The sequence below is a fragment of the Pteropus medius genome, unplaced genomic scaffold, assembly GCF_902729225.1.
Source record: "Pteropus medius unplaced genomic scaffold, Ma_sr-lr_union100, whole genome shotgun sequence".
Taxonomy (NCBI): Eukaryota; Metazoa; Chordata; class Mammalia; order Chiroptera; family Pteropodidae; genus Pteropus; species Pteropus medius.
In genome coordinates, this window is record NW_024355990.1 from 11,915,233 (window position 1) to 12,020,479 (window position 105,247).

Genomic DNA, 105,247 nt, shown 5'->3' on the forward strand with positions numbered 1-105,247 from the left:
AAACATACTTCGTCTCTTTGGAAACATTCATTATTAACAGTAGCTGTAATAAACAGTAAAGTTGTTTTTTTTTTTTTTAATTTTCTTTTAAAACTGGTCCTTAAAGCACCTTAGTTCTGGTTTTATAATTAAGACCTTTAACAAATACATCTGAATTTCCACCAAGCTACTTTGCAAAACAAAGGTTTTATTCTACCAGAGGTCCTGAGTTTAACTAGTAGCTAGGGAGAGCATAAATATTTGATGTTTACATGATTTTATTTATTTCAGTGTCCTTTCTAACAAAGTCTGTTAACAGACCTGTTAGCAAACCGTCTAAAAGGATTGGTTTGACTCAGTGCCATCCCTGTTCCTTTTGTGGCTGAACTATTCCGTAGTGACCTGGTCTGAAGGAAGTAGTCACGAGGACAAGAACATAGCGGGAATGGCAGTAAAGTTGAAATGTAATGCATTTTCATCTGTTCATACATAAATGAGGAATTCGGCCTTATAATTACCACTCCTCTGAAGAAAAGAATTTAGGAGTTATCTTTTGTGTTATAAATACTTCTCTAATCCGATTTGGATAACCACTTCCCTCTTCAGTGTGGCTGCCATTCAGTAATCTTTTCAGAATGCTATAGAAGCTTCATTGGAGATTTTATTCAATATAGTCGGGGTTTATTACATAGTTTCTAGTGCTGATGAAATTAAACTTTTTATTAAAAAGTATGTAATTTTAGTGTTATACTGGGCTGCTAGGATTATAAAACGTAGTATTTGCAAGTTATGTTTTACACTCAGATTAGTATTAGTATCGAGGTGATTTTGATACAGTTCGTGTGTACTGACCCTGCATCAGGATACAAGGCAGACCTCTGTATCGGTGTATGCATGTATTTCGTATTTTGATAAGATTTTAAGTTGATCAAACAGATTATATCACTTATCCAACGCGTTTCTCGAGTCCTGTACACCACCGGTTGCTTTCACAGGATGTAGTGAAATAGATGTTACTGCTGTGTTACAGCAGAGGAACGCGCTAGCCGAGGAAGGTGAATCCCAGAATCCCAAAGCTAGTAAGTGTTGAAACCAGAATAATACGGTGTAGGGCTTCAGGAAGGCATATAAATATATTTACTCTTTGAGTCTAGTTTCTATTTATTTTAAAAAAGTATGATTTTATGAAATTATAGAACTTTCATCTTGTGTCCCTCATAGTGGTGGTTCTCACACTCTGAGTAGGGAACCTGAAAATGAGCTTTTTAAAATACAGCTTCTTACTGTCACCGCAGACACACAGGATTAAAATCTCCGCGCATAGGACCCAGTGTGTACGTTTTTGAAAAGCTTTTAAGACGATTCTGATGTGTACTCTTGATTAGGAACCATCATACGAGAGCCAGCACTGCAAATCTAAGTTGTATTTCAAGGAACTTTTGGCTTAACTTGGGTTTCCACGGGCTCATAGTTTGTGCAATATTTTAACAGCTCATTATTTGTGGACTTGGAAAGATAGATGTTAACGACTGGAAGGTGAACACCCGGTTAAAACACTGTACACCAGACAGCAATGTTGTCAAGTGGTTCTGGAAAGCTGTGGAGTTTTTTGATGAGGAGCGCCGAGCACGGTTGCTTCAGTTTGTGACCGGCTCGTCTAGAGTGCCTCTGCAGGGCTTCAAAGCTTTACAAGGTAAGAAAGCCAGAGGGACAGACCATGTGGCATCAGGTGATTGGGGGAGGGGGTCAGTACCCGATTTATATGGTTTGCAAACCACGTGCTTATAAAGAGATTCTCTTTTCACCCTTTTCTTATCTGTAATGCTCACAATCTTGCACCCTTCTTCTTCCTTTCCTTTGTCCCCGCCAAGAGCCTTTTCTGCTGGGGTTCTCTGTGATTGTAGTGAGTGCTGCACGTTAGAGACCGTATGTGGTGATGCTCTGCCTTTCCTCTTCTGGTCGCCTTGCTTCTAAATTCTGCCGCACATTCCTGTGCGGGGCTCTGTCTGCCTCCACCTTCACGCCTCACCCTGGCAAAGCCTTTACCCCCTTGGGATGTCTCACCCCTCTACTTCTTTATCCTCTTAAAGAAAGAGGCAGCATGAGTCGTGGAAGCCATTTGTTTGGTCAGAGCATGGTAATTATTGCATGGCATCAGACTTTTTATTTACAACCCTGTTCCATTTTAAAGAATTATTATCTGCGGACTAGCTGTTTAATGTTTGGACGAGTTGGTAATATGCTAATGAACGTGTTGCTCCACTGGGTGGCAGTTGCTTCCTTTCCCTGTGAAGCTCTTTATTTTTAAAGCTGCCGCTGCTGGTGGTGACTGCGGGTATGCAAAGCAAGACTGGTACATAATCCAACAGTGTGGCTCACTGCACATATGTCGCAAGTCCATGGGGAAAGCACACTTTGAGTTGTGCTCATATTCCCAGCCTGGGAAATTCATCATTATCAGATTACCCAGGTGCAGAAAGCGTTTTGTATGTTCGTATGGGCTGTCTTATATTAACTGAGATTTACTCTGTGGACTGCTGATCTTTTGCTCTCAGCCAAGTTTGAGGCATGAAACCTTAATTTACATTTAGGAAGTCATCTTTTTGAATGTGCGTAGGTATATAATCTTGGATTTATCCACTTACTTTTCTCATAATTTTTGGACACTGATTTTCTGTAGAAGATGGAATTTAGGAAAGTGTTTGAATCCTGAACTTTTTCTCAAATGGAAATGCTAGCACGTTTAAAGAATTCATCCCTCTCCAAGGTCAGTTCCAGCTATCAAACCCAGATTCTTTTCTGGGGAAGAGAATTTTGGGGGCAGCTCATGTGAAGTCGTCATATTTCTCTATCGCTAGACCCTGTGGTTTATGTACCAGTTATATTCTGAGGTTCGGGAGACTGATGCAGATACCTGCCGTGATCCGACCCACATTTGCTTCTTTTGCAGGTGCTGCAGGCCCACGACTCTTCACCATCCACCAGATTGATGCCTGCACCAACAACCTGCCAAAAGCCCACACGTGGTAAGTTATTTTTGTAGCTTTTTTCTGTCTTATTCCATTTGCATAGGTCTTAGTTTCAAACAGGTGACACTTCATTTATTGTTATTGCTACTACATGGACCTTTAAAAGGAATGATAAGCAACTCTTTAAATGACTTAAGATTATTCCAAAATTGGTAGGAAAACCTGAAAGTGGTAATCTCTACTTTAGAGAAATATAACCTCTTTCTTTTAATTGTCTGCGTAACACGAAGTGATGTGGCTGTATCAATATAGACTTGCCAGGCTGGTTTATTTATTTCAGATGAACTGTGTAAAATCTGATTTGCTCATTTACAGCTTCAATCGAATAGACATTCCGCCCTATGAAAGCTATGAAAAGTTATATGAAAAGCTGCTAACAGCCATTGAAGAAACATGTGGATTTGCTGTGGAATGACAGACTTCAAGGATTTACCCAGGACTCTGTTTATACCCGGGACGGCCTCCTTTCAGCAGAGTTTCAAAGAATGCTGAAATACAGGAAAATGCCCCCCCTTTAAAAAAATTTTAGGACACTGTGAGGGGAAAGGACAATTTTGAAATTCCTTTTCAAGGAAAATAAGAGGTCTTTATGCTTTGCCATGAGGCCACATTCAGCTGCTATTTAAAATTAATATCTTGAACCTAAAGAATGCTGACTTTTCCTACATTTCCAGAGTTAGGCAGTATTCTACACTTAAAGACTACTATTTTTATAAAAGGTAATCTGTTCAAACCGCTTCACAGATTTCAAGTCTCTCAAACATCAAGACAACTTCAGCAGTCGGTACAAGTCACATTTCATTTTGATTGAATACATGATTTTGAACAGCTCCTGTACTTGCTCTTTGTAAAAAAATAAAATAAAATTATTTTGAATTATTCTACCTTTCTAAACAATTGGCTAAAAGAATCATTATCTTTAAAAAATTTACATATTACATTTTTCTATAGCAAAGCATTATATTTTAAAAGCATTATACGTTTCAACCTTGCCTAACTGAGTCTTTTTTATATTTTTCAAGCACAAATTTCCTGGAATACAGCTATATTATTTTGGTTGTCAAATTCCTAATGAACTATTTAGTCTAAACTTAGTAGCTTATTTGCTACAATAAGATTCAGGGGCTCCCTGTTTTTAAAAGACTTAAAAAAAAAAAAAATCCTAATTTTTTATCTTGAATTAGTATGACCAGGATTTTGGATTTAGTTTTCATCTTAAATGGGAATCTTGCATTTTTATAGCTTCTCAGTTCATGTGGATGGGATGGGATTTTTGTTCTTTTGCTGGGTCAGCTTATCTTTAATATATATACTCTTTCTGTAAACCAAAGTCTCCAATAACAAGTACATCTAACTTATATTCTCATTACAGTGTAAATTTCTAACAGGCAGATCATCCTGAATCTTTGTTTAGATGCTCAGGATATTTTAATCAGCCAAAACTATAAAAAAGGAAAAAATTTGCTCTGAAGATTATTTAGTAAACTTAGTAAACCCTGCTTTTGCGTAACAAAATGAAGTGAGGGTGGTGGGGCAGGGGAGGTGATTACTAAAGAAATAGTGAATTTAACTCTATGGTATAAATTACTTTAAAACCGAAGAGTGCATTTTGAAAGTAAGGAAATCTCAGTTCTCTTGATGTTGGAGATCAGCATCTGATTCTGAAATATCCAGATTTAGCTTTTAATGTGTGTGGCATGTTGCATGATCCATTAGACAACCAAAATTCTGGAGTGAGGGATTGGAAAAATCAAATCATGGGAAGATTTTTAAATTTAGCCTTCAGACATCTGTTCTATTCTTTCTTTTTACACTGATGTGAAATCAAGAATAGCAAATTTTGATGATATAGGCTTGTTAAAATTTTGCAGTTTAATTATGAAGCGAATAGAGCCTTTGTGTTCTTTCATATGACGGACTGGTTTTTCAGTCTGTTCTTGGAGCCTAGGGGTTCCTCAGAGGTGCCTCAGAAGTAGTGTTTTGAGAGGAAGGACGTGAGAGGGAGAGGAAGGGCCTGGTTGGTATTTCAGCAGGCTCCTGTAACTCCCCGCCCCCACCCTCCCACCCAGAGCAGCTCCAGTTTTTCTCCTTTATAGGTTAGAATTCCAAGAAAGCTATCAGGGGCGGGGCAGGGGATAAAAGAAGTGGAAATTTTGCTGCTTTCAAGTTGAGAACTACTTACGTAGTTTCTAAGTATTTAAATTCACTTCATTCAGCCAAATTTGACTGCTACATGCAAGCTAGTCATAACTGTGCAGTAGTAACACGCTTCTGCTGACCCTTTTCTTCCCAAACTCTTCGTGTTTTCTTACTGCATTCTTAGTACCGAAGGACATCTTGAAATGTACAGAAAAGGTTTGTATACTATTTGATTATCAGGAGTTTTCAGCTTTCACAATAGTCCCTTACCTGTTGCAGGTCCATCTCTCTTTTATATTAAAGCACTAGTACAGTGTAATTGTGCCTACTCTTACAATCTTTCAGTAAAAAGTAAGTACATGAATTCTTTAGAGAAATTGTAACTGATGGATGCGGTAATAATGAAATGCTACTACCATACTGTACAATATCAGGCAGGCAAATACCATTGCTTTTTGAGTGCCTTTTTAACTATAATAATGACTTACTAGAGCTTTAAAAGAAACAAATTACCCTAATAGTCTGTAGTATCACCAACATAATTTATAAAAACATGATTTAGATTTCATTTTCAAAAGTATGTTACCTGATTACTTCCAAATAGGTGCTAAGCAAATAAAATCCCCCAATGTGTCGTTGGACCTTGGACTTGCACCTCATGTTTAATGTGAATATTTATTTCCACCATGTCCCTCTTAACTGGGTTTCTTTAATCCTTCCTCAAGTTGTGTTATTTCAGATATGTGATGTCACGTTTCCATACATTGCCTTTCCATCATGGATGCTTAATTATGAACAGTGGTTACTTTGTAGAGCTCATATGCAGTACAGAGATGAGTTTTATTTCAAAGGTCTTATTTCTTGGTGTAAAGAGTTTTTAAATAGTGCTGTGTATAGTGTACATTTTGTTTTGCACATAGTTTGTTGCCCTGAATGGGTTTTATTTTCACCAAGTCATTTCCCCCCTTGTATTTACAGCCCAGAGCACGAGTTCCTTTCTTTTAAATACAATGTAACTTGCTTTATTTTACAACACTAAGTCTGCTTCGAGCTTCTGGTGCATTGAACTGATCGCATTGATGGGAGTTAGAGACTGTTCTGGCCACCTTTATAGTTTGATAGAGCAGCTCCTTCTGCTTCTGTTTTTAAGCTGCAGCACCCATTCAGTGGGCGCCGTTTGTGGTATTTAACGTTCTTATGTTAGGATGATGATTGTACCAAATGCTGAGTTGTTTTGTTTCTAGATGTATAGTTCACTTAATGTAATATTCTTCCTTCTCTCAAACTGACTTTAAAAACAAAGTTTTATCATTTTCATTGTATTTGTATTTATTACAGAGTGTTTTAGCTTTGATATTCTTTGTATTTTCACTCAGTTGTTACATGAGCTTTATCAATAACATCTGTATAAATGGTTTTTAAAAATTAACTATGTATGTGCCCATGCGAAGTCGAGCAATAAAATGAATGCTGTTTGCACTGTCACAGCATCAAAATTTTTAAAGAATATTGAGTTTATCATGAATCATTTTGAAAAACTTCGATTGGTTCTGTGAAGGGTGACAGCATGAGAACCAAAAGATGAGAAGTGTAAGAAGATTCCCATACCTGTCTTAGTTGATGCCTTCGTCACTTTGGGGAGCTAGAGCTTCAGAGGGCTCAGGATCCCCTTCTGTCTCCAGGTGGAGCAGGGAAGGTGCCATATGGCATTTCTCCTGCCGTAGCAAACTGATGAGTTAGCAGTGGCTGTTGGGGGGCCATGTGGCAGAGGATTTGAGGCTGCTACAGGCTTACTGGGGAGGAATATCCCAGTCCTGTAGCAGTGTCTGTCAGGGCTCTGGAGGGCGGAGCTGCAGTATGGCCTTCATTCGCTCTCATTTTGGGGTGAGCAGTAAAATCCTCAAAATGAAAAGGAGAAATCAGTTACATTTTTCTAAGAAGCCATGACTTTAAGGGTCACGATTCACACCTCTCTAACTGGTAATGGATGGAAGTCCAGCTAAATACATGGGTGGAAAAAGGAATGGCTACGTTGTTTTTTCATCCAGAATATCACCTGCGTTAAGTCTCCTTAGCGTAGGCCACACTGAATGACTGACTGGGAAATGCAGGGTAAGTAGTGGCCGTGTATTAAAGTTCAAAGGGCGGGCATGGTATCCACTTTTTATCTTTTCGAAATTTATTTATTTTGCTTTGCCTCAGATTGCCACATTTACTAGTTATTATCTAAAATTTGTAAAGTTTTAGTACATTAAAGATTCTAGTATTTTTATAATCTGTAAATCACCCAAAAGTTTGATTTAATATGTGATGTTTTTCTGCTATATTTAGGCCTAGAAGGTTTGTCCCTTCATCATAATGAAGGTTAACCTTGGCATCCACTGCATTTATTTGTACTATGTATCCTAAATTCTTATATAGTAGGATATACACAATAGAACAAGAGCCTCGTAACAGGAGAGAGGTAATTATACAGAAAAAGGGTTACATTCCTACATTAACATTCTTAGCTAACTAGACAAACTGAATTGTAAAGTTATGTTTTATTAAACGGTATTTGCCCTAAATGTGACTCGTTCTTTGTTCATTAATAAATATCTACTGTGCTCTTTCTATGTGTCAGGTTCTGTACTAGTTTTGGATGGTTATTAGAAGCTGAAGTTCAAACTTAATTACTCAAAACTGTGTGTACAGCAAAGAAGTCTGTCATAATGGGAGCACAGGATTAAATACCGTACTTCAGTAAGGCCGCGGATCCCAGACTTGGTTTTTAAAACAAATGATTTTGTTCCCCCATCCCCTTCCCTCATGACACTTCAGATCCTAGAGACACTGGTCTCTAGGACAGGTAGCTCCTTCCTTGTACTCATGTTCATTGTACAACAGGCTGCATTTCCAAGGTCACGTGTCAGTTTTGCTGATTAGCATACCTTTTGTGGATATTTGGGCTGGGATTTATCGAGCTTATCAATTAGTCTCTAATATGAGCTGTAAACCCCACTTCTGTCTCCCCTATAGTGTTTCATAAATGAAAGAAGTGAAGAGGCAACCGTAGCAGCTTGTGGGGTGGGCAGGGGACCCTTCTAAGATGTTTTTCCCACCCACTTAAGTGTTCATGAAATCATCTCACTTTCAGCCCAGGAATTGGGAGTGAAGATGGAGAGCACATGACTCTCAACCTTTCAGACCACTCGCTTCTCCCAGAGATGATACTGTCATGGCAAGAAGGTGGAGAACCATAGAGACCAGAAAGGTATTTCTTTTAATTGAGGTATAACTGACATATAGCATTATATTAGTTTCAGATGTACAACATAATGATTTGTATATATTTGTATATATAGCTAAATGATCACGAAAATAAGTCGTTAATATTTATCGCCATAGTTACAAAAAACTGTGATAGGAACCCATGCAATATAATATTGTTATATTATATAATATTGTTATATTATATAACATATATATTATATGTTATATTATATAGTTGTATAACTATAGTCACTAGGCTGTATGTGTAGTGTACATCACATCCCCGACTTATTTTATAACTGGAAGTTTTTACCTTTTGACCCCCTCCATCCATTCAGTCCCTCCCCTCCCCCCGGCAACTACCAATCAGTTCTCTGTATCTGTGAGCTCAAATTTTTTTGTTTTTTGTTTTTTAGATTCCACATATAAGTGAGATCATATGGTATTTGTCTTTGTCTAACTTGTTTCACTTAGCATAATGCCTTCAAGATCCATCTTGTTGCAAATGGCAAGAGTTCCTTTTCTATGGCTGAATAATATTCCATGGTGTACATATATACCATATTTTCTTTATCCATTCATCTGGTGATGGACACCAAAGTTGTTTTCATATCTTGACTGTTAAAAATAATGCTGCAGTGATCGTGGTGTGTGTGTGTGCGTGTGTGCATTAGTGTTTTTGTTTTCTTTGGATAAATACCCAGAGCAGAACTGCTAGGTCATGTGGTAGTTCTATTTTTAGTATCTTGAGGAAACTATACTGTTTCTCATAGTGGCTGCACTAATTTATGCTCCCACCAACAGTGCACAAGGGTTTCCTTTTGTCGACATCCTCATCAACACTTATTTCTTGTCTTTTTGATAATAGCCATTCTAATAGTTGTGAGGTGATATCTCATTGTGGTTTTAATTTGCATTTCCCAGATGATTAGTGATGTTGAACATCTACATGTACCTGTTGGCCGTCTGTATGTCTTTGAAAAAATGTCTATTCAATTCCTCTGCCCATGGTTTTGTATTTCGTTTTGTTTTTGCTATTGAGTTGTATGACTTCTTTATTATATATCTTGAATATTAACTCCTTATCAGATATCCGGTTTGCAAACATTTTTTCCCATTTTGTAGGCTGTCTTTTCATTTGGTTGATGATTTCCTTTGTTGTGCAGAAGCTTTTTAGTTTGATAGTCTCACTTAATTTTTGCTTTTGGTGTCAAATCCAAAGAATTATTGTAAAGACCAGTGCCAAGGAGCTTACCACCTATGTTTTCTTCTAGGAGTTTTATGGTTCCAGGTCTTATGTTCAAGCTTTAACCCATTTCAAATTAATTTTTGTGTATGGTGTTAGATCCATTGGGACAGTGTCATTTTTTGCATGTGGCTGCCTAGTTTTCCCAAGTTATCGAAGACATTGTCCTTTCCCTATTGTATATTTTTGACTCATGTGTCATAAATTGACTTTCTATGCGTGAGTTTATTTCTGGGGTCTTTATTCGGTTCCATTGATTTATGTGTCTGTTTTTATGCCAACACCACTACTGTTTTTATTACTATAGCTTTGTAACATAGGTAGAAATCAAGGAGCGAGTTACCTCCAGCTTTGTTGTTCTTCGGAGGGCAAAGTTTTAAAGGCAATTTGAATTTAACATTTTTTAAGACAAGAAGAACTGGTCACATCAATCAAATTAGCTGGGTAATGGCTTGAAATGCCATGTTTTTATCATGTCTATACATGGGATCGGATAGATCCCTCTGTAAGCTGCAGCTTAAGCCCCAATTTTGGATTCCTCCTCTATACCATTTCTCTTAATGACATCATCTTCGGTTGGCCCTGCCCTTCTCGTTCTCCCATTATAGACTTCCTCCTAACCGTTTTTAACTGTGAGCCTCTTCCCATTGCAAATAAATTTCCCCTACACACTTAGCCTCTTCACTAAAGGCTCTATTTGCCTGTCAACACTAGTTCTTTCTCTTCTTACATTTTTAAGAGGAGGCAGCTACTCTCCAGTGCTTTACATGATACAGTAATACATACACACAGTCAAACATACATGGTTTAAAAATCATATACACTTAGAGGCTTAAAAACAAAACTCTGTATCACCTTCCCCCCCCCCCACCCCCCCCTCCCCAGTCTTTTGCTTTCCAGGGGCTAATCTCCCAAATCTTCTGTCCATTCTTCTGAAACTTCCTTCCACATTTTCTAAATGATATGGTAACATTGTTCCTTAGTTTTAGACATAGTCTAGTTAGTTTCCTTTTTATGTTAAGGATTTAGCTCTCAGACCAACCACCTCATTCTGTAACACTCCCTCTCCCCTCCCGCTTATAGTTATACCACACTTCTACATAACTTTTCAAATGTGTCCATTATGATGACGAGCTTTTCCTGGGTTTTTGTGGGAGAACTGGCTTCACATCTGGTTCCTTCTCCATAGGTATGTGGACTGCAACATCCTCCACTTGCTGAGTTAGTTACCACTTCATTTGCTTTCTATTTTTCAAAAATACATTGGTATCTTTTATTTATCTTTTGTCTTCTCTCCTATTCTTTGACCTTTGCTTATCCTATCCCTTCTGTCACAAATTCCTTCACCCATTCTTCTTACTGGTTATTCCTAGTTCTTAGCTTGGTAGAAAACTGGTAGAACTAGTAACCTAAGTGTCTTCCTAAAATAGTTAACATTTAAAAAAATTACAAAAGCATCATTACACTTGTTTTAACAAACAAGTAGTATTCGAGTATGTTAAGCAAAGAGTGAAAGTTTGTATTCTATCACTCAAGAGTCACACCTACTTTGGGGGACTATTCTTTCTGACCTTTTTTATATACTATATATTGCATTACATATATGATACCGACTCATAGCATTTAAAATAAAATATTTAAGATTTGCTCATTTTACTCAAGAATATACTGTGGATATATTTCTATCTACTTTAAATCTACTTTATCATTTTTCTTTCTGCAACTTAGAACTTATGTTCTAGCTTTTGTATATCTGGCCTCGTCTTGTGCATATCCTGTCTTTTCCATCCGGGTTGTCTTGTTACAATGTATTGCAGTTGTCTGCATGTCTCTTCCTTATGCTCCCAACTTGGCCGATCCACTATCTTTTCCTAAGGAAGCCCCTGCCTGCTCTCTTCTCCAGTACAGTCAGATGCTATCCCATCATGCCTTCTGGCCTTGGCCATTGTTCATATACTCATACCCATGCTACTCTCTACATGCCCTAATGGGAACCTCTCTTCTCCCTTCCTCTCCTTTCCTGGTGTCCTCTGCCATTCTGTGGTTTTGATCAGCCAAGTCCCCGTATCCTCAACTGCTCTGAAGCCTCCCTCCAACTCTTGGACCTCACTGAAGCCCTCACCTCCATGGAAGATACCACCCCAAGTGCGTTTTTCTTTTTCCCTCATATTTCCCCATATTAGAAATAGGACTGGTATACTCTTGCCCACTTCAAGTCCATTATGCCTCCTTCCCACCTGCAGCCACTGGTGTTCTTTTGAGGAACACACCGTCTGGCCTTACACCTCATGCCTCTCCTCATGCTCTACCAATTGTCAGAAGCCATAATGCATAAATTCTCATCTAGCCAGCATGTGAAAAAGCTACACACACCTACACCTATCTTCAAAGTTCACCCTAAGGCCCACCTCTGATGACAAGCCCACACTTCTACCCCTTTTTTGAATTAGAGATTGTTTTTGTCCTCAAGTGCTATATTTTACTGTTTTTATTGATCTACAGCAATAGGCTTCAAGAACTGCCTGCTCAATCATGGCTTGTTAATTGCTTTAGTACAAATATAACTGATGAAGAATGTGTGCCCTTACTGCCTCCTTTTAAGATTTTGGGTTATAAATTCAAAAGCAGTAAGCTTTAAGAAAACAATTTTATTTAAAAAAATTATTTCATAAAAAGAACTGGAATGAATATATAGATAAGACATTTAGAAATGATTCTTCTGGTTTAGATAGTTTACTGGCTCAGTTCTAGCTCTGCCCTGGTAAAGTCCTTCAGAACTGTCACTTTTGAAATCTGGCCTCATGGGAAGGGATTTTTACTGTGCTGGAAGGAAGCCAGATGAAGCCGCGATCTGAGGCGCTCAGCTTCCAATTCCCGGAAGAAAGCATCGTCGTCGTTCCGCGTTATCATGTACTGCAGCTGCTGAATTTCCTTCTCCATCTTAGATCTCAGCTCCCTCTTCACCTTATGTAGTGTCTAAAAGAGAATTCATGTCATCCTTCTATTCACAACATATATTCAGATTCCCATTTATTTTTATTCCCTCTCAGCCTTCTAGCTCATCAAGTGCCTGCAATAATTTTAATAATTTAGCAGCAGCTCTTAAAGAGAACTTAACAGGTAAAGTTAAAAGTCACAGAATAAATGTTTTGGGTCACAGATGGATCTTTTTATTAGTATCCTCTCCACTCCCCTTAAGGATTGCTTTAAAAATGTAAATAAATGGTTTCCATTCTGTTGATTATTACCTGAGCCTGGGATTTTTCTCTGGCTTTGAGATCCTGACGTTCCTGTGATATGGCTTCTGCCAGCAATGAAAACTGTTTACAGGGAAGAAAAAAACCAAATCCTTTGTCTGTAGTCCAAATATAACAATTCTTATACTTAATGTTCACAGGCTTAAAATCTTTATTTTAATGGAAACAGGGCAATACAGATTCTATATTATGGTTAAGCACTAGCTTATTTTATCTTAAATTTCATTCTTGAAAATGGGGTCAGTCAGTCTAACCTGTATAGTGATAAGTTCTGAATTAATATGTGGAGATTTACTATTCAACAACCTTTTGAAAGGGTGGTCAGGGGTAAGCACATTTAGAATGTAAACAAGCAGCAGTGAGCCCACCTGGTCTTTATAGTAGTTCTCCATTGAGTCCAGTTCATTCTGGTGCTGTCTCTTCTGTTCATCTCGCTTTTCTTTGGCATAGTTTCTTAGGTCACGTAATCTTTGCTTTTGAATCTGTAAACCTTCTTCAAACAGTTTCTTAAATATCTATCATTGAGTCAGAAAAATTAAGTTATACTGAACTTATATAATCATTTTACCCAAATTGAAGTACATACTTACTGAATTTCTCAAAAGTTTTTTAAAATAACAGATTTACTGCTATATAATTCACATGCCATAAAATTCACCCCTTTAAGGTATATAATTAAGTAGGTTTTAGTATATTCAGAGTTGTACACCATCACCACTAGTTCCAGAATATTTTCATCACTCCAAAAAGCAGCCCCATCTACGGCCATGCCACCCTGAACACGCCCAAACTCATCTGATCTCGGAAGCTAAGCAGGTTCAGGCCTCGTTAGTACTTGGATGGGAGACCACCTAGGAATACTAGGCGCTGTAGGTGATAATAAATAAATAAACAAATACAAACAAATAAAAAAGAAGCCCCAGACCCAATAGCAGCCACTCCCCATTCTCCCCTCCCCTGGCAACTTTCTACTTTCTGTGTCTAGAGATTTGCCTACTGTGGACATTTCATAGAAATGGAATCACATGCTATTTGACCTCTTATACTTAGCATAATGTTTTCAAGGTTCATCTAAATCATGGCATGTATCAATATTTCATTCCTTTTTACTGCCAAAACTTATTCTACTGTATGGATATATCACATTTTGTCTATCCATTCATCAGCTGATGGGACACTAGGTTTGTTTCCTCTTTTTGGCTACTACAAATAATGCTTCTGTGAACATTTGTGTATAGGTTGTGTGGATCTATACCTAGGAGTGAAATTGCTGAGTCACATGGTAGCTCTATGTTTAACCTTGTGAGGAGCTGCCAGACTGGTCAAAAGTGGCTGCACCATTTTGCATCCCCACCAGCACTGCATGTGGGTTCCAGCTTCTCCACATCCTTGCCAACACTTGTTAGTCAACTTAGTGAGTGTGAGTGGTATCTCATGGTGGTTTTGATTTGTATTTCCCTAATGATAATGGTGTTTCAGCATCTTTTCCTGTACCCCAAAGATTCTTTACTGCTTTCAGAAAAGGTATCTCGAAGAGCTGCATTTAAGGCAAGAACCCGTGAGCAGAAGAAACAAATACTACACCTGCATTTGTATCTACAACTGAGGGTGATGGGGTCATCTATATAGGCCACAGGAAAGCAAACTGTTCCAAGGATCTGAATATGCCCACTTGTCCTCTATTGATTAAAGAATTCTAGATCAAAAAACTGGTTCTTACAGCTTTACATTCATTAACCAGCCATACTATCTTAGTCAAGTTAGTTAACCTCTCAAAGCCTCAGTAGTCCTCTAGAAATGGGATGACAGTATGACCCACTTCAGAGTATTTATTTAGCCTAGTTAACTATAATTACCTTAATGTATTACTCTAGGGAAGGAATTTATTGCCAGTTTAGAATCCTAAAATTTAAGCATTTCAGCTTGATTAGGATTAGACAGCAAATACTTCATAGAAGTAGCTCGTAGCATATCTATCTGTTCTGTTATTTTCTTGATTTTATATGGGAACCTAGGTCATCTAGTCACACCTTTAGTTCCTGTCTCCGATAACATGTTCCCTACCCCAAAAGAAGTTGTATGGGGAAGTACCTATGTGCCTATGTGCAGGAGGTCAGAGGGCACTCAGACCTCATGTTAAGATGAGGGCAGTGGAGACAGAATAGACTGGGATGTGCTATGGGGTAGTACATGACATGTGGCCAAGTCTGAACTCTCACAGCCAGCAGTTTAGTACTTGCATTTGGATTTTAGATTCAAACTGGGACACGATTCAAACAAAGAAGGTGGCCCTGAAAGGTAACAGACAAAATTCACCATTGTAACAGGGTTATTAGATGGAAAAGCTATATTTACCATTTCTTCCCGGGTCCTCATTCTCATCATTTTTGCACGCAGCTGAACTCTATAATCATCGTAATATTTTCGGGCACGAACAATCTGCTGCCGATTTTCTTTTATCTTTGATTGGGTCAACTTCTGCCTCTGAATGCGGTCCTTGAAATCTTGCTAAGAAAGGGAAAGGAGAACAGAGGTAAGGACAAGAGAAAGACAAACTCTAGCATTCCCATCTGCCCCACTCCGCATCACAGCGTCTTCAAGCAATAAGCCAGGTAAGCAGCTGACCAGTGGCCAGCTGCCTAGGCATAGAGTATGAAAGACCGTCAGCCCCCAGAAGCCCTCTAGCCTTTGGCAGGTTTGTCACCTCAGTCCTAAGAGCCACCCCAGTGAGCCCTCACTGCTGCAGACAGCAGCAGTTATCCGGGAGGAACTGAGGATATCATCTCCCTGTTCCACCAGGGGATCACCTAAGCCACACCCAAGCCAGCTTGGAAGGAGTAGAAAAATGGTACTGACTTTCAAGCAAAACTTGAGTTACTGAGTATTTACATCAAAACTAAGGAAATCAGACAGTATCTTACAAAGGATAATGAGGATAAAATGAGATCATGTACGTAAATCCTTCAACTAAATGTTCAGACACTTGTTTTCTTTCCCCCCATACCAAAGTACCACAGGCAGTTCTTCACATGGCTTCTCCTTTGGGAACTGTTTGGGATTATAGTTCTCATTGCTTATAGCTACTCTACATTGTCAACTAGGGGTTTTAAAATCTCTTCCTCTAGCATACTGTCTTTGACCTCTGTCCTCTCCTTTCATTATACTCAACAGAGGATAATGTGTTATGTAGAATTCTCTATCCAAATTATAATGGAGGCTGGTAAACTACCTCAGCTCTCTACTTGGGACCTGAGAAAGACAGGAGAGGACTAGAAGCACTATGTTACAACCACCTGGTACCTCGAAGGGGCTATAAAGGTAGAGACAGACTTGGATAAAAATCTCAACCTTGCCCTTTGCTGATTACGGTGGGACCCAGGGCAAGTTAACATCTCAAAGCCTCAGGTTTTTCATTTCATAGAAAACATCTCCATTATGACTAAATGAAATTGTGTATGTGAAGCACCTAGTACCTTCCTCACTCATCAGGGCTGGTTAAAGTCCCAGATGCTTCCACAGGCAAGCGTTAGAGGTAACAGTGGGACTACTGCCCAGCAGGGACAAATAAAAGTAATTACTGTGATTTCTGAATTCAGAATTTTAATACACACTTTACTCGCGACATACCAGTCTCTTGTTATGTTCATATTCTTTCTTGACAAGTGCAGTAAGCAGGTCATGCCTTCTTAAGGCTTCTTCTGTCTTTAAGAGGGACAAAAGGGAAGGAGGTTAATGATGCTATTGACTAAATTCTCAAGGATAAGCTCTCTCCCTTTCTGGATTATATTCCTGTGCTTAAGGTTGACAGTTTACTTACTTCGTCCTGGAGTTTCTTCTTTGACCGATTTTCTCCATGTGCATCTTTTTTGAGCTGTTCGATCTGTGCAATTTGCTGTTTCCACATTTTGCTTAGTGTTTGGCCAGAAACATAGAGAAATGGAAACTGCTCAAGCATGAGGGGCAGGAGACTGTGTTCGTTTACTTTCTCTGCAAGGTTAAAGAAAAAAAAAGGATGCTCTTAATCTGAGAGACTTGCTGACAGCTTTTAATAAGAACTCTCATTCCACCTTCCTGATAGATCAAAGCTTATCTAAGTGATGCAGTTATGACCTTGAAAAGAACAATTCTAAAAGTATGTTATTACTTTTGCATTCCTTCTTTGATCAAAGTAAGGCAGCTCCTAGCACAGATGAAAATAAGCTCAACAGTTCTGATTGACGACAAGCTGGTCTTGTGAAGTCCATCCTAAATGCTCAGCTGACTCAGCGCCTGGGGTGGATGCTCTGTGTGTGGTCAGACAGACTCCTCAGCCTTACTGGGAGGCAAAATTTGTCTGATGGGATATAGTCAGAAGGCCAGTAGTCTTTGAAACTGCAATCTGGCCTTTCACATGACCTCATTTTCCTTATAACAGGATTCTTAACACTCACTGGTACCAACTATCAACATTACAGGAGCTGGACGTGCCATCTGCTTGCTCTGGAGCATCCCTCTGGTTCTACCAACTTCCCAGGAACAAAGAAAAGCCATCCAGTGTGAGTGAGCAGAGTAAAGCTAAAGCTGAAGCAGCAGGAAGTAGCCCTCGTATTCTTCGGGTGCCAAGATATAGGTCTCCCTAAGATATTATTTAGGAGTTTCAAATAAATGCCTTATTTGAGCATTTTATCTTTCTTTACAGAAATCTAGCATATGGCAGTGATAAAAGAGAGAAATTTCTCCAGCTAACTAGTGGATGTTAGTTTTCAGTGCTGTGTCCTTGGAATGTAGCACACACTTTCAAAGGATGCCAGTTTTCCATAAAGTACAATTTTTGTGGTTCTTACTTGGAACTGCTTTATTTGGCTTTGGCAAGCCACCTCTTGGACTTGTGGTTGTGGTGTTTCTAGGGTAAATCTTCCAGGACTGACTACGTTTTGGAGTTCCTTTATGAGCAGATTCTCTGTATATTTTTTCCTTAGAAGCAGATATAAAACAGAATAGAAATAAGGGATAAGTCTAATAGCTCTTTACACATCATCTTAAATATTATATATTGACAAAAATAGCTAACTAATCCCCGGCCAAACCACCTTCAGATTTCTAAAATCTGGTTAGTATTTATCTATTCTAAGTAATAGATAGATACCTTTTGGCTTCTGGCATCTTTTGGAATTTGAAAAGCACTGACTGTTTTGAATTTCACAGTCACCATCGTCCTACACCCTAAATACAACTACTACTGCTTTGATGTACCTGTTTCTTTGACAACTTTTTCCATGCAAATTTAAAAAGTTTTGAAACAATGTTTAGTTGTAACCATACTATATTTTATATCTAGTTTTTTCATGGACACTTTAGCATAACCATTTTCCCTATGTTTCATTTAGTTTCTGTAACCATCCTTTTGAAAGGCAATGAAAACTTAGGCTTTGGGTTTCTACCAACAGGCACAGAACAACTGAGATTTCCTGTGTTCTCTTACTTCCCTTTGACTTGTCAGCCTCGACTATCTCTTAAACCCCTGATGAACTGCTAAGCAGTAGAGCCCCTTAAAAACCAAGAGAAGCTTTGGGCGGGAAGGAAAAAGGCTAGTGCTCTTTGGTATCATGTCTTGCCACATTTTAGCAACTTGGCTACCCTATGAATAAGAGGAAATCCCACATTATGAAATGAAATCCTGCCTTTTTCTACGGGACTAATATTAAGGCTTTGCTGATTCTTTTTTCCTTTTATAAAGTTCATCTCTGTACTTTCCACTGATCCGATAACAGCATTTATTACAGTTGAGACTTTTACCCACTGTTTCCTCCTCATTTATTCCTAGAGGTCCAATATTCTCTTGAACTTCATTTCTTCTTAGTTCCCTTTCAAATGCTTCAGTTATTGCCTACAGAGGAAAAGGCCACATGATATTACATGTTATTATATATAATTATTAAAAACATATACAAATGAAAATGAAGGAAAAAAATTCACCTAAGATCCTACCATTCTATTTACTTTTTTTTCTTAAGTTCCTTTGAGGCTCTATATCACAAATATACATTATTTAACAGATGTGTTAATTGGGACATAAAATGAAATTCTACATAATGAGTTTTTTTGTTCTCATAGTTTTTGTAATTATTTTGATAGTCCCCTGAGTGGAAGTTACATATTTAGTTGAAGTTACATGTTATTGTAAGACATCTAAATTAGTTTCGATTCTTCACCATTATATAACATACTATAGCAAACAAGTGTTCTGAATTTATGTTACATTTCAAAATCCTTACTCCATAGAAGAAAAGTCTTCCTTGGTAATTACATATTCTCCTCGTCGAAGTCTAACCACCTCTTCTTATTCCTGTCTTGGCACTTTTATCCTGTCTGTAACTCAAGTAGCTTGTCGCATTTACCTCAGATTCTATTAATCTTGAAGCTGTCTCTGAAAATAACCCTTACTGACCTACTCTTTCTTAATCCACTGGAGTACTGGGCTATATATCTGACAAGGTTAGTTTTCTTAAAATTTCATGAGTACAAGTTTTATGCTCCCTAATCGGGGAGATAAAAGCTATGTCATATAATTTTCTGTCATCCACTCAGCTCAAGAATATTAAATGCATTTTAGCCTTTAATCAACACCATGCTCACTGCAGCATTTGGCTTGAGGGTAAATGGTACTGCCTGCTACCCAAAGGTAGTCAAGAGATAGGGTGTACCTTTGCTTGGAATCGGTGGACATCTGCTTTTTTTGGCTTTCGCTGCCTTTTTCTTTCCATATGGAACTGTTTGTTTTTGTTAACAGGAGATGGAGAGAGTGAATGAGATCTGTAAGGTGGCCTTCTGTGCATGGCAAGACCTACAACACAGAAGAGACGTGTACCATTAGTTCCTTATAGCTAGAAATTTTAATTAATTTGGAAACCAAATAGTTGATTTTCACCAAATCCAAAGAGAGTGACTGTGAATGTGCTAAATGTACTTCTATGATTAATTTATATTTTGTGTGTATTTAGTCATACCAAGTAAACAAATGCACATAAATATGCGCTATCTCAAAGAAGTACTTAGGTTCTACATTCAACTTGGGGCTGAAGGTGGAGCAAACTGTGGAGTGCCTGTTGTGCAAAAAGGCCGAAGTTAGGTGCTCTTGGTGGTGGAGGAAGAAAGAAAATGTTAAACCATCTGAGCCGAATGGCTGCTACCCTTTTACCTCTCTAGGTCCTGAGGAGGTGGGATGTCAGTATCTTATCCTTATAAAGCAGCATGCTTATAAGCAAAAGTTAAATAGTTTAGTTTTCTAAGCAGTCCCGATTCTTTCCTACTTAGCGATCTAGACCTCCAAATTCCACAGTCCCTAAGAGATCTAAATAATCACCTCTCTCCACAAACCTTTTTATGTTCCGTTGTTTATAGATGAGCTTGGATATTTAATAGTTATAAAAAAGGAGACGCCATGCCTTTTTGGAAAAGCAGATAATTCAATATAGCTCTAAGGTCATGAAATTAGTTTGATACCTTTCTAAATAAATTTTCTCAGAGAATTCAAATCTCCCCGAGCTTTTATTTTTCTTTTCACTCTCTTTTAATTAAAATCTCTCAAATTCATTTTGAATCTCAATATTAAGAATAACTATGGCACAATTTATTTTAAATGTTTTTATGACATTTTACTATAATCACAATGTATTCTTTTTTAGAAACTGAAAATCTAATTGTAATAACATTATATAGTAACTTACAACGTGTTTTCAAAATGGGATACCATATGTATGTGTATAGTAAGAGAAACATGTAGGTTACTGGGTTAGAGTTCCTAGAGGTTACCTGAGTCAAGCTTAAAGGAAGAGAGAGGAAATAAGAGAAGGAAAAGTATTCTTGGAGTAAAAAAACAACTGAAAAAGTTAAGGAAGGTTTGAATGAGAAATACTGTTCCTAGAGAAACAAGGATGGTCAAAGTACATAAAAGTGAGTGGAAAACACGTAGAATTTTAGTTGGTGGAAGACAGGATAATTACTTGAATTTGAACAAGTAGTAGGAAGTATCTGCAAAGATGTGGCAAATTAGAAACTTCAGACGTTGCTGATGTGAGTATAAACTGATACAATCACTTTGAAGGGGAATTTGGTAACAGTGAAAAAGTGTAAACCTCATGATCCAGTAATTCTAATAGATGTAGATCCTAGAGAAACTTTTACACATGTTACAGGTAGTTCATTGCAGAATTGTTTGTAGCTATAAAAAGTGGAAACAAACTACATGTCCTACAACAGGAAAAATGGTGATAAATATATATACAAATATAAATGGGGCACACCGTATGACCTTAGTTACATAATAGTTAAAATGAAGAGGATGGACAAATACCAACATAGATCGCTAAAACAATGTTAACGGAAAAAAGCAAGTTGCAGAATAATATATATAGTATCTATAAATCGAAAATATAAAACAATAGCATATTTAGACAAGTAACACATAGGTTGTTAAAGTATAAAAACGGGTAAGAGGGTTTCTGTTCACGATGGCAGTATAAGAGTGACATCAGCATACTGGCACACTGAGAAGACCCCTTTGTATCTACCCTTAAATCTACAAGTAAGACATCTATACTCCAACAAAGGTTCCTCTGTTCAACACACTACCACGCCTGAGAAACCCAGATATTGGTACATCTGAAAGTTGGAATGTGTAGGGGAGGCAGGATTGGGGAAAGGAGACCCAGGTGACTCAGACACAGCAGAAACACCCACCACTCCAGTCACCCCGGCAGTGATTCACAGTAATACCCCAACAGCCATGACCCTGGAGTTCCAAGTAGTGCAGGTAAAAAAAACCCGAAAGCTTGTGCTATGGCACCACCTACTGGAAAACAAAAGAAAGACCGCTAACTATCAACCAGCTGAATTGTTAAAATCAAAATGGTATCTATGTTAGAAAGGTGTTCACTACTCAAATGCCCTGACAGTGGAATAACCCATCAAGCACCATGAATAACCAAGATAACACTGTAACACAGAAAGAAGATGACAATTCTCCAGAAACCAAACTCAAATTCCTGGAAGGTTGTGATCTAAATGATAAGAGAATTCAAAATAGCAGTCATGAAAAAACTCAAGACACAAGAAAACTGAGAAAGGCAATTCAATGAGCTCAGGAATAAAATTAAACGTAAGACTCCTTAACCAGAGACTGAAACTATAAAAAACAACCAAACAGAAATTCAAAAATTGAGATGAAGAATGCATAGAAAGAGAAATAAACAATCCGATTTACAATCACATCAAAAAAACAAACAAACAAACCTAAGAATAAACAAAGGAGGTGAAAGACCTGTACACTGAAAACTACATTGTTGAAAGGTATTGTTGAAAAAATTGAAGAAGACACAAAGTAATGGAAAGATATTTTGCTGTCATGGATTAGAAGAATTAACATTGTTAAAATGTCCATATTACGTAAAGCAATCTACAGATTCAATGCAATCCCTATCAAAATCCCAATGGCATTTTTCACAGAAAAATAGAACAAAAAAATCCTCAAATTTGTACAGAACCACAAAAGACCCAGAACAGCCAAAGCGGTCCTGAGAAAAAAGGACAAAGCCAGAGTTATCACACAGCTATACTAATCAAAACAGTGTGGTATTAGCAGAAAAACAACATGCAGACCAATGGAACAGAATAAACCCACACATATATGGGCAACTAATTTACGACAAAGGAGCCAAGAATATACACTGGAGAAAGGAATAGTCTCTTCAATAAGTCATGTTGGGAAAACTGGTCAACCACGTACAAGAAAATGAAACTGGATCACTATCTTACACCATACACAAAAATTAACTCAAAGACATGAATGTAAAGACCTGAAAAAATAAAATAGAAGAAAACATAACCACTAAGCACATTGGTCTCAGTGATGTTTCTGTGAATTTGACTCCAAAGGCAAGGAAAACAAACAAACAAACAAATGAGACTACATCAAACTAAAAAGCTTCTACGCAACAAAGGAAACCATCAATGGAACAAAAAGGCAACCAATGGAAAGGAGAAGATATTTGCAAATGACACTTCCGATAAGTTGCTAATAGCCAAAAGATAAAAGGAACTCATACAACTCGACAACAAAAAACAAACAATCCAATTTAAAAATGGGCAGAGGATCTGAATAGACATTTTTCTAAGGAAGACATACAGATGTCCAACATCACTATTAAGGAAATGTACATCAAAACCACAATGAAGTATCACCTCACACCTGTTAGAATGTGAGATAACAAGTAATAAGATGAGAGAAAAGGGAACCCTTGTGTACTGGGGGTGGGAATGTGAACTGGTGCAGCCATTATAGAAAATGGTATGGAGGTTCCTAAAAAAAAAAATTAAAAACAGAACTACCATATGACCCAGCAATTCTACTTCTAGGTATATATATTTCCAGAGGTAAATTGAAATCCCTACCTCAAAAAGATACCTGCTCCCCCATATTCAAAGTAGTATTATTTACAACATTCAAGACATAAAACAACCTAAGTGTCCATTTAGATGTGAATGGATAAAGAAAATGTGGTATATATACAACAGAATATTATCCAGCCATAAAAAAGAAGGAAATCCTGCCGTTTGTGACAACATGGATGGACATGAAGTCATTATGCTAAGTGAATACGTCAGATATAGAAAGATAAATCCTCTATGATCTCACTCATATGTGGAACCTGAAAAAACAAACTCATAGATGCAGAGAACAGACTGGTGTGTGCCAGAGGTGTGGGTTAAGAGGTGGGTGAAATGTGTAAAGGTACAAACTTCCAGTTATAAGATAAATAACTTCTGGGGATGTAATGTACATAATGGGGAATATAGTTAACAATACTGTGTAGCATATTTGAAAGTCGGTAAGAGATTAGATCTTAAAAGTTATCACCAAAAAAATTGTAAATAAGTGAAGGGATAGATGTTAACTAAACTTACTGTGGTAATCATCTGTAATATATACATACATCAAATCATTATGTGGTACACCTTAAACTAATACAATAGTATATATCAATTATAGCTCAATAAAACTGGAAATAATAAAAACAGGAATTAAAAAAATACCAACTTTGAGAGTAGTTTCTTTGAGGGAGGGAAAAAGAATGGGCTGTGAGAAGGATGGAGGGGATTTCAACTCTTGTTTCTTCAACACAAAAGGTGTAAAGCAAATATAATTGTTAACATCTGCTATTTCTAGACGGTGGAGATACAGATATTTGATACTTTTAATCCTTTTACATAGTTCTGAAATATTTAAAGTGAGAAAGCCAGTCATGAACACGTGGAAGTGCCTACGTGGTTCCCTGGGAAGTCCTCATCCTGGCCTCTCTGGGATAGGTACCTGGCCTTTGCTTCTTCAGCCTACACTCCATGATGCTGTCACTGTGCTGAGACAGGGTCTCATAATTTCCACTCTCCACCTCTTCATTTCCAGTTTCTTCTTCTGTGTAGTCAGTCTTTTCTTTAATTCGAACACCCAGGGCACTTTTTAACATCTATCAAGAAAATTCTTTTCAACATCTTTCATTGATTTCAGCAGAATGCAAGTTAGAAGGAGTAGACAGATACGATCTTTAGAAAGCTTCCTCTGATAATTAGGCAATAATAACAAGTTTTCAGATGCTTATGCATGTTTAGTTTCTAAAGAGTGTATGTCATTGCTGTGGACTTTTCAGTTTCAATAAATTTTAGAGTAAGTCACATAGGGATTTAATATATTTATTCAATGATACCCCCAAACTGTAACATCGTATTTTGTGAGAGTCAGAAATTCATCTAATTTTATAACAAATCTATCTTTAGTGACAAAGGGAAACTATATAGATGCAGCTAAAGATAAATAGTTTAATGTAATCGCTTATGTTAAATGATTAGTTTTCATTAGAATTCAATAAAAATTTGGATAAATCTGTACCAAATTTGGTTATATCATAAAAGGCTAGGAGATCATTTTTCATCCTATGTCCTACCTGTCCGACTTATGGAACATTTTCACAGCAACTAAGACAACTAATTTTCCAGTTTCTTAGTTTAGCTTTCATGTGCAATCGGAAGATCACTTAAATGCTCACCAACTATGGCAACTGCAATAATAGATTAAAAAACAAGACTTGCCGAATCTAGTTCAGAGAGCCGTTGAGAGAGTTTTTCTGATACTGCATGTAATTCTTGTTCTGTTAACCTATTTCTTGGCCTCTGGGAGAAAGGTGAATCCCAGGATGAGACTGCAGATCTATTTTCATATCTGTAATAAAAGTGACCATATGACATTTAAGTAGCCAAGTGTACATTACTTAGTTAAAAATAAAAACTATAATATGTGCTTTAACAAATATTTTACATTGACCTTCACAGCTAAGTTTGGAGAGTATACCCCTAACTCCTCAAATCCCCTTGCAAACAGATTGTAAACACTGAAGCCTGCAGTAATATTACCTTTTTCCTTTGGGAAGCCTCCTTGTCCTAGGGCCTTGGATCTGAGATGGACAGATTTCCTGTCTGCTCTCTTTAGGTATTTTAGAAGTTAAGAAAACTCTATTATCTGGCTCCTATTAAAAATAAGAGAGAGTTGACTTGACAAAACTATTTGAAAAGACACATAAAAGTAACATTTTGTATCTGGAGGAAGGGAGGATCTATTGCACAAAGCTAGATGCCTTTATTCTCCATGCTTTGCTTTTTTTAAAACGCATTTGTCAAAATACTCCATTGATCCCCAATGCCAAAGGAATGGAGCAATGTCTATAAACTTGTACTCAGAGAATAATGGTGACTCAGGATGCCATCAAATATGAAGGCAGGTGAATGTTTGCAAACATGAAAATTCAGGGGTTACAGCTACACCTGGACAATGAAAAAATGATCAAATCACAAGTGGAAAGTATTAGTCATAGCTTTCATGTCAAAAAAAAATCAATAAAAACTGTCCGAAATTAAAACAGTTAAAAACAAAACCTTCCCAAATATGAATATAAACTCTTAACAGTTTTAACGATTCATTTCTTAACCTTAGAGGGAATCTTATGGATAATATTTCTTGTGAAGAAACGTCTGATGTTTAACAATCTCTTCAGTTTCACTTCAGTATCTTTTTCTTCTATTAAGGTAAAGTAAAATTTAATACTCTAATAACTAAAATATAATCAACATTTAAAAAAACACTTTTTTATTGAAGGTTAAGTGTCCTCAAAATGAACAGTACCACTTAACTGCCACGCAGGTCAAGAACTAGAATATTACCAGCAACTCATAAGCCTTTCCACAATCCCCCCATACCTCTCCCAAATGTAACCATTTTCCTATGATTCTTTTTTTCTCTTTTTATATATCCACCCTCCTATCTGAATAGATGCACAGAACGTTTAGGATGGTCACGTAATGTGAATGATGCTTATTTCATCTCTTTTTCCAGTACTTTTTCTGTATTATTTAAATTAAAAAAAAAGAGAATATCATTATTTATGAATTCACCCTTTGCATATATCTGCCTGTTCTAGCTTCTAGGAAGAAAGGGACAGGTTGGTTGTATAAAAAGGGATTTTTGTTCCGAAGGAAAAAGAGTAGAAGCTGATAGGCCAGGGTATTAATGGAAGTTCATGTTGGATAACAGGAATGTGGAAAAAAGGTCATTTTTCACCCTTCTTATATTTTAAAAAATTTTTAATTATTTAATTAGGGATACATATGGGTGCTGAAGCTAGAATACCTGAGTTCAAATCCTGACTCTACCACTGCTGTGACCTCAAACAAGATACTTAACCTTTCTCTATCAGCTTCCCAATAGTACCTACTCCAGAGCTGTATTGTAGGGAGTAAATTACTCAATCCTTGTCAAGTACCCAGAAGGGTACCTGATACAAAATAAACAATATGTGTTGGCTCTTACTATTATTCTTTTTGTATTTTCATCCTGTCCTTATATTCCTAGAGTAAGAACATGTAGATGTATGCAAAGATAAATTTTAAGAAATAATAGTGCTCTGATTAGTGCAATATCTGACAACTATTCTAGCAGAAACTTCTTTAAATCTCTAGACTTATATTCAATTGAAAGCAAGCTTTTCCACTTACCACAGAAAATGCCATGCTCTCTCCAGTAGAATTCATGGCAGGGGAGCAGTGACTTGAACGTAAGTATTCGTTTCCTATGGGGCAAGGTGCTCGAGGCTCTGAAGGGTGGTACGGTGGATATAAAGGAATAGCTGATTGGATAGGCTCCCCTAGCTTCCTAGCATTTGGAATCATATCCACAGAAGGAATTTCTGCTAGGTGGACAAATTTAAGTGGACATTAAGATGAAACTCTAAGAAATAAATCATATATACATAACTGTATAAACATGTTCACATGTACTTAGAAATATATTTTAAACTTGATATTTTTTTAAAAAAGTAACCATTAACAATGGTTTTATATAATACTAACCATATGAAAATCCCAGAGATAACAAAAAGAAATGATAATATTTTTTGAGTTACTCTATTTTGTCATTCACTAGTAATGTGAAGACAACCAACTGATATACTAATATATCAGAGACTCTTACTGCCCTAAAGTGTTTGAGAGGAGAGGATTTAGATAACAAAACAGTGTATGTAAAACGTGACTGAAGACCATCTTACAAAGACATCAGAGCTCATAATTAATAGCAAACATTTACAAATAAGATCATCTAAAACATAAAGTGTAGAGCAACACAAGTAAACAGGTAACAGCAATAGCAATTGTCCCAGGAACTATTGTCTTCAAGTCATAGCAAAGGTCCAAAAATTAATATTACTACTCACTGTCTTCAACAAAAGATGTCCTACTCTTGGACAAAAAGCTGGATGAAGGAGGGTTCAGCGCTTCTTCATGTGATTTAGAACATGGTACAGTTGAGGCTTTTTTAGACTGTATTTCATTAGGACCTTGGGTACCTAGTAAAGAAAATATTGAAAATTTTTTATTGCTGAATTTTATACTCAAAGCGAAGAGTTTTGCACCCTGAGAATAATAACCTCAGGAATGACATAATCACGTTGGTCTGATTGCTCGAAATAACAATTATTTTTAATGATTATCAGATATCAAGATGTAGTTCTGCAGCTCAGAATCATTCATGCAACTTGAAAGCAAAGTTTCACACAATGTTTCATTAGTTTGCCTTAGAAAAATAGATGTCAGCGCTGTAGAAATGCTGACTGTTGTATGGGTATGTCTCTGAGTTAGGGGTCTTGGCTGGTACCGTAATCAAAGATTTATAGATCGAACTTTTATTTATCTACTTTACAAGTGCTTAACATTTTGAATCAGCTTTATATTATTACACAGAAAGTGATATTAAAATATTATCGAAATTGAGGGAATATCCACTTTGCTCTTAGAAATCTACAATACACAAACTCTCCATAAACAAAGTGGATTCGTGACCTCTCCTAATGACTTTTTTTATCCCTTTTTCAATTTATGAAAGAATTCACAATAAACTTACTCCTTAGAAGGTATGAGAATGTACTCTGAAAACTCATCGATACCAATATGATCAACTGACAATCACTAAATACAGAACAATTCACTTCGTACACATCCCCAAATCCATGCAACTGATTCCAAGACATCATGGTTTTAAATTTTTTAAAATTAAAAAAAGTGTTTTTTTAACGCCTGCAGCACCTGGTATTACTAGGTGGTCTCCCATCCAAGTCCTAACCAGGCCCAACCCTGCTTAGCTTCCGAGATCAAACGAGATCGGCACATACAGGGTAGTATGGCCATAGACTATTTTTAAATTTTTGACACTCATGTCTTTTAAAAATCAGCAAATATCTTTTTGTGCTCTCCTTTTTCATAATCCAATGCAATATGGCCATTTTCACATCAAAATGTTTTAAATATGCAAATCTCCCTCCATAAATTCATAGACATGGAAGCAACCTAAGTGTCCATCAACAGACAAATGGATAAAGAAGTTGTGGTACATATATACAATGGAATATTAACTTGGCCAATAAAAAGATTGAAACCTCACCATTTGCAACAACATGGACAGATCTAGAGGATATTATACTAAGTGAGATATGTCAGAGAAAGACAAATACCATATGATTTCACTTATATGTGGAATCTAAAAAAAACAGAAATGAATAAACAGAAACAAAACTTATACGGAGAACAAACTGATGGTTACTGTAAATAATGCTGCAAGTAACTTTTGGAATTAGTGTTGTGTATTTCTTCGGATAAATAGAAATGGGATCGCTGGGTCATATATTAGTTGTATTTTTAATTTTTTGAGAAACCTCCATAATTTTCCATAGTGGCTGCACCAATTTGTCATCCCACCAACAGTGCATGAGGGTTCTCTCTTCCCCATACCCTCACCAACACTTGTTTGTTGATTTACTGAAGATAACCATTCTAACAGGTTTGAAGTATTATCTCATTGTGGTTTTAATTTGCATTTCTCTGATGACTAGTGACAGTAAGCAACTTTTCAAATGTCTATTGAGCATTTGTATGTCCTCATTGGAGAAATGTCTATTCCAGTCCTCTGCCTATTTTTTCTTGTTTGTTTGGGTTTTTTTTGGTGTTAAATTGTATGAGTTCTTATATACTTTGGATAGTCACCCTTTATTGGATGTATCATTGGTGAATATCGTCTTCTATTCAGTAGGTTGTATTTTCATTTTGTTAATGGTTTCTTTTGCTGTGTAAAACTTTTTTAGTTTGATGTAGTCTCATTTATTTTTTCTTTTGTTTCCCTTGCCTGAGGAGACTGCAAACAAATATTACTAAGAGCAATGTCAAAGAGTTTACTGCCTATGTTTTCTTCTAGGAGTTATATGGTTTCAGGTCTTACATTTAAGACTTTAATCCATTTTGAGTTTATTCTTGTACATGGTGTAAGAAGTTGGTTTTTCTTTTTTTGGGGCATGTATCTGTCCAGTTTTCCCAACACCATTTATTGAAGAGACTGTCTTTATTCCATTGTATATTCTTGCCTCTGTCATAGATTAACTGGCCATATAGGCATGGGTTTAATTCTGGGCTATTCTGTTTCATTGATCTGTGTGTCTGTTTTTATGCTAGTACCATGCTGTTTTGATTTTTATAGTCTTATAGTTTGACATCAACTTAGTTCTCAAGATTGCTGTGGCTATTTGGGGTCTTCTGTGGTTTCACGTAAATTTTATTATTTGTTCTAGGTTTGTGAAATATGCCATTGGTATTTTCATAGGGATTGCACTGAATCTATAGATTGTATGGGCATTTTAACGATGTTAGTTCTTCCTACCCATGAGCATAGTATATCCTTCCATTTATTTGTATCTTCTTCACTTTTTTCTTCAATGTCTTATAATTTTCCAAGTATAGGTCTTTCATCTCCTTTGTTAAATTTATTCCTAGGTATTTTTTTTTTATGCAATTGTAAATGGGATTGTTTTCTTAATTTCTTTCCGATAGTTCGTTATCGGTAGATAAAAATGCGACTGATTTCTCAATATTAATTTTATATCCTGCTACTTTACCAGATTGTTATCAGTTCTGATAGTTTTTTGGTGGAATCTTTAGGGTTCTCTCTATATAGTATCATGTCATCTGCAAATAATGACAATTTTATTGCTTCTTTTTCTATTTTGACACCTTTTATTTCTCATCTGATTGCTGTGGCTATACAATGGACAATACTATGTTGAGTAAAAGTGAAAGTAGATACCCTTGCCTTGTTCCTGATCTTAAGGAAAACACGTTTAGCTTTTCACCATTGAGTATAATGTTAACTGTCAGCTTGTCACATATGGCTTTTATGTTGAGGTATGCTCCTTCTATTCCCACTTTGTTGAGAGTGTTTAACATAAATGCATACTGGATTTTGTCAAATGCTTTTTCTGCATTTATTGATATAATCGTGATTTTTATCCTTCATTTTATGTGGCAAATCACACTGATTTGCTGATACTGAACCAATCTTGTATCCTAGGAATAAACCCCACTTGGTCTTGGTGTATGATATTTTTAACGTATTGTTGAATTTGGTTTACTAATATTTTGTTGAGGATTTTTGCATGTATGTTCATCAAGGATATTGACCTAGAATTTTCTTTTTTTGTAATGTCTTTGTCTGGTTTTGGAATCAGAGTAATGGTGACCTTGTAAAATAAACATGGGAATATCCCCTCCTCAATTTTTTGGAATAGTTTGAGAACAGGTATTAATTCTTTGTTTGGTAAAATTCACCTATAAAGCCATCTGGTCCCAGACTTTTGTTTGTTGTTTTATTACTGATTTGATCTTTTGTTAGTAGTTACCAGTCTGTTCAGATTTTGTTTCTTCTTGATTGTCTCGGAAGATTGTATGTTTCGAGGAATTTATCCATTTCTTCCAGGTTGTCTAATATGTTGGCATATGACTGTTTGTAGTATTTTCTTATACTTCTTTGTATTTCTGTGGTGTCAGCTGTTACTTCTTTCATTTCTGATTTTATTCATTTGGGTTCTCTCTTTTTCTTGATGAGTCTAGTTAAAGATTTATTGATTTTATCTTTTCGAAAAACCAGCTCTTGGTGTCACTGATCATTTATATTGATTTTTTAGACTCTATTTTGTTTATTTCTGCTCTGATCTTTATTATTTTCTTTCTTCTAGTCACGTTGGGTTTCCTGTTGTTTTTTCTAGTTCCTTTGGGTATAAAGTTAGATTGTTTGAGATTTTTCTTGTTTCTTGAGGTAGGCCTCTATCACTATGAATTTCTCTTTTAGGACTGCTTTTACTGTATCTCATTTTTTCTTTTAGGTCATTGTGTTTTCATTCGTCTCAAGGTATCTTTTGATTTCTTCTTTGATTCGTTGTTAACCCACTGTTTAGTAGCATATTATTTAACTTCCATGTGTTTGTGTTGTTCAGTATTCTTCTTGTAATTGATTTCTAGTTTCATATCATTGTGATTGGAGAGGACACCTGATAGGATTTCAATGTTAAATTTATTGAGAATTGTTTTGTGGTTTAACAATATGTTATATCCTGGAAAATGTTCCATGTGCGCTTGAATAGAATGTATAATCTGCTATTGGGTGAAACGTTTTAAAAATATTAAATCTGGTCTGATATGTCACTTGAGGCCACTGTTTCCTTGTTGGTTTTCTGTCTAGATGATCCTTTGATGTCAATGGGGTGTTAAAGTCCCCTACTATTATTGTATGCCTGTCAATCTTTTCCTTTACGTCTGTCAGTATTTGCTTTATATATTTAGGTGCTCCTACATTGGGTGTATAAATGTTTATAAGGGTTATATCCTCTTGTTGGATTGATCCCTTTATCATTATGAAATGTGCTTCTTTGATGAATGCGTATGCTGTGGCTACTGTCCCTGGAACTCACAGTTAACATAATAGACAAACTCAAAGTTAACTATCCAGCGAGAGAATGGTGTTACCGAAGTATGATGAACCTATACTGTAGGAATACAGAGCCTCAGAGCCTGAGGAGGGTGGGGGAGGGGCTGGGCTTTGTATGGTGAGTTTGCCAGAACTAGAAAGGAAGAGTATCCCTGCAGAAGGAACAGTATGTGCCACAGAAGAGCATGGCAACCAAGGTGGGCAGGACAAGGAGTGAGATGGTTTGAAGGCAAGGTGAGAAGCTCACAACAGGCCTGAAAGATACGAAGATTTATTGTGTATAAGCAGTAGATCATTGGAAATGTGGCCTGCAGCTTGGGAGAAAACTTGCCACTGGATATATAGATGTGCTGGCTGAAACCAGGAAAACAGTCACCCAGTTCAAGAATCTACACTTAAGGGTTAACCTGAATGTGAGTAGACTGTTAAGCTATATTCAGAATTCTCTTCCTAGGGTATCAAGTCCCACATATTACAGGACAATCTTGCATCCACCTATTTGCCCATGTGCCCATGATTCCCGTTGACTGATTTCAGATTACTGTTCATATTTAGTGGATAACAGTGGTATTCTGGAATTTACTCTGAAGTTCAGTTAGGGCTCTCTCTATTCTTCACAACTTTATACACTCCTAAGTATAACTACTTACATTTTCATAATTGCACACTGAATAACAATTGATATTTAAAGTTTAACTACTCACCATTACTTCTTAGAGAAAAGGTGTGTGCTGTGTCTCCGAGTCTAATTATTTCACCAGTGGATTCTGCTTCATCTCCATCCCAACAGGGGCCCAAAGCCTCAGATGATGAGGAACACCTGAAAGAGTTCCTTCATTTACTCAGGGCCCAGCCTGACCACAAAGGGCCCTTCCCATGAGAACTCAAAGAGCTGCTTCAAGCAGCCTGCAAGTATTCAGACTGTTCATTGCTATGCACAGAAAAATAGACACTCTCTTCTACTGTCTATCACTTCTTGCTGCTTTTTTTTTTCTGATATATGTATGGTAAAAACAGCTGTGTATAAAGTGTTAAGGATTAAATTATAGGAGAATACACACAAAGAACAATAAACACTCATTAGTATTTGGAGTGGAGGGGAGTATTTTGCATTAAATATCCTCGTACTGTTTCACTTTTGTACTTATGTTATTTTTCTAATCTAATGAAAAGTAAAGCCAAGAAATTTATCTTATGATGGTTTCCTTTAAGATATATTTTCCACAGTGTACTATATCTAAACAAGAAGGTATTGCCCATGCTTTTCAAGCCTTGACAAATTCCATACAAAAACTTAGAATCAGATAGTTAAAAGAAACGTCATGTTCAACCTCTAGTTTGCAGAAGTATAATCAAACCTGTAATGACATATTTTGTGTTGAACAGTAGCACAAATTTTAAAACTCTGATATTGGTCAATGGTACTGGTTCATGAGGGCACAGTAACTAAGCACTTTCATCCTGCAGGTGGGTGTATAAATAGTCATGGCCTTTTTGAAAAGCAATTTGGCAACTTTCAATAGCCTTGTAACATTCATACTCTTTGACTCTAAATGCAGCTTAAAGATTGGGGGGCGGGGAGGAGGGAATAAACAAAGGTATATATCACATTTTAAAAAATAATATAAAAACACTGGAATACTCAACCACTTTAGAAAAGTGGTTGAGTATATTATGATGCACCCATAAGAATGGTATGTTATACAGTGATTAAAAAAGATAAAGAGTTTAACAACTGGGGAAAAGATTTGATGTGTTAATTTTTAAATGCAGGGAACAAAATTATATAGATAATATGACTGAATTTAAAAAACAACAGAGTAAGAAAGTCTGAAGTAAAACAAAATGTTAACAAGCAGTTATTTAGTTCTGAATGGTAGATTTTTTCCCCCTGCTTTTTAATTTCTCTGTACTTCCCAAGTTTTGTGCAAGGAATATAAACAACTTTGAAGATGAGTGGAAAAATTAAAAAATAAGTAGGTGGTTAATGGTGAGAATTAAGTACTGTACATAGCTCAAGGTTCTTTAAACTCCCTCAGGCAGCTTTAAAACATGAGAAGTTAGTAAAATTTTCACATTAGTTTTTTGGTTTTTGTTTATTTTTTTGCTGCCATTCTGGTATATTGTGTGTAATTTTATTTCTTAGGAAAAGGAAAAGCATAACTTGTTTTAATTAAATTCATAGACATTGAGTACTACCTCTCAAAAGAAACTCTTTTCCATGATGCTTTGGATTCTTTGGTACTTCCTGACTCTTCCAAAGGTTCTCCTCCATGGGATTCTTTAAAACCCTGTCCAGTTTCACCTGTTTAAATAAAAATACCAAAAAAAAAAAAAAAAAACAACACAACAACAAAAAAACCGAACAAAAAATCCAAGTTAATAGACTACTATTTTTATACAGGGAGTGGGTAGAGGTAAGCACAGTTAGGCACCCTCAACTCTCCCTGGTAAACTGGGCTATTGCAAAAGTGAGATTAGAAAGAACCAAATCATTACCTGTAATGAACATGTATTATTGGGTAACAAATATATAACACAAATGTTGCTGTAAAAGCAGGGTCTACAGCTGTATTAGCAATGTTTTATTTTTTAAGCTAAGTGGTAGGTTTACTTATTATTCTTTATACCTCTCTATCTGTAATGGATGTCTGAGGCAAGATGACTAGGCTTCAGAAAAACATGACTGTGTCAGCTACCTCAGGCTCTAAGACAATCATGCCCTAGCCTAAGAGTCAGACCACATCAAGGCTTGGATAAAATTTTCCTTAGGACTAAAAGCCTTTTTCTACTCCAACATACCTGATGAATACACTTTCACCAGAGGCAGTAACTCACCAGGGGAGTGATTTAGGAAGTATGTGGATAAAACCTCCTATGATTCAGACCTACCCCTGTGGATATTCCTATCCCCATTTTTAGAGACTCCCTGTTTGAACATCCCCTCTTCATTTTTTTTTTTTTTGTTATTTCTGTATTTACTAAGCAATATTTTAATAATATTAGTTAACAGTCATTGTGCATTTACTCTGAGCTAGGTTCAGTGCTAAACTATTTATGAATATCTACTTAGGTAATCTTCTCTACAACCATAAAAGAATTTCATATGAGAAAACTGAGGCTTAGAGAGCTTCAGTCACACAGAGAAGGGAATTTGTCTGCCTTCAAATCCCTTTGTCTTCAGTGGTAAATGAAATGCTAGCTCAGGTACCAGAAGAAGTTGTTCTGCACACCTGATATAACTAGTGACAATAAGGCTTTATTTCCCGTTGCCATTTGAAAGAATCTGATCAGCTCTAAGTAATACTACTATATAAATTTGGATCTGCAAAGGTAACAATCAGCCTTTAGAAAATACTGTCCAACTAAGATACATACTACCACATAGGGAGGCCCCCTCTGAGCAACTCCCTCCTGGCAGCATTAAGCTCTCTACATACTACTGACCTCCCCCAGTGAAGATCTCTCCTTCAGCATTTAACTATTACTAGACTCACATACAGTATCTGTAAGTTCTGACCTCTCTCCATCCCCACTGCCCTATCCTTGGCCAGGTCAGTATCATCCCTTTCTGACCTGCAATCAAGCACTACATTGTAAAAACTGCTGCTGTCGTTATAACATTCCAAATTAATCGACCTCTTTACTTTGAGATAGTTTTCTAGCTCTTAATCTTGCAGCTAAAATGACTAAAATGCCACAGAGCATCGAAATACTCACTGGTAGCCTTGAATTAGGTGAATTTCACATGTCATTCACTCTCCTCCAATTCTCCTATAATGTTTTTATTGTATATATTTATGGCTACTTCTCCGATGTGAGTACAGGTTTGAGAGCAATAAACAAGGCATGCAGCTTTGAATCTTCCTAGAGTAGCTAGGCTGGCATTTTACATATATTAAACACTCAAAAACACTCAACATTCAAAAGTTTTGGAAATAAAAAATATCCAGTTTGGCATGCCTTTCAGTCTTTCTTTCCAGACCTTATCTATATATGCTTTTAAATCTTTTTAGCAATAAGAATAAAAGGAAGAATAAAAACTATCTCTAAAGAGTTTAAGATTAACTAAAAAATGTTATAATCACAGCATAATTCTCACAATCAACAATGTGAGAATTAGGAATGATGAGCCTACCCAATTTTTTTGTCTTCGTTCATATTAGAATTTATGTTAATTGCTATTACTGCTGAAAACTTTTTAAAAATAATTTTACAAAGGTAAATCCATTCTTAAATGGGTGATATATTATTCCAACCATGACATATAACATTGTTTTACTTAACCATTAAAGACATAGAGGGCTTTTTTGGTAACGATAAATAACAATGCAATGAGGACCTTCAAGCGCCTTTCTTTTGTATAATTTATTTAGGATAAACCCCTAGAAATGGGATTTACTGAGCCAAAGATTATAAATAGCTCTCATATACTTCTGATCTACTTTAAATAACCAGAACCCTTTTGGAAAATACAGAATTATTGATCTTTATAATTATCATTAAAAAACATAATATCGAAATTTCACATGATAAATTGTTACGATTTAGGAAAGTGGGTTACTCAAAGAGTAAAATAAAAAATATTCAGGCTGTCACAAACCTAAGTGTGGGTTGAAGACAGAAATGCACCAATCTCTCCTGCTGACACCTCAGCAACATCCAAATTTTTAACAAAAAATGGCAGTTCTAACATAGAAAATTTTGGAGTAAGGAATTTCATGCAATAATAAGCAATTTTTGCCAGCATTTAGCTTTCTATTATAGAATAGTTTTAAAGTAATTTATAAGCAACATCCAAATTGACAAAGATTATGATGGCATTCTAGGATAGAGTTTTCAACCACTTAAAACCATAACAATTAAAATTTAATTTACCATTAAATTTATCAGTGTATTAGTAATTCTAATTCCTATGAAGAAAAAATAGGCAAAGATATAAAATGCAAAAAGAGACATAACGTAGACATAAACCAAATCAAATTTCTATTCTTAAACTTACTTTTCTCATAAGATGTTTCACTGATGTGTTCTGTAAGATACTCCAGCAACCCATCAAATATTTCTAGGAGATTCTTAATGGATTCTTTATCTCCTTTCACTATATTTTCTCCTGAACACAGAATAGAGAGTTTTTAAAATATTTAACCAAGAAATAAAAAGCCGATTAATTTTGAAATGGAGATACCACTGAAAATATTGTTCATGATACAAGCATTACAAACCAACCCAGGAGAAACAGTATTATATAGCTGACCCATGAACAATGCAGTTTTCAAACTGTGTGGGTCTACTTACATGGATTTTTTTCAACAAATATACAGTCGGCCCTCTGTATCCCCAGGTTTTGCATATGAAGAGTCAACTAACTGTGGTTCAAAATAGTATTTTCTATCTGTGGTTGGGAATCCGCATATGTAGAGGGCTGATTTATACATGGATTTTTGACTGTGCAGGGGTTGGCACTCCTAAGCCCTGCTTTGTTCAAGGGTCAGCTGTATTAAAAGCATCAATTTCTTGATGCATGATTAAATTCGAAAAAACAAAGAGAGTAATCTTGAATATGGTGTTTGATAATTCATTGGCCTATTCTTTCCTTTATTGAGAAGCAAGATAAATGAGACTTAAAAAAACATCTTTTGGTAAGATTTATACCAAAATATAAAACAGCTAAGTAGAACTTTATTTGGCTGATAGAAAAAAAATGGTGGGAGAGAACACTGTTTCATTGTGGGATCCTACTTAAAGATGGTGCTTTGTTCTGAAGACGACAATAGTAAAGAAATATAAAAACTAAGTAATCAAAAAACTTGCTAGGATACCTTCATCAGGAATTCCTAATTTTTTCTATTTAACTGCTATTTACTTTGTATATACCATTTTTTAAAAATTAAAAATTGTCCATGGCTCCCTATAGATAAAACCCTTCTTAATCTCACCTCACCCCCAACCTCTCCAGCCTCATCTCCAACCACACCTTTATGCCCAGAAATTAATCTTTAAACAGTCCCTAGCACACTACCTGGCCCATAATTGATTTTTAAATAAATGGCAAGTTGAAATGTTGACAAGAAATGGGTTGGTAAAAGCATGGAAACTTGACGTGTCCTCTAAAATGGACTCCAATCAACATCAGGTATGGACGAACTTAATCTTGAAACACTCAGGTTGTCTTTGGGGAGATCGTGCCTGGCCTTCTCATGAGTTCAAACCAATATGGAAGAGGCCAAGTGGAAATTTAATATTTGAGAGAATCTAGCCATTTATAACTTCAAGCATGAAGCAAAACACACCTAAACTAGAAATCTGACGTTTTACAATATTGTTAGTAAAAACAATATTTGAGTTTTTTTCTTTCTGTTTAAAACAACTAAATCGGTATCTTGTTTTTAAGCCTTGCGTTTTTCTGGCTTAACCAGATACACAAGTGTACCCCAAGGGCATACTCAGGACTTCAGTTTCCAGGATGGGGAGCATACTCTGCCAACCCAGCAACTAAGACTGCTTGCCAGAATGCGGTGCTTCATGGTGTAGGAGAAACTGCTTTAAACAGAACACAAGGAGTGAAAAGCTGCTTTGCAGTCTACTGGAGGTAAGCAGTTTTGCAACTTTTCATGGGGTGGATGAGAGTTATCAGTGGAAGTGCAACATTAAAAAAGTCTATACTACAACATTAAAAAAGACACAACTTTGCTATAGTATATTTAAAAAGCACAAATACCAGAAATTGCCCTACTCCAGTGATAAAGCGATTCTAAAATACAAAAGAACAGAGAAGCCCCAACATTATCCCTCAAAAGAAATTATATCAAAAATAGTTTATCATATTTACTAACAAAACTGCACTCCAAAATTTCAGTATTTTTGCAAAAACTTGTTCTTTTCAATATCAAATTAAGAGATGGAAATGACTTAGCCTGATTAACATTTATCTCCTTCAACTACTGTCAAAGAATAAAGAGCATAAACTTTCTCTTAGAGATTTAAGTATAGTTTCAAGTTCCCAAGAGTCCCTGTTCATTAGCTGGAAATAATTTATTTGGAAAAGGTTCAGAAACAATTTATAGTTTTATTTATTTAGAATAGGTAACATATTCACATGACTCAAAATTCAAGAAGTACAAAGGGTATACAAGTCTCCTCCCACCTTGTCCTACAGCCCTGAAGTTTTTACTGGAGGCAATCTGTATTACAGGTTTCTTGTATGGGTTTCTAGAGTTCTTCTGTATAAAATTGATTGCATATATATTCTCTCTACCTTTCTTTTTACAAATAATAGCAAACTCTGCATATTATCATTGTAACTTCACCACAATTTTCTCACACAATATATAATGGAGATTGTTCCACTTATATGGAACACTGTACATCAAGAGCATCATCAATCATCTTTTACAGCTGCAGAGTAGTTCCTTGTATGGAGCTACCGTAATTTATTTAGCCTGTTTCCATAATAGACATTTAGTTGTTTCTAATTTTTAGCTACTACAAACAAGCAGTATGGTAGCTTCAAAATTACAAAACAACAAAAATACACCTCCAACTACCCGCTAGAACTCTGACCCAGACCCAGATCCATCATAAACTCAATGTCTGACTCTCTTGGTAAAGTTCTCAAGGATGGCTGCCTTAACAGTCTCGGCTCAGTCCTACTATTTGGCCTATATCATAAGTTTACTCATTTGGCTAATTAAACAATGTCTAGGGTTCTAACAAATTATTTTAGTAAAATGCAAAAATATCTGATGGTTAAGTATTTACTGACCTGTTATGTGAGATAAGCTGACCTGCAGGTAATCCAAGGCCAGTGAATCGATCACTGCTTGTACATTGTGAGCTTCATCCTCTTGACTCCTGGGAATAGCTATGAGGTCTGTGGAAGAAAAGCTACATCATTTTGCATCTATGAGGGTCTAAGTTTTCATCTTTCTGCCTCTGACCAGACTTCTGAGTAAGTTTAACTGCTACAATAGTGCTGCCCAAACAGAACAGATAAAGTTAACAGAGCTTGAATTCCACATGGTAGAATTTTTATTGGTTGAATTGGTTTATTTATTGATTGGATTCAATTAAATAAATATATGAACGTTCTACATTAAGCATCATGCTAAAGGAAAATTAAGTCCCTAAATTAAAAGAGATGATAATACGATAAGGGAGGCAATGCATGAGGTGAGACTTTAACTTATAACTGTGGGCTGCTTTCCATGAGAGGATAAAACCAACAGGTGTGAAAGGAAAGTTACTGTATGTCCTGTTAAAGCAGCCTATTGAGAATTACTGGCGTAAAGGTTTAAAAGATCAGTATAGACCTGAATGCAGAAAGATTTTAATAGCAACTTAAATTTCGAATTCCTCCTGTGTTGAGATGATGAATGTTTTTGGGGAAGGATAAAAACGTATTTAAAAGACTGGTCTAAGTACCTGTACATGCTTCTGAACACTAAAGAGCATTGAGACTAGCATCAAAGATACCAGCTAGAGGCTATCCTATTATTCCAGGAAGTGAGGAGGGCACTGTCTCATGGTTAACAGTGAGAAAGGGACAAAGACTATATAGAGCTTTAATACTTAATGGTTATAAACTTTATAAACAAACGAAGGCCACAGAGGAATCTAGGGATAAGGACTCTCACATATTTAACCAGGGATACAGTACAAACACCAATTTTCATCCATAATATTGGTTAAGTAACAGGACCCGACAAGTTTCCAAGTTCCACTCAATTTTAGAACCTTTGAAGGTACATTTACAGAAAAGGTGTGACTTTCATGAGGCATTAAGCATGATTAAACAGTGATTACCAAGACCAAACCGATTTGACTAAGGCTGTTATTATTGGGGGCAGGAGAGTCTCATAAGATTCATTACGGTATGAATGCAATATTTAGATAGAACTAAGATGCAGACAAAAAGAAAACTCAAGATCTTATAAATACCGTAGGATCTAAGTACAGGCACTAAAAATTTCTGGTTTAAGATATTATCATTTCCACTTTTTAGTACCCTTACCTGGTACCTTTTCTCCCAAAATGGATTGATAGAGAGCAATAAAGACATTAGCATCACAATCTTCTAGTTCGTGTATCCTCAAGTGTATGTGACATTTCAAAAGTAGGTTATTGGCAATAGTCACCCACTCTGTTGGGAAAGAAAAAGTTCAGCCTTAAACAGCACTAGAAAAAGTCATGTACATACATTTTAAAAAAACCCTCACAAAAGCAGACATTAAACTCTGTAGAAAATAAGGCATTGATTGTTATAGACTTTCAAAAACCCTCATGGGCATGATTTTTGAAAAGATGTATTTAATTTCTTGGCATGATTTTCAGACTTCTAAAATTTCAATGCAGTAAAAAATGATGCAAATCCAATTTTTACTGTTGCAATCTAAAATCTTAAGTTATTTACTGTAGTCCTTATTTTGCAAGCCATATGTTTTCACTTAGAACATATTTACAAGTAAACAGGAATATTATGTCCCCAACAAGACAGTTTGTTAGTGATATAATCTGAGGCTACTAGAAACTAATTAATGGATGTTGCTTCAAATTCCCAAAAGCATTTGTCATGTTTTCACCCAATTATCGTGTGCAAGGCAGAATTTCTCTGGTGTCCAAATAGGTGATTAACTTAAGCTGTTAGAACTGGAGTAATGACACTAACAGTACTGCATTTAAGTTTTTTTACATTTGATTACGTGAAAGAAAATATGGGAAATACATTAGAGTCCCTAGATTCAGAATTAGCACCAGAACTGTTTTAAGTTTCCTGAGTCCCACTCCATCCCACTCCCAGACACTGTTGGAATTAGAATAATCATTACAAAGGTTTCTTGACCAAAAGTAATTGAAAAAGCTTAAAACATTTGTTCCTTGAAATGACTGGTGATAAAGACAAAGTTCTTTTATTCTGTATTCGATTATCTTCAATATGTTCTAGAAATAAGTGTATGATTGTGTTTTCCAGGCACATTATCTTCCTTTTCCCAGAAACAACGTGTGCGTGTGTGTCTCTTCAAAGCACATTATCTCCTTCTCCCCCATGCTCGTTTCTCACAGCTGACCAAACCATGACAACTGGTTTGACGCTGTCCTGGAGAAAAGTATGAAAGCGTCCTAGACAACCAAATCAATTCGCTTTTCAAAAAGCGGTGCTAAACAAAGCCCGTAACTCCAGAGGGCACTGAAAAGAAAAATCCACCACTATTCCACTCTGCCAGGGACATTAACAGATCTTAAGAGTGCCATTCCTCAAAAATTCAATACAAATGCAGGTACGACCTCAGTCCCCACAATGCAAGAGCAAAGAACACCTTGACATGGGCTCGATTCTCCAAAGAAACACGAGTCCGGGGTTCTGACTGCCCTTTTTGCAGCCAGGATGCGGGCGTACTCCAGGCCTCGCTACAGAGACCTTCTCTCCCCCACCCCAAAATCGCTCGACAGTCTCGAAACGGAGGACTGACTTAAGAGACCCTAACCCGAAAACCAGCCAACTACGACGGGCTGTCACGAGCCCCATCGGCAGTCCAGACCCAGCTGAGGCCGGTCCGAGGCCTTAAGATACAATGCGCAGGGGTATTCGGAGACTTGGACTTTAGTTTACACACACTGGGGCTCCAGGCTGAGACTCACCAGCCTCAGAGCCGGCCATGTCGCGGATGCCGGTCGCCGACAGACTCCCAGCTGGGCGCACGGGGGACGGTGTCCTGGAAGGGCCGCACTAAACAGACATATTACTGAGAGAAGGGGAACGAAATGAAAGGGAGGGGTGAAAGCGGGAGGGACGTTAAAACGATTCTCGCTGCTGATTGGTCATCAGAGGAGCACTTCCTCTAGCAACACGCGCCGAGGCGGCGGTTTGAGGGCTCTAGATACCATTCTCCTCCAGCAAGATTGCGCTAAGCGATTCTCAGGTGGGTGGGTTTGACAGTGTGTGTCACCCAGCAGCCCCGGCCGGTCGCCCGGTGGCATTAGCACTGCACTTCCGGCGAGCTGTTCGTTTTGTATTCCTCCGCCGACGCCTACTGAGGAAGTAGTGCGGCCCGCTCACCCGGTGGGCGGGGGCAGCCACGTGACAATGTCAGGCTCCGCCTTCGTGTCTTATTTGGTTCTGGGTGTAAGGGCTCTTTGAACACGTAAACAACTCCAAGTGGGCGGACTGGGTTCTGTGCTGGCCATTTTATTACCTAGGGTGGACCCGAAAAAGGGCAGGGTAGCTTCCTTGAGGTTGTAGAAAGGCTCGAGTAAGAGGTAAAGTCAAGACAGTGCAGCCTGAGGCATCCCAGTGGTCGAGGGGCAGCCCAGCTACGAAAGGGCGAAAAACGGGCGACTCTGAAGGAGGGGCCGTGGGGGGAGGGGAGAGAACTTATTGGATTCCGGAACGTCGGGGAGCGTTGCGGCCTCTGCGCAGGGGCGGGGTGATTAGGTCATAGAGCGGTTCCCAGCATTCTCTGCGGCGGAGGAGGCGGTCCAGGCTATAAAACCGGCTGCCGGGACGCGGCCGGCACCTCATTCATTTCCACCGGTCTCTTGCGGAGCAGCTTCGGCTCCTGTCATCGCCGTTCCTCCGCCGCTGCCGCCCCCGCAAGGCTTCGCTCTCGCCGAAGCCTTTTCCAGCGACTTGTCGCACCCGATTCTCTTCACTTCGTTCCCCGCCAACCGCAATCATTGACGCCATGTCGGGCTATTCGAGTGACCGAGACCGCGGCCGGGATCGAGGGTGAGTGTGGGAACTGATCTGTCAGGCCCGGCCGTTGGGGGATGGGTGGCCGATAAGGGTAACGAGGGGCGATGGGAACTTGGGTTTTTTAGCCCATCTTTGGGTCTCCTCAGTGGGAGGTTTGCTCCGTTACGATAATTTGTCAAAATCTGACGAAGAATTTCCCGTTAACGGCCCTCAATCTCGCCTTTTGTTTGGGAGGGGGCGTTGGAGCCTCGGCTATTTAGCGGCTGTGGGTAGGATTCGGAGGAGTGTATTGCGAGGGGAAGAAAGCGCGACGCTTCGAGACGAACGAATTCGCCTCAGTTAGGTGTAGTTTTTCGGAAGGTGTTCTAGGGGCCCCGGGATTTCTGTGGGAGTTGAGAGAGACGTCTCCAAAGCCAATGATACGGTGGGGGGGCAGGAGGGTGGCTGGCGCCCCCGGAATCGGCCATGTGGCAGAGCCGCGAGTACAAAATGCCGGCGTCGGACATGGCGGCGGCGCCTTTGTTACCCCGCCCGGCGGAGGAGCTCAAAATGGCAGCGTCGAGAAAATGTGGCGCAGAGAGAAATGCGAGACAAAGGGGGAAGCGCCGCCCCAGCGGGAACGACGCCCGGCCGACTCCGCCCGGGCCAGGACTCCTCCCCTGGTAGTCGCCAGCTCCTCCTCCTCCTCTTCCTTGTGTTATATAATTTTGCTACCTTGATCGGGAGCCCTTCCGCGGGATCCGTATGGCTTGTATAAGTGTCTCCGAGATCGCCAGTCTCCTTGGTGTGCTCTTCATTGCCTGTTCTGTTCCGTTATACATTAAAAGCTAAGCTCCTTTGCTTGAGAACGGCTGATAAATAATGTCGCCGTTAAGCTCCTCCCTTGTATTGTCCTTCTCCCAGATATTTAATTCCTAAGCTCGTGGGAAGGACTGCTAACTATAAGTTGTCGTCTGTCCTTGTAATCTGAGCTTTTAGCGTATGGTCAGCCAGTTTCCGACCTGGTAAATCTGGGGCTGTTGACTTGGCTTCAGTAGCGTGTATTTGGCGACACCGGGAAATGATAGGGTGCTAATTGTGGTTTAGAGAGAATGATCATCAGTAAGGACAGTGCTAGATCTTACGCCTCCAAGAGTCTTGTATCGATCTTTAGTGTATGTCAAGGGATGGTGAGTTTGAGTGTCTAAAAACTAAACTACATAGACGTTTGGAAAAAAAAATTTTTTTCAATTGCAGGTTTGGTGCACCTCGATTTGGAGGAAGTAGGGCAGGGCCCCTATCAGGAAAGAAGTTTGGAAACCCTGGGGAGAAATTAGTTAAAAAGAAGTGGAATCTTGATGAGCTGCCCAAATTTGAGAAGAATTTTTATCAAGAACATCCTGATTTGGCTAGGCGCACAGCTGTGAGTAATTTCATGTGGTTTCATCAGGATTAACTCAGTAATGACTTTTAGTAGATCAAAATCTGACCAGAAATGCCTTGTAAATGACCAAGTTATGGGAAATCCATGTTTTTTGGCTTACTAGTCTGGGAAGAGGTGTTACTTTTGGAAACAGATGGTTTTTAATTTTCCTACTTAGAATGGTTGAATGTAACACAGTAGGTATTTTTGTGCCATATGGGGTTGTCATATGTGGATCCAGAGTATAATTTTGTCATGTAAAAGTACTAATCAATTATAAATGGTTTAGGGGAAGTGGTTTGTAAGCCTGACTAGGTTATTATTTGTTTTATAGCAAGAGGTAGAGACATACAGAAGAAGCAAGGAAATTACAGTTAGAGGTCACAACTGCCCAAAGCCAGTTCTGAATTTTTATGAAGCAAACTTCCCTGGTAAGTGCTAGTTTTAAGTTTTGTGTGTGTGTGTTTTGTTCTGTTTTTCTTTTGGCATTATTCTAAATTGGTATTGATGATTACAGCAAATGTCATGGACGTGATTGCAAGACAGAACTTTACTGAACCCACTGCTATTCAAGCTCAGGGATGGCCAGTTGCTCTAAGTGGATTGGATATGGTTGGAGTAGCACAGACTGGATCTGGGAAAACATTGTCTGTAAGTCCAGGAGAACTTTTGAGATACTCCGATATATGCTAGAGGAAATTAGTAATAAAATGAAACCAGAAATATTTTAATGTAACTTTTGTTGTTTGCTGTTTTCTTAAATAGTATTTGCTGCCTGCCATTGTCCACATCAATCATCAGCCATTCCTAGAGAGAGGTGACGGGCCTATTGTAAGTATATGTATTTTTTCTTAATACTTGATCCTAAGAATGGAGTTTTATACATAGTAAAGGACATAATTTGTGGTGGTTTTTAATAAGAGACATTAATTATTTTAACCTAATTTTGCTGGGAGCTGTCTGTTAGTGTAACAATAAATCAGTTTAAAATTAGGACCCAGGATTCTACTAAAAGCTGTTTCATTTTCTGTTCCTCTTTCCTTAGTGTTTGGTGCTGGCACCAACTCGGGAACTGGCCCAACAGGTGCAGCAAGTAGCTGCTGAATACTGTAGAGCCTGTCGATTGAAGTCTACTTGCATCTATGGTGGTGCTCCCAAGGGACCACAAATACGTGATTTGGAGAGAGGTGTGTAACAAAAGGTCTATTTGTCACTGATGGCGCTAAAGAGGTCTGGATGTCTTAGTTAAATTTATGTGTTTAATTGTAGGTGTGGAAATCTGTATTGCGACACCTGGAAGACTGATTGACTTTTTAGAGTGTGGGAAGACAAACCTGAGAAGAACTACCTACCTTGTCCTTGATGAAGCAGATAGAATGCTTGATATGGGCTTTGAACCCCAAATAAGGAAGATTGTGGATCAGATAAGAGTAAGTGCCCTTAAATATGTTATTTTTTCAAACTTAGCTCCAAATTCGTTCTTAGAATGCACACTTTTTTATTCCAAAATTCTTTAGCCTGACAGGCAAACCCTAATGTGGAGTGCGACTTGGCCAAAAGAAGTAAGACAGCTTGCTGAAGATTTCCTGAAAGACTATATTCATATAAACATTGGTGCACTAGAACTGAGTGCAAACCACAACATTCTTCAGATTGTGGATGTGTGTCATGATGTAGAGAAGGATGAAAAGTAAGATATAAGTCTTAACTGTAAAAACAACTATATAATTTGAATTTGTTTCATAGGTTTTAAAAGTGGTTGGAATCTGAATGTTTAGATTTAGCTTGTCCTTATGAAGATTTTTCTGCATTTAGATAACATTGTCACTATAATTTATAGTATTCCTTTAGGGAAAAGAACTCATGTGTCCTGTGGTTTAAGGTCCAACCAGTAGAATTGCTTGATAAGTGGTCGAGCAGGTGGGGGTTTTTGTTGTTGTTTTATTTGTAGCCGCATACTTTGACCATAAATGCATGGTGAAGCTATGGACTTAAAATTTACAAGTTTTTTACTTTAAAGGCTTATTCGTCTAATGGAAGAGATCATGAGTGAGAAGGAGAATAAAACCATTGTTTTCGTTGAAACCAAAAGAAGATGTGATGAACTTACTAGAAAAATGAGGAGAGACGGGTATGTAGGCTTTTTCTATTGAAGCAGATATATTAGAGCTGAATTTAAGGGAAGGGCAGACTTGAGTGATAGACTTCTAAGTTTTGTGGATGGGAATCTGGTATTATAGGTACGACTATATAATATTTCAGGTGAAATTTAAAGGATCTGTGACCAAGAATAGTTAAGGTACTAGGCTAAAATCTGGCAGGTTTTAAATGTGAAGCTTATTAATACAATTTTTCTCTTAATTTAGGTGGCCCGCCATGGGTATTCATGGTGACAAGAGTCAACAGGAACGTGACTGGGTTCTAAATGGCAAGTATTTCAAATAAAGATCTTTTTTTAACCCCCTCAAAACCTAGAATTTTGCTCAGATTAGTGATCACATATGTGCCTTCTTTTACAGAATTCAAACATGGAAAAGCCCCTATTCTGATTGCTACAGATGTGGCCTCCAGAGGGCTAGGTTAGTACAAACTCGAATTCATGGCTTGGTTTTCCAGAAGATCTCCATATAATTTTTAAAGAAAGTTTATTGCTTTCTTTAACCTCTGCATTTTTTCTAAGTTTTTTTCATATAAAGGTGCAGTCTTTGTGGCAAGGCCTAGGCATGACAATCGGAGGACTCGAGGGGGATGGAGGACTAGAGATCGGCTGGCTGCTTCCAGTCGATTAGAGAGGTGAAAAGCTGAAAGTGTGCCAGTAATCTTCAAAAGGCAGAACATACCACCTCTGCCCCGTAAACTGTTCTCTCCGAGGGAAAAAAATGGAAGTTATCCTCACAGTTCACTGCCGTGGTATTTCTTCTGTCCCATGCTTTGCATGACTGCCATGGTACAGCATTGTTTCAAACTGTTGACTGTGATCTGTGGGTCTTTGAGTTTCAGTGAGTTTGCTGAAATGTCGAAGAAATATTTCCAAACATCAATCAATGTTCAGTGAGATTTTTGTTCAAGTTTGAAATGGAGAGAGCAGCTTTAAAAGGTACTAAGCCTTTTACAAATTGGTGAGTACTGGCACATGAGCTCTAGAGCAGGAGCAACTTCTCACACTTAGTCAGTGGGAAAAGAAAGCGATGCTTTGAAAGTTCCTCCCTCACCTACACAGTAGTCGTCATGTCGAGACCTGCCAGAGAGAGACACATTCTCAAGTGAATCCTGGCTTCTTGGAAGCGCTTGCCTAGACGAGACAGTGCATAAAAACAACTTTTGGGGGACAGGTATGTTTTTCTTGCAGCTGCGGTTGTAAGGTCTTGGCAAGACGAGCAGTGTGGCCAGAATTTTGATTTTCTGATGAGTCTGTAATGCAGAGGACCATTTACATTTTTGTTGAACGGTCCTTAAAATGAACACACGAAGAGGTTGCTGTGAACCTTTAAGTGGCCCTACTGCACAGAAGCATTCAGATGTCACTTGATGATCTCTAAGGGGACTTGGCTGATTTGGGAATTATTAAGGAATATACACATCCTTTGACAGGCTCTCGGGTGGGTATTAAGACATACAGATGATGTGTACTTTATTTTTTCAACCTCAATGGTATTCCTACAGGGAATGGATAACCATTTTAACTGTATTTTTTGCAGCCCGTACCTTCTTGGGAATACAATTGTCTAACTTTTTATTTTTGGTCTGGCTGTTGTGGTGTGCAAAACTCCGTACATTACTATTTTGCCACACTGCAACACCTTACAGATGTGGAAGATGTGAAATTTGTCATCAATTATGACTACCCTAACTCCTCAGAGGATTATATTCACCGAATTGGAAGAACTGCTCGCAGTACCAAAACAGGCACAGCATACACTTTCTTTACACCTAATAACATAAAGCAAGTGAGCGACCTTATCTCTGTGCTTCGTGAAGCTAATCAAGCAATTAATCCCAAGTTGCTTCAGTTGGTCGAAGACAGAGGTTCAGGTAAGACCAATCTTCAATAAGAAATGTTGGTGGTTTGGGGTCACATAATTGTCTACAAACCCATTAAAATGGAATTGGCAGGTGAGTAAAATCTTTGTGCGACTAAGTTGAGAAACTGCTTCACAGCTGTAGCGGTTAAGAACTACCTATTCCTTCTGGGTTAGTAATGATTTGTGTCAGAAATAATCAGTTTGCAATTATTTTTCTTGACAGGTCGTTCCAGGGGTAGAGGAGGCATGAAGGATGACCGTCGGGACAGATACTCTGCAGGCAAAAGGGGTGGATTTAATACCTTTAGAGACAGGGAAAATTATGACAGAGGTTACTCTAGTCTGCTTAAGAGAGATTTTGGGGCAAAAACCCAGAATGGTGTTTACAGTGCTGCAAATTACACCAATGGGAGCTTTGGAAGTAATTTTGTGTCTGCTGGTATACAGACCAGTTTTAGGACTGGTAATCCAACAGGGACTTACCAGAATGGTTATGATAGCACTCAGCAATATGGAAGTAATGTTCCAAATATGCACAATGGTATGAACCAACAGGCATATGCATATCCTGCTACTGCAGCTGCGCCTATGATTGGTTATCCAATGCCAACCGGATATTCTCAATAAGACTTTAGAAGTATATGTAAATGTCTGTTTTTCATAATTGCTCTTTATATTGTGTGTTATCAGACAAAATAGTTATTTAAGAAACATGGGAAATGCAGAAATGACTGCAGTGCAGCAGTAATTATGGTGCACTTTTTCGCTATTTAAGTTGGATATTTCTCTACATTCCTGAAACAATTTTTAGGTTTTTTTTGTACTAGAAAATGCAGGCAGTGTTTTCACAAAAGTAAATGTACAGTGATTTGAAATACAATAAATGAAGGCAATGCATGGCCTTCCAATAAAAATATTTGAAGACTGAATTAAGTGGAAATTGTACTTTATTTTACATATATACTATCATGTAAAACTTTGCTTAGATGGTTTTTATTTAATCAAAAATTAAATTGCTCCTTTCCATAATTTAGTTTTGGGAAGTGGGGATATCAGAAAGCCCTTAAAATGATGTGTTCATATTATAAGAATTAAAATGAGATTGATTTAGGTAAATTGATAATTCTAGGTTAAATCGCATACTGTCAGTACCTCCCAACAGGTGAGTCATTTAATAGCCCATTTACTAAGTGGTGAGGTATTAAAATAGGAAATGATCAACTATAGCCCACCTTCAAACTGGTTAGTGTGAGAACAACACAGACAATTTTGTTCTTTTTGCAAGATTTATTTGAAACACTCAAGTATTAACTTTTTTCAAAAGCAGCTATGTTCATGCTCTTGGCTCTATTGTGAATTACTGGAATGTTGAACAAAGCTAAGATTACACCTTTTAAAATAAGGTTGCAGGAGCTAAGTTTTGAATGTTTTCTGTATTCTCAGTGCAAGTTATAAACATTCTTCTAGTCTTCACAGGCTTCTGGGGCTCTTAAGTGTAGTCACACTGGGAGTCATTGAATGTCTTTACAATAATAAATCCAGGGAACTCTAAAGGACTTCAAACTGAGGTCTATTCATATTTGAACGAACACACAAAAAAATCCTTGTCAAAATTTATAACCGGGAGGGAGCAACATAACCAAAAGCACAGTGACAATAGTACAAGTCTTGCCAAGGTCAACATGGGTTTTACTGCTAGAAAGATCTGGGAGTAGCTTTAGGTTTAACTTAAGCTCACCAACCTTTCTAATACTTGATTTCAGTAATGGCTAGAAATAGGTCTGAATGTCTTCTGGAGAGTGGTATGTGCATTTTTGCCAGGAGAGGAGAGGTCCTTGTGAGACCTCATTTAAATGATTAAACAGGCTTTAATTGGTGTTAATGCCTTACCTCTCAAACTAGAATTTGCGTGAAGGGTGGGTGGGGAGTGGTATTTTTTAGGACTAATTGAAAACTGATTCAACCTTTAATAACTAAGCAGTTTTCAATAGCATGGTAGGTCAAATTCATTATGACTTAAGGATAGGTTGGAGTATTTATTACATATTTTACTGTTTAATGTCTAATGTGGGCCTTTTAATTTGTAAACACTGAAATGATTGTGGGGCTGTGGAAAACATTTACCTATTTACCTTTGAAGTAAATTTTAAGACAGTCCACTTTTTAGCATGTGTGTTGTGTCCAGCCTGTGGTTGTCTTAACTAATAAATGTGATTTTTCTTCCCATTCTCTCTCATTTATTTGTGTATGGGCCTCTTTCCTGGTGTGTGTTTCCTTTGTGGGAAACATGTTGATAGTGCCCACTTTGCAGTTAATAGAATTGATTTCCAGCAGTACATTTTAAATTTTCTAGTTCTCTTTTTACAGACTTGCACACTTGCTTGTATGGAATGGTCTTCTGAACTTGTCCTACACTTACATAATGAAAAAATAACTGCTCTTATATTACATTAACAATTGCTAGTTTCATAAACTGCACCTTCCTGGTAGTCCAACCAATCTGGTAGCTTGTTCCTTGCATTTGAATTACTTGCCCAAGGTTTCCTTACTTTGAAGGGAAGCTGGAAGTAGGAATCACGGAGTTTGGAATCAACCATTTTCCTCTGGGTTGTACCTCTTACCCAGTATTTGGGCAATTTTTTTGAGTTAAAATGGAGACTAAACTCACAAGCTTGGGGTAATCATCGATCTCCATTTTAAACGGGTAATCAAGTTTTATTGAATATTTTGATGGACGCCCAGGAGGTGGACCCCTGCTAGAACTTGATACACATTAGTGGTTCTCGAGCGTGCCTCCACATTTACCGGGAGAGCTTGTTTAAAATTGCTGGCTTTCTCGGCAGGTTTTTTAAAAGTTCCTCGGTGATACAGGTACCATTCGCGGATTCCCCTTTGTGAAGGGACTGCCCCTTCCCCCTCACAACCACCCACACCCAGGAGAATTGTCTGAAGGTAGGCATGCTTGCAGTGCGTTTACCTAATAGAGTTGCAGCGAAGACCTGGGTCTAAACCATAAGGACTAGAAAAACGGGAACCAAAATTCATTTTCGTTAACACGATTGAGAAAGTGGTGTCTAGGAGGTGATTTTGCAAAAGAAAAAAAAGCTGACTCAGTAGTGGCTACGGAACGATAATGAAAAGTAGATGAGAATATTTATCAGGGCTGATGAGGGCAGATAAAGAATAGCAATTGCTGGGGGACCGGGCTTTACTGAGGTGAAAAGGTACGAGGCCTGACTCCGCCATGAAGTGTTGGGGTAGACCTGCGGCTGCCGCAGCGGGGACACAGAGACGCACTTCCGTGGGCGGGGCCGGCTGAGAGCGAGCTCACTTCCGGCGCGCCTGCGCAGTTGGTTCCGGGGTTCTTTGTTGTGGCGGCTTTCGCCAGCAAATAGAAGATTGCTCTTTAATTCCTGAGGGTGATGCGCCCCGGTGCAACCATCAGGGCCTGCCAGAAAGTCTGCAGGTGCCTGTTTTCTGGGTTTGGGGGTCGAGTCAATGGGGGCCAGCCAGAGCTGTTGGCGGAAGAGAGTAACCCCGTCGGAGGGCTCCTGAGGTCGCACGCGGAGCTGCCTCGGGGGAGCGAACCAAGAGAAGCCCCAGAGTCTGATGAGGGGAGCGAAGCGCTGATAGAGATTTGTCAAAGAAGGCATTTTCTCAGTGGCACTAAGCGGCAGGTTACCCGAGATTCTCTCCTGACCGGGTGCCACTCCGGCTTTGGCCCCTTGGGCATAGAATTGCGGAAGAACCTGGCGGCAGAATGGTGGTCTTCGGTGGTGGTGTTCCGGGAGCAGGTCTTTCCGGTGGACGCCCTCCACCATGAACCAGGCCCTGCGCCGCCTGGGGACAGTGCCTTCAGGTTAGTTTCTGCAGAAACTCTACGCGAAATCTTGCAAGACAAAGAGCTGAGTAAGGAACAGCTAGTAGCATTTCTTGAGAACTTATTAAAAACTTCTGGGAAACTACGGGAGAACCTTCTTCACGGTATGCTTCTTGATTTCATGCTTCAAAATAGGTTGGGGTGGAAAGGCAGTCTCGCTTGATTTCGCGAATTGCAACTGGCCTTTTATTCACCTGGAAAGGTTACCAGGTTCTCAACATTTTGAAGTAGTTAAGTAAATGTATTGATGGTGCTTCTACCCTGGAGAAAACTGGTCCATTGAATCGTTACTGTTCCTTAAAAGAATCTGGCCGGAGGGCTTGGTAACGCTCTCACTTTCACGGGGCAACCCTAGAATTTTAGAGTCCAATTGAGTCTCCCTAGAATTAGGACCTAAATTAAATCATGTTTTAAATCATTTGTTCATCGTTGCCGAAATGTTTGTCTACAGTCACCCTTCAATTTTACACACAATAGGCTAATCAAAGCTCCTTTTTCTAGAGCAAAGGAAAACGCCCTCCAGTTTTTCTTACTGAAAACGATCTACAATCTTGTTTCTAGAACCCTTTAGATAATTATTGAGTTTGCAAAATAATAGGACTAATCGAGCTTTATAGTGATTCTCCAGTGAATACACAGAAACTTAGAGGGGACCGTTTGCCTTTAAAGTCAAATAGAACACGATTGCAGAGATCAGAAAAAAAATTCAGGTTCTTTATAGACTTGCTATCACAGCAGCTCATCTTTGCAAAATGCTGTCCTTGCCATTTTTCATTACGTGGTACTGTAATTTATAAGAACCAATGTTCATGGTGCTCTAAAAATCAGTACCTATATTGTAACTTTTTAAAGATTTCCTTAAGAAAATAAAGCAAACCAAAACAAAACTTGAATAAATGTGACAATTTTGATTTATACTACTTTCTTCCATGATGGCTTTATTTTGGGGGTAGTTAAATCACTGCTCATTACCATGTCCCAAAACAAATCAATCTTTTCTTCCTTATTAGAAAATGAAACTTAGCTCTCTTAGATGTCCATCAAAGCATCTGCGGTGTGCCAGACACTTTCTTACCTTTAGGAAACTTACATCCATTTATTTGCCAAATCCTTCAGGTGTCTACTGTTTTTAGCTTAGAGTTACCCAGTTTACCTTTTCTTTCTATTCCCAATGCCCTGGCTCTCTTTATTCCATGTCTGAGCTATTGTAGGAGCCTCTACTTATGGTTAGTTTTTTTTAATTTTCAGCCATTATGTCTCCAAGTTACCACCCCATTCTTTTACTTCTGTCCTGTGACTACACATATGTTAGATATTCTCCCCATCTTTCTTGGACAGAATCAAATTTTAAAGTATGTCTGATAACTCAGATATATCTGTTTCTAGTATGTTTTTCTCTGGGCTTCTGGTCATTTGGATGTTCTGATATTCTAGGTAATTTGTGTACAAATTATAGAGATGAATTATAGGTGTTTTCTTCCCAGGAGGATTTACTTTTATTTTTGGCAGGCAGCTAGAGTAGGAGCATATCTTAATACAATCTAGGATTAAGTTTATTGAAGGCTGAGCTTCAGTCTTTTCATCTCTACTCCTCAAGTGTAGCCCTTCGACTCAAGTGTAGCCCTTCGAGTGTCCCTAGTGAAAGGCTGGGGTGTTTACTAGAGCCTCCTGCTGGATGATCCAGAAACTGCAATTTTTGTACTTCCAAATTCCATAAGATTTCAAGAAGCTCTGCTCAGCATTTCAGCTTCTCGTCTCTGCAACCTGAGAATTGGAAAAGCAGCACTAAATGTTGAGTTTACCTCCCTGTTCTTTTCTCCAAATTTTGGACCCTCAAGTCCTTACTGCCTTGATAGCTCTCCTATGTCTTTAAAAAGATTTTTTATAAAAGTTTCTTGACCAACTTTTTTTATTATCAACAAGTTAGTCTACTATTATCAGAAATGGAAATCTCAAATCAGGTAACTTTTGAACACAGCGCTGTCATTTAGTGGGATACAATCTTTTATATAACTAGCATAGAGAACTACAAATAGATCTTAGATTTTTCTAAGTAGAAATGTTGGAATTATAATTCTAAAACTTTTATATATATTATAGCATAAAGCAAATAGATGGATAGATTAATATTGGAAACCAAGATTTTCAATGTAATAGTAAAGAGATACAAATAGAAAAGAATAAACTTTGTAATGTTAAATTCGAATTGACAATATCATTATGAACTCATGATTTTTTTAAGTCACAATTTTAAAAAATATATATTTCCTAACTTTCTTCTTTGAAAGGGCCTAGAAGCAATGACAATAGCAGCGAGCACACCTAGTACCCAGATTTTGGTTTCTAAAATGAACTAGTGCTTGGAGAAATGGCTGATTTCAGTCCTGGAGCAGGGAAAGTACAAAGTCAGTGTGGGACGTTTTATGGTGCTACAAAACAATTACTCGAAGACTAGTGGGGTCATATCAAAAAGACATGGGTGTGGCTTGAAGGAGACACACGCTGTCTAAATTTGGGACAAATTGAACATTTAAATATTGTTGGTAATGGGTCATATCACATTAAAATAAAAAAATTAAACCATAGTGATAATCAAAAAAATAAGTAATTAAGTCTGCTGTTGGAGGAAGGAGTTGAAGAAAGTTTGTTTTTACAGAAGCTATACAATAAATGTAGAAGGAAAAATAGGTTAGAAAAATGACCATATTATGATTTTACAATCCCAAAGATATAATAATTGATTCAGGCAAGGATTATCAGTAGATTGTAAAATATTGGGTGGACGATTGTTTAGGAGCAGGGTATTGTTGAGGAATGGATTCCCTTAATTAGGTAATCAAATTTGTTTTAATAGTGGGATAATTTGATACTATTGTTCCTCCTGTTGGGATACAATAAGACATATACAACAACTGTGTAGTATTCCTGCTTAAAATGATTAACCCAGATTAAGTCATAAGGAAGCAATCAGGCAAATCTCTAATGTGAGTTAATCTATGACTGGCCTGGACTCAAAAGTCAGTGTCATTAAAAGCAAAGTTAGAAAGGGAGGAGTCAGGGAAATGTTCTAGATTCAAGAGATTAAAGAGACCTAATCAAAATGCAACACACGAACCTTAGAGAACAGCAATAAATAACATTTTGTGATAACTGGAGAAAATAGAATATTGACCATATATTAGACAAAATTATGGTATTATGATTAATTTTATGGTGTAATAATAGTATAATTTTAGGAGATGCATGCTGAAATGTTTTGGGGGTAAACAAAAAATGTGGCAAAATGTTGACAGTTGGTGAGTCTAGGAGAAAGGTTTATAGGTATTTACTGTACTATTTTTTCAACTTTTTTATAGATTTAAAAATCTTCAAACTCAAAAGTTGAGGGGAAACCGCCCAAAATTAGCTGGTAATTAAGATCAGCCTTAATATTTTCACCCTACTTGTACTGCTGCGTTAGCATTATTGGATTATTAATTTGTCTATAAATTGACCAAAATGGTTTGGGTTTGTAGATTAGATTTACATGATGATTGATTTCTCTTTTCACAGGCGCCTTGGAGCACTATGTTAATTGCCTGGATCTGGTAAACAAGAGGCTACCTTATGGCCTTGCTCAGATTGGAGTGTGTTTTCAACCTATTTCTGATACTAAGCAGACACCTGATGGTGTTAAAAGGTAGAGAAAAATGGCAAATAACTTGACTTTACTGTATTTAAATAGTCAAGCACCAATCATTTTCACTTTGAGATAAGATTATATAATTTTCAGGTTAGTAACCATCTGATATTTCTGATATCCAAAGAATCAGTGAGAGGACTGAAGCTTCACTGGTATGGTTTACTTCGGGGAGAACTGCCGGCCACTGGCTTGATTTCTGGTTACGTCATCGACTCCTGTGGTGGAGAAAGGTACTACAATAATCACCCTTAATAAGTAAATTGTCTTAATGTGTCATGGTAATACTTATCTATAATAAATGAAATTTTGTTTGATGTAACATATTCTAAATCAACAAATACAAATTAAAAAACTAATGATTTTCATTGTTCTATATAACAAAGTTACTTTGATAAAGGCATTTATTGATCTCTTTCTCTTGCTCAGAAGCTTTTGTTGATAAGCCTTTACATTCAAAGTAAAGTTCAAATCCCTTACCTGGCATTCCTGGCTAGTATACAGTTTGACCCTTGCCCACTCTTAACAGCTTTGACTTTTTCTCCTACCTTCATGAACTCTTCATGTTAGTCAAAATAGTTCTGTAATTTGTTATCAGGTTTTAGTATTTGCTGAAGAGAAAAGAATTGAAGTAAACATTTTGTCTTGCCATTGTCTTATCTTTCTCCAACTCATAAAACCCCCAAGCACCCACCTAGACACACAAAGTGGAATAATCACAAATAATCAAGCTCTTCACAGAAGGATAAGAATGATGAGTATGTGATTCTTTTTATCCTACTTAGTTCTTGGTTACCTTCCCTCTAATTAATTGACAGTTTTTCTCTAGTTTTTTTTTCAGACTAACCAACAGTATTTTTAGCAATATAGTCAGTCATATTTAATTAAACTCCACAATTTTTATTTGGGACTTGACCATTTTCATTCAGTTGCTGCATAAAAAGTCTCAGGCAACTTTACTTTTTAACATTTACATTAACATTAATAAGACAGACTTAAACTTTATTTTCCAGTTTGCTGTGAGTCCATCGAACTTCAGCAGCAGTGATTGTCAAGATGAAGAGGGACGAAAAGGAAACAAACTTTTCTACAATTTTCCCTGGGGAAAAGAGCCAATAGAAACCCTGTGGAATCTAGGAGATCATGAACTTTTACACATGTATCCTGGAAGTGTGTCTCAATTACATGTATGTTTTACCTTGAGCGCCTTTGTATCCTTTACGCAGATTCTCTGTGATCATTTCTGAACCATTTGAAAATAAGCGGCAGACATGGTGCACCATGACCTCTTGATACTTCAGTGTGTATTTTTCAAGTGCAAGGACTCTTACCACAATGTAGCCATCAAAATCAGGAAAGTAATAGTAATCCACTATTACCATCCAATCTATAGAACTCTCTAGATATAACAGATTATTCCAATATGCTCTTTATAGGTCCGGGATCCAATCTAGGACCGCATATTTCACCTAATTGTCATGTATCTTTAGTCTCTTTCAAATGAACAGTTCCTTTTATTTTTCCTTGTCTTTCGTGACCTTTGTATTTTTGAAGAGTAAAGGCCAGTTACTTTGTAGAATGTAGAAAGAAACGTTTCATGTTTCCTCAGCCACAGAAATGATACTGCCCTCTTCTCTATGCATTGTGTCAGGAGGCACATGTTATAAAGTTTACTGGTGATGTTAACTTTTATCACTTGGTTAGGATGGTGCTACCAGTTTCTCCAATGTAAAATTGATAAGTATTTTATTAATTAATGTCTTTAATGAGTAATTAATGTCTTTTGTAAGCAGATACTTTAAAACTATGTATCTAACTTGTTTCTCACCAAATTTTGACCTACCGGTTACAGTATCCATTGATGATTCTTGCCCAAATCAATTATTACCATGAGCATTGCCAAATGGTGGTATTTTTAAAATTAATTTTATCATTCCATCTAGATTTATCGATCAATTTGTATTTTGATTCTATAAGTCAAAGATATTTAATTTTAAGAGATCTGCTAAAAATATTTTATTTTTGTTCTATTTTTCTGTGGAGGGCCGAGATGGACGAAAAAATGTGGTTCCTTCTGTTTTATCTATAAATGGAGATCTAGACCGAGGCATGCTGGCTTACCTCTACGATTCTTTTCAGCTAACAGAGAACTCCTTTACAAGAAAGAAAAATCTTCATAGAAAGGTGCTTTTGATATTTCAGAGGGAGACTTGGGAAACTAAAAACGTCCCCCCCTTAGAACTAACTTAAACTCTGAATAATAAATTTATTTTAGTGCAAGTAATTTAAGTATCTTTCAGTTCTTTTAGAATCTGGCCACAGAGATAATAAGCAGGTTCCCACAGAATAGAACAAGACATCCCTTTTGGGTTGTCCCAAAGGCATTTCTGTTGGATCCAGGGGAGCTTGGCAGCTGTCTCTGATTCCTAGTATCTGAGCCTTTCCATTGATAGCCTCCATTTGCATCAGAAGCTGAGTATTAAGCAGGAATAAATAAGATAGACCAGCAAGACTTGCCATATTGACCTCTTTGCTTCTGATCTGACCCCGAGTGGCTGATTAGTGGATCACAGGAACTAGATATGGGCCTAGTCAAGAGAAAGGCTTATTTTAGGATAAACAGTTCTTTTTGAGGGAGGGGGGCACAGGGGAGGGCAGCACTCAAAATCAAGAAAGAGAAGGGGTTGAATCTGTACAAGAGAAAAGAGATGACTAATGGAGTAAGATTTTTGGAAGAAACAGAAGGGCTCAAACAGCATCAAGAGTATAAGAGTAGAGGGACTTGTCTTAAAAAGAGTTATTCAGAACAGCAGGGAGGAAAGAACAATTGTATAGATATAAATAGGGGAAGTTTTACTCATACCCTATATTTTCTTAGGGAATTAGGAGGCAAGACTATTAGCTTAAACTGTGGAGGAGTAGGAGTTTAAGTGGCAAGAGTTTAAAATAGTCATATTCCCCTAGAATGTGAAAGGGAGCTGCCCCAAATCAAAAATTTTAACATGTCAAGGATTCAACTGGAATTGGAAACCATAAGTTTGTAGCATCACTCTGCATAGTTAAGTGATGTATTATGCAGTACTCATTTAGTATGATATGGCCATATAGAAAGTCATTATAAAACTGTTCTGGGGGCTGGGATTTATAGCATATGTGTAGCAACCATGCCAGGCATGCTCCTAGCTTAGAGCCTTGTCATTGTTCTCCCGTTTGCCTGGAATGCCTTCCTCCCATATCCCCGTGTCTTGTTCCTCAACCTCCTTTCTAGTCTTTGCTCAAATGTCACCTCAGAGAAGAAACTTTCTCTTGCCACTTATTTAAAATTGCAAACAACCCTCCCCTAACCTTTTTTGCCAGCATTTCTCCTCTCCTTTTTTTTTTTTATAGCATTTACCACCTTCAGATATATTATTTACTTATTTTGTGTATTATCTGTTTCTTCCCATCATGAATGACAGTGATTTTTGTCCCCAGCACCTAGAACTGTTTCTGGCATCAAGTGGCTGTTCAAATGCTTGTTGAATGGGTGAATGAATGAGAAAAGTTGTGGGTTTTGGTAAGAGAGTGTCCAGATGATAAGCTACATGATCCCAGCAGGGTAGGGAAGGCAGTGATCACAGGAAGGGGCATTTTAAGGGAAAATGGAGTTGTCAGAAAATGGGAGGGCATCAGGTGCACAGAACATCTGTTAAAGTGGAGAAACCCATGCACAACTGGATATAGACAGCTGAATATACCATTACATGATTTTTTTTATGACTTCAGCTAGCTTCCATTTTCACATAGGAAATTTTAACTATTTAAGATGCTTCATGTTTGTCAGTGCTTGTGTTATATTTAAATAAGCTGTGTTGTCCTCCCTGCCCTGCTTCTCTTTCAATTGCTGTAGGTACTTAAACTGCACCCTTGTTTAGCTCCTATTAAGGTTGCTTTGGATGTGGGAAGAGGCCCAACAGTGGAACTAAGACAGGTGGGTTAAATGAATTTTAATGTCATTTTAATTATAACCATTATTGCAAGTAAATGAGTAGCTTGCCATTTAAATTTTTATGTTGATTCATTTGCTTTTTTAAAAATTGTAACTAAATAATGAACTGTGGATAAATACCATAGTTAATTATAGATAATTCGAAGTATTGTATATTAAAGAAAATGAATATAATTCAGTGGATTTTGCACTTATCATCGTGCCCATAGTTGCATTTTTAAAATGAGTATGCATGGTTTTGGTAATCAAAATATTTGTACAGGTGTCTAGTGAATTATTTATTAACCCCTTCCTTTTTTAACTTAACATTTTTGATGGCATAAACACAGATTTATAATCTTATTTGATTTTTCTAATCTCTCTGGTCTAAATACACTTGTGAAAAGCCAGGAAGGTGGTTTTAGTTTCTTTCCAGAGACCCATTCAGCAGTCATCATTTCTGTCTGGATGACTCAGACCCATCCGGGACCTGAGTGAAGACACTAGAAAGATTTGCCCAAGATTTCTGCTGGTGCTCCCGTGGGAAGAGGAGGTCTGGGAACATGGGGATAGTCAGCTTAGGAAAGAAGATAATAGTTCAGTTTCCACTCTTTCCTCCAAGGGTTGTGACAGGCTCCCTAACATCCTGGTAGGGAGCAAGTTCCTAGGTTATTTTTTTTGCTTGAAAGACAAAAAAGAACTTTATTTTCTAGATTTTTGTCATTAAAATTGCAGGCTTTGTTTTGTTTTTGTTTGTTTATAAGAATATAGTAGTAATTTGTGCCTTGGGTATTTTTAATTCACCAAAAGGATAGTATATTGTATATCTTATTCTGTTTTTAACTTTTTTGCCTCAGCAGCATGACAGAGTCCTTATGCATGTAACTTTCTGGGCTATGCAAGAATTATATACACAGGGATGGGATTCCTGGGTAAAATGAATATGTATCCTTAATGTCACTATGGCAGCTAGGTTGCTGTCCAGACTGGCTGCACGTTTTTGTACTAATCCATGGTGCGAGAGTTCTCATATCCCCAAATCTTCAACACTTCATCATGCTTAGAGCTTTTATCTCCTTTTCTACATTCTGTTAGAACAGATTCTCTGCTGGCAACCACTAACTTATTAAAACCCATACGTATATTTACTTTTCCCTGTTAATTTTGTAGATTTGTTAATGTCTATATTCTCATCTATCCCCCAAATATCAAATACCTTAACACCTACTTACTTTGCTATGGTCTTTTCCTGGAAACTGGTTAGAAATTCATTCTTGGTCTCTACCTCAGACCCGCTGAATCAGAAACTCTGGGAGTGAGGCTGAGCAAAGGGTGTTTTGACAAGCCCTCCAGGTGATTCCAATGCTAGCCAAAGTTTGAGAGACAGTGCTATAGCGCGCCAGAGATTTTGGGTAATGTTTAGAGACACTTTTGTTGTCACAAGTGGGGAGGGGAGTGCTGCTGGAATCTGTCTAATGGAGGCCAGGGATGCTGCTAAACATCTTGTGTCAGCAGAGCTGAATAGGAGAAATCCTGCTATAGAGTTTTCGCTGTAGATTGCTAAGCTGTAGATTGCTGTAAATTTAAAATTTTGCTGTGTTTTGCTTCACTGTTGTTGTTAAGAAAACAGTACATTTACTATGTCATTTACTCATTATCACATCTGTATTTCCAGTCAGGCTTTTGTCTCCAGCATTCCACAGAAACTAATCAATCATTCTTTTCTTCTTGAAACATTTTCTTTAGTTGGCTTCAGGAATACCACTCTCTTGGTTTTCCTCATAGTTTTCTGGAGACTTCACTTTAGTTTTCTCTACTGTTTCTTCCTTCTCTTCCTGACATGGTACTAAAACCCAAGGGCTCAATTTTCAACTCTCAGATGAGCTTAGAGTTAACATAGCCCTTTGGACTTACTGTTTTTCTCTGATAAAATTTCTGTTGGTTTTGTGGTGTTTTGAATGATGATGAAAATAAAAATTCTTATATTTGGTATAAAATTTTCTCTCAGAGAAGATTTGCATTTCATATTTAGCTTTAATTTCTTGGTTTTCAGAGAAAGAATGCAATTTATAAGTATACAATATACAAATTATAAAATTTAATTAATTTTCACATAATTAAAAGAATTTGTGCCCATTTTAAAGATTGAAAAAGGTGATTTGTGGTTTCACAAAAATAGGATAATCACTCTAGCTACTGTTATTTCTTTCATATTTCAAGTTTTTGTATTTTTTTCTAGGTTTGTCAAGGGCTATTTAATGAACTACTAGAAAATGGAATTTCTGTGTGGCCTGGTTATTTGGAAACTGTGCAGTCCTCATTGGAACAACTTTATTCAAAGTAAGAAATGTCTTCCTTTTCACTAAAGTATGTTTATTTAGAGTTTTTGATTATATATATTTTTATGAGTAACAAATAAATGTATCTATATGTAATATAACTTAAAAGTATTCCCATTTACAGAAGTGCCTTTAGTTAATTGATACAGCAAGGAACAATATTCATCAGGTATATTTGAGCATATACTATGTGCAACTTCAAGACTTAAATGTCATGAAATATATATTACCTGAGTTTATCAATTTATCAGGGATGGAATTATGTATATTGGATGCATTTATTGAGTCAAGACTGAGGGAACATGAGTAGAGTGCCTTTTGCTCCCTGGTGTTGTGGTTCATTCTGAGGCAGAGTGGAAAATAACTGTACCCCTGAGGACCGAGAACTAGTCTCCTCGGTGATGGGCATCTCAGCTCAGCCATTCTCTCAAGACTGAAACCTGGTTATATCATCCTTAGTGCCTCCCTCTTCCTTACTCTTCACATCTGATTTGTCACTAAATGTTGTCAGCTACCTCTTAAATATATTTCAAACCAACATTTCCCCATCTTCACTGTCACTACCCAAGTTAAGGTCACCAGTATTTCTTGGCTGGATCATTGAAATAATCTCCTAATTGATCTTTGATCTTTCTGTCTCTAAATCTTAACCTTCTGCTATTTCATTAACTTCTGTTTTTTATTAAGGAATTAATTCTTTCCTCCTTTGGGTTTGTCATTTTTTTAGCTTTTTGTGTTGAATACGTATATTTTGAGTAAAAAGTTGTGAAGCTTTGTGTTTTGCTCCTCAGTTCTCTAACAGCTTGTTAAAATACACCTTTCAGATGATGTCAGAAGAAAAGTAGGTTTCTATGGATAAATTAACTTAATTGTTTTATCATATATAAAGTGAAGGAGTGATACTTGAACTTTCCAGTTCTCTCAGGTACTTAAGTCATATCCTTTGAGTCATGCGGGCATTACCAAGTTATAGTTGTTCTTTATATGGTAAAAGCTTTATTGTTTCAGGATACTTTTATCCAAGTATTTAGTAAGCAACTACTATGTTTTATGTACTTAGATACAGCAGTAAATAAGAGAGAAAAGTGTCCTGTTCTTATGAAGCTTATATTCTAGTGGGGCAAAATACGCAATACACAAAAAAATAAGATAATTTCTGATGGAGCCCTACAAGAAAAGAAACAATGAGATAGAGTGCCTGGATAAGCAGAAAGAAGGCTAGAAACTATGAGTTAGCATACAGTTATATATTAAGCATGATTTTGGTATGATATGTTGTACGCTGGATTTTTATTATAGTAGTATTGTAAAGGACAATCTAAAATAATTTTTCTTGGACTGTATCCAAATACCAAAAGGCTGAGGTAATTCTGAGGTTCATCTATAATACCACCTTGAACGATTCGTTGAGGTACCAGTGTTTATTTTTCAGATTTTATTTTCTTCTATGGCATTTCAGTTATTACAATAAGTCAGAAACTTTCTGAAAGTTTTACTTTGTGATATAGAAATTTGAATAAGGTGTTTTTTGGTATAGCTCTCAAATGCTGCCTTTGAGTTTTGTAACTCTTGAAAGTGGCATGGACTCTAAAGTAATTAAAGCTGGTAATGTAAATTTACAGTTTACATTTGTGTGCATGTATTTTGTTTAACTACTTTTTTTCTTAGATATGATGAAATGAGCATCCTCTTCACAGTTTTGATTACTGAAGCTACTTTGGAGAATGGATTAATACATCTGAGAAGTAGAGACACCACAATGAAGGAAATGATGCATATATCCAAAGTAAAAGATTTTTTAACCAAGTATATATCATCGGCTAAGAATGTATAGATTTTAATATTGCCATAATAAATATTGACTTTTCCTAATTTGGTTGTCTTATATGAACTTGGATGTGTTTTAGCCCTTTGCACTTATGAAGTGGACATTTTTGGTGCTTTTTTTGATTTGGTTTTTATTTATATTTCTTGACATATTCTATTGTATAAAGAATATGTTTAGCGACAAGAAACAAAAATCCTACTATACTAGATTATGCAAATTGGAGTTTTTCTTATAACAAGAAATTTAAGGGTTAGACTGTCCAGAGCTGGTATAATTGTTTCTTCTCTAGTTAGGGAGACAGGCTTTTACTATCTTTCTGTTCCACCATCTTTAGTATGTTGGCTTTTATCTTTATACTTGTTGCTTCATAGTCATAGATGGCTGCTGTATTTCTAGACTTCTCGCCCACATTTCAGGTAGGAAGAACGTCAAAGAGAAAAGAGCTAGCCAGCGAAGACTCTTCCCTTTTTAATTAGGAAAGTAAAAGCTTTCCCAGGCATTCCAATCAGAAGACTTGTTTACATTTCATTGATCAGAACTTGGTCACATGGTCATTCCTAGGCCAATCACTCTCTAAGGGAATGAGAATATAATAATTAATTTGGATCAAACACAGTTTACCCCTTGAGGCTATCATAGTGTCTTATCTTCCCTGAAATGGGTTTTGTTTTCAGGAAAGAAGGGATTTTATTAAGTCTGCTACATGTCTGCTGTCAAGTATTGAAGATTAACCTAAAACTAAACTAAACTAGAACATTTATTGGTTTTTGAAAAGCTAGCTAAAATGTTAGATGGCGTAATAACTGTTACAGTGTATTTCATATCTTATTCTAATAGATATGTTTATAAGAAATTCTTGAACTTTTATGTGTTAATTGTATTAATATACTATTATTACCAACCTGACAAAAATTCCAACTGATAATTTATGTAAAATATTTTGAAATTTGGCTAACTTGTCTTCTTTGACTTTACTTACTAGATTTTTATTTTTTATTAATTTTTGCTATCATGGAGAATTTCATACACAAACATATACAAAATAGTATGATTAAATCCATTTACCAACAACCATCAACTCGGGCAGTCTTATCTCATCCACCCAACACCACTCTCCCATATTATTTTGAAGCAGATTGCAGCTATCATTTCATTTGTAAATTTTTTTGTTAAGGATCTTTTGGTAACCATTATTACACCTAAAAAAATTAACACTAGATGACACTAGATAACACTAGATGACACTAAAAAATTATTGACAGTTTCTTTGGGTTTGATAATGGTATTATGGCTTTATTTTCTTTTAGTCTTTATCTGATAAAGACACTTAAATATTTCTGAGTGAAATTATATGAAATCTGAGACTTGCTTTAAAAATTTCCAGTTTAAACAAAAAATTGGTGGATTATAGATGAAAAATAAGAATAGTACTGAGTTCTTGAAACTGGATAATAGGTACATGGGTGTTGATTTTACTGCCTATGTTTTTGCGTATGAGAATTTTCATAATAAAGTTTTTTAAAAATGAATTTTTTAATATCAAATATTCACTTTTTAATTTCATTGTTTGTTTTAATCAGGATCCAACTAAGACTCATTTGTTGAAATTGGTTCTTTTGGCCTCTCTTATCCTATAGATTTGAACTCTCTTGTGCTTGCGTGCTCTCTCTCTGTCTCTCTCTCTCCCAAGAAATTAGGTGGCTTGTTATGGGGTTTTCCACTGTTTGGATTTTATTCGTTACAGCCCCATAGTATATTTTGATGTTTCTCTCTATATAGTTCCTATAGATTGGAAGTTGAATCCAGAGGCTTGATCAGCTTTTAAGTTCAATTTGAGGGGGCAAGATTATTTTATAAGTTGTTATGTTCTCTCATTAGGAGTCAGTAATATCTGGTTGTTTCTCTTTGAGGGATGTTAGCAGTTATTGATCAATGCCTCGATCAGTCAGTTCATTAGAGGTGGCAAAATGGAGATATTCTGATTCTATCTTCTTAACTCATTGGCTAGAATACTTCTATAAAGAAAAACATCTCATATACTGATTGCTTAGAAGTATGGGAAAAGTTTGGGATAAATGTTACTTTCATCCTTTTTAATCTTTTTGATACTCAAATTATCCTACCTTTGGCCAATGGGAGCCTTTTCAAGTTGGCTTTGAGTCCTTTTGACCCAATTTTAGTAGTCTTTGATAGCTTGCTTGGTATTTGGTGTATAACATGGAGATTGTATATTTCAGAGTTCCTTCAAGGAGACCATATTCTGGGTACTAGGGATGCTCATCATTAGAAGGTGGTTTTTGTTTCTAGGCCTTTTGGGTGTTGAGAGCTAGCAAATATATAGGAGTGAATGAGTGTGGTGTGTGTGTGTGTGTGTGTGTGTGTGTGTGTGTGTGTGTGTGTGTGTGTTTCCCCCAAAATTAAAAAAAAACATGCATTCACACCAATATTTTCAGTTCAAATTCAGGATTGCAGAATATGTGTGTGTGTGTGTGCACGCACATGCACGCATGTTTTAATCAGGTTTATTGAAATTAATTTACATATAATAAATTGACATATTTTAAATGTACAAATATAGATTTTGACAAATGTGTAACCACCATCACATGACAATATAGAACATTTCCATCACCAAAAAAAAGTGCCCCCATTCCCCCGTAGAGCTATAAGGTTTTTATTAACCTCTTCTATCATACATCTGTATATCCTCCCATGCCAAGAATCCCAATTCTCTAGAATACTGAGGGTAATAAAATTAGAATGCCATGCCATACATGCTCATTTGCTCTATCTCACCTTAATCATGGCAGTCTCAGAATTGCAAGACCAATATTACCATTGTATATCTACTTAAATTTTTTAATTTCATTTTTGCAGTTTGAGATTTTTATACTTAGTTTTAATATAACTGTGGGAACCTAAAAAGTTGGGTTTTTTTTAAGTGATTTTTCTGAAGAAAATCTCAGTCCTGTCTGCAGGTACCTCGTTTCTTAAGGACTTCAGCCTTCACAGGAGGATTGTATTCCTGGGCTCAGATTATCAAATACCTGAACAGGCAACGGAGAATGTTTACACTGCAGTTGAGGTAAGTAATGTTTGTGAAGAGTTATGTAGATCAGAGGTGTCCAACTGGGGTTACACGTTAGAATCTCCTGTGGAGCTTTCAAAAATAAGTATATATGACTCATATCCCAGACCTACTAAATCTCTGGCAAGTGGGGCCTTTGCAAGTATATTTTTTTAAATTTACAGGTGGTTACTGATGTTCATTCCAGTGTAACCACTGTTAAACTTATCAGAGACCTGCATACCTGGGTGGTATTATTTTGACAGAACTTCCCTCCAACCCAATTGCTTTTAATGAATTTCTCTTGTCTAATGCCCTACTTAGGTATTATGCCATCCCAATATATATGGAAAGATATTAGAAATAGTTATATGAAGCTCACTGCTGATTTAGCCGTAAGAATGTTCTTGAAGGCACTTTGCTATATTATATTGCATGTCTTCCTCTGAAGAAACATAGGAGAAATTTCTCTCAGATTTAAATACCAGGGATAGTTGTGGTGTTCCCGAAGATAGTATGTGTTAGATATTTATGTGTTAGATATTTTTTTGTTCATTCAGAAAGGTTTTTTCAACACCTAAGTCCCAGAGACTAGGGATATGGTGGTGAGCAAATAGAGACAAGGCCCCTTAAGGGGTGGGCAGGCAGGGACAGGCGATAAGCAGGTAGGTGCATAAGCAATTTGAGGCAATTTCAGACAGCGATAGTGTTTTAAAGAAACTGGAGCAGGATGGTGTGCTAGATCATGGCAGGGGGAGTGCGCTTTACATAAGTGGTCAGGGAAGCCTCTGAGGACGTGACCTTCGAACTGAGACTGAATGATACGAAGGAGCCAGCTATGTGAAGATCTGGGGCAGCACATTCTGGGCAAGGGACTAGCAAGTCCAAGGCCCTGAGCAGAGAAAAGGCATGGAATGCTCAAGGAACAAAGCAGGCAGCGGGGCTGGAGTAGGTGAGCAGAGGGGAGATGGGTAGAAGGTCAGAGAGGTGGTTGGGGTCCACATCACGTAAGTTGTGGAGGCCATACTAAGGAGTCTGGAAGCCACTGGGGCAGAAGGGGGCAATTTAAGCATAAAAGGAACCAACTGTTATTTTGAAGAGATCAGTGTGGAGAATGGAATGTAGAGGAGCAGAAGAGAAGCAAGGAGACCTGTTAGGGGTGCTGATAACAGCCCAGCGATGGTGGCCAGGACAAGAAAGGTAGCAACACCCATAGACCCAGCAAGAGGAGCCCCCGTCCTGGTCCCGGCACTTAGAGAGTCCTGCTCTGGCCCTTCTCTGGCTGCACCCTTCCCCACGGGATGTCTCAGGGGCCAAGGAGACATGCTCAGAGGTCACTGTAATCCTTAGGTTTCTAATTTTTCTCACCTATAAGTTTATGTGCTGCTGGGGATCTCAGTTTCTGTCTCCGATTGTGTACTGGGGAGAGGTCAAGGCAAGGCACTAGTCCATGTCTCCCTCCCCTCCCCCCGCCCCAAGGGCAGTAACTAGAAAGAAGGAAAACATGAGCTTCAGGCATCACAAAACCCCTGTTGATCATTGAAGTCTCCCCTCCATCTTTGGGGGAAGCAGCACGGAGAGAAGGCAGTCTCCTTAGGCTGTAATCTACCAGCCCTGGGGTGAGGGTGGGGGTGGGGGCGCCGGTCAGCACACTTGGGGGCAGCTCCTCATCCCAGCTAGGTTTTGTGCTGCGCCAGTGTTACCCCATATATATCGCCCTTTCTCAGGTATCTGTTGGATCATTGGTCTTCATGATTTGTAAGAATTGTTATAGATTATGGAACTTCATACTTTATCTGAGACGGGCATTCAAAATATTTCTCCCTAAGTTATTTTTTGGACTCAGTTTATTATTTTTAAATGTACTTTTAAAGCGTTTCATCTGGTTAAATATAACAATCCTGCATGTCTTCTGGATTGTGAGTCATACCTAGAAAAGCCTTCCCCTCTTAAAGATTATTTAAAAATTCCTCCTGTTTTCTTTCAGCACTTCCGAGACTTCATTTTAAGGTATTTTCATATTTTTTCTATCCAAATTTATTTTGTTGTAAAGAGTGAAGTACAGGGCCCAACTTACTTTTTAAATGTGGTTCCTAAGTTTTTATAACATTAAATAATCCATCTTATCCCCACTGATTTCAAATGTCATATTTTTAAAACACTAAATTCCCATATATATTTAGATCTTTCTCTGGACTTTCTGTCCTGTTCCATTGTTCTTCTTGTCCACCCATACACCAATAATACCACACTTTCAAAATTTTGGTCACTTATAAATGTTTCCAAACCTCATTTATGTTTACTTACATTTCTTGAATCCTACACTCTTTCTCTATATTCAGTTTCCTTCTTCATCAAATACATCATATAGTTCTTTCAGTGAGAATGTGTGATTGGAAAACCTCCTTCTTGGTCTTTGTCTTAAAATGTCTTTATTTCACCCTCAATCTAAATTGGTATTTTGACTGGTTTGGAAGATATTTTGAATGGCTCTTGTAAATCACATCATAACCCTCCTATTTGGTGGAGCAGAGACCTAAAAAAATTACCATTCCCTTACTGCCAGGGGACGGCTGTGAATATCTTCGACCAATATAGATGCTCATGCATGGGCTCTGGAAAGTGGAAGGTCCGAGGGATATGGTGGTGAACAAAAGGAAGAGAGTTGGTGGCTTTCCCCGAGAAGCAAGTGTCTGCAGTGGCAAAGCTCCACATTCCCCTGCTTGGGTTCCAGTTTCTGAAGTGAGGCAGTCGGGGCAGAGGTAACCACCATTAATTGTAGCAGCAGTAGTTCTCTGGTCTCTAGATTGTAAGAAAACCTACAGATAAATTATTAAAATTGAAAAGAGACTTTAGTGACATTGCTGGATACAAAGTCAACCAAGAAAAATTATCGTTTTGTATTTATCAACAACACAAAATAAAAATGCAAGTTACCAAGTACCTAGGAATAAGTCTAACAAAAGATGTGTAAGATCTGTATGCAGAAAATTATGAAACACTTGAAAGAAATGAAGAAGATATAAACAAATGGTGAGATATTTGTAGTTTGGGAAGCTCAATATTGTAAAAAATGTTAATTCTCCCCAAAGTGATCTATGCAGTATCACTTGGAATCGCTATTATGTTCAATTTTCTTAAGAAAATAACAAACTGACTGTAATTTATATGGAAATGTAAAAGGTTAAGAATATCTAAGACATTCTTAAAAAGAACAAGGTGGGAGAATTTGCTTTCCAGTTATCAAGACATTTAAAAACTGAGTATGGTATCAACACGAGAGATAAATAGAAAAATGAAATGGAACCTAAAGCCCATAAAGAAGCTCACATGTATATGGACATTTGATTTGTGACAAAAATAACACTGAAGTTTAGTAGGGAAGGGACAGTCTTTGCAGTCGACAGTGCTGGAGTAACTGGTTACGCAGCAGAAGGTGAAGAAATGTGATATCAATTTCCCATCAGACAATTGCAGGTGGGTATAAACCAAAATATGAAAATAAGCGTTTAGTAGGTAGTAATATAGAATAAAAGTTAATATGACCTTGAGTTGAGAAAATATTCATCTGGATGCACATACAAAAAAACACTAATCATAGTAGACAAGTTCTTTAAACTTCATCAAAAAGTATCATCAAGAGAGTGAAAAAAATCAAGCTACAGAGAACAACTATTAAAAAATAAGGAAAAGTCAAAACACCTGAGTGGAAAAAGAGACTAAGAGCCTCAGATAGGCACTTTATAAAAAATCCAAATGACCTGTAAATATAGCAAAAGATGCTCAGCCTTCGTAGGCATCAGGGAACCACAAATTAAAATCACAATGAGATACCACTATATAACCACAAGGATGGTTAAATTAAAATGACATACAGTGCCAGTGTTGGTGAAGATGTAAGAGAGTGGGAACTTTCAGACTGCTCATGGGAATAGAACCACTTCAGAAAATAGTATGGCATTGACTGCTTAGATTGAAAATAAACATACCCCATGACCCAGTAATTCATTCCTACACACATTCAACATAATTGTATGCATATAGGAACCAGGAGCTGCGTTTGTAGCGTAAGAATAGTCATAGCCCTGTTATTTGTAATATCAGCACACTGTTGACAACCTAAATGTTCCCTAAAAGAGTAATTAAGTTGGGGAGATAGGGTTGTGATTGGGAAGAGGCCTGCAGAGGGCTTCTGGGCTGCTGGTGACATTCCATCACTAGTGTTCATTTGATATAATTTATTAAACTATATTTATGTGCATTTTCGTATGATTTGTGCTGTATTTCACAACAAAAAAGATGTTTAAAGAAAACGCAGATTTGAAAAAAAACCAAAGTGAAACTTCTAGACATGAAAAAAGTAGATCTTGAAATGAAAATTCAGTAGATCCTATTCTTCCCTTCCTAAACAATTCAATCCAAACGCCTTGGATGAGGCTGTATGTCTATGCCGAGGGTCGGGGTGGGGGTAGGTAGGGTGGAGCTGAGTGTGGGGGGAGTTGTGAGGGCCATGTGGGATAAGTACACAAAGCACTGAACAGTCCCTGGAACCTGGTACGTGCTCAACACATGGCAGTTACTGTCATGTCCTTATAAAGGAAGCGTTGAGAAATGGCGTAACAGCGACTTCTGTATCCTGCGTCACATCCCCTGATTGCAGCTGCATTTGAGGCTTCCCTCACTCTGTTGACAGTTTCGTGCTTTAGGTGTACAACACATTTCTGCCCTGGGGCTTTTCAGTGTCTTGAGTAAGAAGCCAATAGGAACACGCTTGGAATGCCCATATGCACAGCCCAGAAGTGGGGGACATCATCTGTGGTGACCCTCAGCCAATGGCTAAATGCTTCTCACTATCATCCTCAAATGGACAATTCTGAGACTTTTTTATAATTATTTAGTAGGTTTCCAGTGGGATCAAGCCCCAGTTACCCACAGCAGTGCCCAACTCAACACTATACCCTTTTCCTCCAGTCCCCTCATATCTGTTTCCTTGGGTCACCTCCCAAATAAATTATTTGCACAGAAGGCCTTATCTCAGGCTCTGCTTTCAGAGCTAGCCCATGATAAGATAGGGTATCAGAAGGTCCTAGAAAGCAGCCCTGGGAAAGGGAATTGCTCCCTGGGTGGGCGACAACAAGTATTCTACTGCTGGTGATAAGGGGGTTTGGTAGCGATAACTCTCACATGCCATAGCTTCACGATTACTAAGACTTTTCCCCTGCAAAGATGGTGAGTACTAGGTTATGCAATAGTTCTAGCACTTGAAAGGCATGAGCAATGGTAATTATATAGGTTATGGAGTTGATTGGCTTCTAAATGCTTTGGAAGCTTTGCAAGGAGAAAATGAAAGGCTATTCATTTAGGGAATGCTGTGAAACTCAGAGGCCTGGGCTTCAAGACCTTGGAAGATCTTAACAGGATCAAATCCAGTTACCAGAATAGTCACACTCATTTGCTAATCCCTCCCCGCACCTCGTGTTGGCCTCTTTTCCTTCTTGTTTCACTCTCCCTAGGCCTTTACTCCTGCTCCCATATGAACAACCTGTACCTAGGTGCATGTCTCAGGCTCTGCTTCAGGGAGGAGCTCAGATTAAGACAAAGAAGCCAATGGTGGCCAGCTTTATGACCTCAAAGACTTAAAGGTTTCTAAGGGGAGCAGCCAATCAGTATGACTCAGAGTGAGCATTATCATACTGCGAATAGCCTTTTTTAAGTTATTACATGCCTGGCTCTGTTCCAAACCCTTTATATTTGTTACCTGAGTTAATTCTCATAGCAGCTCCATGACACAGGTGTTATTTCTCTCTCACTTGTCCCCTGTAGTGGGCTGAATTGTGACTCCCCCAAAAGATACCTCTATGTCCTAACTCTTGGAACCTGCGCGTGTTTGCCTTTGCAGACAAGTTAAGGATCTCAAGATGAGCTCATCCTGGATTGTCCTGGTGGTTCCTAAATCTTGTGACCAGTGTTCTTGGGAGACAGAGGAAGAGATTGGAGCGATGCCGCCACAAGCCAGACAGCACCAGGAGCTAATGGCAACTAGAAAACGTATGCAAAGTTCTCCCCTAGGGACTTTGGAGGAGTACGGTCCTGTTGACACCTTGATTTGGATTTCTGGCCCCAGAACTGTGAGAAAATAAGTTTCTGTTGCTTTAATTACCAGTTTGTGATAATTCGTTACAACAGTCTTAGGAAACTAACCCATTCTCCCTTCTCCCTTCTCCCCAACTCGACTCTAGGCCGTTCTCTTCACAGAACACCCATGGGAAAGGCAGCGCCTATAGGCTCACTTTTGACATTAGCTAAATCTTGAGGACTGAGAAAGTCCATGAAAATCAATATAAATATTTTTGTAGCCTTCCAAAATCTGAGAGCGGATTTAAATGGCAATGAATAATACATGTGTACTTGTTGGGTAATCTTCCCTCGCTCTCATGGTGACTGTGTTTTCTTCAGACAATCTTCAAGGTCACCAATTTTTCTTTTAGAATTTAGACATGGTTTTTGCTTTGTATATTTGCTTCTAAACCTTCAGTGGACCTGGGGACGGGGAGACCCGAAAGACGAGCATTATGCTTTCAGAATGCACTTATGAAGAGCACAGTGGTCTAACATTTATTCTTTTTAAAATGATGTGGAAATGGGGAGAATGGTCGATACCTAAAAATAAGCAAAATCATTTAAAACCTGCCACCAGTCATAATCCCACCTGACAAAACTTTTGTTTGATGACAGGATTGGAGGTGCCTGAATGTGCCAAAGTTTAATTATGAAAAACAGTGATTTACTTTAAGTAACCAGGAGAGACATTTTAAAGTGTCAGTCAAAATAAATAAATAAAGTGTCAATCAAGTTTTTTTTTTCTTCCATGTAAATCAGCTTTATAAAACTCATCTTACCCTGAGATGTAGTTTGTATCTTTATATTTCAGAAGGCGATTTCGGAATAGACATATCCAGTTTTATCATCTTTACGGGCTTCTGAAATATAAAATAATTCAGTGAATTTAGAATATATATCCATAGAGTCTCTAAAAAAAAAATCCTACTTTAGTAGCTGGGTGGACTGACAGAACCAACTGTTAACTGTTTTTTCCCGGCCTATGTGAAGTAATTTATTCTTGAAAATGGTTTAGAAGTGCCCCTGCATCCTCCTCTCTGGATGTTTTATATGACAGTCTCCCTGTCATACTCTTCTCCCTCCACCCATCCTTCTCCTGATGATATTTGTTGGGACCTGTGGTATTGGTAGCTTTTGGTCTCCTGGGGTGTACATCTTGCCCCCATTCACCCCATCCTTGGGCTCCTTAAGCCTTGGAGTATGGTGACCTCACAGGGCCCACCGTCTCATTCGGTAGCATCTCTTATCCAAAACGGGCTCACCGTGATCTGGTGTCACCTCCTGGAACGTGGGGGTAGCATAATGTATCTCCTGGGAGAGTCTGGTTTCTGAGCAAAAGACAAGGAAGAATTATTGAGCCTGTAAACTGAATCTCCGATCACTTGAGGGCAGTGGCTTAGCCAGCTGCCCTCACAATGGCGTGCAGCCTCTGGACTTTGCAAAGAGCACTTACCATCCTGGACTGTGGAAACACGCTGCCTTGGCTCCGAGCCTGGCACAGACTCATCTGTAAGATGGGAACAACGTAAATTGGGAGTTAGCGGTGTTTGTGTTGGACAAAGCAGGTAAATTGCTTAGCACCGTGTCTAGAATGTGGCTGGCCCTATGCCAGCATTGGTTGGGACGGTTCTCATTGTTGGTCAAGGTCGTGGGTCTGCTTACCATAAAGTAGCATAAGAGGTGATCGTAAAGGGCTTTGGGACACAGTGTGGCTCATTCTTGACTGATATTTTAAAAATCTCCAAGATATATTAAGTGAAAAATAAAATGTAGGCTGGCCTATCTGTGGCATGCTGCCATTGCTACCATTTGTTTAGATGCCAGCATAAGACTATTTGTGGAAGGATTTAAAAAACTGGTTATTGCCCCTGGCAAGTGGGACTGGGCATCAAAGGTGGGAGGAGGATACTGTATACTTTCTTCAATTTTTTACCTATGTGTCTATATGACCTTAAAAAAATAAGATGAAAATCTAGAACCAGCAAACCAAGCAATCAAAAGACCCAACAAAGTTCTCTTACCCACTACATTTGCATATAGTCCAACTTCCATGGGCGTCTTTCCATACCTTCTGGGCACCTTTTCTCTCATAGCTTTTCCTACATAAATCGGTACAGAATTAATTAAATTAAGCCAATTCCACCACATTTTTCTCATCTCCTCTGCCAAGGAACAGAATCCCCCAAAGTTCTGAAACAAAGAATGATCTGCTCCCATGGCCTAAATGTTTTCTATTGAAGGAAAACCGTGGACTAGACTGCATGCCAGAACCCCTTCTATTTTCCCAGCTCTGCAAGTGACATCTTTCACCTATCAGATTGCGCTTCAGATGGCCAAAGGCACATTTTCTTTCCTTTGCTGAAGAGAACAATCTGTAAAAAGCTTTATTATATCTGCAAGAGAGAATAAATTGCCCAGCTAAGTTCTATTTAGCTGTGGCCAGTAGTCAAGAATATTAATTCCACTTTTGCAAAACCCTGGACTTTTTGTAGGAAAGGGAAAGAGGTTTTAAAAATAGATGTGGTGTGTGGTGTGTGCAGAAAAGAAAAAAATGTGTGAGAGGTATAAATTTTGACATATACTTTCAGGTTTCATGGCAGCTGAGTCCCCTGTCTTCTCTGAATTGTAACTCTCTAGAGATGGAGGGAGGGACAAGAGCCTAACATTTATCACTTAGTTCTCTGCCCAGTTGTGACAGTGTCTCCCATGACCCCATTCTACAGGTCAGAATGCTGAGACTCAGGCAGGTGAAGGAGCCTGCCCAATGCCCCTTGGCTCACTGGTGAGTGCCAGTGCTGAGACACAGACTGTCTTTTGTGCGCATTTTGATATTCTTCCATACTTGTGTGCCAAATGAAAAGGCCATCTTGAAATCTTAACTAGAGGTGGCCATAAGATGTGACTAGTGAAAAGCAGTAACTGGGGCTTGATGCCGCACTTAAGGCGGGGAAGAGAGGAAGGACAGTCTCGTTTGTCTTCACGTACTGAGCATCCTACAAGTGGCAGACCCAGCGAGGATGCTGAAAAATACAAGGCAGAGCTCTTGCCTTTGCAGAGCCGGCAATCAGGATCTGCTACATCATTTTGCAGGGCTCAGTGCAAAGTAAAAATGAGGGGCCTCTTGTTAAAAATTATTAAGATTTGTATACCGATGTTCATAGCACACTATTCACAATAGCCCAAAGGTGGAAGTAACCCATGAGTCCATTGATGGATGAATGGATAGACAAAGTGAAGGTGTATATCTATATCTATAGCTATATCTCTATAATGAAATATTCTCCAGATTTAAAAGTGAAGGAAATTCTGACACATGGATTGTGGACATTATGCTAAGAGAAATAAGCCAGTCGCAAAAGAATAAATACAATATGATTCCATTTATATGAGGTCCTAAGTAGTCAAATTCATAGAGACAGAAAGTAGAATGGTGGTAGCCAGGGGGCTGGGAAGAGGGGGAAATGAATGGTGAGTTAGTGTTTAATGGAGGCAAAGTTTCAGTTTTGTAAGATGAGAACAATTCTGTGGGTAGATAGTGGTGATGGTCACGTACCAATGAGAATGTACTTAATGCTACTCAACTGTATACTTAACAGTGGTTAAGATGGTACATTTTATTGTTCTCTCTCTCTATATATATATGTGTATATACATATACACACACACACACACACACACACACACACACACATATATATATGTTTTACCACAATTAAAAAGTAATTTTAAAGAGAAAAAGAAGTATCAAGAATTTCAAGACATTGACAGCAGAGCATTTAACCGAGTGCCCTGTGTGATCTCACAGGTCGAATACCCATGAGCAATCTGTGTAAGAAAAGCTCTTACTGGAGAAACAGGAACTATCTTACATGTGCACCATACAGCAAGTCTATTTCATTTACCTTCCCCTTTCGCAGCTTTTTCTTCTTTACATTTTTTTCACATCCATTTCCGATCCCCCTTTCCCTTCCTCTTTACCCTCTTCCCTGCTGTCTGTATCCAAAACCCATGGAAAACATGATAAAACTCCTAAAGAACTTACTTGTTTTGTACTTTGGTAGTATCCAAAATGCCAGAATTAAGATTATTACGATTAGCACCAGTAATAACCCTGGAAGCAGTAACTGCAGGCAGAAAGGACAGCTGTCTCCGCCTGGAAGAAGACAGCATTCACTGGTCACCATACTGCTTTCTTTTCCAATGACATTGAGCTGTGAAGTGTTCTAGAGAGGGCAATCATGGCTGTCTTTCAAGTTAACCAGTGGACTGTGAACCCCAGTGCCTGTACTGCTATGGACACCTGCAACTCTTGAGAGTTGGCAGCATGGGGAGAGGCCGCCCCAGCTCCGGCCTCGCCCCCTTCCCGCCCAGGCCCTGACCTGCACCCTAAGGGGCCTCACATGCATGGGGACCTCCCCAGCCTGCACGTCCGAATGCCATTCATGCCCCACATGAGCAGCAGCCTTGAGTTGGGTCCAGGAATGCTCACATCCTCACTGTTTACCCTTGGGAGGATGAGCTGGGAGAGAGGCTTGTGTGGGCCCTGTTAGGTGAGTTCTGATCAGATTGGGTAGAGAATTCAGGTCCAGGTACCCAGAGTGTGGTATAGAAAAATAGGGATATAGCGTCTAGGTAGCCATATTCCCATGGCCCCCTGGACTCCTCAGCCTGTGGGAAGGTAAGCAGCCAAGAAGCACCAGAGCAATGCCCTTCAAAACACAAGGTTAGGACAGGGGGCCCTCTTGCCCCAAGCTAAGGATGGTACTGGAAGTCTAGCCTCACCAAGCATTAGCAGTGGAGCAATAAAGAGCCAAACGAGCAGGCATGGGTCTTAGAAGTCAATTAAAAACAATGAAAAGCAAAAGGAAATCAAGAGATCTGGCAGCTCCCAAAGAGATGCAGATTCTAAGGAGATTGCTTAGGGCCTGGGTAGTGGATGGTCAGGGCAGGAAGCAGGGTCAGGTCTGGTGGTCTCACTACGAGCAAGGTCCTTTCCTGCCCCAGCATCTAGGCTTTTTTCTGTGATTTGTTTTGTTTTTCCAAAAAGTGGAACCGTCAGAGTTTGTGTGGACCCTACCAAAGGAAAGGCCCTTGGAAGCAGGTGGCCAAAGTGGGAAGTGGACAGACAGAAGAAATTTCTAGAAGCAAAGCCAAAAAGAGCTCAGGTAGCCCTTACCTGTTGAGGGCATGGTGAAGGATTGACTGTATTTTGCATGGTCAGGCAATCTGTTTCTAGCTTTACACCTGTATTCTTCCTTTTTTCCAGTGTTCTTCTTGATTAAATTAAATTCAGCAGGCTCCCTGACATACTTGGAAATAACTGATGACACGGCGATGTCATTTTTAAAGAAAGTATAATTGATGGGAAGAGAGCCATTGAGCGAGATGCAGTGTAGTGTTATATACTGGTCTGTTTCTGTCCGAATGTTCAGCATTGGTGTGGTCACTGGGTCTAGAAAAATGAAAGTATGTGTTACAGGGATAGGCAGATTGGGTTCACTCACTCGGTCACAAACATGAACTGAATCTCTACTCTAGTCCTGCTGTTGATCCCCAAGATGAATGACACCCTTCTTGAGAAGTTAAGAAGCTTGCAGCCCAGTGAGAAAGGCCAGTGAGTATGTGGCTAAGCAGGAAGTAACCTTGATAAATAGATTCAAGGGAACTTCTCGACAGGAAATGTGTGGATCTGATAGGCTGTCAGGTCATACCCTATTTTGTGGAAGAATCCAGCTATATGATTTATTATACAATTCATTAATAAAACAGTATTATAGAAAAGGAAGGATAGTTGTTGAGCATCATGTGTCAGGCTCCTGACCTACTTCATCTCATTCCACTTCGCAACAGTACGACAAAGTGGATATATCACGCTCATTCCACAAATGAACCAATTGTGATCCATAGAGTTTAAGTAACTTGCCTAAGGTCGCACAGTAAATGGCAGAGCCAGGGCCGACTTCCAAGAAGATTTTTTTTTTTACAATGTAAAAAAATATGGGGACCAAAGTATAAATAAAATCAAAGAAAATAATTTAAGAGTCTCCTTACTCCACTCCTTCCCCAAGCAGGAATCCCTGTGGCAGCATCTTTGACAGAATGGCACCCAGTGATGGTGGCCTCAGAGAGCAGCTTTGGGAATAGCACCAATAGGACACTCTTCCTATGGAACTGAAATCTACCTTTATAATTCAGGAAAGAGGTGTTGAAATTTATGTAGAAGCAGAGACTCCTCTCTGAGATGGGAATGATTCAAACTGGACCAAGGATTGATATCTGAAATAACTGGAAAAATGTAAACTTTCCTGAGGGCCTGTAACAGGACCAGGAGAGGGCATTACAGCATCACAGTGATCAGGGTATAGGAGTTGCTACTATGCGATAAACCAGTTATCAAAAAAAAAATTCAAGGAGTCCTTGAAGGCTCATTCAGCTGCCACCTTCCTAATAAGACTTTTCCTAAATCTGCCAGATAGAAGTGCTCCGTCCTCCTCTGCCTCCTGTAGCCCTTGGTCTCATCCTCATATTATTTTTTTCTACTTTTTATTTCATGATTCACTTGGATGTTTCATGGTCACCTCAAGTATAACCTGTTTGAAAGTGAAATCCAGTTAATCTGCTAGTTAATGAATCTATCAGTAGGTAAATAAACATATATTAAAATCCTATTCTTTTAAAAAAATCCATTCATTCATTCATTCATTTTACCATGCTAAGAACAGTTAACACGAGATCTACCTTCTTAAAAAATTTTAAGTGCACAGCACGGTATTGTTAACTCTGGGCAGACTGTTGTGCAGCAGAATCTCTAACTTCTACATCTTGCATAAACAAGACTTTATACCCACTCTCCATGCCCCCATTATTCATTTTTTGCCCATCTTAGTAAATGGCACGACTCCTCATTTGCTGGTCACTTTAGACATCTGGAAGCCATTCTTGTGCTATCTTCCCTACCTGTGATTCCAAATCTAATCATCCAGTAAGTCCTATTGTTTCTTCCTCCAAAATATTTCTTGAATCCATCTACATCTGTCCATCTCCACCATCGTTTGTCTCCTGGATGACTGCAGGGGCCTCCCAACCAGTCCCCTATGCAATCCACTCTGGCCCTGAGCCACCTAGATTGAATTAACTTCCAAGATAATAAATTGGGTCATAGGCCTTGCCTGACTTGGCCCCACCTCCCTCTCCAGTCTCACTTGGAGTTACACTCCCCTCATCTGACCTTCAGCCATATTGGCCTTCCCAACCAGCCAAGTTCTTTCCCCAGTTGGAGCCCCTGCACAGACTATTGTCCCTTAATTAGAGCCTCTCTTTCCCTGTTTCTTTGCATAGCTAACTCCTTCTCATCTTTCAGGGCTCTACTTGAGTGGCATCCCCTTGAAAGGCCTTCCCTAACTACTCTCCCCCATCCCCTGCTTCTTTCCAGCACTGTGTGGTTTCCTTTTTCTTTATAAAAATCAACATAGTTTGGGATCGTGAATTTATTTGTTTGAGTACTTGAGTTTTGTGTCTCCCCAACAAGACTGAGTTCTACCAGGGTAGGAATTAATGTATATCCAGGGTACATTTGGGCTATCATTAAACATTTGATAAGTGGCTTAATGATTAATGAATTTGGGTTCATGGCTCATATCCCTGACACGCTGGTAGCATCCAACACAATTACTTGCACAGGGTAGGCACTCGATAGATATCTATTAATCTGACCTAGATGAAGATGATAGAGTTTTATAATCTATCAAAAACAGTTCTACAATACAGCATAATTACTGTAACAAATGGCAGGAAACCTGTGCATTTCCTTGGAAGGCAGGATGTGGGAAGATTTTATACATATCTGTAGGACAGAAGGTCAGGAAATGATGACTTAGGTTTTTTTAATCAGTTGATTTAAGGCTTCAGTCATCAAGTTTATAAATCAGCTAAGACTGAGCTTATTTCTTGCATTCAAAGGGCGGAAAGCCACACCAGTAGTGGGTCTCACCATCTTTTCTCACAGCGTCACATCTTTTCTCAGTGATGTGAATGGCAATCAGATGCTTTCCCTGCTAAGTGCATCCCTACCCTCTTGGCCACATTCTGTCCACCATTGACTGAGATTCTCACCGAGTTAAAATTAGACAATGTTAAGGATCACACTGCCGATCTTCTCAATTTATACTTAAATAATTGAGGATTGGAGATACATCTAAAATAAATCCAAGTGGAATATCCACAGTTGCACAGAAAGCAGTGGTACACAGGTCTCCCGATCGTACATTCTGCAATACCAGGCTGCCCAGTCCAGCAGAAGTCTGACCACCTGAGAATATTATCAGCCAGGGTACTGCCCTCAAAGTATCCACCACACCCCAGGGCCATGTTTGCAGAACCCACTCTGTTCTTCACATTTCTTTGATAATTATGGCATCCATTTATCTTGTGTTCAAAATTGTCCTAAGATGGTTGGTTCTAATCCAGAGCCCTTGGCCTCCCCTAAAGCCTCGTGCAGAAATTTGCATCTATAGTTTCATGAGTATTTATTAGGGAAAGTATGCATCTCTATCATTAGCTTATTAAAATGGTTGTAACCTAAAAAGCTAAGATCCATTGACTTAGAGCAGAGGCATTCAGTAGAACTTTCTGTAATGATGGAAAGGTTCTAATGTCTGTGTCATCTAATACAATAGACACCAGCCTCCTGTAGCTACTGAGCATTTGAAATGTGGCTAAGGAGACTGAGGAACCAAATTTTTTATTTTATCTAATTTTAATTTAAATAGCCGCATGTGGCGAGTGGCTCCTATGCTAGAGACCATAGACCTAGAGAATCACTTAAAGATCTGAGCAGAAAGTCGGGGCACCTATGTTTAAAAGACTCCAGGTAAACTGTCCATGTATTATCTGGAAACCCTCTCTGCCTCTCCGAGGAGTTTTATTATGAAAGTCACCTTCATAGAGGAGCCCATTAATTCTAGATCATTAGAGGCTTAGGGTGGGAAGATGAGAGAGAAAAATATAGAAGTAATAAGATATGATTGGGCAGAAAGAGAGCACTGGCCATTGGGGCACCTGGTTGGGGGGTCACAGCAAAGAAAAGAAGGCGGGCAAAGCCTGGAGCTTCGTAGACCCTTGCCACAAGGTCCGGCACTGATTGTAAGACTTCTTACTTGAATCTTCAGAGAAAAAGTCATTTTTGCCTACCTGATGGGAATCCTAGAGTAAAGCATCTAGAAAAGATCTCGACAATTTTCTAAGTTGTCAATTTAAGACTTTTGGTCTAAGGTAATCAGCTATTTTATCTGAAATAGCCAAAAATCTTTGGGAGAGAAAGCAAAATGCAATTATTAAGACTAAAGATCTCAGTGACATACTTTCCAGGCTCTTGAGTGAGTGCTCGCAAGGGGAACAGAGAGTCCATTGTAGGACGAGAGAGTCCCACAAATCACAGAGCCCTGAGTATCGAGTGCTCTACTTACCGACGAATGTGAAGTTAAACTCACGACTATATCTTGAACAGTTGGCAGCTTGGGCTTTGCATTTGTAGGGACCTAAATCATGGGCTTCCGAGATGCTTAGATTAAAAATCACAGGTTCACCTTTTCCTTCCTGGGTTCTTAGGTGTTGGTTGTGCCGAAACAAAGAATAGGAGATCTGTGGGGACTCGTTCTGGTTGAAACAAATTAGAGATACATTTTGACCCTTCATGACTACTTTCGTTTTTGCGTTCAAATGTGGAGAAATGGATTCTGGAAGACAAAATAACACAAGAGAAAATTCTTGTTACCATCCCTTGATAGTAACTCAGTGGTCTTCTGGCCACATTTAGTGGTAAGGTGGTGGAGACACTGTTCCTGGTGAATTTTCCTAAGGGAGGCATGTCTTGCCTGCACTGCCAGGCCGACCAGTGTATGAGGGAGCCTCGATGAGGGATGGGTGGCCTTGGCAAGCTCTTCTGTACTAGCTCCCTTTCTTGCCAGTAAGAGCCTGAAGTGGATTCTCTAAAGACTGGTATGCTGACTTAGAAATATTAAAGTTCCAGGTTCTATGACTAAATATGTCTGGTGGCTCGTTTTGTCCATAGTTTATTTTAAACATTTGGGAAAATAGGAATTCTTAAACATAATAATAGAGAAGAGAGTGTAATGATCCCTCATGGGCCTATCACCCAGCTTCAACAATTATCAACCCATGGTTGGTCCTGTTTCACCTGCCCCCACCCCTTTCCATTGTTTTAAAGCAAACCCCAAACCACATGCTATTTCATTCATACATTTCAATATTAAGAAAGAGAAAAGCAGGCCTTGACAGTTGGGAACTGGACTGGTTAAGAACTGACCTGTCACTCACAGCTAGAATGTCAACACCAGACAGGGCCACTCTATGACCACGAGAGATCAAGACAAAAACAAGACGACTCTTTAATCATGTCTGACCACAGATAAAGTCATGAATGTCATCCAAAGCACAAAAATGGCCAAACATACCCCTAAAATGATTAAGAAATAGTGTGACTGCTGCTTCTTTATCAGTCACAGCTTTTTTTTTTTACGTTTCTTTTTTATTTAATTAATTTTTTTAAGGATTTAAAAAAATTAATTAATTTTTTTATGGCGACATCAGTTAATGAAATCCAGTAAGTTTCAGCTGTACATTTATCACTCACAGCTTTTGCTTTGCTAGTTTTTGCCTTTTAGGAAACAATTATTAAGATACCCAATTATATCATTATTTCCACTTCCTAAAAGAATACAATCCAGAGTAAAGCCTGTTGCTTTGTATCTTCTTCCAAATCACCTAACAGAAGTCCAAATCTTATAAGACCTTTCTAACACCCTCTTGCTGAGACATCCCATGATTCTCACGGTATGCATTTTCTCCTCAAACCCAGCTTTGTTCAACTACATGTGTGTCCCTGGTGACCTTTGACTAGAGGACATTGATAGTTCGTATCTCTCATTAAAAGATAAGGACTCTTTTGTAAACATAACAATACCATTGTCACACCTAAAAATTAACACTGTTTTAAAAATGTATCGAATATCTAGTTAGTGTTCAAATTTCCCCAAGTGTCTGATTCTTTTTTTTGGGCGGGGGGCGGGGGATCCAAAATGGTAATTAACTGTAATTCATTTTAATTAACCGATATATTTCATGTCTTTTTAAATCTATAGACTTTTCCATCTCTTTCTCTCCCTCAGCAATTTATTTGTTGAAGATAACAAGTTCTTTGTTCTTTCATGTTTTCCATGGGTTTTGTTGATCCCATTGCCATGGTATCATTTACCACGTTCCTCTGTCCTTGTCAAGAGGCTTGATGAACTTCAGATTAGCTTTTATTTAGCAAGTATGCATCACAGGAGGTAGTGTGTCCTTCCATTAAGAGGCACATAATGTTTAATTATCTCTCTTTTTGTTCATTAGTGCGTTTGACAATAATTACCTGAGAGCATTATTCATTAGAGGTTGCAAAATGGTGATATACTAATTCTGTTATTTCTTCTTAATTTATCATCTAAAGTTATCTGAAGAGAAACTTGCCTTTGTCAACTCTTTGGTTGCACTGAGGTACAGTTTACGTAGAAAAGGCAGAATAAATGCTTGGCTCTTGCCCTTTTTTGACCAGTTTTGAAAATAATGAATTGGTTCCCTAGACTCTTATAACTTTAAGATATTTTTCTTATATTGTTATGTTTGTTTAAGAATCATTATGAACTCATAGATTTAAATGACTTTAATATGTTTCAATCTACCGAGGTTATTAGTCTTATTGTTCCATTTTTGAGACATAGGAAGCATCTCCATACCAGCTCCTAAGTTTTTTTTTTTTTTTTTGAATGATCCCAGTAGTCTTTGACAGCTTGTGTATTTGTATTTTATAATTTAAAAATGCCGGGGTGGGGGGGACCTCATCAGAAAATCTAATATAAAGAAATAAGACTGTAAAAGAATTAAGAGGAATATAGGGAAATGTTTTTTACATCATCTGCTAGGAACAGGTCTTCTAAGGCACACAAAATAGGTGCCATAAAGAAAAGATTGAAAAAATTGACTACCCTAAAACTTTAAACTTCTCTATGGCAAAATTGAGATAAGTGACAGCCTAGAAGAAAATACATAAATGAAAGCAAAGGATTCTTTTTGTATACACAAACCCATAGCAAATCAATAAGAAAAGATACATTATCAAATAAATGGGCAAATAACCTGAATAGGTAATTCCCAGAAGAAGAAATTTAAAAGGCCTTAAATAGTGCTGGGGCCTAGGGATCGCATGGGTGGAGGAGGGTTTAGACCACTGAACATGCCATGCACCTCCCTCTCACTCTTTGATCTGGACAATTAACATTTTGTGTTATGTAAGCTCAGCTTCAAGATAAGACCTCACCTCTCTTCCCAACCTGGTAGCCATCCATAAATTTCCTTTATATATGAAAGCTGGAGCTTTCATGGTCAATAAACATGAAAAAAGATGCTCAACTCTACGAGTGAGGAGAGAACTGCAAATTAAAACAACACTGAGATTATTTTTTATTCATTAGATTGGCACAAATTAAAAAGTGATTGTATTCACCCTTGGAGAGGGGGATTGGGACACACACTCACCCATGTGAGTGGTCACCATTGGTGACCATGTATAGGTTCAGTATGTTGAGAGGACAACTGAGCTATATCTGTAATAATTTAAATAGAGATGCCTTTCGATCCAGCAATTTCACTTCTAGAATCTTATCCTACAGAGATTCTCTCACACTCTCATGTGTCCACAAAGGATGTTTTGTACAAGGATATTCATTGCGGCATTGTTTATGTTACCAAGAAAGGGAACACTCAATAAGGAATGGTTAAATGAATTATGGCCGAGTCATGTGAAATGCCATTGTTGGGGAAGTTAAAAATGTACATTTACTACTTAAAAAGATGTCTGTGAAAAGGACAAGTCACAGAAGAGTTTATTTACTGTGATCTTGAATAGAAATTGACTGTTGATAGCTCTTGCTTCGAGAAGTGGAGAGGAGAGAGGGATTGGAGGGGGTGTAACAGAACTTTCACATTTCATATACTAACAACAGCCTAGGTTGGCATTTCTTGATAGCTCACCATATACCAGGCACTGTGCTGAGGGACACGCCTTGTCTTACTCAGTCCTCACAACAGCTCCCCGCCTCCCCACAGGTAGGTACTTTTATTAACTCCACTTTACACGGGAGTACAACTCCCTCCCTAAAATCATTTCATTTCAAACAGGTAAAGGAAAAGACTTCACTCTTTGGTTGTTCATCTAAAAGCATAGAAAAACTTATTCGCGAACGATCATGTTTAAAGCTGACCATCCACTGTTTCGGTGAAGTTGTTTTTAGTGCAAGAGAAAGATAAATGAAACTTACTGTTTGTTCCTGTTCTCGTCTCACAATCCAGTGCAGCATTTAGAGCCGAAAGAGAGAAAAGACACACAAGAAGACTCTTTTTCCACATCACGGTTTGGTTTGGAGACTCAAGTCTTAGATGTGACAGAAGAAAAAAATGCCCCAAAGGAACAATCCGTTCTAATGACTCCAACTCTCTCCCAGATGAAATCAAAGAAGAGGACAAAGGGGGCGTGGAGGCACCATAGTGGTGAGTCGTTTAGACAACTTCCTCCTTTTTGACGAAGTTCAAGAAATTACAGTTGTCTGCACAAGCTTGACACAACGACTGGTTGGTTTGGCCAACGTGTATTCCTCAATGAGATTTTGTAAGAAGAGAGTTGCCTCCAACTCAGGCTAGATGGGAAGTTGAACAGTGAGAGAAAGAAAGTTAGACATATGGCCGTTATATTATCTTTGTATAAACCTGCCTGATCATCTCTCTCTGGATGTGGCCTACATCAAAAGGAATTTAATGGAAGGTTGGTTTAGTCTCCGAGAGCAAACATTGGCTATCTAGAGCACACACACAAGCATGACATCATAAATGCCCGATTTTGATCAGTGCTGATTCCTAGGCCCCACTCCAGACTTGCAGGTGATGAAACCTGGGGCTCTGAATTTTAACAGCTGTCTCAGAGTCTCTAAACGACATCCCAGGGTGTACCATGGTTCACTTCTACCTGACTCAGAATTCTCTCGGCTCTGAAGTAAATCCACATATTCTGGGGTCACCAGTCTGAAGTGAGGGGTCTTCCCAAGTGGAGGGAGCTGTGACTGGACCACTTGGGATTGGCCCTACAGGTCTTGCACATGGACAGGTATCCTCTCTGTGAGGAAGCCAGGTTCCTGCCCAGGTGTGAGTTGTTCCAGGACACCATTCAACCTCCAGTATCAACTCATCCCAGGTGCTCCTTGCTCGGGCTCCCCAGGTCCCAGCCTGTGGTGGCCAGTTTTTCCCAGTCTCATACGTAGCCACCACTAGGGGTCTGAACAGAGCCAGGGTCTGCTTCTGTCACCACCATTTCCACCTTGCCTGGCTGACATTATCTGGAAACAAATCATCTTATTTAGTCCTCAGTTTGTAAAAGTCCCTTTATTCCTTTCTGACAGTAAAAGTTATTTCTGAGGCACCCACTCTTTAAACAAAAAACGACACTCAGTGATTGACAGTGATTTTTCAAACTGTGGCAATTTCTTTTACTATAGAGGAGGGAGGGAAAAAAACCCTGCAAATTTCATTTCTGGGGTGACCCTGGAAATATGCCAGAATTTCTGCCACAGGGAATTGGAGGTTTGGTTTTTGACACTTTACCCACCATCATCCATCCTTGCCTGGGCAGAGGGTAGAGCTGGGTTCCTGAGAGCCATCCTGCCTGGGAGGACTGGGGGCCTTTTAGAAATGCTGACGTGTCTGGGACATTTCTGTGTGTGGAACTTTCAGATGGGGCAGGAAGCTGGTAGACCGCAGTTTGAATGCAAAGACAGCCAGGAAACCAGAGGAAGTGCTACTTAGAGCTGTTAGTAAACGTTGCTAGGAGTGCTTTCGTGAGGCCCCTGGAAAAGGAACACAATCTGTTAAAGTTTAGACAATAAATCAGAAGTGACAGCTCAAATGGAAACAGAAAAAGTTCATCCATGGACCTGGCATGTCCCTTGGGGCCCAAATCCACATTGTCGTGGTCCACAGTAATTCAGCTTATCGATAATACTGATAACAATAAATATAGTCATACAAACAGTAAAGTTAGTATATTCCTTCCTGTTATCTAAGAGCTTTACACTTATAATCTCAATTTTTACAAAACCTCTATGAGGTAGGCAGAGGTATTATTGAAAACATGTAACAACCAGTAGAGTTATATAAATATGTAACTCGATGCATGGACCAAAATTTTAAAATATATCTCTAAATAACCTAAGCTATATTACAAAAATACTTAACAAGTGATATAAATTTTCCTGTAAATCATTAATGGAATCATTCTCATAATTGTCAAAATTTTGTTGGTGTTTGAAAATGGTTGATGTGATCTTTTGAGACAGAGCTCACTGGGATCATTAGACATGAGGAACTGCCTTTGTTCAAAAGTTCAAAAAGTCATTGAACTTTTCCAATGCATTCCTTGAAATCAGTGGCCATTAATTAATATGTAGTCTCAATAAATAGAGAATTTCTCATTATGTCACTGATATTGTTCATGGTTTTAAATCCTCAGCCCCTAGTGAACAATAACAATGACGAAATTTATAGTCCTTATGATGCTGTTTGAAAATTTTCTATATCCAATATTTCTACTATCTTATATTTCTAAATCACAAAAATCATTTAATCTGTTGGCTTAATTTTTGTTATCCTTCCACAGAACTTTGCAAATACCATTTGGTAAAGTGTCAGGATTCAATAAATTTAAATGACTTTAGAATTTATTTTCACTTTTGCCCTCAAGCAACAAATGCATTTACAAATAGTAATTTATTTTAAAATATTCTATTTTTTCTTTTCGTATTGATTTGTTACAAGTGGTATCCATATTTCTTCATTTTTATAGTATCTCCTACTTTTCTTTCATTTATCAAATTAATCTTGTAAATCTAAAATTATTAAAACCTATGTTAGAATACCACTACTTAGGGATAAAGCTCTCTAAAATGTTTCCTTTGCCAAAGATTTTACTATTTCCACTAAAATAAACATGCAAGATTTCATCGTCTCCAAACTCTGTGCCACTGCAGCACTTCAAGCTCTCAGTAAGGTCCAGTAACCTCCCAATTTTCATCATCTTGATTCCCACGTCTTGAGATATACTACTGCTTAATTTGATGAAAGATGGTGAAAAGTTATCAGGAAAATACTTTAAGTGATTGACATGATTCACATCTTTAATTACACCCCTCAGAGCTAGGGGGTTAGACGCTACTGGTCTGAGGACAGGAGCTTGAGTAAGAGAGCCTGAGATGGCATTGAGGGAGTGATTGAAGGAGGACAGGGGACTGGCAAATAAGACAGGAAAGGGGAAGAAACTAAATAGAGATAAGAGTTCCACTGAAATTGACTCACTGCCTGATCCCATGGAGAGAGCTGGGGTGTGAGTTGTACCATGGGGTTTGATTCATCTGGTAGCAAGGGAGCTGGCTTTTACTCTGCCCCCTCATCATTTAGTCACTGGTCATATGCCTGAGGGTGGCGGTGGGGGGAGGGGGGGAATATGCACAAAATCACCCAGGGGTCTCTGGACAAGCTGTCCTCGAAAGAGGCTGAGCCAGTCTGCCCAGTCTGGAGGAGGGCACCTAGGCTTCAAGACCATAGGCACCCACCACCAAACTACAGAGTCTAGAAACAGTTTCTAAAATCTTGGCTGAAGCTCCAGATCTCCCGTATTTCCTTTCTACCCTGCTCTAGTACTCCTACTGTGTACAAAATCCGGTAATGTTTTCAAGGAACATCAATGAAACCATATTTCTCAAGCGTGACAATAAAATTTGGATATAGTATTTTAGATCTTCCTTTACCTTTAAAAGGTGAACAACAACCAATAAACTATTTTCAAAGTCTTGAATTTTACATTTTAAGTAATTTTAAAATACATGCTATGGAAATAGTTGAAGTTTTGGAAAAAGTGATGGAAATTTTATGGCCTTAATTTATAAATTTTCCAAAATTTGTTTTATTTAAATAGTTATGTTTTATAACACGCAGGGTCATTAATTTAAGTCATAATGGTACATCCATGCTTTTTTATTCTTTTTTGAAATTCTATTTCATGTCTAAAAATAATTATTTATAACCATACATTAGATTGTGTTAAAAGTTCTGATAACGCTTTCTGATTATTCTCACTTGCTTTATAGATACAGTTTTGATTTGAAAATTTACAAAATTTTTATTTCAAATACATGTGTGAAACCAATGTAAGGTATTCTTTTCATTATTTCGCTCACCAAGATTGTACGATTTATTAGAGCCATGAGTTTTACCATAATACATTTACCATTCTGATTAAATATGTTTGGTATGTTCAACTTTTCATATGACAACTTCTGAGCCTCATTTATGCACAACACAACTCTGAATGCTGTTCATATTTTTTGTTATAATAATCAAATTGTTTTTCATTCCAGAAATAGAAATCGTTTACTTTATTTTGTACTGTTTCTAGTACAGTGTAAAAAGACATTCGGGGCTGTTCTCATTTGGGCACTATAGCAGAAGATGTTCTGGCCTGCAATTTGCTATTCATCTCATTTCTTATTTGTTCCCAAAGATTCTGTACTTGGTTGACCGGTCCCTCCCAGACTTCATATCTACCCGGAACCTTAAAATGTGAGTTTATTTGGAAATGAGGTCTTTGCAGATGTAATGAGTTAACATGAAGTCACTGGTGTCCTTAGAAGAAGGTAGCTTTGTTGATTCCTCGTAAGGGCTGGGGCTGATGGGGCCTCTGGTAGTATCCCCTTATACTGCAGTTCTCCTGTATCCAGGATGGCCTAGGCTACTGCCAAGGAGGAGTCTCCATTCCTGGGCCCCAGAGTCAGGTGAAATGACTCCCCACCCCACCCCATCTCAGGAAAGGGCTGCTGAGGATTCTGGGAAGACGGGGTCAGTTCACAGGCCAGCTGCTGGCCTTGCCCTCCTTCTCCTGATTCTTCTTGGGACTTGCTCCAACTTTCTACAACTGTAAATAGTTATCTTTGATGTCCATGCCTGGACAGGGCTGGTGACTTCCCTATTGAGGTCACCACTCGGAAACTACACCATGTGAATGGACTCAGCAGGGTCTTTCTTGCCTCTCTGAGTTTGCTGCGCCCTTGTCTAGAGTCTTTAAACCACCAAAGGGAAGGATCTAGCACTTACTGAGCACCTCCTGGCCAGGGGCCAGCCCATCAGATGGGCCAGTTCACGCAATCCTCATAATAACGCTATGAGTTGTTTGGTTTCACAGATCAAAAACCGTTCAGGAACAGACCTAGGTCTCCAGCTGGTAGGGGCGGATCTGGAGTACTCTAACCAGGATGCCTAGTTACACCCAGCTATGGTAGATTGGCGTTAGATGACAACCACCTTCCCCTCCTCCCCTACTCATGATTGCTGAGGGAAACACGGGCCTACTCGCAACAGAAAATGTACTTTAGCACATGTTACAACCTTCATATCCTTGGAAGAAATTTGAAGTGGCTTCTACTACACTAGCTAACATCAGAATTCCTGGATTCCATTCCCATCCAGAGCTGTGTTGTGTAGGCCTAGAATCTTCCCTCTAGATCTACAAGGGTACAAAGATAGACATAGAGCATCCATGCCATTTAATCATGAAAAACTGCAGACACCTAAATGCCCATTGATTGAGAATTAGTTATTTAAATTATAGGAGTTCCCTAAAATGGGATATTTTTTGACATCCTGTTCTTTTGTTAAATAGCTTTGTCGAGATATAATTCATATACCATAAAATCTAAAGTTTACAGTTCAGTGGTTTTTGTATATTCACAAAGCTGCATAACCATTACCACAGTCTAACTTTAGAACATTTTTATTACCCTGAAAAGAAATTCCGTACACTATGAGGTATTTTGGAGCCATATTTTTAAAAATGAAGCAGGTAGTTCTCTATGTATTTAAATGGAAATATATTCATATTGGGCAAAACACGTTGCAGAAAATATATAACATATATCCCTTTTATTTACAATAGTATGTGTATGCATATCTACACATATTGGTACTTACGTATTTGTTCATTTATTAATTTGAATATGCATAGAGTACTATGTCTGGAGAAAGAGATGGGGAAGTTTTATTTTATTTTATTTTTATTTTTATTTTTATTATTTTTTTAGGTGAGGCAACCCTTGGTTGACCTCACAGATTGCAAGGACCTTGTCAGCTTACAATCCCTTATTTTTTCATTTTTTACACCTGCAGCACCTGGTCTTCCTAGGTAGTCTTCCATCCAAGTACTAACCAGGCCTGACCCTGCTTAGCGTCCGAGATCAGATGGGATGGAAGTTTTATTTTAAATACTTTTTTCTATTCTATTTCTATACTATGTATTTTACATACTTTTTTTTTACATCAGTGGTATGTTTCTGTTGTAAATAATAACCTAAAAGTGAAATAAACTATGGGGGTGTCCAAAGCTGAGAAGGAGCTATTTAGGGGAAGCTGCAGCTGATAAATTTGAAAGTAGAAACGATTTGTTGTTCAACCTTCTAATCTTCCATTAGATGGCGCCATTGTCAAATTTCTGTAGTTTCAAATGGGCCTGGGAAGGAACGGACCCGCCTATTAATTGTTTTGGCTTCTAACAACTTGTTTTTGGTTTTGCTTGCTTTTCTTTGACATTGCTTGAAAAAAAGTTAAAGCACCCTTCAGAAATACCTTACTATTTCAGTCCAATGGGGTAAATGAAATAAAATGCTTATTAAAGGGATTTAGTCATTAGATAAAAATACTGTCAAATATATGTAAAGACTGACACCTGGGAACAAGCTACTTTCTCTTAGTCCCGTGAAAGTTCACCGCTGATATCCTAATTATCAGAGGTGCAGAAGACCGTCTGCTACTTTAGAATTTTTCATAGTTCTGAGCAGGCTAAAATTCTTACCTCTTTCACCATCACCTCCATTATTTGTATTTCATAAATCTCATTATTGGGAAGGTTTTTTTTTATCCCAAATGGAATTTACTAAGTAGTTACTGCTTCTTCTATATTGTATTTATGTGTGTATGTATTTGATTAAAATTCTTAGACAAAAGGACAACCTTGCTAGTTTGATAGAACTTCAGCCAGAAGCAGGAGGAACTTGAACTGGGTCATAGGTGTGAGGGCCTTGGGGATGCCGCTGCCCAGCTGTGGTGCTGTGGGTGAGTTCCGGTGGCTGTAAGGACCTCATAGAACTGAGCTATTGTGCATAGAAATCACTTTAGCACTACAATAAATGCCAGTTACTATTACCAGCATTTTATTCAGCGTAAACTACAGCATCCACAGGCAGCCACTTGGAATCTCTTTCACTGACCTACTAAGGTCAGTGAAATCTCTTTCACTCATACTACGAAGTCCCAAGTGGGCACAGTTGGTCTAGGTTTACCTTTGGGCTGACCGTGGTCAGGAGAGCGTCTCTTTCCTGTTTGAAATGCCTAATCGCCTATTTATACAGCTGGTGAACTGATTAAGGGGATCCTTTGGTTTATAGGTGTATGAAGTGTCCCTGAAGCATCTACTGTTTGGGGTCAGTTTTTGTGAATTCCTCTGCTACTGAAATGGAACCGCGGAAGTACAGAGCACAGCGTGGAAGGTTGATGAGTCCCTTTCATTGAAAAAAAGAGTAGACCTCAGATAAGATGAATTTAAAGAAGATATTATCATAATTTTGACAGTTGGTCAGAATTTGGTACCTTACTTAGAGTCAGACCTTCCAGCAAATGGCTTTGTATGTACAGTTGGCCCGTGAACAACTCAGGAATTAGGGGCACCGACCCCGTACAGTCATAAATCACGTATAGCTTTTGACTCTGCAGTGGGCACTCTGCATCTGGGGATTCAACCGACCACAGATAGAATACAGTATTTTCATCCACAGTTGAGAATCCACTAAGAAAATACTGTTTGTGTTCCGCAGTTGATTGACTCTGCAGATGAGAAACCCATGGGTATAAAGGCCTGACTGCATTTAATGAAAACAATTTGTGTGTAAGTGGATCCGCGCCGTTCAAACCAGTGTTGTTCAAGAGTCCACTGAATTAATTACTGCCAAGTGCAGCTATGCTAATTCTTAAAATGTAACCTTCTCGTCTTGATTGCAAAATGCAGTTCTGTAGGCAAATCCTGCAGATGTCGGAAAGTTCGTTTTCTTGGTGGAGGTGAAAAATTGTCTTTCCCATAGCAAAGAGAGAAGAGTAATTTCTCTGTTTTTAATGCTGCTGGTGTGCGTTGGCAGGTGGATGTGTATTGGGCTTGCAGTTCTTAAGATAGCACCCCCTTAAGAGCAGGGAGATGTCATTCTCATTTTTGTAGCTTCCTGCCTAGCCTGCTCATGGCATTCAGTGGCCACTCAGCTGGGCAGTGATTAGTGAGGGGGTCGGGGTGGGGTAGTTTTAGGGTTTTGGAGGACCCAGCAAGCAGAAGCAAGTGTGTTTCTGACCTTGGGGCAGGGGGAGGGGGAGAGAGTCTTGCCTTCGGCAGGCCCCAAGCCCCAGGAAAACAAAGTTTTGTTGACTGTTTAGATTTCCCGCACTAAAGACTTCTATGGGCTCCTGGGCTGGTGGGGTGGTTTTTCTAGTTGCATTTTGCCAGGATTGAGGGTGGGGAGGGAGTGGAAAGGGTATGCAAAAGGAAAAGCAATAATAAACAATATTATCATAAGTGCTATGCTAAATTTAACAGTGAAGTATGATTTACATACCATAGAATTTACATACCATAAAATTACACTTCGATGACTTTTAGTTAGGATTGCCATATAAAATATAGGGTGCTCAGTTAAATTTGAATTTGAGATAAACAACAAATAATATTTTTAGTGTAAGTATGTTTCATGCAATATCTGGGACATACTTACACTAAAAATATAATTTGTTGCTTACAGAAATTCATATTTAATTGAACATCCTGTGTTCTTTCTTGCTAAACTTCAGAACTCTATGTCTTCAATAGATAGAGCTGTGTAGCAAGCACCACAATCTGATTTTAAACATTTCCATCACCCCAGAAGTTCCCTCTTGCTCATTTACTGTCAATCCCTGATGCTTCCTCAAATCCCAGGCAACCACAGGTCTGCATTCTGTCTCTATAGAGTTGAATAAGGCTGTATTTTTAAGTGGAGAGACTAAGCTGTTATACAACTTAGCTTAAATAAAAATATTTACATAAAGAATGTGGTTCCATTCTTTTTTTCAAGTGAAATCACAGAGGAAACGGGCTGAGGTGGGGTTTCATTTGTCTTTTACCATCTGAGTGGCCTCTGGGTTGCCGATATGTGGGCTGTTTGAATCTCTTGGTATTTGTGGACTGCACGGGGAACCCAGCTGTGGTAAGGCTGAGAGAGCCTCTTGGCCTGGTGCTGACAGTGGGGACACTTTCCATGCCCAGCCAGGACAAGAAGAAGTTGGGAGGGACTCGCAGGCAATCAGAAGGGCCCAGTCAAGGACGCTGAGTGCTACAATGGCAAAATGCTGGTCCTTGGCTACCTGGGCCCAGTCTTGGAGTGACTTAATTAAACAAAATATGTGTCGAGGAGCCTAACACTGTGTCTGTTGCATAAACGGTAACTGGAAAACAGCCTTCCATGAATTCAGAGTTCATTTGACATGTGTTGCTGAACACCTACTGAGGGCTGAAGCATCTCCATCTGAGGATATGCATGAAAGATGGCCCCTGCTTTAAGAAAGTTAATTCTGTAGCAACTAATGTTTACTGAGTACTAACCATGTGCCAGTGTTTTCTAAGTGCTTTATTTATGTTGATATCTAATCCTCACAAATGCCATAAGGCAGACATTAGCATTCTTCCTATCTCGCCTATGAGAAAGTGGAGGCTCAGAAAGGCTATGTAAGCCCGCCAAGGTCCCACAGCTAGTCTGGGCCTAGAAGAACCTTTTCTTACCACTACTCTCTGCTGCTTCATAATGTGGTGTGGTAAGGTCTGTGGAAGCCCAGAAAACAAGGTGTCTGAGCCACTGGGAGGGAGCAGCCAGGCATTTCCCCTGAGGAGTTAACCGACCAAAGAATCAGGGAACAGCATTCCAAGCAGAGAGAACAGCATACGGAAAGGTTAAGAGGCAAGAGAAAGTGGCATGATGAAGAGTGACCAGCAAGGCTTGGGACAAATGACATTTTATAGCATTAAAAAAAAAAATCTTGGATTTTTTCTTAGGAGAAAGAGTCTGAATTTGTCGAGGGAAAGAGTGTCAGATGAGAGTCCTGAGGCCTTCAGGCTGCGGCAACTGTTTCAACTTGGTGAGAGTCTCTGGCCCATCGCCCTCCCTCACCAGGCATGTTCTTCTGTCGTAAAGGACTTACAATACCTAAGCTGTGAGGCTCACGTGACAGGACACAGTATCATGTGGGGCAGAGTGTAAGGTAATGAAATGGAATAATGTAGGTGGCATCCATTGACGAGCTTTAAAGTGAGCACGTGGCCACACAAAGTGTGACAGTGCTGGGCCCTCTGGGTCGCCCAGGCACCTGTGCCTGATGCGCGCCTTTGAGAGGATCCGAAACCTCTTCCTTCCGCTCTCAGTGGGAGGAGGTTTTCAGTGTTGATTTTTATCTGGCAGAGACCCCCTCTTTTCTTCCTCTACCTGTGGTTTGGGAGGCTCAGCCTGGACAGGCGCCAGGCATCTAACTAACTCTGGAGTTAGGAATGTGTTTTCAGGGAACCAGAGGAGGAAAAAATCCTCTTGCTGACTCTGCCTCGCTGGTTTCCTGGTGATTTATCACTATGGAAACAAGCTCCTTTCCTCTTAGCTGCGGCTGGTTGGGGGCGCACATTGTTGATGCTATTGCTGCACAGATCAGAAGTTCCTTCCTCTTTCCTGTTGCAGAAATGCCACAGTCACCACCGTTGTCCTAGAACTGCAGCTCACACCTGAAGAGCTCGAGCTTGGGAAAAACAATCTCATATGATTCCCCAGGGGTCGTGGGGGCCTTCTGGGTAAGAGGTAGGGCCTGAGAACAATGCCAGTGTGAGAACAATGCAGGCTCCAGGGCTGAACTGGGGCCCTGCTTTTCCCCTTCCCTCAGTTCTCCTAGCCACGTTTTCAAAATGGATTTACAGGCAGTCGCAGGTAGTATTGTGTTAGGCAGCAGAAAACTCAAAGTCCCTTTGTGTGGGCAAAGCTTTTCTGTGAGGGCAGGGCAGATGTGATTACAGGCAGGGCAGAAAACCCTTCCACTGCATGTGCCCACCTCCTTGTGGAGACCCCAAGCGAAATCTCTTAGAGGCCGAGGCTTGTACATGAAGGGCACATGTGGATACAAGAGAGGGGGGATGCAGATGGAGTAGAGGTGCCAGTGGAGGGGAGATTGGTATTCGAGGAACACTGCGCATGTGTGTCATCGTCAGTCACTTCCACATTCACAGGGGTTTCAGGTGTTGGCAGCTGGAGACCTGGCGATAGCTATCTCAGCGGAGGTTGGTCCAGCATTCAGGCCACTCCTTAAAGGCCAGTGCCTGGGTCAGAGCACCCTGAGCCTGACATCACACATACTGTGCCAGGTCCTGGATGTGAGGACACAGGGCAAGTGGTGAGTGCAGATCCCAGAGACAGTAAAGGCAGCTCCTTGGCCAGGAGGTCTTGAGACACGGCCAGGCCCAGCAGGCCCCTCGCTTACTGCATGGCACAGCCAGCCCTAGGGACGTTCTCTGTAAGATGACCTAAGGGATGGCTCTCTTGGCCCCATCCTATGGTGGGGAGAGGGGACAAAGTACACCTCACATTTACAAATTTCACTGTTCCAGAGGTCCATCTGAGAATAATTTTTTTGGTGCAACTGATCATGAAATTATCCAGTAGGGAAACATTCCATTTAGAATCTGGAACATTTCAATGCATCTGCAGAATAATGTTCAAAAGTACCACTTTACCTCCTCCAACATCCAAGATCTCCCCTCCATCTTTCCTAGGTCTCAAAATGTTCCTCCTGTTCGCTTTCCATCTAGAATGTCCCTTTATTTGGAGCATGTTTGCTCCTTGTCACCGTAGGATTCTTCCGGGTTCTACGTAGTAGTGTGATCATTTATGTGTTATTTTTCTTAGCAGAACAGGCTGAATCCCTGAATTTCACGTCTGTCCAGAAGCACCATTTCCTGTGCATATTCTCATACCCCAGCTTGGCTGTCTTTTTTATTTGGATGTTTATTTATTTTAATTTTGTTTAATTGGGTAATGAAGCTGTAAAAACAACAGGAAACATTAAGACAGTTGTATAGAACAAATTGAAGGATTACATCCTAGAATAACCTAGGTGAATAAATACTTCACATTCTGTGTATTTCAGCTTTTTCAGATTTTGACCCCTTCAGTCTTTACTCTAAGCCAGAGATTTTCCTATTGTGGGGCATTTTAAGGAGCCCGGAAATATTTTTCTTCTAGAGGCACTGTGCAAAAAGTTGAGGGTTCAGGTCTGGAGTCAGGCAGCCAGGGTTCCAATGGACTTTACCACATAAACTAGCTATGTGATCTCGGGCAAGTGTACCAACCTCTCTGAGTCTTGTGTCTCACTTGTACAATGAGGATAATACTAGTATCTAGCTCATAGGATTCAATGAGACAATCCATGAGAAGTGAGTGCTGAGTACTCTATATTTTAGGAGAAACCCCACTCCAAATCTCTTGAAATAGTGCAGCCTTTCGTTGAAGAAAGTTTGAAGGGGACCGTGAGAGGAAAATTATGTCATACTTCCTAGAGAAAAACTTAGTGAAAATCCTCTGTACCTAGTTTTTCTCTCTCAAAATCAAGTCCCACCGTCCTTCCCAAAGTCAGCCAGTCTGTCCTGCTTTGTCACCATCATTCCCAGATGGGCTCCTTTTTCCCTCCCTTCTTTATACCTCATCCCTGGCTTTTGTCGTTCCTCCGCCCTTCAGCCCCTGGGGAGGAAGACTGTGAGCACTTAGATTGCGTTTTGTTTTCCTCCTTCTTTTTTAGGTCATGCTTTGCTATGTACTCCGAAAATCACTATAAAACATAGCTGAAAGTAAAGAAGACTCCAATGAATGAAGTGATATGCCCTGTTCATTGGTCAGAATACTCAGTATTGTTAAGATGTCAATCAAAACCTCAGAAGGCTTTTTTTTTTTTTTTGAGTAGAAATTAAGAAGCTGATTTGAAAAATTCGTATGGAAGGGCAAAGGCCCTAGAATCACCAAAACAACTTTGGAAAGGAAGAAAAAAGCTTGAGTACTGTCATTACTAGACTTCCAGATGTACAATAGAACTACAGAAATCAAAACAGTGTGGTGCTACATAAAAATAAACAAACGGATCGATAGAACAAAATAGAGACTCTAAAAATAAACCCATACATATACAGACAGCTGATTTTCAACAAAGATGCCAAGAGAATTCACTGGAGAAAAGAGAGTCTTTTCAACAAATGATGCTGGAACAGTTGCACATCCATATGTAAAAAAAAAAGGAAAAAAAAGAATTCTGACCCATATCTTGCATCATATATAAAAGTTAACTAAAAATAGGTAATAGATCTAAATGTAAAATGAGAAAATCTTTCTGACTTTAGTAGGCAAAGTTTCTTAGATGTGACACCAAAAGGATGATGCGCAAAAGAAAAATTTGACAAATTGGACTTTATTCCTTAAAATTTAAAACTTACCAAAAGACATTAAAAGGATAAAAAGACATGCCACAAACTGGGAGAAAATATTTGCAGATCACATAATTGACAAAGGACTTGTATTCAGAATATACTAAGAACTCTAAAAACACAATACTAAGAAAACAATCTCACTAAAAAACTGGGCAAAAAATTTTAGTAGAGACTTTAGATGGCAAATAAACACATGAAAACATGCTCAATATCATTAGTCATTACGAAAATGCAAATTAAAACCATAATAAGAAATCACTACACTCCCACTAGAATGGCTCAAATTAAATATTTGCCTGTCAAGTATTGGTGAGGATGTGAAAAAACTGGAATTCTCTTACATTGCTGGTGAGAATGTAAAATGTATAATCAGTTTGGAAAACAGTCTGTCAGTTTCTTAAAATGTTAAACATACACCTACCACATAACCCAGGCATTCTACTCCTGAGTATCTATCCAAGAGAAAATGAAAGTATGTGTTCATACAAAGGCTTGTTCCTGCAGTTCTATCTGTGTTAGCTTAAAATCAGGAATAACCAAAATGCCCATTGATAGGTGGATGGATAAACTAACTGTGGTGTATTCATGCAATGGAATGTTACTTAGCAATAAAAAGAAATGAAGTATTGATCATATTTCATAGACACAAAAAAGAGTACATACTGTATGATCTCATTTATATAAAATTCTAGAAATGCAGACTAACCCATAGTGACAGAAAGCCGATCAGTGTTTGCATGGGGGCTGGTGGGTGTGGGTAGAGGGGTGCAGAGAGAGGAGGGCTCACAAAGGGTGCAGGGACACTTTTGAGGGCGATATATAATTTCAGGGTGTAGGGAAGGCTGCCTCAAGATATCCCGCAATGGCACATCGATTATTTTGAATTAGAATCACTTGGAAAGCAGCCGGAGCAGAAGGTGATCTCTTACTCTCCTCTGTCTTCTAAGTGGAGGAAGATACATCTCCATGATAGGTGCCCGCCCTGCTCCTGACGGCTGAGAGGCAACCTTATAACAAGAGTTTAAAAATCCAGAGTGAAAAGCTTATACAAACAAACCTTGAAAACCCTTTACTAATTAATTACCCAAGCCCAAACCTTGCTTAGATTCTTTTCTAATGAGCACTAACTTTTTCTGTCCTGTCAATTTCTCAGAAATTTAACGTGTGTTTTTTTTTTTTTTTTTTTCTAAAAGTATAGTTACCCGAATCAGTCATTTCTCTGAGCCTCATTTTATGATCTGAGCATCATATTGTGATTCTCTCGCATGCGTGTCTTAAATTGGTTTTTCACCTGTTAACCTTGTCTTGTGTCAATTTTATTATTTTGTTATTAGTCCAGCTGTTAGAACTAAAGAAGGGTCCAGGGTGAGAATTTTCCCCGTGCCTGACAATATGTTCACTTTCTTAACTGTGGCTGTTGTGTCACAGGGTATACTTATGTCAGAACTTTTCTAAGCATACCTTTTAAATACATGCAGTTTATTGTACATCGTACCACAATAAAGCTGTGAGAACTTTCCATTTCTTATTAGAATTTTATAAGCTAACACCCAAAAAAAAGGTGTCACATAATTTAAAACCAAAAAAGTACAGAAAGGTTTACAGTTGAGGTCCCAGCTGCCCAGTTTCCGCTACCTGTTCCCCGACTACAGATTACAAGAATGATTTGCATTGCTATAGACTTTTCCAAAGTTAATATTTACCTTGACTGATTGTGAGATAGCCTAGTCAGTAGTGAACGGCAAGTGGAACAAAAGTTTACATACCCTTCGAGAGTCAGGTAACCCCTAAGAGTGCCTGCCAGTCATGCCCAGCCCTGAATGCACATACTGGAATCCTTTTGGCCTATTTCCAACTTTCAGATACTTATGTTATCTATCTGTTCCTATCCTTTTCCCATTTTTCTATTGTATTGTTGATCATTTTCTTCTTGGTTTCTCAGAACTCTTCACATATTAGAGAGATTAGCTCTTCGTCTATGATGTGAGTTGCAAAAATTTTTTCCAGTCTGTCGTTTTTCTCTTGACTGATTTTTTTTTTTTTTTTTGGCAATGTAGACTTTCATGGAGTATAATTTATCAATCTTTTATTTTGTGACTTCTGAGTTTTAGTCATAGTTAAACAAGCCTTTGCTTGAGAAATTTTTTCATGTCTTTTAGAACTTTGACGGTTTCAGTTATACCCTCAGGTGTGGTCTATTTGGAATTCATTTTGGTATGTGGTATAAATTGTAAGATATAGTTTTCCCACTTTTCTTTTAAAACATTAACACTTATTTTTGAAATAAAGCTTTTTTTTTCTCCTAGTGTTTTAAAATTATTAGCATTGCGTGTGAAAAGATAACTAGTTTTTATAAATTTACTTAGAAACTTACGGGCCATGGTTGAGGCATTTATCACTATTGCTCTAATGTCACCTTGAAAAGCAAAAGTTGCTTACTCCACAGTATGTAAAAGTTGCCTTTGAAGCCAACATTTAGTACTCATGGCGTATCCATTTTTTCCCTGACAAATCAAAGTTTGGTAGATGGGTGGGGATAATTTCCAGCTTAGGCACACATTGCTTTTCAGAAGCTCTTACCAAAACTTCCATTGAACCATAGATCAGAGAAAAAAACTGTTCTCTAGCTGGAAACCATCACGTCATGGGACTTGCCCTGAGACCGAGAAGTCTTTGTTTTGTGTCCTCCCAATTCGAGTCTGATATAGCTTTACCATGTGGCAGTATTAGAGGGTAGCATTTCAAAAACAAGATGGCATGCTGACTTATGATGAATGGATAGGAATTAGCCAGGGAAAAAAAAGAGGGAGAAGAGTACTCCATGCAGTGGAATAGCATTGGCATAGGCTCAGGCATGTGATGTGTTCTAGGAACTATAAATTCCAGCAACCAGAATGTAGGGTCAAGGAAGACGAGGATGAGAGATGTCAAAGTTACAAACCTCCAGACCTGCAGAGAATTTTTATAAAGTTTATTTAAGCCCAAACGGAGGACAATTGGTAGGAAGTAAGATCTCAAGTGCTCTGGAGAATGACAGTTTTGCAGTTTTCTGTTATGCATTTGAAATTAAGGAAGGAATGTAAGGAAGATTACATGAAGGTGGGAGAAAGCAATGCAGGGATTGGATTACAGGATAGTTAACAGGGTCATGTGCTCTCTTGAGGATGGTTACCTATATGTTCAAAAGTATGATGATCTAGATGCACAAAAATAGTAAACAGGGCTTGCTTAAGGCAAAGAAAGACCTTTTACTACAAAAGTTATATGCCTGAGGTATGACTGTCCACCACGACCAGCCCAACTGAGTTAGGAACTTATGATCAGATCACCCTGTGAGGTTACTTTATGTAGAACTCCTTGTTCAGCCACAGAGACCAGGCTTGAGAGGTAAGCAAGGACTGGATCGTGAAGGATTGTAAACTGACTTTTTCCAGAGGGCAATGGGAAGCCATTATGTTATCAAATTAAAGGGAGTTAATTAAAGGGAGTTAATTTGCCTGCAAGCATCAAAGCCAAATGAGATACGAACAGGGGTTTGCCGCCAAGTAAGTAAAGGAAATGGCGCTGAGCCTGGAAACAGGTGAGCTGGTGCTCAAAGACCTGGCTTTCCAGTGGCCTCTGGGGGATAAGTTCTGTAAGGGAAAGATCATTAGTCAAGGTAGTTAAGGGAGTTGGGGTCGTGGGCTCTGATTGGTTGGGGCTAAGGTTGGGAACAGTCAATCACTGCATTAAATCCTAATGTCATGGCTTCGTTCTATCTGGTTTCAAGGGAATGTGGCTGGTAGGATCATTTCATTTCCATGGGTCTGGAGCTGAAACACAACTGAAGTCAAGATGTTCTTTTGACTACACTCTGTTTCTGTGGTCAACAGACGTGAGGCTTTGTTCCTAAGACCGTTTGATGATGAGCAGAAGCTGATGCTCTAATGCAGTCTGTGCAAAGCGGAAGGGTAGGAAAGAAGAGAGGCAAGTGAGTCATAGTGCTGTTAGACTAAATGGCCAGTTTGTATCAAGGAGGAAGAAAAAAGTCAATTTAAGAAAGCAAAATGTTTGCGTGCTTACAATTTTTCCCTTTTTGTGGTCATTTTTCAATCTAGAGATAGGAACGAGGACTGCTATGGCTGCTTCCTGCTGAAAAGGGGCAGAGTTCGGGGCTTAGAGAAATGAAATTGTCTTACATTCAGTTGAAACTATTATTATAGTTTCCAGTTTACCATGAATACTCTGTACTACCATAATGTTTGGGTTT

At 38.5% G+C, this 105,247-nt stretch overlaps 5 protein-coding genes and 2 pseudogenes across 9 annotated transcripts in view; 4 read left to right on the top strand and 3 right to left on the bottom strand.

Moving 5' to 3' along the window:
* Nucleotides 1–6,632, top strand: part of SMURF2 (SMAD specific E3 ubiquitin protein ligase 2) — a 93,705-nt gene extending 87,073 nt beyond the window's left edge. The window contains exons 17-19 of the mRNA XM_039859882.1: nucleotides 1,471–1,672; nucleotides 2,930–3,005; nucleotides 3,324–6,632. Coding sequence (XP_039715816.1) covers nucleotides 1,471–1,672; nucleotides 2,930–3,005; nucleotides 3,324–3,423 — 378 coding nt within the window. The 3' untranslated portion in view covers nucleotides 3,424–6,632. The remainder of the gene's footprint in view (nucleotides 1–1,470; nucleotides 1,673–2,929; nucleotides 3,006–3,323) is intronic.
* A 5,641-nt stretch (nucleotides 6,633–12,273) lies between these two features.
* Nucleotides 12,274–43,270, bottom strand: CEP95 (centrosomal protein 95). 2 transcript variants are annotated; one of them, XM_039859881.1, is made up of 20 exons: nucleotides 42,922–43,270; nucleotides 41,297–41,425; nucleotides 40,049–40,156; nucleotides 37,286–37,396; nucleotides 34,483–34,588; nucleotides 32,988–33,103; nucleotides 27,695–27,826; nucleotides 26,979–27,169; nucleotides 25,344–25,456; nucleotides 25,023–25,152; nucleotides 24,250–24,403; nucleotides 19,586–19,725; nucleotides 18,682–18,768; nucleotides 17,726–17,855; nucleotides 16,720–16,889; nucleotides 16,530–16,604; nucleotides 15,258–15,410; nucleotides 13,271–13,417; nucleotides 12,894–12,965; nucleotides 12,274–12,621 (listed from the first exon to the last, which is right to left on the bottom strand). In XM_039859881.1, exons 1-20 carry the CDS (start codon nucleotides 42,938–42,940, stop codon nucleotides 12,445–12,447), a joined length of 2,460 nt encoding a protein of 819 aa, XP_039715815.1. In that variant the 5' UTR covers nucleotides 42,941–43,270; the 3' UTR covers nucleotides 12,274–12,444. The 2 variants fall into 2 exon arrangements, with proteins under 2 accessions (XP_039715815.1, XP_039715814.1); XM_039859880.1 differs by having other exon boundaries at nucleotides 26,979–27,172.
* LOC120600436 (uncharacterized) lies at nucleotides 13,660–13,778 on the top strand (annotated as a pseudogene).
* Nucleotides 28,551–28,668, bottom strand: LOC120600450 (uncharacterized; annotated as a pseudogene).
* Nucleotides 43,271–43,769: 499 nt separating the features above from the next.
* On the top strand, nucleotides 43,770–50,328 carry DDX5 (DEAD-box helicase 5). The gene is made up of 13 exons (XM_039859884.1): nucleotides 43,770–44,008; nucleotides 45,212–45,377; nucleotides 45,712–45,808; nucleotides 45,895–46,028; nucleotides 46,143–46,208; nucleotides 46,423–46,564; nucleotides 46,647–46,807; nucleotides 46,895–47,067; nucleotides 47,398–47,508; nucleotides 47,744–47,805; nucleotides 47,897–47,956; nucleotides 49,185–49,409; nucleotides 49,623–50,328. Exons 1-13 carry the CDS (start codon nucleotides 43,965–43,967, stop codon nucleotides 50,024–50,026), a joined length of 1,845 nt encoding a protein of 614 aa, XP_039715818.1. The 5' UTR covers nucleotides 43,770–43,964; the 3' UTR covers nucleotides 50,027–50,328.
* Nucleotides 50,329–50,471: 143 nt separating this feature from the next.
* On the top strand, nucleotides 50,472–66,621 carry POLG2 (DNA polymerase gamma 2, accessory subunit). Of its 2 annotated transcripts, XM_039859885.1 has the most exons (8): nucleotides 52,718–53,383; nucleotides 56,832–56,958; nucleotides 57,086–57,191; nucleotides 57,972–58,145; nucleotides 59,002–59,142; nucleotides 60,848–60,928; nucleotides 63,165–63,265; nucleotides 64,933–65,136. In XM_039859885.1, exons 1-8 carry the CDS (start codon nucleotides 52,822–52,824, stop codon nucleotides 65,096–65,098), a joined length of 1,458 nt encoding a protein of 485 aa, XP_039715819.1. In that variant the 5' UTR covers nucleotides 52,718–52,821; the 3' UTR covers nucleotides 65,099–65,136. The 2 variants fall into 2 exon arrangements, with proteins under 2 accessions (XP_039715820.1, XP_039715819.1); XM_039859886.1 differs by lacking the exon at nucleotides 59,002–59,142 and having other exon boundaries at nucleotides 50,472–53,383; nucleotides 64,933–66,621.
* Nucleotides 66,622–67,607: 986 nt separating this feature from the next.
* Nucleotides 67,608–87,897, bottom strand: MILR1 (mast cell immunoglobulin like receptor 1). 3 transcript variants are annotated; one of them, XM_039859888.1, is made up of 9 exons: nucleotides 87,653–87,897; nucleotides 83,744–84,013; nucleotides 79,456–79,731; nucleotides 78,322–78,432; nucleotides 76,301–76,378; nucleotides 75,733–75,786; nucleotides 75,542–75,607; nucleotides 75,059–75,136; nucleotides 67,608–70,978 (listed from the first exon to the last, which is right to left on the bottom strand). In XM_039859888.1, the coding sequence occupies exons 1-8, from the start codon at nucleotides 87,738–87,740 to the stop codon at nucleotides 75,087–75,089; spliced, it is 993 nt and encodes a 330-aa protein (XP_039715822.1). In that variant the 5' UTR covers nucleotides 87,741–87,897; the 3' UTR covers nucleotides 67,608–70,978; nucleotides 75,059–75,086. The 3 variants fall into 3 exon arrangements, with proteins under 3 accessions (XP_039715822.1, XP_039715821.1, XP_039715823.1); XM_039859887.1 differs by having other exon boundaries at nucleotides 75,059–75,139; XM_039859889.1 differs by lacking the exon at nucleotides 78,322–78,432 and having other exon boundaries at nucleotides 75,059–75,139.
* Between the last annotated feature and the right edge of the window lie 17,350 nt (nucleotides 87,898–105,247).

What these genes read in the sequence shown, in the direction of transcription:
- CEP95 (XM_039859880.1), bottom strand. An exon ending in TGAGGACCCGGGAAGAAATG is followed by an intron (nt 13,418 to 15,257) that starts GTAAATATAGCT and finishes ACTCAATGATAG; the next exon opens with ATATTTAAGAAACTGTTTGA. An exon ending in AGAACTACTATAAAGACCAG is followed by an intron (nt 12,966 to 13,270) that starts GTGGGCTCACTG and finishes CCCTGTAAACAG; the next exon opens with TTTTCATTGCTGGCAGAAGC.
- DDX5 (XM_039859884.1), top strand. Translation starts at nt 43,965, where the DNA reads ATGTCGGGCTATTCGAGTGACCGAGACCGCGGCCGGGATCGAGG. An exon ending in AATACGTGATTTGGAGAGAG is followed by an intron (nt 46,565 to 46,646) that starts GTGTGTAACAAA and finishes GTTTAATTGTAG; the next exon opens with GTGTGGAAATCTGTATTGCG. An exon ending in TGTGGCCTCCAGAGGGCTAG is followed by an intron (nt 47,957 to 49,184) that starts GTTAGTACAAAC and finishes AACACCTTACAG; the next exon opens with ATGTGGAAGATGTGAAATTT.
- POLG2 (XM_039859885.1), top strand. Translation starts at nt 52,822, where the DNA reads ATGCGCCCCGGTGCAACCATCAGGGCCTGCCAGAAAGTCTGCAGGTGC. An exon ending in AGAAAAATCTTCATAGAAAG is followed by an intron (nt 59,143 to 60,847) that starts GTGCTTTTGATA and finishes CAATTGCTGTAG; the next exon opens with GTACTTAAACTGCACCCTTG. An exon ending in CAACAGTGGAACTAAGACAG is followed by an intron (nt 60,929 to 63,164) that starts GTGGGTTAAATG and finishes ATTTTTTTCTAG; the next exon opens with GTTTGTCAAGGGCTATTTAA.
- MILR1 (XM_039859887.1), bottom strand. Translation starts at nt 87,740, where the DNA reads ATGTGGAAAAAGAGTCTTCTTGTGTGTCTTTTCTCTCTTTCGGCTCTA. An exon ending in GTTTAACTTCACATTCGTCG is followed by an intron (nt 79,732 to 83,743) that starts GTAAGTAGAGCA and finishes TCATTTTTCTAG; the next exon opens with ACCCAGTGACCACACCAATG. An exon ending in GGAGGTGACACCAGATCACG is followed by an intron (nt 75,140 to 75,541) that starts GTGAGCCCGTTT and finishes TTTATATTTCAG; the next exon opens with AAGCCCGTAAAGATGATAAA.